The sequence below is a fragment of the Euprymna scolopes genome, chromosome 35 (genome assembly GCF_053919585.1).
Source record: "Euprymna scolopes isolate OS-2025 chromosome 35, ASM5391958v1, whole genome shotgun sequence".
NCBI classification, from domain to species: domain Eukaryota; kingdom Metazoa; phylum Mollusca; class Cephalopoda; order Sepiida; family Sepiolidae; genus Euprymna; species Euprymna scolopes.
The window spans coordinates 62,618,076-62,762,254 of NC_136516.1; the positions used below are offsets into that span (position 1 = coordinate 62,618,076).

Consider the following 144,179-nt stretch of genomic DNA (forward strand, 5'->3'; position numbering starts at 1 on the left):
AAAAATACATGGAAGTTAAAATATAAATATGAATAAATTCTTAACAATGAAGAATGAAAGTACCCATTGAATAGTATTTTCTATAGGTAAGTGATTTTTTGGAATTTATATATATTTTTTATAATCGAAGTAGTAAAATTTCGTTGATTTTCTTTAAATCTTTTTAAAAGAAAACCGATTTAAAAAAAAAATATTGCATAATTTGCTATTAAACATGTTATTTTTTTTTAAATGTGGTCTGTGCTCCTTTAATTGAAAAAAAATTAGGAGCTGAATTACATTTTTCAAGTAGTTATAAGCTTGGAAATATAGGAGGTCGAATTATTCAATTTTTTATCACGCATTTTTAATGTCGTTTTCTGACACTGTTAACACAACACCAGCCGAAAGAAATATGTGTACCCAATTTTTCTTATAAACTAAACAACTCTTTCTACTGAAAGTTTCATGGATTCTTTGCCCTTTTATTCTTCACGAACTATTTATCTTTTATTGTCTGAACAAGTTGTTAAATAAAATGAATTTAGTATAGACATTGTCATTCTTTCGTTTGTACAATTTGGTTCAAACGAACACTAAATGTTATTACTGAACTAATGCATAGAAAAAAGAAGGAAATTCTGCTGTATTCATAGTTTTCATCTTTTAATCAAACTATTGCTGACACTTTAATAATTATTATATAATATATAATAATTATATAATATATAATAATTATATAATATATAACTATTATATTATATAAGTATTGTATAATAATTATATTTCATATAATTATCATATGATATATAATAATTATATATCATATAATTATATATTCTATAATAATTAAATATTATATAATAATGATATATATTTCAATGATAATTATATATAATTATATATTAATTATATGTTATATAATTATCATACAATATATAATAATAATTATATATTATATAATAATTATATATAATTATATACTAATTATATTTTATATTATAATTATATGTAATATAATTATAATAGACTATATAATAATTATATATAATTATATATTATATAATTATAATATAAGACTGATAATTATAGAAGCATCAGTTCAACTTTACAAGGTTTCTCAGCACTTTCGATCACTTTGAAACCAACATTGCGCATAACATTAATAGATGATTGTTCTTGTTATTGAAATGCTCTCAGTTGCCTTGAAATGTTAGACTTTTGTCTTATAAAGAATCATATGAGAGTCTTCTTCGTGGTTCAAGTATTTTCTGTATTTATACGTCCGAATCTTTTTGGTCGTAAATACAACGTACCACCGTAAATCCTTACCGTTAACCATGCAGTTTCTCTGTATTATTTTTCCTCTGCTCGAGAGTTTGATAAAATAGGGAATGAATTTCTCAATGTTAAGGCCGAGCTGCATGGACGCAATTCTCCACGATAGAGACTCGTGCATTTGGATTGCCTGATAGGAGTCATTCATCATGGCAATAAGCAGATTTAACAATATAATTGTGCTCAATACTATGTAGGCAGCGTAAATTAAATCGAAAAAGAGACTACTTTGTAAGGAGGAAATCATTTCATCACTGAATATGTCCGTTATTCCGAGCATCAGGTTGAAAGTGGAAAAAATGGTTCGAAACGCAGTCTCGTCTTTGGTGAGATTCAGCAAAACGTGCATCGAGAAAGAAAACGCGAGAAGTACAAAGGTGTAGAGGAAGAGGAATCGGATGGCGTCGCGGAAAATCATGATTTTCAACATGCGCCAGAAATGATGGATGCCTTTGAAACCACGCGTGAATATCATACAATGCATCCAACCGGTGCAAAGGCAGATGGAGAGCAAAATCCGCTGGTTGTGGAAACGGTAGGAATAAGAAACCATCCACGCAATGATGATGACTGAAAATAACATCATACTACAAAGCGGGGCGTAGTTAATGTATACATACTTTATCATCCTCAGAGAGAAGATCTCACAAAGGATTTTCTTTTTCGGCACATGCCAGATGTTGTGAGCGCGGTACAATGATAACAAACAACACAATAGAACAATGATTGGTTCCATTGGTGTTACGTAATAGAATATTATAGATTCCATTCGGCCCAGGATGATAGGCTCCGTTTCGTTTGTGTCCTGTGCTTTCCTCTCCAGGTTATCACCGTTATAGCTGATCATCCCCATGTAAATGATATGAAGCGCCATAAGGATGAAATAAACCCAACTGCACGTTTGACCGTAAACTTCCTCAACTACGTTCAATGGTGGAATGTCAAGAAGTGTCGCTGCTCGTTCTGTATCCTCAACACCAAGTAACCATTCGATACAAGAGATACGTGGTTTGACCGTGCTCCGAACACAGAAACTCTCAAGGGAATCATTGGTCCTGGGGGTCATGTCAGTGATATCAAAGTACACCTGGTTGTTTAGATTGAATCGCGTCACGTTTTTCAACATCATCAGCTTTTCCATGGCTTCTTTGGCAGCCAATCTACACGCAAAATCAAATACACTAAGATTTTCATTGTTTTTGATATCAGACAAAAGTTCCATGACAGCCGAGAATCGATACTTTCTCATCTGTAACATATCATTCGTTGGGTAATCAATTTCTTTCCGAACGCAATAAGCAGTTAGCGCTCTATCAACGATCAGGCTTATCATTTCCAAATGTCTCTCCGAATTCTTTCTGTTTTCTACGCTTGCTTGGACAAGTTTGTGCATAATAGTGTTGCCATCACAATCTCGTTTACGCAGATCAGCGCCATAATGGACTAATTTGTTCACGTTCTCCTTGAAGCCTTCCAGAGCGACGAGGTGCAGCGGTGTCTCATCTTTCCGATTTTGTTGATCGATGTTTGCATCTCTGTTTGTGAACTCGTAAATCTTCAGCATCGTACTGAAGATCTCTGGTTCTTGAGGACGTATAGCCAAGTGAAATGGCGTGTTACCTTCTGCATCCACATCTTTGCAACTGATGAACCGACATTCCCATAGCACTTCCGGTTTAGCTTTTGCGGCAGCGATGTGTATGGCAGTGCAAAGCATGTTGTCTTTCTCGTTGAGACTGTCCCAAGAATGTGTTTTTATCATGTATTCCATGAGGAGCTCCATTGTCTTGCTGTCCATATTCTGTGAATTGGCTGCTGTATGCAGAGCCGTTTGGCCAAGCCTGTTTTTTAAATTCGCTTTTGCTTTGCAGTCAAGCAAAGCTTTTACAGTCTCATAACAACCGATTGAACAAGCGAAATGTAACGGTGTTTCGCCATATTTGTTCTTTGAATTAACGTCCACCACATCGGAAAATTGCTGTATGACTGCGTATCTCCCGTGCAGCGCAGCATAATGGTGCAGTGTATTCAAATTGTGGTCTTTAGTTTTAAGTTCAATGCCCATTTGTTCCAATGCTTGAAGCTTTTCCATTGCGTTTTTTGCAGCCGCCTGGAATATCGGTGATTGACTTGTGAGCAGCTTTTTTATGTCTTCCTCGCAGTTTCCCTTCTTCTCGTTGATAATTTTCTTTATACAATATACAAGAGTCTCCAAACATTTATTGCTCTCGTTATAGATTGCATATGACCACAGATCCATACCATCTCGGTTTTTGTGGCAAAGATCGCTTCCTGCCTCGACTAAAATGTGGACAGCAAGTGGATGGTCGTTTTTGATGGCCAAAAACAAAGCTGTATTTCCTGATGCATCATCTTCATTAAGAGTTGCACCACGGCTTACGAGTAACTTCACCACCTCATCGTGGCCCTCCTTAGCAGCATGATGAATTGGTCGCTCTCCTCCGCGTATTTCTTGGTTGACGTCTGCGCCCGCATCTAAGAGAAGTTGGACAATTTCTTGGTAGCCTAAAGCTGCAGCAAGCATAATAGGAGAAATCAGGCCAAGTTTTCTTTTCGTGTTGACAATGATAGATTTATAAGCCGTCAGAATTTTTACGGTATTGACATGTTGATATCGAACTGCCCAGTGTAATGCTGTCGACCCCTTGTCATTTCCAATATTTGGATCAGCGCCAAATTTTAAAAGGGTCTCTATTACATCCGTGTTATTCCATCTGGCGGCCCAAAGTAGTGGAGTATCACCTTTCGAATTCTGACTATTCACATTGACATCTTGTGCCAAATAGAGTTCTATAAGCTCTTTGGAATTAATATAAGCAGCTAGATGGAGACATGATAATGTCCGAGGTCTTTGGCCCGAAATATCCATTGGAATCTCCTGGAGAATTACTTCCTTTCGTCTCTCACGATCTAATCGTGACAGAAACAGCTTAGCCAATTCAACGTGTTTGCTTTCTGTTATTTGGTGGAGCGCATTCTTTCTGCCCGTAATGTTTTTAACATTGACATTGTAAGTGCTGCACAGGGATTCATCATCGCAGGCGGTGAGGAAATATTTTGCAATGTCTTCTTGCTTTTCTTGCAAGGCAAAGTGTAAGGGAAATTGTTGACTTTCGTCGTCGGTCGTTAACTCGGACAAATTGATTGTGTGTGTGTTGATTAAGTCTTTTACAAGCTCCAGTGAACCAATACTGATGGCATTAAAAAAGGACGATTTTGTTCGTTTGCTTTCATCAACGTAATCAGAAGCTGAATTCGGACTGACATTTAATTTAGATGCAGCTCGCAGATTGCTAAATAACTCAACTACTTTCTTTTGAATATCGTCTTTTCTCTTTTCCGCCTGTTTTTTCTGTAAAAGAAATTAAAAAAAAAAAATGTTCAGATTGAAACATTTCATGCATAATAACACAATATCTTATTGTAGGCACCGCCAAAACTGAGGGGGGGGGGGGCAGGTAAGTACTTTTTGACGGACCGTCTTTTTAAAAATCTACCAAAAACCAGGTAATTATCCGATCAATACGAAATTTTCAGCGATTATTAGGAGAAGAATGAACTTTATAACAGTGTACTTATTTTTCATAAACGATATTTATATTCATATTTTTTTTTGCTTACAAAACCCACCTTGTTTTGAGGGGTACAAATATGCTTAAAATAATCATCTGAAACTGAACACAACATATTGTGTTGTTGTAAGGGATAGAATTATAGATTTTAAAAAAATTGTTTGCATACCTTATTTTGACGTCTGAATATCAGAACTTCGATTGTGTTTAATTATCCCGCTTTTGAGTTTTGAAGTGTGAAATTCGGTGAATATGTTAAGTAAAATAATTAATTTAAGTTAAGCAAAACAAAAAAAAAATGTTTTTTAATATTTATACGAAAAAGGCCATTTTAAAATCTTTGATAAATAAATTAACAATTTTTTTTTAGCGAGCCGAATAATGCATGACCATTATTAAACAGAATCGATACAAAAACAATTCGATAAATATTGTGCCCTTTGTGTTAAAAATAGCATCATTTTTTTCGATCCCGTTTGAAAACGTTTGCCACCTTTCAACTACGGTAGACCAAACGCGCTGAAATAATTTTATTTTATTCTGCTTTAAATTGCCCCCCCCCCATTTTGGGGAGCTTGGCCACCACACACATACACATTAAAAACCAAACTCATACAAATGGTCACCCATCTGGTACTGACCAGCCTCAGCGTTAATAATACATTGAAATTTTCGTCACTGAAAAATAAGTTTTTTTTTGGCCTGTTTGGTCTTCCATAGTTTGCTTTTTATTAAACACAAACGTAAACATTGTCGAGCTAGACTCTAGATCGACGCGAAGTAACTGGTTGCCTATACGAATAAGTGGAATTATTTGAAATCCAGGTACTTATATTATAATATTTTTTCATGTTCTCATAGAAAATCATCCTAAATCTTAGTTAGACAATAAATAAATAAATTAATTAGTTCAAAAACCTTCTTTTTTTTAAATATTTATGTACGTTTTTTGCGCAAGACAAAAATGTCTTTTTGGGAAAATTTAACATTTAAAATTTAATCGAAAATAGTAGAAAAAGTTTTACATTATTCTGTTTTCTATATGATAAAATTCAGGGTTTTATCTTTCTGGAAAAAAAAAAAAGTTACTCAGAAATAATGGATTTTAATAAACGTAATTTCGTTTTAAAAAACAACAACAACTTGATTTTTCGGCCATTTTTGGCGGTGCCTATCTTATCGTTTATCAATCCAAGAACGGCAATTATGCTGACACTTGAAAGGAACTAATTTAGAATGACATCGTATATGACGTCATTCAACTAACACATTCCAGCATTGTTCATTAAGAAATCGCAAATTATTTGATTAAAAAAAAAGAGCTAATGCTCGTAATTAATACAACTTAAAAAATAAAACGAACTGATTTTTAGCTCGTCTAAATAATATAACATGCGAGTTATCGACAAATTATTGTGTTTCTGATGGAACGTACAAATAATTATGTAAATATGGATGCAAAAAAAATGAATGGAACGAACGCAAAATATAAAACCATTTGCTTTACTAAAATTTTGTTCCTTTTTTTTAACAGAAACTTTATATGTAAGTGACTAGGAATTATATTGTTGATTACTTTTGTAAATGTGAAAGTGAGAGAGATAAAACAGTCGTGATGGGCGGGGGAGATAGTAATCAGGTCAAACAAACATAATTTCAATTTTCAGTTTTAGTTTTTAGGATTGACACATCTATTTCTGGCAGCATCGTACTAAACAATGTTGCTGCTCGGTAACAATATTATCAAACAACAATTAATAATATAAGACAATGATATATAATTCAACAATTGAAGGTAATTGTTTCTGCGTATGCAAGTTGCGATCGTGCTAATATTGTGGAGACTTAATCGTAAAAAATCACTACTAATGCTAAAAAGCAAATGGTTCTCATTGCTAACCTCTTTCTTTCTCCGCTTTGTTGGCATTTAAACGTCGAATGTTCTTCTTTGAACGGGAGGTGCTTTACAAAACACTTCAATACAGTTCTTATAGTTGGGCTCTCTACCCAACGTTTAAATAAAATGAAATTTATCGACGGCACGTCGAATGTTCTTCTTTGAAAGGGAGGTGCTTTACAAAACACTTCAATGCATTCCTTTAAAAAAAGCACTCTACTGTCAGTAAAGGATAAAAATATACAAAATACGTTGCCGAAAAACGGTCAACAACGGAGTCTAAAGGATGCTTCTTCCAAGATAGCCAACCTCCAAACTGATTTTTTTTTAAAAGGGCACATAAAACGGGGCACTGTGGCGTTGCCAGAAGTTCCACAAGGATCGTGATTGGCCAATAGCTAAGGGCAAAAAGGAGGAAGAACAGACAGGTTGTTTCAAATTGAGAGAGAGATAGAGAAAGAGAGAGAGAGGTAAATAGGGAGATGTAAAGAGAGAGAAGCGCACACACTCACAGGTCAGCTAAACGGCCGACCACTACTACTAGATCTGTGTACCAGGCAAAAAGGGGAAGGGAGTCACAAAGCCAGCGAGTCAGTCGCTCAAGGCAGCCCATCTCCCACCCCACTTGCACTGTGTGATGGCGACAAGAAACTTTAAAGTAAAATTTCGGAAAAACGATATCGTCATCTAACATGCCATCTACCAAAAACAGAGACTACGCCACAAATATAAGAATCTGTCTACAGTCAATGGAAAGTGTATTTGCTGAAAGAATTGCATGCGTGTAACAGTGTACTGCCGCTCCTGGCTTCGGAAAGTGTATTTTGGCGACAGTGATGTCTTCGAAAAGTGCCAAGAACAGCGCTAACATGTAGTTAAATTGGCAAATCAAAATGTAGTTAAATTGGCAAATCAAAATGTAGTTATATTGGCAAATATAAATGTAGTTATATTGACAAATATAAATGTAGTTATATTGACAAATATAAATGTAGTTATATTGACAAATATAAATGTAGTTATATTGACAAATAAAAAGGAGGATAAAAACATGAACTGGGTCACCAATTAACAAGTACTAAATCAATAACAAGAATTTTGAGAATGAAATGAGAAAACATGAATTAACAAACAAAATATATTTTTTATTTTACAGAAATGTAAAATACACCTTGAAAGACTCACGTTTGTTGAGAAGTTTTTAAAGTTATTGCATAAGACAGAAGTTCATTGTTAAAATTGTGTGCGTGTGTATGTGTGTGTGTGTGTGTGCGGGGGGGTAGTATATGTTCACTACAGGTTTAAAGAGTTTTCAGCGTGTCAGTGTGGCGTATTCCTGTCTTCTCAAATCAACGTTGGAAAGTCAAGACAGGTTTGTCGCGTCCCGGGAAGAATTCTTAATTTCTGTTAAACAAACCATTGTTTTATAGATATGTTGCATTTCACACAGAATTATTGTTTTGGAGTTTGAAACGACTTTTATTGGTTGGAAAATATTTTCAGTTCACAAAATCTTACTTTTGAGAATGACAATGAAAGTGAATCCCAATGAAGCGGAGAAAGACAAAGGGTAGCAATTAATGCTATTTGCTTTTTAGTATTCGTCGGAATCGCAGCTCGATGTAAAAATCTGATAATAAAAAAGAAAAGAACAAAGAAAGAGCTTATTATGCTCGTTCGTCTCGTCTTGCAGATCAATTTCTAATCTACCATAATAGTCTCACACGACTAAGCGGAGCTTATCGATAGGCAGTATCTTGTTTTTGTACTTTTGAATCGTGCAGATCGTCTCACCAGAGTACTGTGCAGGTGGCTGGATCTGCTAAAGGAAGGAGGGCCAATGCTTGAAAGCTTCTCGGCTGTGAAAGAACGATTAGACCAAGAACAGGTAATCCATTATTGTCAAAGCGGACATCCAAGTGTGAAACGATGGACTCTACACTTCACCAGATTAATCGACCCGTAAGTATAAAAAAATGTGAAATCTGTTGTAAAAGACAATTATGAATACGCCTATCGGAAAAAACAAAGACGTTAATGACATGTCACGATCATGCGTGCTAAAAACATTAACGATTTTTCAACAACTAAGAAAAACACATAAAAAGTTCACTTTCGCAAACTAAACAAAAATAACAGATAATATTTTAATTGGAATCCATTGAGATGAGTGTTATTTATTAATTTTATTTATTGCAAACTATTATCCTCATCTTTTCTTAGTTGTTTCACGACGTTTCGTCCAACTATTTCTCTGGCCTTCGTCAGGTGGCCAAGTAAGCCTCTGGTCGGCTTTGGGTAGGATTGAAACCGCTATCTTCAGACAATTCTCACCTGCAGTCAGGAGATTCAGAGTTACTATCCGTCGCAGTTACCACCTGACGAAGGCCAGTTGACAGAAACGTTGTGAAACAACTAAGACAATAAAAAAAATTAATAAATAATACTCATCTTAATGAATTCCAATTAACATTATATACACCATTCGGTACGGACCCGACCATGGAAGAGCGAATAATAAATAAACATGAATTTATAAGACCAAAAAATTCAACCTTGATCGCCCTTCAGGACCCGTGGCGTAGTGGATAGAGACGTTGAATCTCTACGGTTCCAGGTAAGAAAATAGCGGTTTCAATCCTACCCAAAGCTGGCCAGAGGCTTACGTGGTGAGACGACAACAACTATGGAAGGCAGTAATTGCTGAGGATGCAGTGAAGAGATTTAGAGTTCCTATCCGTCACGGTTACCACCTGATGAAGGCCAGAGGAATAGTTGGCCGAAACGTCGTGAAACAACTAAGAAAAGATGAGGATAATAGTCCGCAATAAATTAAAAAATAACTGACTTTTTTTTAGCCCCAGGTTAATATATATATATACAAGCAATAAACACTCCAGACATTTTTGTCTGTAATAAATACAGTCTGAAAATAACTATAGTCTTTGTTTGTTTAACGAGACAATTTTATGTAACGTGTACACCTTTTAATGGAGCCAGCGACTTCACAGCAAATCTTTAGCTAGTCCTGGGAGACAAAAGACTCCCAATCATGACTTTACCTTGCCAAGTTGGCGAGCTCGGTAGTCGTAGGAACAAGCAGCAGTATTTAAACAGCCTTGAAAAAGGTTGGGTGGGTACTATTACTTACACATTATTAATGCGATTCAAACCGTTCTTTTAAGGACGACTCACAAACTACCAGAATGCGATACACACTTCACTCTCTACTGCTGCCTGCCTCCTGGGACTCCCTTAACAACCTGCCACTTCAGCCTGCTTCCGCGTTGCAGCTTTCTGCAACTCCAGCGACTCCAGCTCACTCTTACAGTTTCCCGCAACTCTAGCGCTTCCAGACACCAGCTCCAGTTCCCACTGACATCCAGCTACCCGTTTCTAGTGCACACTGACGTCCAAATATTCGTTCCAGTGCCTACTGATATCTAGCTACCAGTTTTCAATGTCCACTGACGTCCGGTTACCTATTCCAGTGTCCATTGACGGCCAGCTACTTGTTCCAGCGCCCGTTGACGTTCAGTAAGCCAGTTGATGTCCGGCTACCAGTTTCCAAGCATCAGATCCCACCTACAAAACCCGGACTAACCTGAGACACGTCATCCTAACACAGGAACGCACGAATTTCAACATGATATCTATCGTGTTTAACCGTTCATCTATGTTTGTAATCTCTTTGCTATTACCGTTACATCTTGGCATTGTCTACTTTGTTAGTAGACACTTTCTTTCACCTGCAACAGTGCAACACTTGTTTTGATATCTTTCTCTTTAATTGTACATTCGCTAGTCTGTGCTTTCTTCGTTGTCACTAATTAGAACTTTATAAGAACCTGAATAAGGTGTTTGTAATGGTTTTCTTACTCGGAAAGTAAAGTTTTTAGTATAAAAGGTTTCGTATTTGTATGGTGGTATTCTTCATCGCAGGTGGGTGCATCAAATTGAGACATCGATTCACACAAATCACAAATACTTATTATTACTTTTCTGTACTCTGTCTGTGTACTAACTGCTGAGGGATCACTGGCGATGCTCCAGAAACAGAAGTAAAAGGTGAAAATCATGATTCATTATGCGTACTGTGCATTCCAAGTAGAATTATAGGCATTGCTTTCATCTATGTTGGAATTTTTTGTGCTAACAATTATGTAACCCCATTATATTTTTGTATTCTGTTTTTTTTTGTTGTTGTTTTTTTTTGCTTTTTATTCATACATTAAATTATACTATATTGAATTTGTTTTCGTACTATTTGATATTCGTGCAAAACTACCATTAATTTTAAATAAAAAGCAATACTAGCTCCCTTGGAATGACGTCATGGAATCTAGCGCGAAAAGCTTTCTTTTTCGAATCCTGCCAACCAGGAGAGTGGATGCCTGCTTCATTGCATGTCGTGAACAAGGATTTCTATGCCTTTCTTTCTGGAAGAACCTGGCAATAAAAAACACGGATTGTGACGAAGTGAACATTTCTTTACAACTTTTATATATGCGGCGACAGTACGCGTGTTTTTGGAGGGAAAGAAATTGGAAGTAATTTGAAAGTTTTTAAACTGACAGTAATTTTTTCCTTACTGTCAGTTTAAAAGCTTTCAAATTACTTCAAATTTCAAATGATTGTACAGTCTATCTTTAAACTTGTGAGTATGTTCCATAAAATTTATTGAATTTATTGTGTGCATAATTTTGGAAGTACTCGTTCTTAATTTTCATATTAATGGTAGTCGTTCGTTGTAGTGACGGTTATAATTTATGAACCAGTTCAGTAATTGTCTGTATTTTTGAGATGAGGTGTTTTCATTGATTGAGATTGTCGGACTGACTTCCTCATCTTGGTTGTTATAGTCACAACGTTTCGGCCTAGTGGTCCTAGACGTTGTATCAAAGTTTACAGTTACCCAAAGGTGCTGAGTTCAATCCTGAACGAAGGTGAAAAGTAACATTCAAAACAGAGAATCAGCAACTATGTCCCAGAGCCTAGCTGGAGTCCGAACACGGTACCCCCGTAATAATAATAAAGGGTTGGGTTCGAGACTCCTAACAAACGGTTCCCCAGTTCGATACAAAACACCTGATGAAGGCCGGAGGGCAAAACGGCCGAAACGTTGTGACTATAACAACCAAGATGAGGAAGTCAGTCCGACAATCTCAATCAATGAACCAGTTTGTTTGTTTTTTTTTATTTTTGTTTGTTTGTTTTTTTTATTTCTGTTTGTTTGTTTTTTTTTATTTTTGTTTGTTTTTTTTTTATTTTTGTTTGTTTTTTTTTTATTTTTGTTTGTTTGTTTTTGTGCTATATTTTGTTACTTGGCGTTTTTTTTTTGTTTGTTTTGGAATGCCTGCAAAGGAAATAATTTCCAACCTCTGTAAATAAAATATTTTCTTCATTTTAAAACAAGACCTCTTTTGACTTTATGCGTTTACCCTCCCCCACTCACCCTTTTATTTTATCCTTTTATTTATTTTTTTTTTTTTTGTGCAGGCTATTCGAATTTATTGGAACACGGATAAATTTCCGCTGTTGCTTTTCGAACTATTATTGCTGCGAGCATTTTCAATCAAACCATTGTTTTGAGGATGATATGCACTCGTCCTCAGTCGGTAAAAACCTATCACTTTGGCTAATTTCTGAAACAATTTGTTCTCAATTTTTTTTTTTTTTTTTTTTTTGTGCTTATCAATCTTTTGAAGGAGTTCCGCTGCATGTTGCAATTCATTGAGGTACTTAATTCCTGGAACAATTCGCTCTCAAATCGATTACAATATGCACCGGAATCCGCCTAAAAGATTGATCAGCTGAAAAACCAAACAAACTCCTGAAAAGGTTGATAAGTAAAAAAAAAAGCCAAACCTCATTCCACTTTGCTTACCTCCCTTTCCTTTCTGAGGGCTATAAAATCTCCGTCCTCAGATGTCGGCCAATTATCTCGAATTTGGGCGGATTTCGGTCGGACCGCCATTGTGAAAGCGGAGACCATCCATTTTTTGTCATTATTCATTCTTTAATCAAAGAATTTCACTTCCTCACTCAACAAATCTGTAAAATACAATAAAAAAAAATGAAAGCATTAAATCAATGACATTAAATTGCAGAGGGGGGGGCTTCACTAATATGCATGGATAGGCGCGTTATTTTTCTTAAAGTACTTAACTGCTATTATTGGCTATTCATTTTTGGTAAGCCAGTGCATTAATTCGCTAATCAATGCCAGATCGCAAGTCGATGGTGTTTTACAAATATAAATTTTCTAAGGTTCTTTTTACAAATATCTTAATACCTTTACCTATCTGATATAAGAGGAAAATAACTCTAAATAAGAATAAAGTTGTCTTCCCTGGTAGACAGAGATAGAACAAAGCGAGATGGCGAATTCACATTATTTACAATAATCATTCTTGTAAAGTTTGTAGCAGACCCATTTGCAAAAAACACAAGCAGGAGCAAATTTTTGCGGCTGGAGATTTTGGACTCACTTCCTTCTTAGCTTGTCCAATCAGAAGCCAGGTCTGTCACGTGACCGAGTTTGTAAAACGTTAAGCCGGCAACACACATACACGCGCGCACACACACACACTCCCTATTTCTCTCTCTCTCTCCCTCTCTCTCTCTCTCTCTCTCTTCCCAGATCTTGACCAACTCCACGTGAAAAGGACCTGTCGCCCCCAACTTCTCTCTTGAGATACAAGAACTTACCAAACATACTATGACTTGAAAACAACAAGTCAACATGGCTATCTCCACGTGCAGTACACACAAGATAAATTGAGGGTTTAAGGCATTTTCGTGCAGCATATAGGTGTCTAAAAAAATTGAACGGATATTTTTTTTTCGTTTTCTCGGAGTATTTTTTGTGCACAAATGAAAAAAAATATATATTTTCGTCGTGGACTTCAATTTGCTGAGAAGTCAACAGGGAAAATTTCTGCTAGCACAAAACAAATTAATTGAGAATATAACGAAACAGTTTCAAACAAATCTAGCAGCGGCATCAATCATAAGTTTGAAATCTTTTGACAGGAATAGCGAATACGATAACTGAATTTCGGATTAAAACAGACATTCACTGCTTGGTGTAATCATTAGAAGGACACTTTCCAACATAAATTCGGTGGTAATTCGAAGCATTTAATTTTAAAGTATTATCTTGATGATTGAAAATTAAATCCTTCGAAAACTTGGCACAAAAAAACAAAAAAAACACCAACGCTATAGAAATTTTATTTGTACAAGATTTTATATTTTCAGTTGACGGATATCTTTTATGAGTTTGTAGTGAAACGAAAATTATTATAATAATAACAGCAAGAATGATGATGATGATGATGACGACGACGACGACGACGAAAAATAAACTTATTTTATTTATTTTCGTCTTTTTTGTTGTTTTCGTCAAAATCATCATCATCGTCATTCTTATTTGATTTAAGAATACACTTTATTTACATTCGTTACACTTTCGTACACTTTATTTTACATTCGTTATAATTGTTTGTAATTAAGGAAAAGTGATAAGGATGATTTTGTTAATTATGCTGGGATTGTAAATGTACAATACGAAAAAATTTGGCTGAAATGGCTGCCAGAGGATCAATTCAAATGCCTCGTTTTCATGGCAAGATTACAATCTCCAGACGACATATTGTATTGTGGATAGGGTCTACAGAGCGGGGACGCATAACGAGGACGAGACGACATTTATGGAGTACACAGCGACGACGACGACCCAATTACTTGGGGAGATCACATTTATAATAGGATGCTGATATAAGCGAAGATATGTGTAATGGACAGTTCTTTAAGCACGAAGGGGAGATACATTATTGATGAGAGGGATACAGTCTGTTGACTTTGGAAAGGATTTGATATAAAGTTCATTATACAATATGATGAAAACAAAAACACATCACCTTGCGGTTGATGACAAACGAAAACAAAGGCTTATATAACAATATGAAAAGATTTATTTCCAGCTGGTGATAAGAATGATGAGAATCCGATGCTGTGTTATGTTTCTACATTTTGTCTTCTCCCATCCCGCTTCCAGAAGGAGCTCAGGCTAACTCTCTCTCTCTCTCTTTCTCTCTCTCTCTCTTTCTCTCTCTCTCTATCTCTCTCTCTCTTTCTCTCTCTCTCTATCTCTCTCTCTCTTTCTTTCTCTCTCTCTCTCTCCTCTCACCTGTCAACTTGCCAACTCCAACTGTTTTCAAACCCTAACGTAACTGGATATATTGAATCTATATTTCTTTGTGGCGTCAGAACGTGGCCAACATGTGCATGGGATGCACATATACATGCATATGCTTCCAACGAATATATAAAATATAAATTGTTGTTCTGTGGTTCATTATTTCTCTGACCTAACTTTGTTTTTATAATTATTTCTAACGACAATGGATAATTTCACTGCATTCCTGGAATCGTATCTAATGACAATGTGTATTCATTTTAACTTTTGATACTAAGTTCGATTCTAGCATTTTCTTTTAATAATAATTATCTTCGATTCTAATTACTTAGTTTCTAACTAAAAATCTCCTTCAATATTCAATCTCCCCGTATATGTAATATATATATATATATATATATATATATATATATATATATACAGGGTGACCCAAAAAAACAAAACAAAAGCTAAATGGAGGCAATCTAGAACATATGCTGTAGAACGGAGAAAAAAAAGCCAAAGACCCTAGTGTTTTGATGTGATATTTTGAATATAATAAACTAGTTATGACCAAAGTTTCATTTCATTCAGACAAAATACTAAGAAACGGAACCTAATAAGAGTTGGGGCCCATTTTTTGGGTCACCCTATATATATATATATATATATATATATATATATATATATATGGTCACGGCACCAAACATTGTATATGTTATTTGTCACATGAAAAGTGTTTATATTACATAACTGGGGGAAATATAGAAGAAGCGTCATACGTTTTTTTTCTGGGGGTCATCTGTCTTCAACCTGGCCTGCTGTGCAATGTACATCATATGAAGGCAATAGATAAATGAGACATACCTGAACCACAGAACAACAATTTATATTTTATATAAATTTATTTCAGATTTGTCTTGGTGTTCTCACGTGAGTCTGCCGTTGTGTCTACATTCTCATCTTCGCCTAGCCTCGTTTCCTGGCTTCAGAACTCATACCAATGGACGTCTGCACAGTTTTCCGGCAACTCCTAGACTAGTAACTCTAACCTTTTGACCAGTCAGTTCCGGTAACGTCATCCTGAAAAGGACACATTTCATTCATGAGTTCCAGTGACGTAAGTGATTCAACGACACGTCTCACTAACGTGTAAATCTCTGGTCATGTACCCAACTACTCAAGGTCAATCTACCTTATTTTTTTTCAAAGGAATCACCACTTATCAAGGCCCAGAGGCCACTCGAGGATAAAGGAAAAGAGTGTACAGTGGTCAAAAGAACGATATCATTGTAATCGTTAGAAGCGTAAAGTCAGCTGGAAAGCAGGTAAACAGAAGAGAGTTCCACAGGTGTGTAGTTCTTAGCAGCTTTGTTAATATGATCTACGTGTAGGTTTAGGCTCGGATAAAGAGTGGGGGAAAGTATTGATAGTGTTTACGGCCAAATGAGTGTTTCCCGTGAATGTTTGGTGAGGGGGGACCATAGATTAGAGCTCAGACGAGTACTTGCCATGAAAATAACGATAAAACAGACACAGGCTCCCAACGTCTCTTCTGTGAGAAAGAGGTTGCAGTGAAGAGAAAAGGGTATCGCCCACTAGGCTACAAAGTCTATTCTGAACTCTGTCATGCCAGGATAAGTTCTTCTTAGCAGCTCTTGCCAAGCTGTGACAGCAATACTCCATCCTTGGACGTACCTAGCTCTTATATAGGTAGAGAATTGCATCAGCAGGTAGATATCTACTGGATCAATAGAAGGATGCCATCATTTTTTCAGCCAGTTTGGCAACAGATTTGATGTACATATTCAATTTTAGATCAGGAGTAAAAGTCAAGCCTCATGTCAATACATGAAGCCTCCCCAAGACAAGAGCCATTCATTTCAATTGATGCCAGATTGGGATCAGAACGTTGATGATTCAAATATAGAAGCTTGGTTTTAGATGCATTAAAAGTAGCCAGCCACTCCTTTCCCCATTGTATCACATGCACAAGATCAGAGAACAGAGAATCAGAGAGAACTTGGTCGTTTACGGTCTTTAATGTGCTGGCATAGATGGTAGGGTCGTCAACAAAAATGTCTCCGAATGATCTAAGGATGTGATTTGGAATATCATTAATATAGATCAGGAAGAAAGTTGGACCCAAGATGAACCCCTGAGGGACCCCAGCATTAATACTATGAGCTTCTGATTTCTGCCCATCAACCACTACTCTTATGAACCTACCAGAGAGAAACAATTTTATAATTGAAATGACATTTCCAGTTATACCATAGCTGGAGATCTTGTGAAGTAGGCATTTATGCCATACCCTATCAAAGGCCTTTGCCCTAGAAAGGAAACCTTCATCAAGAGTTTCACTAATCCTATGAGAAATAACCGTAAGCACATCTGCTGTAGATCTAGCAGAATGGAGACCATATTGCATGTCATTGGGAAGGTTATTTTTCTCTATTTAACACAGATTCAAGTAACTTACTCATGATGCACAGGAGACTTATAGGTCTGTATTGAGAGGGAGATGAACAATTACCTAAATTTCTAAATACAGGGCATACCGATGAGATTTCCAGGGTGTTGGGAAGCAATTTTCCTTAAGACAATGCTTAAACAGCTTTGTAAGTATGGGAGCTAGTTCTGGTTGAAGCTTTTTCAGCACTATAATAAGAATGTCGTTGGGGCCAGTTGCTTTACTGAAATTAAGGTTTTTGATTAGTTTGGCAACATCACGTACAGATATTTGTATGTCACATAGTGTGTTTTCTGCATAGAGTGGACTTAGCTATAAAGTTCTTGGCAAAGAGTTTGGCTTTGTCCGATGCTGACAAGATTACCTCAGGTCTATTGATGATAGTTGGGATAGAGCACACGCTTCTGTTCATGATCCTGTTTGCTATTTGCCAAAATTGATGGGAATCAAGCCGCTGCTCAGCTACTTTGAACTTGATGGACTGAGCATACAATTCTGTCACGTTCTTCATTACTCTTTCACAGTTGCTGGCAGTCCTAAAAGCGGCTTTAGTCTCTACATCTGTTACGTTGGAAGCAATGGAAAAAGGGTTTATATTTAACTAAGCAAATTTTTGTAAACATTTTTAGCTAAAACTTATTTTTACATTCCAGACAGTATTCTCTAAACAATAATTTTTAATATCAGCTATTTTATCTAACAGAGGCTGACACAGACACAAACGTCTATGTTGGAAAAGGGTAAAGAAACGACAGTGCAAATTCTAATCATAGAATATCAACGTTTAATAAACCTTAAATGATACAATGGTGCAACAATAGCAATATTTCTATTAACCCAACTATTTCCAGCAGTATAAAAACTGTAGGAATTTACTCCCACTTAAAGGTTAAAGAAACCTTCAACGCTAACCTGCATGTCATGTGGAGAAAAGCACTATGCTCGTTTTTGCCCAACATTGTTTACATCGTGGCACAAGAATAGATTTTGTGGAAAGAACAGCTGTAACACTACCAGGATGAATACTTCACAACAGAGGCAAAACCTATATAAAAACGCCAGGGTGTTCACATTGAATTCAATTGTTGCTACTTTTTAAGCTCGAAGAAAATATATACTTGTTGAGATAAACAATAAATTCTCACTTCGATGCCGCTTCAAATATCACTGATTTCACATCAAACATGGGAGTTGTTGCGAAAACTCATAAGAATACAACTCGTGTTGCTTGTAGTCCATCGGGGAAACAAGATACGACTAACTAGTGAACTAACATGTGATGTTTCTTTTAAAGAAAATAAAAATCAGGCGTATTCTTTCTTTCTGATGCATCAAATCTGAATCTTCTTGGTTTGAATTTTATTGAAAAATTTGATCTTTTAAGTGTTCCTCAAAACTAAATTTTCAATTCTCTCCATCTGTTGCGGCAGATGCTGAAACATATTTTTAAGAAAAATTCATTAATGGTTTTCAAGAAGGACTTGGATGTTGTACTAAAGTTAAAGTGACTTTTAAACTGAAGTCAGATGCAAAACCAGTCTTCAGACCAAAGTGTCCTGTACCATACACAGCTTTAGTTAGAGAGGAAAAAGAATTGAGCCGCCTTCAACAAGGAGTAATCCATACATTACATAATTCAACTCATTCTGGGCAGCACCGATTGTTATTGTGAAGAAAGCTAATGGCAAGGTACGCCTATCAGCAGATTTCAGTACTGGACTAAATGACGCACTGGAGACACATCGATATCTACTACCTATACCGGAAGATTTGTTCTCAAAACTCAATGGTAGAACATGTTTTGCAAAAGTAGACCTTGCAGTTACATATCTACAAATGAAAGTTGATTGAAGATTTCAAAAATCTCATTATCAGCACCCATAAGCATTATTTCAATTTAATCGTCTTCCATTTGGGGTCAAGTCAGTTCCAGTGATATTCAAACAAACTAATACAATGCTCATAAAATTTCCAGGAGTTTCCGCCTACATTGATTATCCCAAGAAGAACTTTTGCGTTGCCTAACTTCTGTGCTGATATGATTTCATCTAAGGCCAGACAAATGCAAATTCTTTCAAACTTCAGTGAAATACCTTGGATTAATTTTACAAAATGGTCGAAAAGCAGATTCGATAATATTTAGGCAATAAAGCACATGGCAGCCCCAAACGATGTTTCAATACTTTCTGAGCCTTTTCAGTCATTATGGTTCTTTCTTTGACATTTTTTGACATGACTTCCTTTGAACCATTATGGTTCTTTCTTACCATAACTGCACAAGTTACAGGGGCCGCTTAATAATCTTCTACAAAAAGATACTAAATGGAACTGGTCAAGCACACGCAAAGAATCATTTGAGAAAATCCAATCGCATCTTCGTTCTGACTTGTTGCTTATACACATCGTTAGACATTACTGTGGTGATTGATGCTTCAGACTATGGAATCGGAGCAGTAATATCACATATTTTTCCTAATGGAAGCAAAAAAGCCATTGCACATACGTCAACATCATTGATACCTACTAAATGGAAATATAGCCAAATCGAGACAGAGGCTTTAGCAATTATTTATGTTGTGAAGGAATTACACAAGACGCTGTTTTACGCTAATCAAGTATTTTAGTTCCGAGAAAGGAATTCCAGTCTATACAGTGAATTGCTTACAAAGATGGGCAACAATGGTTTTAGATTATGACATTTCTATAAAATATCAACCAGGCAGCAAAATTGGCCAAGCAGGTGCGTTATTCAGACTCATCTCTTCTCATCAAAAAACAGTGGAAGACACTTTCATCGCTGCTATATCTGTGGAAGCTAAAGTTGTCTCTGACTTGTTTCCACAGTGAAATCGCTACCTGTCACTTCGGAGATGATCCAGGAGGCTACAGATGCTGATTCCTTTTTACAGAGTATTCAACATTTTCATTTCACATGCTGGTCAAAAATATGCACTGACCAACAATTTAAACCATCTTTTTTTCAGCTAAATCTCATTTTCTGAAATCAATAGAAACTCTCCTTTTTGCTGAATGTGTTGTTGCCCCATTCAAACTCTAGAGTTCTAAAGCAATTTCATTGTAGACATCAGAGGATTGGCACGTGGCTATGCATATTTGCACAACAAAGTTTCCTCGGAAAACAATATTGCATTCATGGCCTACCCCAGAGATTGCTTGGTCATGACTACCTGTTTATTTGGCCGGAATAATAAATGAACACCATTACCTAATATTGATTGATGCTTACAGCAGTCTTTCAGATGAATCATATAACCTCAAATGAAATTGTAAATTACAAAAAATTTTCAGTAGGTTGGGCGTTCTTGAAATCTTAGTTTCTGATATCTATATCGATAATATCTAATATATATCTAATATATATTTATCTCAGCAGAATTATCCAACTTCTGTAAACAAAACAGTATTCAAATTATCCAACTTCTGTAAACAAAACAGTATTACACACCTTTAACCCACAATCAACCAAAAATCTGAATGGTTTGTTGACACACTTAAGAGAGCACTCTTGAAGTTAAAAGGGAAGAAACTATAACAAGAGATCATGGAGATTTCTAAGTAGCTACAGAGCTAATCCAAATTGCCTAAATAGAAAGTCTCCTGCTGAAGTACTGATGAACAGAAAATATGTCTGCCATTGGATGCTATTCGTCTATCATCAACTAATTTTCACAAGCGAAACAAAACTATGGAAAACCAGTTCAATCGCCATCATGGAGCAAGATTACATCAATTCCTACATAGAAAACCTGTATTGACAAAAGACTATTGCTAAGGTAAAGAAAAATGGACACAAAATCACATAATATGCCGTTCTCGTTATGTAATCTATGCAGAATCATAGTACAATCATTTAATCATTTCCTTAAATGCTTTACTGCATACGTTTGAATTACTCCAAAATGTTCAATCAACATGCAAGTTCCATTAGACAGGTCCAACCAGAAAGACACAGCGAGGGGGCAAACCAACTTTAACCTTACAAGTAGAGCCACATTTCACATCCTACAAGTATCATATCTCAAAGGGGTAGAGGTTATGAGCAAAAATAAAGGGAAATAACTAAATAAGAATAAGGTTGTCTGATCCAAATCACCATACGCGCTACTGCTAGGATCGCCAGGAAAAACATTCTTTCCTCCCTGGGGAACGGCGGCTCCATGTTGTAGACAAAATATCCTGCATCGAGATCGAGCGGCCACTCACCATCAATGCGAGCCGTTACCTCTCTGACATACTCCACTAGGGACTGGATCCGGCTACAACCAAAAAATGCATGCTCGACTGATTCGAGCTTGTGTTCATTGCAGTGCGGGCACCAGTTCTTTGTACATGCTGAATTCGTCAAAGAGGGGCAGTGCTTTTCGGACCAGTCGCCAGGTCAGGGAGAATTCCAAGTTTGTCAGAAAATCCCGTCCTGGCGTCCAACTCCATTGAGAGCGGATAACCTCCATCAACCAACCTAACCGCCTACAAAGAGGATCCTTCGCGGTGCCCACCACTAGCTCCCAATAACGTCTCTTCCTAGGCTGATCGAGGACACTGGTCCCTGGCAAAGCCCTAAGTATAGTCCAGCATTCGGCAAAGAACTTCCCCCTCGGTTTACGATGACCTTCTACCAAGGGGTCGGGTTTGAGATTGGGAAACGAGTTCTCAACCGCAGGGACCCAAGGAGCATTCTCCTCTAACAAACGACCCAGGAAAGCCAATCTCTCAGCGTTTTTATGACCCAAGAGACTGGGCTGACCCAGGCCTCCCTCTCTCAGACTCTGGACACAGACCTCTCAGCACACATAATGCTTACCCTCGTCCCACAGAAGTGAGTCGAGGCGCTTTTGTAAGCAGGTTAGGCGTTGTGCAGGGAGAGGAAGTACAGACAATCGGTAAAGGATGAGCGGAAAGATGTATGTAGCACACGCCTCCGCCCGACCCTTCAAGGACAATTTCCTTCGAATCCAAGTCTTGACCGACGATTTGACCTTGCCATATATTTCCGACCAATTTTTCTCCAGATGAAGTCCTGGTCCAAACCAGACACTGAGTATACAGACCAGCCTATTGGTCCAGCTAAAGATACCTGGAAGCGAGTTTACCCCAGTCCAGACTCCCAACTGCGATTGAAGACGGCCCCTGTGGCTTCTTCGTATTGAGCGAGTGCCTCGACCACCGCTTGAATGTCCATGGGGCAAGACACGAACATGGTGACGTCATCGGCGAACGCAGAAACCCTGGCTCGTGTGCCTCCAGGGAGAGCTATTCCGCACAGGACTGGTGTAGCCGCCTCGTCCCTTAACTTGTGAAGGAGGGTTCCAACACCAGGATGTACAAAAGAGGCGACAGCGGACAACCCTGACGCACCAACCAGGAGACGGCGAATGACTCCGACAGCTTACCGTTGATCTGCACCGCTACCGTTGGCCTATCATACAGGACAAAGATCCACTTGCGGAAGTCCAGATTAAATCCGGCGGCCTCTAGCACAGATCCAAGGAACCGATGGTCGGCCCTATCGAATGCCTTGGACTGATCTAAACTGATCAGCACGGCTTCAGCGTCGTCTTCTGTCCCCTCTATGATCGAGCGTATCAAATGCAAGTTGTCTTGAATCGATCTCCCCTTCACAGCATAAGTCTGGTCCGGTTCGATCAAGTCAGTGATGACAACCTGCAAACGATTCGCAAGAATCTTTGCCAAAATCTTTAACTCTGTGTTTAGCAGAGTCAAGAGCCTAAAATCGTCGAAATTTTCCACCCCACCATGCCGTTGACCTTTCCTCAGCAATGTGATCACTCCCTTGGTCACCTGTCCAGGGATGGAACCCTGAGCAAACCAATGGTTGAACATATCCTTCAGAATAGGGACCAACATGGGCAATAGCCTCAAGTAGAACTCGTAGGGTAAACCATCAAGCCTGGGGGATTTGTTGTAGCCGACCTGCTTCAACGCAGTAATGACCTCATGTTCAGTAACAAGACCATCACAGCTAGCCGCCCGAGCCACCGTGAGGCGGGGCGAGTCAGCCAAATAGCTGCCAAACTCCTCGACCCTGAGTCCGGGTAGTTAGGTAAAGCGCTGCAATAGATGCTTCCGAAACCCCTCGCAGATCTCCCGAATCGACACGAGGGCGTGTCCTTCCAGGTTATGTACTTTCCGAATGTACCCATCCGAATCGCGCCTTAAAGCAGCCTCACGCTCAACAGCATCAATATTCACAGCCTTGTTGGAAACTTTCATTAATCTAGCCCTAACTACTTGACCTTAATACCGCTCGCTAGCCAAGCGGTTGTGGTCTTGTTTAGCTAGTGCTAACTCTAGGGGGTCTCCCCCTCCCCCGCCCGGGTCAGCTTATCCTCTATACGCTTCTTTGCCTTAGCCTTATCTAATGCGAGGCGTTGGCTGTATTGGACAGAGAAGCGTCTAATTTTGGCCTTAAGACTAACCCACCACTTACTCCCTGTAACCGCCCCCACTAAAGCCCACTAAATTAATTTGGTAACTTTCAACCAGTAGTCCTCCAACTCCAACAAGGTGCTGTTGAACTTCCAGTATCCGGCCATTTTAGGCCTAGCACTTAAGTTCAAATGGGCCATAACGAGTTTATGGTTCGAGTGTCCTAACAAGTGGAATTTGGGGCATGATAGAAAATCTACGTCGCATCTTCTAACTAACATCCGATTCAAGTAAGTACTCGGATGGGAAGGCACTACAGAATGCCACGTCTACATCTCCCGCCCTGGATGATCCAGATGGAATCTGTCGACGAGATCGCACGAGGCCATCAGGTCAAACAGACTGCTGTCACACCGCACCGACCCACTAGCCCCCCCCCCCCCGACCTTATCTATCTTGGGATCAAGGATTGCATTCCAATCACCCATTAAAACTAACCGTTCCGGATCCAAGCCCTCCAACTGTCGAAAAAAGGATACCCTCTCTACAGCAGAATTGGTAGCATAAACAGCGACAATCCGAAAAACACTACTATTAATGGCAACATCAACAACAACTAGCCGTCCGTCCTCGCCTGCGTGAACAACATTCACCAACGTTGACAGGGTGCGACTCATTGGAGATTCCACGACTATAAGTATTGCCATATGCTGAGTAAACAGTGTAGTCGTTCACCAGCACCTGACAATCCTCATCACAAATAAAGTGGGTCTCCTGGATAGCGGCAATATCTACCTTAAGGGACACCAAGTCTCTTACAACGCGCAAGGCCTTGCTTCGACACCTGATGCCCCTCACATTAAAAGAGGCCAAGTTCAAAGACATGTTCACTTACCTTATTCAGTGTCACAGACGGGTCTGAAATCCTTGACAGTCAGGATGTGGTAGGCCTGGCCAAGGCTTCCGGTGAGTAAATCCTCTTTAGGCTGTCCATACTTGGCCATGCTTCCCACATCCAGGGGAAAGATTAGTTTCAATGCCCTGTATAGTGATGGGGGTTCCACCTTTGCATTTAACCTGAGTCTTTAAGAGCGAAGGGTGGTCCATTTCTACCAGCTTTAGGCCTGTATTGCATCTTTGGCTGCCTCCAACATTGACCACAAGGCTTCTGTCCTAGAGCCCTTATTGTTGTTCCTTACAAAGGTGGTCAACATTGGAGCGTCTGGAAACTGGGTGAGATCGGTGACATTGTTGCACCCGATGTAGACCAAGTCCCTTAACTTGTTGCGTTGGGTCTTCTGCTTTCCCTTCAATTCATGAGCCGTTGGCAGAAGACTTGTTTCACAGATTCTTCCTCCAGGGAGGAAGGGAAGTTTTTTAGTTTGGTCCGTGCAAACCGTCGATTTCTCCTTGTCGAGAGGAGGAGGAGGGGGAGGGGGCAGGTGTGTTTGGTGCTGGAGAGGGTTGCATCTCTTTGCCCTTCCTATCAGTGGACGAGTTCCGAGATAAGTTTCTGGGGGAGAAGGGTTTGGAGGGGGTTGATTGCTCTGGCTGTGAGGGGGTTGGGAGTTTAGGGGATTTAGCCTCGGCATTTGCCTGTCTTTCTTAGGGGGTGTGGGGTCACTCTTTGTTCTCCTGCTCTTCTTCTTCCTGGACCTTCTCGACTCTGCTGCTGCTGCTGCTGCTACTACTTCAGTGACTGTGCTCGCCTCTTCTTCTTCAGACACCACCTTTTCCTCCTCAAACTCTTGTAATTTCATTTTGGTCGAGGAGGAAGGAGTCCATGTCCGTGTCCATGGGAGGCGACTTGACTGTTTGGTCGCTGGTCACCATTTGCTTGGGCTGGTTTTTGGCATTCTTGCCCTTTTTGGTGACCGTCGACCATCCGCCTTCTGTTGTTGAAGCAGACTGCACCGCGGCTGAAGTTGTGGGTGCAGCTGCAACTGGGGCTTTGGTTGAAGGCTGGATGTTCCCTGTGATTTTGGTGGCGGTTTTTTGCGGTGGTCTCTTGGGGCAGTCCTTCGCCATATGCCCCTGCTTCTGGCAGAGCCAGTAGTGTGGCTTCCTGCCCTCCACTATTATTGACAGGGTTCATTTTCTGAATTTTAACATTGCTAGCACCTTGTCAAATTCGGCCCTGTCCATGACCATTAGTAATTTATAGTCCCCGGTCATGACGTTTTTTGACCGCGGACTGGAAGTTGGAAGGACCCGGGCGCGGAGTAGCTGGCACTGCCTCCTAGTCCTGTTGCTGCTGCTGCTTCTTGGGTTGAGGTTGTTGCTGGGCAGTAGTAGTGGCCAGGGTTAGCCAGTCTTCTTGCGGCTCCTCTCTTTTAGAGGATTTCCTCTTTTTCTTGCTGGGCGTCTGCAGGCTTGGGGATTTCTCCACTGGCGCCTTTTTCTTAGAGTTTTGGTTGGTGGTGTCTTGGCCCCACTTACTCCTTCTTGGCCATTCTCTCGGGGGGCGTCAGTATGACTTGAAGCCCCCATCCCTTCGAATAGCCTATTGAGGGACGCGATGGTGTCATCGATGAGCGCCTTGGTTCTTTTGTTGACGCTATCTTCTTCTTCTTCATCCTCCTTCGAGAGGGAGTTGCCCACTTGGGGAGATTTCCTGCCTGGAGAGACTGCTGTGGACATAGGAGCCCGGGGTCCCACTGGCTGTGGTTCTCCCACTACTCCTTTTCCTTTACTTCCCCTTCTTCATTTGATTTGCCCTTTAGGGGAGCTGTGGTAGCCGGGCTGGCATCGGCCAACGAGGATTGAGACTTGGGAGATGTCCCCGACTGTGGTTTGTTTGAGTCAAGCCTCTTTCCCTCGTCAGCCAAATCCTTAATTCCCTCTAATGGGGAGTGGCCCTCTTGGGGAGCAGAGGCTAAGATTGGTTGCTCTTCGGGAGCTGGTGTTGCCTTGTCCAGGGTCGCCGCGGGCTGCGGCCCTACCCCGTCGGTCTTGCACAAGGTCGCCGCGGGCTGCGGCCCTACCTTGTCTTCTGCCTTCTTCTGAGGGGGAAAAAGCTTAGTTCCCTTCGTGGGGGAGTCTTCAAGGGGTGCGATGTTGCACATTTGGATTGGTATATTCCGCCTGCCTGGCATCGTGGTGGTGGTAGTTCTGGCCACTGAAGCGGACCAAAGTGTAGCGGGAGAAAAGAAAACCCGGGGGAAATGGGGGGAGGAGTGGGAGGGGCGGGCTCAGAAGAAAAATAGAGTTTTTGACCTCCCCTCACGGGGATGTCAGGTTAGCAGCTCGGATCCCCTCACGAGGGGGGAGAGCAGAGAAGGAAGACGCAGTGGGTGCTAGCGGATCAGAGTGCCGCGTCGCAATTAAGAGAGAGAGAGGGGATAGAAATCTCTGCCCACAGAGGGGAGCAGAAACGAAGCACCTGCCCTACCTCCGTCACCCTGCCCACTAACAACCCCAACGGAAGCGATAAAGAGAACCCTGTCTGCTCGATCCAACGGGAGAGCAGCAAAGAAAGACAAAGTGGTGAGAAAGTAGACCATTCCATGTCTCTAGGGAGATGAAACCGGAACAAAGAAAAAACAAGAAAAATAACAACAAAAGCAGGTGCTGGTCCTGAAATTCCAGGCTCCCAAGAAGGGATCGGTTTTCGGGTCCAAGCTCCCACAATGTGGAGTCTGTCCTTGAGGTCCTGACTCCCCAAAAGTGTAAGTGAACACCTTAAACTTAGCCCGAGAGCCCGGTAGTGGATCTCTTCCCAAAAGAGCAAAAGTTTTGCAGCTGAAGAACAGATACTACACCTTAATCTTATTTATATATTTTATTGCCGGTAAAAAAATGAAATTACAATTTAACAATTGAAAAAACAAAAAATTACAAACAACAAAATTAGGCACAAGGCCCTATAAGAAATTGGGGAGGGGAAGGGTTCAGGGTCTTTGTGACTATCTAACAAAAGTGAATCATGAAGACTTTGAAGTCTTACTCTTGACTGGCAACATTTACCAAAATACCTCATCCACTCCATGGATCTTAATCTAATAAATCCCCAGCGTTTAAGAATCAAAAAACATATTTACAATTTAATCAACATTTGTCTGTATGTTTGTGTATGCATTTTTTTTTTTCGTTAGAATTTTGTGTGTGTGTGTGCATGTGTGAAAAAATTTCATTAGAAAATAAAAAGTTTTTGAATTAAGAGAAAGATTGTTCATGGAGTGGGGAAAACTAATCAAAATCATATCGAAAACAAAAAATAAATTCTACTGGGTTGTTAGTGAGGCCCCCCTGTACTAATCTAGGTGATTAGACCCCCCCCCCCCCACACTGTTTTCCAGGGAACCGAAAACAAGCAGGGCGATCCCTAATGGGGATTGCGGAAAATACCTTAATGGAAGTGGGAGAAAACAAAGCAACGGGTGGAGAGGGGTTGGAAGGTGACCTCTGAGTAGGGGGATGACCGGGGATGTAGAAAAAACAGGGATGTGGCGCAACGGGGGATGGGCAGACTCAGAGGTTCTCTAGTACCAAAAAATAAAATCAGGAACAGGATCTCATTTGTACCACCAGTCAAGAGTCTTCTTAAGTTTTTCTTAGCTAGAACCTAAGCGGGATGGGTTCCAAAGGACCCAGCACCGCCCGTGCCATGCTTAAGGAGGGAGCACATATTCAAACTTGGCTCCTCGACGGATGCACAAACTAGTGCTGTGCACCAACCTCTTGTCAAATTCCACTCTAGGCAACCTCCTCCAATCGCATCTGATCTTTACTTTAAGCAAATGTTTAAAGTAAACGATCAGATCCCGATCCAGAACAGATGTCCCTTTGCAGACCAACATGAGGTGCGTGATCCAAATCACCATGCGCGCTACTGCCAGGAGCGCCAGGACAACCATTCTTTCCTCCCTGGGGAACGGCGGCTCCATATTGTACACAAAATAACCTTCGTCGAGATCGAGCGGACATTCGGCATTGATGCGAGCCGCTACCTCTCCGACGTACTCGAATAAGGGCTGGATCTGGCTGCAACTAAAAAACGCTTGCCCGATCGTTTTGGGCTCACGTTCGTCACAGCATGGACAGAAGCCCCTCGTATGTTCTTTATACCGGCAGAATTCGTCAAAAAGGGGCAGCGCATTTCAGACCAGTCGCCAAGTAAGGGAAAATTCCGATGCTCCTCACATTCAATGTAGCCAAGTTCAAAGCCATGTTCACTTACCTTATTCAGTGTCACAGACGGGTCTGAAATCCTTGGCAGTGAGGACGTGGCAGGCCTGGCCGAGGCTGCCGGTAAGTAGGTCTGATGAGGGTACTCCGTCCTTGGCCACACCCCCCACGTCCAGGGGGAAGGTTTGTTTAAGTGCCCTGTAGAAAGAGGGGTGGATGTACACAGGGACTCTGCCCTCACATTTGAAGAAAAAATTGTTCAATGAAGGATGGTCCCTGTCCATCAGCTGCTGGCCCGGGATCACATCCTTCGCTGCATCTATCATAGCCCAGGGGGCTTGATTCCTTGCGTCCTTGTTGACTCTAATGAAAGTGGTCAACAAGGGAGCGTCTTGAAATTTGGTTGGGTCTGCGACGCTGTCCCGCCGACATAGGCGAGACTCCTCAGCTTGTTATACCGGACCTTTTGCTGTCCTTTGAGGTCCGGTATTGTTTGGTGTGGGTCTAGTTCGCAGATCCTACCTCCTGGCAGGAATGGGAACTTTTTGGTTCGCTATCGCGGACTGCAGTTGTTGGGGGAGGAGGTACTTTAGGTTGAGGGGGAGTGGAGGGGGATGGGGTGGGAGTGGCTTGCTCAGTCTCTTGCTGGGGTGTTTTATCACAGGATGGGGGGATGAAGGATTTCTGGGGGATTTGGGGAGAGCGGGGGAGGAGGAGGGTTGCTTGGGCTGCTGGGGTAGTGGGTTGACGGGGGGGTTCAGCCTGTGAGTCTGTTATAGAGTCCTTCTCAGTAGGGGTAGGGGGGTCGACGCGCGTCTTCCGGCTCTTCCTCCTTCTGGCCCTTCTGATTTCTGTAGCTCTCAGTTTCGCCGGTGTTGGTGTTGCTTCCTCTTCCTCCGACACTGCCTCCTCCTCAGACTCTTGTAATTTCCTCTTGTTTGAGGAGGGGGGTGCCTGTATGTCCATGGCCTCTTCTTTTCCGGGTTGGTCTCTGGTCACTGTCTGTGACGATGACTGTTTTGCCGTCTTCCCTTTTTTAGTGACCGTCACCCAACCCACTTGAGCTTCTGGGAAACTTGTGGCCGGAGCGGGAGCAGAGGCCTGGGCCGCGGTTTTGACTGGTGCCATGTCATTGCCCGTTGTCTTAGGTAGGTTCTTACTCCCACTCTTTTTGGGCCAGTCTTTTGCCATGTGACCCTGTAGTTGGCATTGCCAGCAGTGGGGCTTTCTTCCTTCCACTATCAGTGAAAGCGTCCAGTCCCCAAATTTCAGCATCGCCAGGATTCCATAAAACCCGACCTTGTCCAGGACCATCTGAATCTTGTAGTCCCCGGTCATGATGTTCCTTTGACCGCGGACTGGTGTTACCTCCTCGACGTCCCCGTACTGGCTGAGGATGGCGCCAAACTGATTGGCCTCCATGTAACAGGGGACATTCAAGGCAAAAACATTTGCCCTGCTCTTGTTCAGGTACACTGGCTGAAGTTTAATGTTCCTGCTCTGGTGAATGGTCCTGGACAGTTTGTCAGCATCCTCGGGGGTGGGAAGCAGAACATCCCATTGTGCATAACTTCTTCTGCAGACATAACTGGCTGGGATGTTCTGCTCCAATAATAGCTTCACCATTGTGTCCTTGTTGACACACGTCAGACCCCTCGTCTTCGTGTCTGACGTGATGAAGGAGAGGACTCTCTTCTCCAATCCTTCGACCTGCCTCGGGAGAGGTTGGATGGTGTTTCCCTCTGTGTACTGTTTGTACTTGGAGTCGAAGAGCTTCTTGTAGTCCTCAGGCTTCATCTTGTTCTGCTGCTATTTGGGGCCCCATGCTGATCCTCCATCTGCTGGTCCAGGGACAGGAGTCGTAGGAGAGACCGTTAGCTGCTCTGTGGACGTTGTAGGGCTTGCAGGCTTGGGAGTTTGACCATTACCAGTCAGAGTTTACCAGTCCGCATTTGTTGTCAAAATAAAAATGTTTTTGAATTAAGAGTAAAAATGTTCGTGGAGTGGGGAAAGCTAATCAAAAATGTTCATATCAAAAATAAAAAATAAATTCTACTTGGTTGTTAGTGAGGCCCCCCTTTGTACTAATCTAGGTGACTAGACCCTCCCCCTCACTGTTTTCCAGGGAACCAAAAACAAGCAGGGCGATCCCTAATGGGGATTGGGGAAGAAACCTTAATGGAAGTGGGAGAAAATAAAGCAACAGGTGGAGGGGGTTGGAAGGTGACCTCTGAGTAGGGGGATGACCGGGGATGTCAAAAAGCAAAGATGTGGTGCAAAGGGGATGGGCAGACTCAGAGGTTCTCTAATACCAAAAAATAAAATCAGGAACAGGATCTCATTTGTACCACCAGTCAAGAGTCTTCTTAAAATGACTTAGCTAGAATCTAAGCGGGATGGGTTCCGAAGGACCCAGCACCGTCCGTGCCATGCTTAAGGGGGAAACACGTATTGAAACTTGGCTCCTCGACGGATGCACAAACTAGTGATGTGCACCCACCTCTTGTTGAATTCCACTCTAGGCAACCTCATCCAATCGCATCTGAGCTTTACTTTAAGCAAATGTTTAAAGTAAATGATCAGATCCTGTTTTTCCAGTTCCGATCCATCCTGGACAGTCTTGCAGCTTCTTCTTGGCTGGGGATCAGCACGTCCCACATTGCATAACTCCTTCTGCAGACGTATTTGCCCAAAATGTTTTGGTCGAGAAGGAGTTCAATCATGGTTTCCTTGCTGACTCCCATGAGGCTCCTGGTTCTTAGGTCTGAAGTGACCAGGGAGAGAACACGTTTTTCCAATTCCTTGACTTGTCCAGGAAGGGGAAGGATGATGTTTCCCTTGGTGTACTCTTTATAAGTCGAGGAAAACAGTTCTCTGTAGCCTTCGGGTGTCAGCTGCTCTTCTTGGGATTGCGGACCCCATGCCGTGTTTTTGCCATGCTTGGGTTTGGCTGGCTCCATGCGCGGGTTTGCTGGCGCTGCTCCTTAATGATGGATTCGCCGGGTTTGGGGTCTGCTTGGCTCGTCTCAATGTTCGGGGATAGCGCTGGCCAGTCTACTGATGCATTTGTATCCTGGCTGTGGCCGACCTCCTGGGTTACTCCCTTCTTCCTCTTGGAAGGCTGCTGAGTACGGCTTTTCTTGGGGCTTGGTGGTAACTCCCCTCCTGGGGGTGCGTCTCCGGCAGATGATGTAGAAGGTGTGGCGGCTGGGGGTGGTGCTGTTCCTGCCTGTTTGGTTTTGTCGGCACAGACAGGTACGTTGCTGCTCCCTTCCTTCGCTACCTCCTTTTGGTCATTGCCCTCTTGGGGAGTGTTGGAGGGCGGATCGTTAGCTTTATCCCAGAAGAGTGACTGAAGGGAGGTGATCGTGGCGAGGAACAGCTCCTCGGTATTGCTGCTCTCATCTTCCCTTTCCACCGAAGGGGAGTCGCCCTTTTGGGGAGCGGGAGAGACTTTTTCTCTTGCTGTTTTCGATGGTTCTGGGTCTTTGGTTGACACTGACTCAGAATCCACCTCTCTTTCCACACCCAGCATGTTGGAAGGGGCTTTTCCCAGCGGGTTGCCCTCGTGGGGAGCAGTTGCACGATTTCCGGGTGCTGCAGGTGCATCTTCATGGATCGCCGCTGGCTGCGGCCCTACCCTTTCGATCTGGTGCAAGGTCGCCGCGGGCTGCGGCCCTACCTCGCATTCCGCCTTCTTAGGTGGAGAGGGCTTGGTTCACTTCATCGGTGATTCTTCCAACGGTGCAATGTTGCGCATTTGGACTGGTATGGTCCGCCTGACTGGCATCGTGGTGGTAGCTCTGGTCGCTGACGCGGACTAAAGTGTAGTGGGGAGAAAAGAAAATCCAGGGGATTGGAGGGGGAGGAGGGGGAGGAGCAGGCTCGGAAGAAATTAGAGTTTTTGACCTCCCCTTAGAGGGGATGTCGGGTTAGCAGCTCGAATCCCCCCGCAGGGGGAGAGCAGAGAAGAAAGACATAGTGGGTGCTAGCAGGTCAGAGTGTCGCATCGCAATTAAGAGAGAGAGGGGATAGACATCTCTGCCCACAGAGGGGAGCAGAAATAAAGCACCCGCCCTACCCCACGTCACCCTACCCACTAACTACCCCAACAGAAGCGAGAAAGGGAACTCTGTCTGCTCAATCCAACGGGAGAGCAGCGAAAATAGACAAAGTTTTGGCCTGGCAGGTCAGAGTGCTGCTCAGGCAATTAAGTGGTGATAAAGTAGACCATCCCAGTCCCGAGAGATGAGACCGAAACGAAGAAAAACAACAAGAAAAAAACCAACGAAAGCCGGTCACAACTACCAACTAGTAGTGCTAGTCCCGAAATTCCAGTCTCTCAGAAAAGGGGATCGGTTTTCAGGTCCAAGCTCCCACAAATGTGGAGTCGGTCCTTCAGGTCCTGACTCCCCAAAGGAGGGGGTCTGGTTCTTGCTAACGAAAGTTAGTATGCAAAAAAACACCTTAACCTAGCCCGAGAGCCCGGTGGTGGATCCCTTGAAAAAGAGTAAAGTTTCGTGTCTGAGAACAGATACTACACTTTGATTTAATTTATATTTAATTTATTTCGTGAAAGTGAAAATTACAATCAAAATAATTCAATGTAAAATTAAAATAAATTACAAGCAAAATTCAAATTTACAAAACAAATTTAGGCACAAGGCCCTTTAAGATCTGGGTGGGGGAGTGTTGCAGGGTCTTTGTTACTACAGCGAAAATGGAGTCTTTGGCGACTTTACTCTTGACTGGCAACATTTACCACAATACCTCATTCACTCTGTGGACTCTAAACTAACTAATGAAAACCCCAGCGTTTTTGCAAAAAAGAATATATTTACAATTAGTGTGTGTGTGTGTGTGTGTGTGTGTGTGTGTGTGTAACATTTTTTTTTTAATTAAAATGTGTGTGTGTGTGTGTGTGTGTGTGTGTGTGTGTGTGTGTGTGTGTGTGAAAAGTTCAATTCATTGGAAAATAAAAAGTTCTTGAATTTTGGAAGAAAAACAGTTCGTGTTGGGTAGTGGGGAATCTAGAAATATATGCAAAAAATAAAATTGCCTAGTGCATTGTTAGTAAGGTCCCTCCCTGAGTTAATCTAGAAAGTTAGATCACCTACTGTTTTCCGGGGCACCGAAAACAAGCGGGAAGATCCCTAGTGGGGATTGGGAAGGATTCTTATCGGGTGTAGGGAGGAAAAATAAATAATTGTCAAAAACAAAAAAGGGGAAGATGGGGGGGGGCGACCTTCGAGTAGAGGTTGACCAGGGGGAGATAAAACAAAGAAATAGGGCGGGGGGGGGGGGTTAGCCTCAGAAGGTTCTCTAGTGCCAAAAAACAAAAATTGGGGGACAGGATCTCATTTGTACCACCAGGCAAGAGTCTCTTTACTTTTTATTTGTCTAACTTAGCGGGATGGGCTCCGTAGGACCCAGTACCGCATGTGCCATTCTTTTCTCCCTAGGCAGCGGCAGATCAATGTTCTCCACAAAATATGATTCGTCGAGTTCAAGCCAGTGCCTGGCATCGATGCGAGCCGTTACCTCATTGAGGGTCTTGAGCCTGCTGCAGTGGAAAAAGGCATGACCAGCTGTTTCCCTCATGTCCTCGTCGCAGCGCAGGCAGTAGACCCGGGTTTCATTGTACAGGTTGAGTTCTTCAAGGAGGGGCAGTGCGTTCTAGACAAGTCGCCAGGTAAGGGAAAATTCCGAGTTTGTGCCCAACTCCACTGAGAGCGGGCCTCCTCTAACGACATTCCCGTCCATTTCACTAGCGGTTCCTTTGTGCTACGCCCCACTAGCTCCCTATAAAGCCTGTTCCTAGACTGTTCGAGGACACTGGTCCCCGTCAACGCTCTAAGTGCGGACCGGCATTTGGCGTAGAATGTTTGTTCCCCAATCGGTCTCCGCCGAGCTTCAACCGAGGGGTCAGGTGTGAGATTATAAAACGAGCTTCCAACCGCAGTGACCCATGGAACGTCTACGTACAACAAACGGCTCAGGAAGGCACACCCCTCTGCGTGCTTGTGACACCGGAGATCAGGCAGTCCTAAGCCTCGCTCACTCGGATTTCGAACACAGACCTCTCTACAGACATAATGCCTACCCTCATTCCACAAGAGTGTGTCGAGGTGCTCCTGTAAGCTGATTCGGCGTTTTGCAGTGAGGGGAAGTACAGACAGACGGTAAAGGATGAGCAGAAAGACGTATGTAGCACACGCCTCTGCCCGACCCTTCAAGGACAATTTCCTTCGAACCCAAGTTTTAACAGAGGATTCGACCTTGGCCTCCACTTCCGACCAGTTTTTCTTCAGCTGGAGACCCGGTCCGAACCACACACCAAGGATCCAGACCGGGCCGTTGGTCCAACTGAAGATGCCTGGAAGCGAATTTACTCCGGTCCAGGCACCCAACCGCAGACCCACCGACTTACTGCGATTGAAAACGGCCCCCGTAACTTCTTCGTATCGAGCGAGCGCCTCGGTGACCACTTGAATGTCCGTGGGGCAAGACACGAACATGGTGACGTCATCGGCGAACGCAGAAACCCTGGCTCGTGTGCCTCCAGGAAGAGCTATCCCGCGCACAACTGGTGTAGTCGCCTCGTCCCTTAACTTGCGAAGGAGGGGTTCCAACGACAGGATGTACAAGAGAGGTGACAGCGGACAACTCTGTCGCACCGACCGGGAGACGGCAAAAGACTCCGACAGCTTAACATTGATCTGCACCGCTACTGTCGGCCTGTCATACAGTACAGAGATCCACTTGCGGAAGTCTGGATTAAATCCGGCGGCCTCCAGCACAGATCCCAGGAACCTATGGTCGACCCTATCAAAAGCCTTGGACTGATCCAAACTGATCAGCGCGGCCTCGGCGTCGTCTTCTGTCCCCTCTATGGTCATGCGTATCAGATGAAGATATGTCCTGAATCGATCTCCCCTTCACAGCATAGCTCTGGTCTGGTTCGATCAAGTCAGTGATGACAACCTTCAACCGATTCGCAAGAACCTTGGCCAAAATCTTTAACTCTGTGTTTAGCAGAGTCAAGGGCCTGAAATCGTCTAAATCTTCCTCCCCACCATGCCATTGACCTTTCCTCAGCAATGTGATCACTCCCTTGGTCACCTGTCCAGGGATGGAGCCCTGAATAAACCAATGGTTGAACATATCCTTCAAAATAGGAACCAACATGGGCGACAGACTCAAATAAAATTCGTAGGGTAGACCATTAAGCCCTGGGGACTTGTTGCAGCCGACCTGCTTCAACGCAGTAATTAATGATCTCAGGTTTCGCAACAAGACCATCACAGTTAGCCGCTCGAGCCGCCATGAGGCGGGGCGAGTCGGCCAAATAGCTGCCAAACTCTTCAACCCTGAGTCTGGGTAGTTGGGTGAAGCGCTCCGATAGATGCTTTCGAAACCCCTCGCAAATCTCCCGTATCGACACAAGGGCGGGCCCTTCCAGGTCGTTTACCTTTCGAATGTACCCGTCCGAGCCATGCCTTAGAGCAGCCTTACGCTCAACAGCGTCTACATTAATAGCCTCGTTCAAGACTTTCATTAGCCTAGCCCTAACTATCTGGCCCTCGTACCGCTCGCTAGCCAAGCGGTTGAGGTCTTGTTTAGCTAGTGCTATCTTGAGGGGGTCCCCCCTCCACCGCCCGGGTCAGCCTATTCTCTATACACTTCTTGGCCTTAGCCTTATCTAGCGTGAGGCGTTGGCTGTAGTGGACTGAGAAGCGTCTAATCTTAGCCTTGAGACTAACCCACCACTTACTCCCGGTAACCGTTGCCACTAATGCCCGTTGGATTATCTCTGTAACCTTCAACCGGTAGTCCTCCAGCTCCAACAAGGTGCTGTTGAACTTCCAGTATCCGGCCAGTTTAGGCCTAGAGCTCAAGTTCAGGTGGGCCATAACTAGTTTATGGTCCGAGTGTCCTAAAAAGTGGAACGTGGGGCAAGATAGGAAATCTACATCGCCTCTTCTAACTAAAATCATATCCAAGTAAGTACTTGGATAGGAAGGCGTATTAGGATGCCACGTCCACATCTCCCGCCCTGGGTGATCCAGGCGAAATCTGTCGACCAGGTTGCATGAAGCCATCAGGTCAGACAGACTGCTGTCACACCACACCGACCCGCTAGTCCCCCCGACCTTATCTATCTTGGGATCAAGGATGGCATTCCAATCACCCATTAAGACTACCCTCTCCGGATCATTTATAAAACCCTCCACCCGTCGAAAGAAGGAAGCCCTCTCCACAGCAGAATTAGGTGTGTAAACTGCGACTATCCGGAACACACTGCTATTAATGGCAACATCGACAACAATCGCCCGCCCATCCTCGTCCGCGTGAACAACATTCACCGACGCTGATAGGGTGCGATTTACTAGCAAGGAGATTCCACGACTGTAGGCATTGCCATATGCTGAGTAAACATCGTAATCGTTCACCAGCACCTGACAATCCCCATCACAAATAAAGTGGGTCTCCTGTATAGCGGCAATATCTACCTTAAGGGACACCAGATCTCTCAGCACGCGTGCGGCTTTGCTTCAACATCTGAGGCCCCTCACATTTTAAGTAGCCAAGTTTAAAGCCATGATCACCTACCTTATTCAGTGTCACACACGGGCCTGAAGTCCTCAGGGGTGAGGACGTGGCAGGCCTGTCCAAGGCTTCCGGTCAGTAAGTCTCCAGAGGGTACTCCATTCTTGGCCACGCCTCCCACGTCCAGGGGGAAAATTAATTTTAACGCCCTGTAGAAGGAGGGGTGAATATATACAGGGACTCTGCCCTCACATTTAAAAAGTAAATTGTTTAGCGAAGGATGCTCCATGTCCACCAGCTGCTGGCCTGGGATTGCATCCTTTGTGGCATCTATCCATGCCCAGAGGGCCTCAGTCCTGGAATCCTTGTTGACCCTAATAAATGTGATCAACAAGGGAGCGTCCTTGAACTTGGCTGGTTCGGTGACATTATCGCCACCGACATACAGAAAGTTCTTTAGTTGTGTATAACGGACCTTCTGCTGGCCTTTCAGTTCTGTTGTTGGCTGCAGAGGGCCCGTCTCATATATCCTTCCTCCTGGAAGGAAGGAAAGTCTCTTTGTCCGCTCCATGCGGATTGGTGGAGTGGGTTTTTCCTTGACTGGAGAGGGAGTGGGTGCAGGAGGAGTAGGGGAGGGGATATCGGGTGTTTAGGTGTATGGTGGCGGAGGGGGGGTTACTCGACCTTTCTGAGGATGGATTGCGAGGTAGTGTTCTTGGGGAGAGGGGACATTGCTCTGGCTGTTGGGGGGGGGGGGATTTGGGGGGTTCAGCCTCCGCTGGTTGGATATTTTCTTTGGGGGTGGGGGTGTCTCCCTTGGATCTCCTGCTTTCCCTCCTCTTCGTCGTTCTCTTGCTGACTGCTGCCTCTGATGTTGTCTCTTCTGTGTCTGTGGCTGTCTCTAACCCTTCAACGCGATCTCTTCCTCAGAGTCTTGGAGCTTCCTCTTGTTTGAGGAAGAGGGCGCCTGAGTGTCCATCGGGGTGATTTCAGGTTGGGTTTTGGTAGTTATTGGTTTGGGCAGATTTTTGTTGGGTCTGTCCTTCCTTGTGACCGTTGCCCAACCCGCTTCTGCTGCCGGGTTGGAATTGCCTGCGGCTGGTGTTGCGGCTGGGGCTGTGGCTTGTACATCTGCTGGGGTTTTGGCGGGTGTTTTGGTGGGGACTTTTCCCTGGGGGTTGGCTGGTTGCCTTTTAGGACAGTCCTTGGCCATGTGTCCCCTCAACTGGCAGTGCCGGCAGTGAGGTTCTGGGAAAGAAACTACTGGAGTAGAAAAATCTTTTACATCTAGAGATCTCTACTGTGTGGTGGTGGGATTTAGCTGCCTGTCGGGTTTGTCGAGGGTGTCTGTGTCGTGGGGGCACAAGTGTCTGCAGTTCGTCAGAGCATTCACCATTAAAATACTTGTAGAACAAGCAGAGGGATGCAACGTTTCGTCGATGGGACAGAGGCTGAAGCTTAGATGCCAGTTCAGGGCCTATCAGATTGGCGACTCTTTTTTTAACCTTGTCTAGGAGCGAGAGACTAGTAGTAGACGCACCAGCCCAGACGTGACAACAATACTCTATACATGGGCGAATGGTAGCCTTATAGAGGTACAGGATACTTTCAGGTGTTAGTAGTTTTCTAGCACGGTAGAGAGAGCCTACCTTTTTTGCAGCGGCCCTGGCAATGTTTTCAATATAATTGTTCCAGCTCCTGTTTCCTGTGAACGTTCGGCCAAGCAGTTTGAAAGATGTGCTCTCAGACAGGGAGTCACTGACCATTGCTATCGGTGGCAGAGAAGGTTTCTTGTAGTTATTGAAGGAAACCAGTTTAGTCTTGGCAGCATTGAATGTGACCATCCATTTATGTCCCCATTCCACTACAGATTGGAGGTCATTCTCTAGTGTTTTTGCCATTTCTTTAGATATGTGTTCATTTGTTTTCCTGTCATGCCTGTTATAGAGTGTAGTGTCATCAGCATATATACCCATCTCAGAGGCAGTTTTGTCGGGGAGGTCATTAATAATTTATATCACACTGTTTAGATGTTCGACCGTCGAGGACAACCTGGATTTTTCTCTTATCTAAGAAGGATTTGATTATGCTAAGTATTCTACCAGTGATACCGTATGATTTAATTTTCCTGAGGAGACCCTTGTGCCATACCCTGTCAAAAACCTTAGATATATCTAGAGCTACCGCTCTGCCCTCCCCCGCTTTGTCCAATGAATGGTATATACGTTCAGAGATTACAGTGAGGATGTCAGCTGTGGAACCGGCTTGTTTAAATCCATATTGTTTGTCAGTCAGAAGTTTAGCATCTGTAAGGTGCCGGACTAGAGCATGGTTAATTATGGTCTCAAATATTTTGGCGAAAAGTGGAAGGAGGCTAATGGGACGATAATTTGATGGGTCAGTTCTTTCGCCAGAATTCTTGAATATTGGTACCACAGAAGCGGTTTTCCAACAGCCCGGAAAGCAGGATTCATTAAGGCATTTGTTGTAGAGTTTTGATAGAACTGGAGCTACTTCGGCTGAGCACTTTTTTAATAGAACAGCTGGGATGAGATCAGGTCCACATGCTTTTGAAGTGTCAAGATTTTTTATGATAGCATGTACCTGAGCAGGGGTGATTTTTAGATCGTCTAGCGTAGCGTTTGTCTGCAAAGGAAAGTCAGGCAGGGGGTGGTTGGAAGGGTCCAGTGTGGAGTTCGAGGCAAACCGGCTGGCAAGCATATTAGCTTTGTCGGTTGCTGAGGAGACAACCTCTTGATAGTTGGTTAGTGGGGGAATTGTTGATTGCCCATTATTTACTACACTGTTGTAGATTTTCCAGAAGTCACGATTTCCCAATTTTTGTGCTTCGATGTGTTTTTTAGTGGTTTCAGTAAATTCTCTCTTGGTTGTCGCTATTTCTTTCTTAACATTATTTCTAGCTTCTATGTACTTCTGTTTGTTTGAACTGGACTTATGTCGGTTAAATCTGTGGTATGCATGCTGCCTTTCAGCAATGGCAATTGCGCAAGTCGAAGTAAACCATTGGGGAGAGTGCGGCTTGCTATAAAATTTCCGCATGGGAACATGTGCTTCAATTGCGGTTTTGAACCATTCAGTGGTCTCATTTGCGCACTGTCCAACAGGAAGAGAAAAAATATTTCCCCATGGGGCATCTCTGATAAGATCTCAGATGGCTTCCCAGTCAGCCTTTTTATAATATCTCGTTGTTTTGAGCACTAGCTCTTCAGTTTTGGGTCTAGAATTTAAGGCGATTTCGACCATTATCACTGCATGGTCAGTGTTCCCGAGTGGGCTGTCAGCATTTGTTATACAATCATTGGGAACTGTAGTCAGAAACAGATCTTGAAGTGATGCGTGTTGTTCTTGCTGGTCAGGGAAACGGGTTGGAAACGTAACTATTTGTGATAGGGAGTGAGATATAGCAAAACTATGTGTTGTGCTACCAGCTGCGTCTGTGTAAGTAGAGAATCCAAGCCAGTTTTTGTGGTGAGCATTAAAGTCATCAAATACATGGACTTGGGCGCTAGTGTCGAGGGAGAGTGCTGTGTCTATACTGTCAGAGACTTTGTTAATTATGGTTCAGTCCTGGGTCGAGGGAGAGCGGTAGAGAAAATAAAAGTAGCTAATGTTGTGTTGTATGTTTAGTCTAAAGCACATAAAGGCTTGATCGTCCGTTTCTAGGTTTGTTTCTCTAGTCAGGGGGAGGGTGTTACGGATGTAGACTCCAAGTCCGTGCATATGTCTGTCAGAGTCCTTACGGCAGAGTGGGAGATAGCCAGGCATGTTAAAGTAGTTATAGGGGATGGAGGAGTGTAGGTTAGTCTCGCTTAGTGCTAAGATATCCGGGGTATTTATTAGGAGAAATGCTTCAACATCAGCTAAATTAGTTCTAAGCCCACGGATGTTAGTGAATGCAAGCCTCAAGGGAGGAGGCAAGTTGAATTTGTTTGTCCCTAGGCCTAGTTTGAGCTTATTTTTTTTATTGTAGTGTCATCATGTTTTTAAAGAGTTTCAGTTAGGTGAGGGGGAGCTGAACAAGAGGTTATGCAGGATATCAGACATGCAACACAATCAGACCATTGGCTGACCTTTCTTCAACTAGGACTGTGGCCTCAGGAAAGCCCATCAGGGATGAGTGCAGGGTCCCTTTCCATGCGCGACATGGCACTATAAACAACCTGATATTATACAACTGTTGATGGAGCAGCTGCTCTAAGCGTTACCAAAGAGTTAGGGCTCCTGTACTACCAGTTGGAAACAGCAGCCAGGAACTGTCAATCCGGTACCCTCAGCCCATCAGAAGAAGATCACCCCGATCTAATTGCACACGCATGCGTGGTACTGAAGCACTCCCAAGTGCCCAGTTATGAGGGGTGGTATGTGTCGGGAGTGGGGGAACGGCATTCAATGCCCTAGACAAGAAACAAGATCTACCACTAAGTGTTTTTCGATTCACCTGTGATAGTGTCTGTGCACCTGACTAATAGGCAAAGAAGGAGTATTGAAGCCGGCGATAGATAGAGCCTATCTACTCCTTAAGCAATTTAGGTTTGCAGACCGGTAATTTGTTTGATCATATTTATGTATTTTATTATTTTAAAAAATTTGGACATACAATTTTGCAACTGCAACACACAAAAATTTTCAATAACAAAATTAGGCACAAGGCCCTATAAGAAATGGGGAGGGGGATGGTACAGGGTCTTTGTGACCACAGTGACAAAAAGTGAATAATGAAGACTTTGGAGTCTTACTCTTGACTGGCAACATTTACCACAATACCTCATTCACTCTGTGGATCCTAATCTAACTAATAAAACCCCAGCGTTTTGATTACCTTTGACATATTTACAAAAAGAAAAAGAAAAAGGTGTCTGTGTGTTGTGTATGCATTTTATATATATATATATATATATATATATATATATATATATATATATATATATAAAATATATAATATTTTGTGTGTATGTGCATGTGTGAGAAAATAAAGTTCAATTTCATTAGAAAAATAAAAAAGTTTTCGAATTAAGAGTAAAAATGTTCGTGGAGTGGGGAAAGCTAATCAAAAATGCTCATATCAAAAATAAAAAATAAATTCTACTTGGTTGTTAGTGAGGCCCCCCTTTGTACTAATCTAGGTGACTAGACCCCTCCCCCTCACTGTTTTCCGGGGAACCAAAAACAAGCAGGGCGATCCCTAATGGGGATTGGGGAAGAAACCTTAATGGAAGTGGGAGAAAATAAAGCAACAGGTGGAGGGGGTTGGAAGGTGACCTCTGAGTAGGGGGATGACCGGGGATGTCAAAAAGCAAAGATGTGGTGCAAAGGGGATGGGCAGACTCAGAGGTTCTCTAATACCAAAAAATAAAATCAGGAACAGGATCTCATTTGTACCACCAGTCAAGAGTCTTCTTAAAATGACTTAGCTAGAATCTAAGCGGGATGGGTTCCGAAGGACCCAGCACTGCCCGTGCCATGCTTAAGGGGAAAACACGTATTGAAACTTGGCTCCTCGACGGATGCACAAACTAGTGATGTGCACCCACCTCTTGTTGAATTCCACTCTAGGCAACCTCTTCCAATCGCATCTGATCTTAAGCAAATGTTTAAAGTAAACGATCAGATCCCGATCCGGAACAGATGTCCCTTCGCAGACCAACTTAAGGCGCGTGATCCAGATCACCATACGCGCTACTGCTAGGATCGCCAGGAAAACCATTCTTTCCTCCCTGGGGAACGGCGGCTCCATGTTGTAAACGAAATATCCTATGTCGAGATCGAGCAGCCACTCGCCATCGATGCGAGCCGTTACCTCTCCAATAGGACCTGGATCCGGCTACAACTGAAAAACACCTGCTCGACGATTCAAGCTTGTGTTCGTCGCAGCGCGGACACCAGGCCCTCGTTTGTTCTTTGTACTTGCTGAATTCGTCGAAGAGGGGCAATGCTTTTCGGACCAGTCGCCAGGTCAGGGAGAATTCCGAGTTTGTCAGAAAATTCCGACCCGGCACCCAACTCCATTGAGATAACCTCCATCGACCAACCTAACCGCCTACAAAGAGGATCCTTCGCGGTACCCACCACTAACTCCCGATAAAGTGTCTTTCTAGGCTGTTCGAGGACACTGGTCCCCGGCAAAGCTCTAAGTGCACTCCGGCATTCGGCAAAGAACTTGGACTCCACTCTCGGTTTACGATGACCTTCTACCGAGGGGTCAGGTTTGAGATTGGGAAACGAGTTCTCAACCGCAGGAACCCAAGGAGCGTTCTCCTCTAGCGAATGACCCAGGAAAGCCAATCTCTCAGCGTTTTTATGACACAAGAGACTGGGCTGACCCAGGCCTCCCTCGCTCGGACATTGGACACAGACCTCTCTGCACACATAATGCTTACCCTCGTCCCACAGAAGTGAGTCGAGGCGCTTTTGTAAGCGGGTTAGGCGTTGTGCAGGGAGAGGAAGTACAAACAATAAATTTGATCTTAGCCAAAAGACCAAGTAAAAAAAAACATACGTATTATATATTTTTCGTATATTAAATTAAGACAAGATGTCATATTCCAAATATCACAGCCTGGGATTGGATAAAATTCATGGAATTTTTCCTAGCAGAACACTCGGCGTTGCCTGGGATTGGAAAAAATTGGTTGATATAATTACCCTACGTAGGTGGAAATACATTGCAGATTACCCAGCGTTGCCTGGGATTGGATAAGATTGGTTGATAGATGTACTAGCCTATTATCCGGCATATGTACTAGCAGATTACCCGGCATAGCCTGGGATTGGATAAAATTGGTGTATATGTACTAGCAAAATACCCAGCGTCGCCAGGGATGGTATGACATAGCTCTAGCATGACATATATACTAGCTGATTACTCGGCATGGCCTGGGATTGGATAAAATTCATGATATTTTTCCTAGCAGAACGCGTTGCCTGCGATTTGAAAAAATTGGTTGATATATGCACTAGCCACATGCTCAATGTCACCCGGGATGGATTACATAGGTGGATATCTGTACTAGCAAAATACCCGGCAAATACAGGATTGGATGAAGTAGGTGTATATGAACTAGCAGAACATCCAGCGTCGCCCGGGATTGTATGACATATGTGAAGTATAGGTCCGATTTGCCAATTTTGAAGGTGCTTGTGAGGTATAGGTCTAATTTGGCAATTTTTAAAGTGCTTGTGCATTATAGGCCGATTTGACAATTTTGAAGGTGCTTGCGCAGTATAGGTCCCATTTGACAATTTTGAAGGTGCTTGTGCAGTATAGGGCCGATTTGAAAAATTTAGAAGGGGCAGGTCTGATTTGACAATTTTAAAGGTGCTTGTGCAGTATAGATATGATTTGAAAAATTTTGAAGTTGCTTGTGCAGTATATCTCAATTTGAAAAATTTTAACGAGCTAGCGCAGTATAGGTCCGATTTGAAAAATTTGAAAGTGCTTGTGCAGTATAGGTCCGATTTGAAAAATTTTAAGGTGCTTGTGTGGTATAAGTCGGATTTGTTAAAAAATTGTAAGTTGCTTGTGATGTATAGGTCCGATTTGACACTTTCGAAGGTGCTTGTGCAGTATAGGTCCTATTTGACAATTTTGAAGGTGCTTGTGCAGTATAGGTCCGACTTGAAAAATTTTAACGTTCTTGTGCAGTATAGGTCCGATTTGAAAAATTTAAAGGTGCTTGTGCAGTATAGTTCCGATTTGAAAAATGTGAAGGTGCTTGTGCAGTATAGGTCCGATTTGAAAAATTTTGAAGGTGCTTTTGCAGTATAGGTCCCATTTGAAACATTTAAGGTGCTTATGCAGTATAGATCCGATTTGAAAAATTTGGAAGGTACTTTTGCAGTATAGGTCCGATTTGAAAAATTTAAAGGTGCTTGTGCAATATAGATCTGATTTGAAACATTTTAAGCTGCTTTTGCAGTATAGCCCGATTTGAAAAATTTTAAGGTGCTTGTGCAGTATAGGTCCGATTTGAAAAGTTTTAAAGGTACTTCTGTTGTATATGTCCGATTCAACAATTTTGAAAGTGTTTGTGCAGTATAGGTCCAATTTGAAAATTTTGAGGGTCTTGCGCAGTATGAGTCGAACTTGTCAATTTTGAAGGTGTTTCTGCACTACAGGTCCAATTTGACAATTTTGAAGATGGGTGACTACTTGGGAATACCAACTGCTTCATGTATATCACAAAAGTTAACCAACATTGTCTTGGTCATTATCAGTTGGGTGACTAATTGGGAATACCAAATGGTTTGTATAGATCTCTAAAGTTAAGCAAAATTGTCTTGGTCATTAACAAATGGGTGACTACTTGGAAATACAAAATGCTTTATGTAGATAACCAAAGTAAAGCAACATTGTCTTGGTCATTATCAGGTGGGTGACTATTTGGAAATACCAAATGCTTTATGTAGTTCATCAAAGTTCAGCAACATAGTCTTTGTCATTATCGGATGGGTGACTACTTTGGAATACCAAATGCTTTTTGTATATCACCAAAGTTAAGCAACATTGTCTTGGTCATTTCAGATGGGTGACTACTTGGGAATAAAGAATAATTTATGCATATCACTAAAGTTAAGCCACATTGAGTCTTGTCATTATCATATGGGTGACTACTTGGGAATACAAAATGCTTTATGCAGATCACCAAAGTTAAGCAAAATGTAGACTGGTCATTATCAGATGGGTGACTACTTGGACATACCAAATGCTTTATGTAGATCACCAAAGTTACGCAACATATTCTTGGTCATTATCAGGTTGGTGACTATTTGGGAATAACAACTGCTTTATGTAGATCATTAAAGTTAAGCAACATTGTCTTGGTCATTATCAGATGGGTGACTACTTGGGAATAACAACTGCTTTATGTAGATCATTAAAGTTAAGCAACATTGTCTTGGTCATTATCAGATGGGTGACTACTTGGGAATAACAACTGCTTTATGTAGATCATTAAAGTTAAGCAACATTGTCTTGGTCATTATCAGATTGGTGACTATTTGGGAATAACAACTGCTCTATGTAGATCATTAAAGTTAAGCAACATTGTCTTGGTCATTATCAGATGGGTGACTACTTGGGAATACAAAATGCTTTATGTAGACCACCAAGATAAGCAACATATTCTTGGTCATTAACAAATGGGTGAAAACTTGAGAATACCAAATGCTTTGTATAGATCACCAAAGTTAAGCAACATTGCCTTGGTCATTATCAGTTGGGTCACTACTTGGAAATACCAAATGCTTTATGTATATACCTAAAGTTAAGCAACATATAGCCGTGTCCTTATCAGATGGCTGACCACTTAGGAATATCAAATGCTTTATGTATATCACCAAAGTTAAGCAACATGTAGCCTGGTCATTTCAGATGGGTTACTACTTGGAAATACCCAATGCTTTATGTAGATCAACAAAGTTAAGCAATATTGAGTCTGGTCATAATCAGATGGGTAACTTTGGAATGCAAAATGCTTTCTGTCGACCAACAAAGTTAAGCAACATTGTCTTGGTCATTAACAAATGGGTGACTACTTGGGAATACCAAATGCTTTATGTAGATCACCAAATTAAGCAGTATGCCCTGTATTTAAGAATTCAGGTGATCGCTCATCCCCCTCTCAGTACAGGCCAATAAGTCTCCTGTGCGTCATGAGTAAGTTGCTAGAATCTGTGTTAAATACAGAAGTAATCAAACATCTCAACAAAAATAACCTTCTTAGTGACACTCAATATGGTTTCCGTTCTGCTAGATCTACAGCAGATGTCATTACAGTTATATCGCATAGGATTAGCAAATCTCTCGACGGTGGCAATCTTTCTAGAGCAATTGCTCTTGACATATCTAAAGCCTTTGATAGGGTATGGCATAAAGGTTTACTTCATAAGATCGCTAGCTATGGTATAGCTGGAAAAGTCTTCTCAATTATTAAATCATTTCTTTCTGATAGGTTCATAAGAGTAGTAGTTGAGGGGCAAAAATCAGAAGCTCACAGTATTAATGCCGGTGTCCCTCAGGGATCCATCCTGGGCCCAACTCTTTTCCTGATCTACATTAATGATCTTCCAAATCATATCCTTACATCATTTGTAGACATTTATGCTGACGACACTACCATTTATGGTACCACATCTAAGACAGTAAACGAGCAAGTTCTCTCCAATTCTCTCTCCTCTGATCTTGAGCACGTAGTACAATGGGGAAAGGAGTGGCTGGTTACTTTTAATGCATCTAAAACCAAGCTTCTCTCTTTACATCATCAACATTCTAATCCACATTTGTCATCAATTGAAATGAATGGCTCTCGTCTTCAGGAGGCCTCAAGTTTTGACAAGCTTCTGGGCTTGACCATTACTCCTGATCTTAAATGGAACACGTATATCAAATCTGTTGCCAAGGCCGCTGGAAAAATGGTGGGTTCTTTCTATCAATCCAGTAGATATCTCACTGCTGATGCTATTCTCTACCTATATAAGAGCCAGGTACGTCCAAGGATGGAATACTGTTGCCACATCTGGGCAGGAGCTGCTAGAAAGGACTTGTCCTGCCTTGATAGAGTTCAAAATAGACTTCGTAGCCTCGTAGGAGATGTCCTTTTCTCCTCCTTGCAACCTCTATCTCACAGAAGAGATGTTGCGAGTTTGTCTCTGATGTATCGTTATTTTCATGGAAAGTGTTCAACTGAGCTTCAATCTTTGGTCCCCCCTCGCCAAACTTTCACAAGAAACACTCGTCTAGCTGTAAACACTATCAATAATTTCCCCCACTCTTTATCTGTGGCTAAACCTAAACGTAGATTCCATGAACAAAGCTTCTTTCTTAGAACTGCACGCCTGTGGAATTGTCTTCCGTTTTCCTGCTTTCCGGCTGACTACAATATGGTTGTGTTCAAGTCTAAAGTAAATAAGTTCTTGATGAGCCGTTCCATATAAGTTATTAAATTTACCAAATTTTCATTACTAATGATTACTATATTGACCAATTTCTACTGTACACTCTTTAACCCTTATCCTTGAGTGGCCTCTGGGCCTTGATAATGTGGTGATGCCTTTGTAAAAAAAAAAAAAAAAAAAAAAAAAAAAAAGCAAAATTGTTTTGTCATTAACAAATGGGTGGCTACTTGGGAATACAAAAGTCTTTATGTAGATCACCAAAGTTAAGCAACAATGATGTTGGTCATTCTAAGATGGGTGACTACTTGGGAATACAAAATGCTTTATGTAGATCACAAAAGTTAAGCAACAATGAGGTTGGTCATTCTAAGATGGGTGACTAATTGGGATTACCAAATGATTTATGCAGATCCCTAAAGTTAAGCAACATGAAGTCTGGTCATTAACAGATGGGTGACTACTTGGGAATACAAAATGCTTTATGTAGATTGATGTAGCAAATTATTAATTTAGTAAGAGGAAGGGGGTTATGTGGGTTAAATCATGAAAAATGATGGTCGAAATTATTTACATGTCCAAGAATTATGAAAAGTGATGAAATAAAAATTTTTTATTTGTGTGTTATAATGAAACAAACAGCCCCGATAAAGTCTAAAATTTATTATTTTAGAAAGAGGGGGTGTATTATGTGGGTTAAATCATAAAAAATTATTGTCGAAATTAGTAACATAGTAACATAACGAATTACGAAAATTTATGAAATTTGTTATTTGATTGGCGTGTTCGTAATGAAATAGACAGCCCAGATTATGTATCAAAGTTATTATTTTAGTAACAGCGGGGCTATACTTTAGGTTAAATCAAGAAAAATTATTGTTGAAATTAGTAACATATCCAAGAATTATGAAAATGATGAAATATGAGTTATTTGATTGGTGTGTGTGTAATGAAATAACCAGCCAGACAATGTCTCAAAGTTATTACTTTAGTAAGAGGAGGGGGATTATGTGGGTTATTTTATGAAAAATTACTGTCGACATTAGTAACATATCCAAGAATTATGAAAATGATGAAATGTGAGTTATTTGATTGGTGTGTTTGTAATGAAAGAACCAGCCAGACAATGTCTCAAGGTTGATATTTTAGTAAGAGAGGCGCGATTACATTGGTTAAATCATTAAAAATGATTGTCGAAATTAGTAACATATCCAAGAATTATGAAAAATGATGAAAGGTGATTTATTTTATTGGTGTGTTTGTAATAAAATAAACAGCCCAGACAATGTATCAAAGTTATTACTTTAGTACGAGGGGGGGGGGATAATATGAATTCAATCGTGAAAATGATTGTCAAAATTAATAATATATCCAAGAATTATGAAAAATGATTATATGTGAAATGTATCAAAGTTATTATTTTAGTAAAAGTGGGAAGATATGTGGGTTTAATTATGAAAAAATGATTGTGGAAATTTGTAACATATCCAAGAATTATGGGATTCAACGACATACGTCCACATATATACTTACAGATTACCCAGAATCCTCCAAGATTGAATGAGATACATGCAAATATATGCAAGCAGAATACACGGGCGTCTGGGATCCAATGAGATAGATGCAAATATATATTAGCAGAATACCTGGCATTGCTTTGGATTGAATTAGATTGATTGAAATATATACTAACAGAATACCTTGCATCGCCCAGGATTTCATTGGATTGATTGAGATATATACTAGCAGAACATCTGGCGTTGCCCGGGATCGAATGGAATAGGTTAGAATATATATTAGCACCTGGCGTTGCTTGGGATTGGATGAAATAGGTGGAAATATATATTAGCAGAATACCCTGCATCGCCCCATATTGAATGAGATAGGTGGAAATATATAGGATTTAATAATGCAGATGCAGATAAATACTAACAGAATACCTGGCATCGCCTGGGATTAAATGATATAGGTACAAATACAGAATAGACGAATACTTGGCGTCGCCCGGGATTGTATTAGATAGCTGCACTTATACAAAAGCAGAATATCCGGCATTACTCAAGCTTGCATGAGATACATGAGATAATTTATTTGCAATATCCCTGGCGTCGCCCGAGATTGAAGGAGATTGATGAAAATAAAATATACATAAGCAAGATTCCTGGCGTTGCCCGGAGTTGAATGAGATAGGGGCAAATATATATTAGCAGAATAATCAGCGTCGCCCTGGATTAAATGAGGGTGGTGAAATATAAAGTTTGTACCGGAAATGGCTTAAACAATTTTCTATCTCAAAATTACTTCATTTGTGAAGTTGATTCCAGACATGGCTTAAACAGTTAATGATCTCACAATTAGATTAATACATATATATTGTTGATTTTCTATGAAAGTTTCCTAGGCCAGTTTCTATAGGGGGTGATCTATATTTGTTAAAATGTTTTATGTACTCATCCGGGAATGATGTGATGGTTGTAGTAGTGGGTAGAAAGAAGCATGATTATGTCAATTTTAAACGTTCTCTTGAGTTTTCTTTTTGGGGATAAGTTGGAGAAAGTAATGTCCGTTTTGGAGTAAAAAAAGTTTGTGAAATTGTTTAATATATCTATTTAAATTACCCGTCCGAGGGTAGGTAAAATTATTTTAAATATGTGTTGTATATTACCCATCTCCACAAAGGAAACATTATTTCATATATATGGTATAAATTACTTATCCTAGATAAGGTACAATTATTTGATACGTGTAATACCCGTCCTAGGGTACGTTAAATATTTTTTTGCTCGAAAAAGCTAATAATACATAGACATTAAAAATTCCTCTATCCGAAGAATAACAAATATGTTAAAAATCAACTTCAAATTTCTCATTGTTTATACGGTCCTGAGCAACGCCGAGTAGCCCTGCTAGTCTTTTATAAATCAAAAATTTTGGAACATCCTTTGAGTGGGAAAAGAATATTACTTAATTGTGGATGCATGAAAAGAATATTACTTAATTGTGAATGCATAACTGATCGTTTTTAAGTGATTGAAGAAATCCTTCGAGACTGAAGAAGTTGGCGTAATTTAACAAAGAAAACTTTACAAATGTTGAATACTGTGGAGAAAAAATTTGTAAACATAGAATATTCATTCCTTGTTGCTTCCTTAATGAGAAATAGAACATTTCGTTCATTTGCAGTTTTTATCCGACACTTTAATCCATGCCGATTTGGGTACTAGCAGCTGAGTTCGCATGGTGATAATTTCGAACCGGTTATTCAATCTGAAAAAGACTGTCTGTAGACCAGGGAATCGTTGCTGGGACTTGCGGAATTGCTGTCTGAAGTTGGTAATCCTTAACCATCCTTCGGAGTTAGATTTCAGAGGCATTACAAGTGTCGATGATGGTGTCTTTGGCATTCTTGCCGATGCTGTTTTACGTCTGATAGACGGAATCTGGCGCATATGATAACTACGGGCAGCGGTGATGGTTACTTGTGGAAATTTGGGCGCGCTCATGCTTATATACGAGCTTTCTCAAACATTCTAACCTGTTTACTGTATTCATACACAAAGAGATAAAAATGTAGTCCCATGAGTTTGTGTGTCAAGGTGACGCATTACAACCACGTTTCCTTGCACAATACCGCTTTGCGTAGGTGTTCGGTGATACAGTCAAAATGTCGCCGTCATGAATAGATTCCGACCGTACGAATTCTTTTGTTAACGTGACGAGCGACTTTGGTTAGCTGGTCACTAGATTTGAATGAAAAATATTTTCGCTATTATTAATGGGAAATTTTAGGCGTATTCGCACGATAAAAAGCGTTAAAAAAATTAGTGTAAAATTTTTATTTTGTTCATAATAAAAAATATTGTTGAAAGGACATCGAGTAGAGGACTGCCGTAATGATGTAATGATGCAATTGTTGGTACGGGTTTAAGTTCTTCCAAGTCCCAAAACTACCGACCAGCTTTAACAATTACTAAATGTACAACAAGTATAAACGACAAGAATTTATTAACAAACATGAAAACATGACAACACTGCAATTCAGAACATTAAGGTAAAAAGATTACTCACTTCAATAGTGGGGTTTACGGGAGGAGTGAGGACTGTATTCTAGAGTTGTACTCTGCCTGTCCAACATTGTCTTTTAGGAGAAGAACTTTTTGCGTCCGTGCCTCATGTGTACGGACTCTCCTCTTCTTTTCTCAAGGGACCTCACTCCTTACCCTACACCGGTGTTCCTCATTCTTGATAAGCACCTTGAAAAACTTATTTTGTCCCTCCACAACCTTAAAGGGGCCACGATACGGCGGTTGCAGGGAATGCCTCCTTTCCATATCACGGATAAAGACGTGCGTGCAAGTCTCTAAACCCTTAGGTACATATGGGACCATGTTCCTATTCGAGCCTGAGGGAGAATATGCCATCTTGGCCATTTTTGTTGTTAGCCGGTCGACGAACGCTGTCATGTCCATAACTTTTTTGGGTGCTTCAAAAAAATATTGTGGTTCCATATAGAGCCTCCGCTGCTGAGCACTCCATATCTCTTTTCACCGTTGTCCGCAGTCCCAACAATATTAGTGACAGATGTTCTAACCACCTTGTATTGTCCGTAAGCTGTGCCCGTAAGGAGGCTTTCAGACTGCGATGTAGTCGCTCGACCATGCCGTTTGCCTGGGGGTGATAAGCCGTGGTGTGTATACTCTTGGTGCCCAAAAGTTTTGCAAGTTTATGAAAAAGGTCTGACTCAAACTGTCGACCTCTGTCTGATGTAACATTTTGTGGTACACCGAATCTGGCCACCCAGCCAGCAAGGAATGTCCTGGCAGTTGTGTATGCCGTCATGTCTGGCATCCGTAGAGCTTCAAACCATCGTGAGAATCTGTCGATACATGTCAGCAGATAGCACTGACCTTCACATGTCGGAAATGGTCCGGTGATGTCGATATGAATGTGCTGAAATCTCTCATCTGGAACTGGAAACGTGCCTAGAGGAGCCGCGTGTGACGACCGACCATGGCTTTTTGACACTCCACACACGTTTTCGCCCACGCTCTTGTATCAGCTTTTATTCGCGGCCAGACATATCGGTCTGTTAGTAGCCTTACAGAGGCATTGGCCCCTGGATGTGATAGACCGTGTACTGCCTTAAATATGTCTTTGCGTAGCGATGCTGGAACGTATGGTCGCAGTTTGTTTGTGCTTGTGTCACACACAACTTTTGTGTGGCTGGTAGGGTTGGTAATTGTCACTAGGTTCAATGAAGTTGGATTATTCTGCAGGAGATTTTGTAAATGTTCATCCTTCTGTTGTTCTTTAGACAAGGTGACGACGTCAATTGCCGGCTGCAACAGGAAGGAATTAATTCCCTGTGATAAGGTGTCTGCTGGGATGTTGTCTGCTCCCTTGATGTGCCGGATATCCGATGTCAATTGAAGGATATAATCCATCTGGCGAATCTCTCTGGGAGAATATTTGTCCAAGGAAGACTGTAAAGCGCCTAACAGGGGTTTGTGGTCCGTGAGGATATGGAACTGCTGACCTTCCAAGAGCTGCCGGAAATGGCGTATCACGGAGAATGCAGCTAACAGCTCTCTGGAAAATAGCGTTTCTCAGTCTCTGTTAATTTTTTTGAGAAAAAGGAAATGGGTTTCCAGTCCGCATCACATTTTTGTTGTAGGACCGCTCCAATTCCAATTGCGGATGCATCCACTGCTAGGCACAGCTCCTGGTTGGGTTGGATGTGAGACAATTTTGCAGTCTCCTGCAACAGAGCCATGATCTTGTTGAATGCTTCTACCGCATGCTCTGAAAATACAATGTCACACTTCCTCACATTTGTCAACAAACTTGTCAATGGTAAAAGTACTTGTGCACAGTGAGGTAAGAACCTATGATAAAAGTTTATCAGCCCCAAGAATTGACGCAGCTGCCTCATTGTGGCAGGGATAGGGAAATTTTGAATGGACTTGACCATCTCTGGTGATGGGGATATTCCCCCCTCTGAAATATGGTGTCCTAAAAAAATTACTTCGGATTGACCAAAAGCACATTTTAATAGGTTTAGGACTATCCTATATTGCTTCAAACGTTTGAAGACCTGTCGCACATGACCAATGTGTTCCTTTCTAGTTTGGCTAGCAATAAGTACATCGTCAATATATGCACAGACGAATGGCAAATCTGACAACACCTGGTCTATGAACCGTTGGAATGTTTGTGCTGCATTCCGCAACCCAAAAGGAACTCGCATGAACTCGAACATCCCGAATGGGGTGATGATAGCCGTTTAGGAATGCTCCACCGGTATTTGGTGATAGGCTCGAATTAAATCCAATTTTGTAAAAAAACGGTTATTTTGAGCCACTGCTGTCACATCCTGGACATGTGGTACTGGGTATCTTTCTGGTTTAGTGACGGCATTCAGTGCTCTGTAGTCCCCACATGCCCGCCATGTGTTAACACCTTTGTTGACAAGATGAAGAGGTGAAGCCCATTCGCTCTTTGAAGGGCGAACTATGCCTAACTTCATCATTTGCTGAAATTCAACCTTGGCCGCTGTTACCTTTTCTGGTGCTAAGCACCTAGCTTTGCTATGAATGGGCAGACCATTTGTTTCGATATAGTGTGTGGTGGAGTGTGGCAAAACGTCCCTATGGAAAGAAGGCACTGAAATTGAAGGGTATTCCTTCAAGAGACTCAGAAAATCGTTATCCTGGTTTGCATGTGCCACTGCTGGACACAATGGAGTACCAGTCCTAACTACCCCACACGCTGTGAGATGCATTTCTGGATCTTTCAGACACTGGCCGGTTATATCCACCACCAAACCGAACGCCTGTAAAAAATCGGTACCTAAAATAGCACTGTCTACATCCGCCACTATAAAAATGTGGGTAAATGTTCTATGCAGGCCTAAATTAAGGTCCATACACTTCTCCCCATATGTGTGTATTAATGAGCCATTCACAGCTCGTAGTGTGAATTTACAGGGAGGGGATTTCTTGTCGGCTGCAGTCGCAGGAATGAGAGACACCTGTGCCTCGCTGTCCACCAAAAAGGACGTACCTGAGTTTTTATCCACCACATACAATAGGCGGCCTGAACGAGATGCACCGACAGTTGATGCCGCATTCTTCTGTTGGTTTAAGCTTTTCCCGAACTCTTGTAACTACACGGTGGGATACAGGAATTTGCCTTCTCCCCAGATCTCTTGTGCTTCCAGCAAATGGTCCTATCTTGCCTCCGTTCTCTGGAGTGGCTGCGCCCCCCCCCCCCGCCTTTGCTTATTTTCGAGGGTAAGTCTCGCGATGTCCTCCACCATTTTGTTCATGCGAGCTTCCAATCTGGTCTGTCCCTCCATTAGTTTGGAGAGTAGCTCGTCTTTCTCCGATGTCTGAACGCCAGCCACCATTGACGACCGTGTCGACATTATATCAGCAATATGGTCGGCTATCTCAGCCACTCGTTCCACTGGCATAGATTCATCTTGTGCAGCTATTACCACCTTATACTCGGTTGGTATGCGCTGTAGGAAGATGTGTTTGACAATATTATTGTCCATTGTCCCTTCAGCCAACTTCTGCAGGCGCTTTAGAAACTGTGACGGCGTGCTATCCCCCATCGTTTCCTGTTCTAATAATTGTGAGATTCGCCTGTGTGCTGAAACTGACACAGCACTTGTCACTCTTTCTCGTAGGGTGTCATATGGTTTCTCCGTGGGAGGAGATATAATTAGGTCCCTCACCTCGACGATAACATCCTGAGGTAATATAGTCACCACATGGCAAAACTTTTCAGTCTGTCCTGGTATCGTTTTCTGCCGAAAATATAAATCTAGCTGTGCGAAAAACAAAGCAGGGTCATTCCGTACATCCGTTGGAATCAGACTGAATGTGGGCGACGCCATTTCACATTTACTTATGATTTTTATTATTATTATTATTATTATTATTATTATTATTTATTTTTATCTTATTCATTTATTTATAGCGACAGTTAGCTAGATGACACCGTATAGTAGTAATAGTAGGGACAGAGCAAGAGGAAGACGAAGTGTGACGTAGTGTTCACATCAGCCAATCACGAGACTGGCGCCGCGTGCAAATTGAAGAAGACGCGGTCGGCCATATTTGTTGTGCGAGAAAAATGTGAATATCCCGATGAAAGGGTAACGATACTTGTAGAAAATAAACCTCGACACAAAAACGTAACTAGTCATTATTTTTTTATTTTTTTTTATTTTTAACTTACGTACGTAAATGTTTTGTTTATTTATTTTTAACTACTCTGATGCCGAGATTCATGTTATGGATTATTTTTATTTAAAAATAAACTTTAATTTTACGCATTTTCCTTTTGTTATTAAAACATAAAAAAACGTTGCTTTGCGTATTCTATGTTGCTAGTTGGGGTCACCACTGTTGGTACGGGTTTAGGTTCTTCCAAGTCCCAAAACTACCGACCAACTTTAATAATTACTAAACGTACAACAAGTATAAACGACAAGAATTTATTAACAAACATGAAAACATGACAACACTGCAATTCAGAACATTAAGGTAAAAAGATTACTCACTTCAATAGTGGGGTTTACGGGAGGAGTGAGGACTGTATTCTAGAGTTGTACTCTGCCTGTCCAACATTGTCTTTTAGGAGAACTTTTTGCGTCCGTGCCTCATGTGTACGGACTCTCCTCTTCTTTTTTCAAGGGACCTCACTCCTTACCCTACACCGGTAATCCGGTGCTCTTATTTATTCCCCTACACGATGATGTAATGATGTCATGCCGTAATAATGTAATGATGTAATGATGCAATGATGTAATGATGTCATGCCGTAATGATGTAATGATGTAATAATGTAATGATGTAATGATGCAATGATGTAATGATGGCATGCCGTAATGATGTAATGATGCAATGATGTAATGATGTCATGATGTCATGACGTAATGATGTAATGATGTAATGATGCAATGATGTAATGATGTCATGCCGTAATGATGTAATGATGCAATGATGTAATGATGTCATGATGTCATGTCGTAATGATGTAATAATGTAATGATGTAATGATGTCATGCCGTAATGATGTAATGATGCAATGATGTAATGATGTAATGATGCAATGATGTAATGATGTAATAATGTAATAGTGTAACGATGTCGTGCCGTAATGATGTAATGATGTAATAATGTAATGCTGTGATGATGTAATGATGTAATGATGTCATGCCGTAATGATGTAATGATGTAATAATGTAATGATGTAATGATGTAATGATGTCATGCCGTAATGATGTATTAATGTAATGATGCAATGATGTAATGATGCCATGATGTCATGCCGTAATGATGTAATGATGTAATAATGTAATGATGTAATGATGCAATGATGCACTGATGTAATGCTGTCATGCCGTAATGATGTAATGCTGTAATGATGTAATGATGTCATGCCGTAATGATGTAATGATGTAATAATGTAATGATGTACTGCTGTCATGCTGTAATGGTGTAATGATGTCATGCCGTAATAATGTAATGATGCAATTATGTCATGCCGTAATGATGTAATGATGTAATGATGCAATGATGTCATGTCGTAATGATGTAATGATGTAATGATGCACTGATGTAATGATGTCATGCCGTAATGATGTAATGATGTAATAATATTATGATGTAATGATGCAATGATGTACTGATGTCATGCCGTAATGATGTAATGATGTTATGATGCAATGATGTAATGATGTAATGGCGTAATGATGTAATGATGTAATGATGCAATGATGTCATGCCGTAATGATGTAATGATGCAATGATGCAATGATGTAATGATGTCATGCCGTAATGATGTAATGATGTCATGCCGTAATGATGTAATGATGTAATGATGCAATGATGTCATGCTGTAATAATGTAATGATGCAATGATGTAATGATGTCATGCCGTAATGATGTAATGATGCAATGATGTAATGATGTCATGCCGTAATGATGTAATGATGTAATAATGCAATGATGTACTGATGCAATGATATAATGATGTAATGATGTAATAATGTAATGCTGTAATGATGCAATGATGTAATGATGTCATGCCGTAATAATGTAATAATGTGATGATGTAATCATGTAATGATGCAATGATGTCATGCCGTAATGATGTAATGATGTTCTGATGCAATGATGTAATGATGTAATGCCGTAATGATGTAATGATGTAATAATGTACTGATGCAATGATGTCATGCTGTCATGCCGTAATGATGTAATGATGCAATGATGTAATGATGTCATGCCTTAATGATGTAATAATGTAATGATGTAATGATGTAGTGATGTAATGATGTCACGTCGTAATGATGTGATGATGCAATGATGTAATGGTGTAATGATGTACTAATGTAATGATGTAATGATGCAATGATGTAATGATGTCATGCCGGTATTTATGTAATGATGCAATTATGTAATGAAGTGATGATGTCATGCCGTAATGCCGTAATGATGCACTGATGTAATGATGTCATGCCGTAATGATGTAATGATATAATGGTGCAATGATGCAATGATGTCATGCCGTAATGATGTAATGATGCAATGATGTAATGATGTCATGCCGTAATGATGTAATGATGCAATGATGTACTGATGTAATGATGTCATGCCGTAATGATGTAATGATGTAATAATGTTATGATGTACTGATGCAATGATGTAATGATGTCATGCCGTACTGATGTTATGATGCAATGATGTAATGATGTAATGATGTCATGCCGTAATGATGTAATAATGTAATGATGTAATGATGCAATGATGTCATGTCGTAATGATGTAATGATGTAATGCTGCAATGATGTAATGATGTAATGATGTCATGCCGTAATGATGTAATGATGTAACGATGTAATGATGTAATGATGCAATGATGTCATGCCGTAATGATGTAATGATGTTATGATGCAATGATGTCTTGCCGTAATGATGTCATGCCGTACTGATGTAATGATGCAATGATGTAATGATGTCATGCCGTAATGATGTAATGATGTAATGATGTCATGCCGTAATGATGCAATGATGTAATGATGTCCTGCCGAAATGATGTACTGATGCAATGATGTCATGCCGTAATGATGTAATGATGCAATGATGCAATGATGTCATGCCGTAATGATGTAATGCCGTAATGATGTAATGATGTTATGATGCAATGATGTAATGATGTCATGCCGTAATGATGTACTGATGTAATAATGTAATGATGTAATGATGTCATGCTGTAATGATGTAATTATGCAATGATGTCATGATGTAATAATGTAATGATGCAATGATGCAATGATGTAATGATGTCATGCCGTAATGATGTAATGATGCAATGATGTAATGATGCAATGATGCAATGATGTCATGCCGTAATGATGTAATAATGTAATGATGTAATGATGTCGTGATGTCATGATGTAATGATGTAATGATGTAATGATGTCATGCCGTAATGATGTAATGATGCAATGATGTAATGATGTAATGATGTTATGCCGTAATGATGTAATGATGTAATAATGCAATGATGTAATGATGTCATGATGTAATGATGTTATGATGCAATGCTGTAATGATGTCATGCCGTAATGATGTAATGATGCAATGATGTAATGATGTCATGCCGTAATGATGTAATGACGCAATGATGTAATGATGTAATGATGTCATGATGTAACGATGTAATGATGTCATGCCGTAATGATGTAATGATGTAATGCCGTGATGATGTAATGGTGTAATTATGTAATGGTGTAATGATGTAATGCCGTAATGGTGTAATGATGTAATGCTGTAATGGTGTAGTGATGTAACGATGTAATGGTGGCGTAATGATGTAGCGATGTAATGATGTAATGGTGGCGTAATTTAACAAAGAAATGTAATGCCGTAATAGTGCAATGGTGTAATGATGTAATGATGTAGTGATGTAATGGTGTAATGGTGTAATGCCGTAATGATGTAATGCCGTATTGATATAATGCCGTAATGGTGTAATGATGTAATGATGTAGTGATGTAATGATGTAATGGTGTAATGATGTAATGATGTCATGCCGTAATGACGTAATGATGTAATGATGTATGATATAATGCCGTAATGATGTAATGGTGTAATGATGTACTGGTGTAATGATGTAATGGTGTAATGCCGTAATGGTGTAATGATGTAATGCCGTAATTGTGTAATGATGTAATGATGTAATGCCGTAATGGTGTAACAGTGGCGTACCTATGTAAAATGGCGCCCATGGCAAAGTTTGAATGTGCGCTCCTTCTTAATAATTTATACCTTAAATATACCTAACCTACATAATATTATAATACAGGCACAATTTTAACGAAAGATAAACCATGAAATGAATGTTTTAATAAAGTAATTATATGGTTATTCTTGCTTTAAGAAATAAAATTCTAAATTATCCAAAAAGAAAGGGCTACAACATACTTCATTTATTTTTATTATGAAGAAATTGAAGGATAACAAACATACCACAATAAACCTCAATAAATCCGGTCTTTTTTGTTTCAATAATAACATTCTAAAATAACACTTTTCGTGCCTTTATGGAAGCAAATTCGTCTATGATTTTATCAAAGTTAGTTTTCTCTAATTCTTCCCTTTCTATACTCATCAAAGCTAGATCACACAATCTGTCCTGACTCATTGAGGCTCGGAGACATGAAAGAATTAGTTTCAGTTTACTGAAACTTCGCTCGCAACTTGCAATAGATACTGCCATTGTCAACATTATTTGCAAAGCAATTCGAAGATTGGGAAATACGCTCTCATCATCATATTCAACTATGAATGTCAGAAGGTCTTCAGGACGCGATAACTTTAAGTTGGCACGACTTGATATCAACATTTTGCAATCAATAATCTCCTCATATAATTGCTTGCCATCTATGTCTGAACTGTACACAGCTCCTAAATTTTCACACATAGACTCTAATTGTTCACAGTCAGATGAGTCAGGACCGTAACAAAAGCCTTGGACATCCAACAGAAAGCCAAATTTGGAATCGATGTCAAATAACCGGGAGAATCGATCATCCATCTCTTTGTGCAGGCGGTCTAGAGCTCGCTTCATGACTCGTTTCATTTCATCTGTTCTTGATAACCCGGCATCTCGTGCATTTTCACCTGCCATTCTTGTTTTTCCCCTTGTCCTTCTTTTGATTTCAACGTCCCATTTTTCACAAAGGTTCTTGCCATCTTCCAAGCTTCAACTAAATTTTCTCTTGCATCATTGAAATGATCTCTTAGGCCTTTTATGTCTAGGGCAGCATTGTGAAAATTCATTGTCTTGTCTTGCAATCGTTTTTGCACTCTATCTATTGGCGTAAGTATTTTGTGCCAAAAACCCAACAATGTTAGAAACTCGTATGTTAGTATGCGATTTACTAGTTGTTTAGCGTCACTCTGGGTATCAATTGTTTGGCTGACATCTTCTATCATGCTGTCTAGTACATCAACGATTTTGTCAAGATACATTTGTACAGGCTTCACTGTTTCAGTTCTAGAACTCCAACGGCTTTCTGCTTCAGCCTTTAAAACCAGTGGGACAGCATCTTTTAATTTCTCCCACCGCTGTGTGGAACGGGAAAAGAAGCTATACAATGAGTCAATAACTCCAAAGAACGAGACCATTTCTGTGTCTTGCCTGGCTGCCTGAACACCTACAAGGTTAAGTGAATGGTTATCACAATTTACAAACACTGCCAGCTTGTTTTTTTTTTCATTTATTCTTTGCTGCACACCACTTCTATGTCCCGCCATCACAGCAGCATTGTCATAACAGTGTGACCGACAATCTTCTATCTTCATCTGGTCTTTCTCTAGTTGTTGGATGATAACTTCAACGAAGCTTGCAGCATCCTTCTGACGTATATGGAGAAAACCCAGAAAGGACTCTCTAACACAAACTGTTTTCCTTTCAAAATCAATATCCACAAACCTTACAACTTCTGAAATCTGCTCATGATGTGCCTGGTCCGGGGTTGAGTCGAATAGAAGACCATAATACTTAGCTTTTTTAATGCTGTCTAGTAAATTCTTGCGAACGGTAGATGCTAGAAAAAATATATGAAAAAAAAATGCATTACCATATCAGCCACACCCTTTTTTATTGGATTTTGGTGCATGTGGGTAAAAAATCCAAAAACCCTTGATATCTCTCTAAGGATTGACTTTTAGCAAATCTGATGCCATTTTTGGATTCCTTGGGTCAAAATACTTACCTGTGCAAATTTTCAGAGCCACACGATCTTTCAATCAGAAAATATTCAAAGAAATGACATCACAAAATTTATCCCGTGCGCCACATTATGCAGCAAAAACGAAAACAAAAAATGCTCTAAATCGGAAACCGCTTGGAATTAGATGCTCAAATGTTCAGGATTTCTTAGTTTCTATATTGTCTACCTGCACTGCAAATTACAGCCAAATCTGAGGGTATGGGTGTCAAGCCCTGGATGATTTGACATGGAATGCATAAAAAAGGGTGGTATTATTCCGGTTTGAATATATCGGAATTATGCAGAAAAACTCGCTTCAGTAATTACGCATATGTTCAAATTTTAATTTTTGTCAAGCAATTTTTGCGCCCATGTCAGAGTGGCGCCCATGGCACGGGCCATGCCTGCCATACCCTAGATACGCCACTGTGGTGTAATGATGTACCTGAAAAGAATGAATTACATCAAACAAAAACTTGAAATTAGAAAAACTGATTTAGAAATTGACAAAAGCTGAATTTCCATTTTCTTATCGCTTTTCATGCTTTTTTTCACTTATCTCTTTGATCCTTAGATATGAACTACTGGTATTCATTGTTAAGCGTTGTGCGAAATTAATCTCACAAACTTAATATTCCCTGGCTGGGGCAAACATAATTCCACAATTACAAAACCATATCTTTAAACTCAAATTTTATTTAGTTATAACATCAAAGAAAAGTTATTGGTCCGGGTACAGTCCTTGCAAAACGGTGGGTCAGTTTTGCCTCCCAAATTGGGAGCCAGTAGTTAACTCCCTTTGTTGGAGTGGTAGCGTGTTTTTCCTTCGAAAAGATCCATGATAAGTCATGGTGTTCTCGGCAAGGGTACTGGTGCCTTTAATTAGGCATAAATCGAGTCCCTTTGGACCCTAATTGAATTGAGAAAAGTTCAAACATTTAGGTGATATAAATATGATGAAAATGTTCAAAAGATGACATCCTCTAATTAGGATATCTTCGGCACAATTAAAGGTGTCTCTGCTTGTAGAGATTTCAAGTCCTTTTTCACCAGACATTTACGTAATAAAAACATGAAGAAATTGTGGCGGCTCCATTCTTGATAAGGCATTCTTCTCGAAGCAAACTTTTGGTGAGTCTCGCTCTTGCAGGAGGTTTTGGTAGACTAAAACAAAAGGATATTTACAAAAAAGGCGGCATGTGATTATTTTGGTCGATACAAATTAACTAATCACAGGCTGTCTACAAGAAATGTGCGTAGGCGGCTTAAAACATGAAAATGACATTGTAACTGAAATTTCTCACAGCGTTTATAATTTTGAACGGTCTATTCATAATTTTATAAATAGCAATTTATGTTCAATTCAGCATAGAAAGTTTTATTTTACATTAAACAAACCAAACAAAACTAACCTTATATTATTTTGGAGTGAAATGCCACGGCACTTTCTACACTAATTTAGTGTTAATACTAAAAAAAAATCCTTTAACAAAGTAAATATCTTTTAGGATCAATGCTATTAAAACGGCCCTGTCGGTGGGGCATTAGAATACGCCAACTGCCCCCCTGCAGAGGGTAAAAGTCCCTCAATGCGGGTCCTGGATATGACGTTAAACTATATCCAGTGGTGAGGCCCCAGCTTGTGGGCTTTGGGGAGTGTGGAGCCACCCTTTAATTACCATTGCTCCCAGGTCCACTCTGACCCGGAGTGGTAGTACCTGTTAGGGTCCCAACTATGGGTTAAAAAGAAACCGACTTGAAAACAACAAATATATTCTATAAAAAAATTTTTTCTCCAAAATCTTTGGATTCGGCATTAAATAACCCGAAAAGGGTTGATATGCCGTAAAACAAAAACAACCAACCAACCAACAAATGCTATTAAAAATGATCCTTTCTTCGTTCGTCAAAATAAGTGTCACTGTCAATAAAATATTATTATATGCAACTTAATTATCTTTGAAACAATAAATATTCTTTACCTTCTTAGTGTAATTGTTAGCTAAATATTCTTCCATAAATTAACTATCAATTTTTTAAATGTACTTTTTCTAATCCGACTGTTTTAGTCGATGTTGGACTTAATTTGATTTTGGAACAATTCATTAAATTTTTTTTTAATAAAAGATTCACTACTTATCAAGGCCCGGGGCCACTCGAGGATAAGGGTTAATGAGTATACAGTAGTCAATGGAAAAATGTCGCAGTTATCGTCAGTAGTGGAAATGTGGTAAATTTGATTACTAAAGGGGATGGCTCATCAAGAACTTCTTCACATTGGACTTGAAGACGGGCATATTGTAGTCAGTTTAAAAGCAGGAAAACGGAACAGAGTTCCACAGGGGTGCAGTTCTAAGAAAGAAGCTTTGTTCATGAAATCTACATTTAGGTTTAGGCAGAGATAAAGAGTAGGGGAAAATTATTGATAGTGGTTCCAGCTAGACGAGTGTTTTTCATAAAAGTCAGGCCAGGGGGAAGGACCATAGATTGGAGCTCAGACGAGCACTTGCCATGAAAATAGCGATAAAGCAAAGACAGGCTTGCAACGTCTCTTCTGTGGGAAAGAGGTTGCAGGGAAGAGAAAAAAGCATCCCCCACTAGGCTACAAAGTCTATTGTGAACTCTACCAAGGCAGGATAAGCTACTGTCTAGATGTTGCAACAGTGCTCCATCCTTGGGCGCACTTGGCTCTTATACAGTTAGAGAATTGCATCAGCAGTGAAGTATCTACTGAAGCGGTAAAATGATCCCACCATTTTTCCAGCGGCCTTCGTAACCGATTTGATGTATGTGCTCCATTTCAGACCAAAGATCAGACCTAAACGCTTGTCAAAACATGGAGCCTCCCCAAGACGAGAGCCATTCATTTTAATTCATGCCAGAAGAGGACCAGAACGTTCATGATGTAAAGATAGGAGCTTGGTTTTAGATGCATTAAAATTAACCAGCCACCTCTTTCCCCATTGTACCACATAATCAAGATTAGAGAAGAGAGAATCAGAGAGAACTTGTTCATTTGCAGCCTTTGAAGTGCTGCCAGGTAATACTATGAGCTCTTATGATTTCTGCCTATCAACCACAACTCTTATGAACCTATCAGAGAGACATGATTTAATAATCGACTGTTCAAAGGTGTTAGTGTTGAGACATTATGTTGAACAAAGATGGCGGTGGAGAATCAGTGCAGTCCCGATACTGAGTGTAAAGTAATTGCCAGTAACAAAGATGGCGGCCAAGAATCAAATGCGGTCTGTGGCGTAGTTAACAGCGAACTGATTTAATCCAAAATTCGACAATTTTTATAGTAACTTAGTAACTTTATAGAAGATTTTCATTGGTTGGTTAGCACAGCCGATGGTTATAAAAACGATCGTCGAAATTATTGGTGTCATACACCCCTCATCAGGAGTGAAAAATATTTAACAAAAGGTAATGTTTCAAATTCAATATGCCGCTTTATTAGTTGTGCCATTTCTTACTCATTCGTATAGACACGAGTTCGAACCTGTCAGACTTGTTGTAACTAAAACCGTATTCAAAACTTGAGTGCGTTAATAACGTTTGTTTAAAAAAAGAAAATTCATCTACGTGAATAGCTGTTTTCTCTTATTGTAATGTGGTAAATTCCGATTTCCCGACTTTTATCATGAGAATGGGATGTTATGGGAAAAATTGTATTCTGTGCGGCATTTTGAATGACACATTTCATTTGACTAGGAAAATTACATATATTACCTCCTCCGTGTTTTCGGTCAAATTTGTCACGATGTTTGTTTGCTTACATTCAGCCTAGTGTCAACATCGTTTGATCAATTGTCACCAAACTTAATCTAAAACGTGTGAAAAAATATTTAATCTTGAGATATCTATGTCATATGATACCATTACGGAAAAGATGACACTTGCAGGGAATAACTTTCAGGAATACTTTATACAATATGGAGAAGTAAGATCCAGATAAGGTGGATCTTACGTTATTAGGCAGAGATATGCAACCTTACGACTGAATAATGTAATTTTTGTCCAGTTGTTAAATATTGAAAGGAAAAAATATATAAATAAAAATATATCTATTCAATTTCCCTCCGATCATAATTCATATTGAATATGTGGCATGCTTAGCAAGGCAGAAAAGGGTAAAATATGTTCATCATATGTTAAGTCACTGCCTTTCCTTCTTCGATATGTCAAGGCCGTTGAGAGATTCGCTAATCCTATGAGATATAACTGTAAATCTAGCAGAACGGAAACCATATTTCATCTCACTGAGGAGGTTATTTTTGCTGAGGTGGTTTACTACTTCTATATTTAACAAAAATTCTTCCAGTAACTTACTCATGGCGCACAGGAGACTGATTGGTCTGTATTGAGTGGGAGATTGGTTGGTTGGTTGGTTGGTTGGTTGCTTTTGTTTTACGGCATATCAACCTTTTTCAGGTTATTTAATGCCGAATCTAGTTATTTTGAGGAACGATTTTTAATGGAGTATATTTGTTTTTTTTAAGTCGGATTCTATTTAACCCATATTTGGGACCCTAACAGGTACTACCACTCCGGGTCAGAGTGGACCTGGGAGCAATGGCAATTAAAGGGTAGCTCCACACTGCCCAAGGCCTGCAAGGTGGGGCCTCACCATCGGATATAGTTTTAGGTCATATCCAGGACCTGAGTGGGAGATGGCGGATTACCTGAATTATTAAATACGAATACGGGACATACTGGTTAGGTTTTTCAAGGTGTTAGGAAGCAACTCTCCTTAAGACAATGCTTAGCAGCTTTGTAAGCATGGGAGCTAATTCTGGTTGAATCTTTTTTAATCACTATAATATGGAATGCCGTCAGGATCAGATTATTCAATTACCATCTTTGTTAATTGGGCAATCTCATTAGTAAGACATAGGCTTGGTTGGAGACGGAGACCAACACTCCGTTATAATATCATTTGTGACAATAGCAATTGTGCCCTTAGAATTGTGACATTACTATCCGTAATAAATACTTATCTGCTTGACTAGCGAGTTTTAATTGTCCGTTTCAGAAGGAGGAAAAGACTTGTACAAAAACTGCAACGACTGTTCAAAACTAATATTTCAAATTCAATATGCCGCTTTATTAGTTGTGCCATTTCTTACTCATCCGTATAGACATGAGTTCGAACTTGTCAGACTTGTAACTAAAACCGTATTCAAAACTTGAGTGCGTTAATAACGTTTGTTTAAAAAAAGAAAGTTCATCTACGTGAATAGTTGTTTTCTCTTATTGTGATGTGGTAAATTTTGATGTCAAGACATTTATCATAGTTATGGGAAAATTGCATTCTGTGCGGCATTTTGAATAACACATTTCATTTGACTAGGAAAATTACATATATTACCTCCACCGTGTTCGGTCGACTTGAATAATGTATGTATATGTGTGTGTGTATAATGATATACACACATATATATATATAATGTATGTATATGTGTGTGTATAATGATATACACACACACATATATATATATATATATGTATGTATATATATATATATATATATATATATATATATATATATATATATATATATATATATAATTTCATTTATGCACATATAATATATAATGTATAGATTTTCAATATTTTCTTCAACAAAGTTCAATACAAGAGTAGAGCTAGGTAATAGACATTTACAGCTACACAGAGGGGGTAACGAGATTTTTAGGTCCTTACCAAAATCTGTTTTTAGGTAACAATAAATGAAAAAAAATAGACGATAAATATCAGAAAATTGGCTAAAAACATTAATTTCCTCACCCTCAAATGGGCACTTTTCTACAGAGAGGTGTCGCTTTTTTGCCGATATTTTCGAAAATCATAGCCTCTTTTCGATGGACTAGCCTTAATTTAAACATTCATCACTTCCGGTTTGGCGATGGGCGCAAGAGCAAAGACGTCACTTTTTTTACATTCTTTCCCTCCTTTGCGGTACGGGTTCGAGCCTGCCTGCCTGCCTACTAGCCCTTTTTTTTTTTTTTTTGCTCAACACATACCTCCAAACACCCGGGCAATGTCGGGCGGCTTGCTAGTTTTAAATATAATTTGAAAATTATTTAAAACGTCAAAATGCACTCACACACACACACACACATACATACATACATACACACACATACACACACACACACACACATATATATATATATATATATATATATATATATATATATATATATAGTCTAATTTATAGCATTCCGAATTTTACAGGGTTTATATAATTGAAAATTCGGTTATCGTTCATATACCAATGAGTTTTAAATCAAAATGAGATGACTTAAACTGTAAGCTACAAAATTGTCATATTTCATAATTGAGTATTCATATATTGTTTTAACAAAATCAAGACATCAAGGAATAGATTGATAGCAACAAATTGTATATTTCATTATTAGTTACAATTGTTTCAAGACTATTCGGACAAATTCAAACATTATGTCGTTTGAAAATGAAAACCTTTCGTCAGACTTATTGAATAAAAAACACTTTAACAATGAACAGTATGGAGTCCATTCTCCTTATGTGGAAAATATGGGAAAATATTTTACCTCCATCTCATCCTTCAAAACATTTTTTAAAGATTTATGTATTTACTTATTTTCGTATCTTCCAACATTACCACTAATTACCTATGTTTTAATTACTAATGTTCACTTAATATGTTTTACTAATACTATCCATTTCTTAAATTAAATTTCTTTGTTTCTTTATTCAATTTAAATTGTTTTTTTAATACGGACTAATTCTACGTTTTGGAATTTTTTTTATCTAAGGATTAAGAATAATAATAATAATATATATATATATATATATATATATATATATATATATATATATATTATATAAAGCTGAACGTCTGTGTGTGTGTCTGGTCACGAATAAGCTCCTATATGGTTGACTATTATAGAAAACTGATCACATATAATGATAGATGTATCGAGACACAGGAATGGGTATGTTTGATATGACATAATGATGATTCATTAAAATTGTGGGGTCTGCGTACGCGCCTGGTCCACAAAATATGGAAATAAAAATTTAAAAATTAAAAAAAAACGTTTACAAGTGTTTTTTATATAGATGTAAATAATAATACTTTGAAAAGTATGTTTTAAGGTAGGGATGGTATAATAAAATTGTGGGGTCTGTGTTCACGCCTGGCCTCCATAGAATGGAAATAGTCACAAACTTTAATAAAGACTTTTCATATCTATCTGCGTAAATATACTTTGATAATTATGTTTCAGTTTGAAGAAATATGGTATAATAAAATTATTGGGTGTTCGTTCGCTCCTGACCTCCAAAGAATGGAAATATGTCACAAAGTTTAACAATGTTGTTTAATATAGATCCACAGAATATTGTGATAAGTGTTTCAGTGTGAAAAGGTATGGTATAAAAAATTATGGGGTTTATCTATTTTATTTTTACTTTCATGATATTTTGCTTTCGTTTTTGTACCCCCAAATTCGAAGCTCTCTCTTTACAACTCTTCCTTTTCATAACCTATCATACTTTCATAAATCAGAGTCCATTTTCTGTAGGCTGTTTTTGAACCCAGTCAACGACGGGTACTTTTACTAGTATATATATATATATATATATATATAGAGAGAGAGAGAGAGAGAGAGAGAGAGAGAGAGTGAGAGCGAGACAGACAGACAGACAGACAGACAGGGAGAACAGACAGATAGAGAGACAGAGAGAGAGAGAGAGGCGGGGGGGGAGCAGACACATACACAGAGATGGATTGATTGATGAATAGACATGAAGAGAGATCTATATAAATATTTACAAGTTAATTACGAATTGATCCACGACCTAGTTAATAGTGCAACTGAAAAAAAAATGAAAGATGCGGGTGGGTAAGTGGAATTCCGTAATTGATCAAAGCAAAAACCATGATGTACAACGTTATGTCACTTAACACCAGTCGTTGCCAATGGTTATTTGGGATCTGTAAAAACAATTTCAAATTATCATATGTATATCGCATTTACTGTTAAATGCACAAAATGTTTAACTTTATTTATATTTGAGTGCTATACCAATTTTGGGTTTTGGGATTTTTTATCTGAATATTAAGAATAATAAAATAATGAACATGTCTGATGAAACAAAAACAACCTTTTCCCGTGGATAAAGGGGTCAGAAGAAAGATTGATTGATACGTTTTGAATGCAAAACCAAGATAAGAGAATTCAATTAATAAAAACAACGATCACAGTATCACTGTCGTTTAATAAATGATTATCGACATAGTTTGAATTAATGCAGAGCTATTAATTTTAGGTTTCTGACATTTTCTAATATCTATCTATACTTTTTTTTTGTACATAGACATAACCACTTATCAAGGCCCAAAGACCACTAGAAGATAAGAGTTAAGAGTGTACAGTAGTCAATTGGACAATATAGTAATCGTTAGTAATGGAAATTCGGTAAATTTGTTAACTTAAGTGGAACGGCTCATCAAGAACTTGTTTATGTTGGACTTGAAGACAATCAGATTGTAGTCAGCTGGAAAACAGGAAAACGGAAGACAATTCCACAGGCGTGTCGTTCTAAGAAAGAAGCTTTGTTCATGGAATTTACGTTTAGGTTTATGCACAGATAAAGAGTAGGAGGAATTATTGATAGTGTTTACAGTTAGACGAATGTTTCTTGTGAAAGTTTGGCGAGAGGGGACCATAGATTGAAGCCCAGTCGAGCACTTGCCATGAAAATAACGATAAAGCAGAGATCTCTTCTGTGAGATAGAGGTTGCAGGGAAGAGAAAAGGATATCTATGAGGCTACAAAGTCTATTTTGAACGCTATCAAGGCAGGACAAGTCCTTTCTAGCAGCTCCTGCCCAGATGTGACAACAGTATTCCATCCTTGGACGTACCTAGCTCTTATATAGATAGAGAATTGCATCAGCAATGAGATATCTACTGGATCGATAGAAAGATCCCACCATTTTTCCAGCGGCCTTAGCAACAGATTTGATGTACATGTTCCATTTAAGATCAGGAGTAACGGTCAAGCCTAGAAGCTTGTCAAAACATGAGGCCTCCCCAAGACGAGAGCCATTCATTTCAATTGATGCCAGATGGAAATTAGAACGTTGATAATATAAAAATAGAAGCTTGGTTTTAGATGCATTAAAAGTAACCAGCCACTCCTTTCCCCATTGTACCATGTGCTCAAGATCAGAGGAGAGAGAATCGGAGAGAACTTGGTCATTTACTGTCTTAGATGTGTTACCATAGATGGTAGTGTCATCAGCATAAATGTCTACGAATGATGGAAGGATGTGATTTGGAAGATCATTGATGTAAATCAGAAAAAGAGTTGGGCCCAGGATGGACCCCTGAGAGACTCCAGCATTAATACTGTGAGCTTCTGATTTTTGCCCATCAACTACTACTCTTATGAACATATCAGAGAGAAATGATTTAATAATTGAGAAGACATTTCCAGCTATACCATAGCTGGAAATCTTGTGAAGTAAACTTTTATGCCATACCCTATCAAAGGCCTTTGATATGTCAAGAGGAATTTCCCTAGAAAGGTTGCCTCCATCGAGAGAGTTATTGTTGTTGAAACGGTTGATTACTTCTCTATTTAACACAGATTCCAGCAACTTACTCATGATTACTTATTGGCCTGTACTGAGAGAGAGATGAGCGATCACCTGAATTCTTAAATATGGGGCACACTGATGAGATTTTTCAGGGTAATGGGAAGCAATTCTCCTTAAGACAACGTTTAAACAGTTTTGTAAGGATGATGGGCGCTAGTTCTGGTTGAAGTCTTTTGAGTACTGTAATTGGAATACTGTCAGGCTTTTGATTAGCTTTGCAACATCACACACAGATATTTTTATATCACATAACGTGTTTTCTGATACAGGAGAAAATATTGGGGGTTGGCGGCCTTGGTCATAAAGGGTAGAATTGGCTGCAAAGTTCTTGGCAAGGAGTTTGGATTTGTCTGATGTTGATGAGATTACCTCAGGTCCATTGATGATAGTTGGGATAGAGCACACGCTTCTGTTCAGGATTCTATTTGCTATTTGCCAAAACTGGTGGGAACCAAGCCGCTGCTCAGCTACTTTGGACTTGATGGACTAAGCATAGAACTCTCTTGCGTTCTTTATTACTTTCTAACAATGGTTGCTGGCAGTCCTGAAAGTGGCTTTAATCTCCATACATCTATTACCGTTGGAAGCAATGGAAAAAGTGATTTCTGTGCGCAATGGCGGCAGCACATTCTGGTGGGAACCATGGCTAGCTGTTAGGTTTCTGTTGGAACTGGAAACGGTCTATACCTACAATTAACCATTCTGTCAGGTCTGATACTATAGAGGACACATCCTTTTTAAACATGGAATGCAGAGGTAGATCTAATATAAATGTATGGAAGCTATCCCAGTTAGCTATAATGTATCGAGTGTATACTTATACATCTATCTATCTATCTATCTATCTATCTATCTATCTCTGTCTGTCTGTCTGTCTGTCTGTCTGTCTGTTTAAATTTGGATTATTCGATTCTTTCTAAGTATTATTTCGCTTTTCGGAATACCTTTGAAAGAATCTTAATGCAAGCTGCAAGTTTATTCCGGGTTTGTTTTTATTTTTTTCACTCATTGTTTTAAAGGACATGTACATTTTTGCAATTTATGACTATCATAATTTGCAATTTCATTTAATGACGTAACCAGCAAATTCTAGCATTGCTACAAATATAATCTTCTGAGTTCTTTCTGCCTCTGATGAGAAGAATAGTATACTTTAAAGCCACACGGAATAAGGACTTTGAAAATTGTTTTTTGGAGTATTTAGTAAAAAAATAAATTTAATTGTAAAATTCAACTTACAGTTTTAATTTTGTTTTCTCTTATATATATATATATCTTATCTATATATATATATATATATATATATATATATATATATATATATATATATATATATATATATATATATATATATATATATTCAGAAAAGTATTGTTGAATAGCATGGAGTGTTTTTGCTTAATGAAATTTTTTTGTAATTTTTCAATTTTTCGAATTGTTGTTCTTATTTCTCGGTCGAATCTGTGCAAGAAAGTCCCATAGTCGTCTTTAAACCATTGTACACTTATTTTAGCCACTTTCTTAACACGTTAAAAATATTTTCTTTTTTTTTTACAGATGGCTTCGCCAGTTCAAGAAATTTAATATAATTTTAATTGAAGCATATAAAAGCATCCAGATTTTAATTGAATTTTAATCAAAACTGCCTGAAGACCAGTCGATGTAACTCAGTTGAAAGTACTTGCAAAAACAACCAAAGGAAAGAAAACAGATGGACGAAGACGACTATAAAAATTTCTTGCGCAGATTCGACTGAGAAATAAGAACGACAGTTCGAGAAATTGAAAAATTACAAAAAAGCTCTTTAAGCAAAAACACTCTATTATTTTATGCAACTAAATAAACCATATGTTTATAAGCATGCTGAATGAAAATAATAAAAGAATGAAAAGGTTAGCTCACCTGTTTCAACCATCAACAGAATTAAATTGGGGTTAAGTTAAGAGAAAAAATATTGCTATGAAAATTACATTGAAAGAAAGGAGAAAAATCAAGTAAAAACTATAATAAGACAAAAATAATGTCACAAAGACTTGATATGAATAGTTCCTAAAATCTTAAGGGGAAAGAAACAACCTCACTTACTCAGAATGGAGAATGAGTCACACTAAAATAGATTATTAGATGTTCAGCAATGGAAAACCCGTATGTATTGTTCAGAGTGATTTTTTCATTCTTATGCGAGGTTTGAAATCAGTTAACTAGTCTTTTTGTTATTATATTATTTAATCTGTTATGGTCTGTTCATTGCCATCCATTGTGTATGTGTGTGTGTGTGTGTGTGTGTGTGTGTGTGTGTGTGTGTGTGTGTGTGTGTGTGTGTGTGTGTGTGTGTGGAGAAATAGCAACAGACAAGGCATAAACTGATTGAATTAAGGTGCTATCAACAACGACAGATGATTATCACCAAGACATGCGATGTTTAATGACCCTAGTTTTGAATAAGGTATGAGGAAAACAGTCAGCAGGAAGAAAGTTTGACAATTCTGCAATTCTTGGAAAGCAGCTGCTGAATTTAGAGGCTGTATCGTGATGATGCATTAAAATAGCAAATTAATAGCAGCCACTAGACTGACGAGTCAAACAAGCTGGAACAAAGGAAGCAAGGAATAGATCTGACAACTCTGCCATAATAGCATTTATAAAATAGGCTTAGACTAGTTACATCACATCTGTGTGTGTGTGTGTGTGTGTGTGTGTGTGTGTGTGTGTGTGTGTGTGAGAGAGAGAGAGAGAGAGAGAGAGAGAGAGAAAGGTGATAGTGAAGAAGAAAGAGTGGATCAATCAAATTACACATTTTATCAAGAACCTTCAAACGGGACAGAGATTCAACAACCCAAATCTAACAACAGTATTCCATACAGAGTCTGATAGTAGATTTGTAGAGATAGAGAATAGCCTCAGATGTGAGAAAGTGTTTACAGTGATAGAGAGAACCTACTTTACAAGAAGCAGAAAGAGCAATGGATTTAATATCTGAACTCCCCAAAAAGATTTGACGAGAAAGAAAAACCGAGAAATTTCAGAGTCGATTTCTTGTCAAAAGCAGAACCATACATGAGAATCTCAGAAAGAAAAGAGAAATACATACGATTGAATGACACAAGCTGAGTCTTAACAGGATTTAACAAAATAAACCATTTATTACCATAATCTATAATTGAACCAAAGTTAACTTCTAGATTAGCTGTATATTTCAACTGATCTGAGGGAGGTGGATGAGAAGTGACATCAGAATAGAGATTGGCTTCATCAGCAAAGATGTTAATTTTCGGAATAATATTCCTTCGTCATTTAGAGACGAAACAGTGTTAGGCCTAGAACATTGAAAAAGGAAAAAGAAGAGCATCCAGAGCTTCGATCAGAAAAGACCTAATAATGTCAAGAACCTTACCACTAATGCCATAACCCGAAGTTTATGTAGAAATTCAGAATGCCACTTTGTAATGTCAAGCATAATGGCCCTACCCTCTCCTGAATTATCCATAAACCGACAGATTCGCTCAGTTACAGCAATTTAAAGATCAACAGTTGAACGAAAGTCATATTTAAGATCACTAAAGAAACACAAATTTTCTAAAAAAGGAATAAACTTGCCGTTGACTAATCTTTCTAAAACTTTGCTCATAACAGAGACTAGATTAACAGGATGATGCTTAGTTGGCTCAGACTGATCACCAGCATTTTTAAAGATATGCACAACAGAGGACTCTTTCCAACAAGAGAAACACGATTTTGACAGAAATTGAATAATTTTGAGAGGATAGAAGAAAGTTCAAGAGCACAACGCGTGAGAATGAAAACAAGAATTGAATTATGACTTAGACTGGTCAAAATTGGAAAGAATCCTAACATCCATCTTTGGAGTAATAATTACAGAATCAAGAAACTTACCAGTTTTCAAAACGAAAATCCGGAAGAACATCAACAGAATCATCAATAAAAGAATCGTTAGCTAAAATTTGAGGAAAGAGATCAGCCTTATCTTTAAAAAATGAAATGACCTGGAAACCATTAAAAAGAGGGGGAATAACAGGCGTATCACTATTAATAACATTATTATAGATTCTCCAAAAATCATGAGGGCCAACTTTTTGAGATGATATAGTCACACACACACACACACACACACACACACACACATACACACACACACACACACACACACACACACACACACACACACACACACACATATATATATATATAAAAAATATGCATCAAGTGCTCTTGAAAGCCAAATCACAATGTAATATTAGGAAAATAAACAAATATTTTATTTGTTTGAAATTTATAACATAAATATATTTCGGAGTTAAACTCCATCTTCAGTATGTTTTTTTTTCTTTTTTCTTTTCTTCTTTTTCTCCGTGTTGTAAAGTCCGAGAAAGAAAACTAAAGAGCCGCACATTGTACCTCAGCGGTTGTATTTGGAAATCTTGGAACAGTGTGTAGGCAACGCAAGAATATATATATATATTTTTTTTTTTACACATGGCAACAAAGAAATATAAAAAGAAATTTACGATATCCCGTTACAAAAGAAAATAATGAAACGAATGGAATGAAGGAAACAAAAACTCAATTGCTGGATAAAATAAACATGTCGTTTATTTACTGTTGAAAAATGAATGTTTTAGGTATAACACGTGTTCATATCCACGTTCGGGTGTAACCATCATTTGTTGTGGGACGTGTAGTATAGAAGGAAAAGGAAATGTGTGTTCATCTCACGTTCGAGACACTATCGTTTGTTCGCGCGTGGAAAGAGAAGTGAGTAATGTAGTGGAAATAGGAATGACAGTCCAGCGTGTAGACAAAGAAAAAGATAGAGGGTTGACATCAGTAAAGCTGTGCGCCATGTTAGCAGTCAGCTACGCGAAGGTATACTCAGTCACAAGTTGTATATATGGAGAGAGAAAGATGAGAATGTCAATCCAGTTCATGGAGAGAGAAAGCGTATAAGGTGTACGTACTGTTTGTTAGCTTTTTGCCCCACATGGTAGCAAGTGACGTGAGATGCGCGCGTGTGCGCGGGACTGCCGAAACAGCAGCAGCTGGTCCGTAGACCACTCACCTCGGAAGGCGAGTTGGGAAAGAAAGAAGCTGCTTATTGCTCTTGCTTTTATAGTTGTTTCCGGGGGTCTTTTGTGCATGTGTGGATTTCCTTTGAAAGGGGAAGTGACGTTGTCCATGTGTGCATACGTGTGCGCATATGTGAGTACATGTGTGCACATTAGCGTGTGTGTGCATACAAGTGAATGTGAGTGTATATACGCGAACGTGAATATATGTACGTGTGTGGACGTGCACGCGTATGTTTGTGTGCACGTATGTATATGACAAGAAATATGGCTTGAAATGTGAACGCGTGTTTTTGTGTGAGACTAGAAAAGGCTCGCGCAAATGTAACACCAACCGGTTCTAATGAGACAAGCGGGATGCAAAAATAAACACAACGATTGAACACAACAGCATGCGAGAAATAACAAAACAAACACTTTTCCAAATAATATACAAAAAATAGGTTTATTAAAGATAAAAAGAAAAATTTAATGAAAACAAAATATATTCAAAATTATGGGGTTTGGGATATTTCTAAACATATAACATGAGCGAGAGTCTTGGAAAGAACAGCGCAACTCGACCACGAGGAAAAATTAATTTTCAGTCTGATAGAAGGAAAAACAAAATTTACACTCACGGTTTTTTTTTTTTTTTTTTGTCTTTGTTTTGTTCTTTTTCTTTTCACAACTTGTTAGCGATGGATTCAGTTCGAGAGAATCCTTTTGTGGGGAAAGAAAGTTCTTATAAATTCACAGTTATTCCATTTTTCTCTTTTTCTTTTTTTTTTTTTTCTTTTTTTTTTTTTTCTTCTTATCTCAACGTTTCGTATTCATATCTGCCGTTGGTTTTCGGTTTTCCGAAATAGCGTTCCTTTTTCCTCTTTTTTTTTTTTTTAATTTGAAGCGTCTCCTTTCCCACGAGGAGAGAAGTTGTCTCTCCTCCCACGAGGAGAGAGGTTTCTTTCCCGTTCGACGGTCAAAGCAAAAAAGCTGAATGAAGCCGGAATCCAGGTCTTAAAAGAAAATGTGGGAAAAGGAGGGAGTTTTAACTGCTGCCCTTCCCTTTCTCCGCTTCGTATTCCGATCTAAAAATTGAATTGACGAAATCTCTTTCTTCACCTCTTGGCTGATGAAATATCTGCTGGTTGAATCCTTGGCTTTCGAGACCGGATCAGAGTGCAGTATCTGTTCTGCTGCTATATTTCACTTTTTCTGTCCTTGGTCAATGAAAGAGAATTCCTTCGCGACTGAAACAATTTCTACCTCTGTCTACGCCCAGAGCACCCCTCTCTACAATCAAAATTTATTGTTCGACTGAATACTCCAAAAAACAAACAGAGTTTCAAAGAATGCTATTCTTGCTATTCTTTTCTAATTTGATGATTTCTTTCTGCCTCTGATGAGAAGAATAGCATTCTTTGAAACTCCGCGGAATAAGAACTTTGTAAATTGTTTTTGGAGTATTCAGTCGAACAATAAATTTTGATTGTAAATTTCACCTTACAGTTTTCATTTTCTTTCTCTTCGAATTTTAAAGTAACCCCCCTCCTCCCACCCCCACATTTTCTCCTTCCCTCATGTATCCCTATGCCCTCAGCCACACCAGAAATGAACCTCCCAGACCCTCCCCCACAAGTTCCTTAAACCCCAAAACTAAAACATTATCGACATACCAAACGCCCCCACCTTCCATCCTTGTTCCCTTCCTCTCTTTCTCTTCCGCCCTCCTCGCAACCCCCCCCCTCCTGACCTCATTCACTCTTCCACTCTTTCATCCCAAAATAGCGAACATTTCTGTAAAAGTCTGAGGACGCTACAGACAGCCAAAAAAAAAAAGGGCGTGTAGCCGAAACAATAATGTAACTTAACAGAAAGATATGGTAATAAAAAATAAAACGCATATTTGCTCTACAACAGTATTGAGCACTTTCTTCAGTTTTTATTAATTAAAATCCCCACTATATATATATATATATATATATATATATATATATATATATATATATATATATATATATATATATATATATATATTCGCTATATATATACATTTGGAATTAAGTCTTAAGCTACGTAACTGATGCAACAAAATTACCAAGGATGCAACAAATTTCCATGTATCTAACACAACAATCCTATGCATCAACATGACAATATTATAAACATTAACATTTGCAGATAGCAAAAATATCAATTCTGTTATTTAAATTATGTATGAATATGTTTAATCTAAAAAAGAAATTAATTGCAAACTTTAAAATAAATTTCAAACTACGGTACGTTATAGTGTATTTAAGTGATATAAATATTTTTTTAAAATAATAACATTAGAAATATATTTATTGTTATATACTGAAAAAAAGACTCTGATCAGCATCTTGGGAAGTTAAGAAGGTCAAGAAGTGGAAGTATCATGTATTCGAAAATAGTATGTCATTTTTAACATATTTTACATTCTTTTTTTTTTTAACCTTCTTCACCCGGATAATGGCGGATAGGTACAGCTCATAAAGAATAATGTTGTCAATTATTAGCATGAAAATTCATCAAAGAAATTGGATGACATTCTCACGCTATGGTTAGAATTGTCTTTTGAAATATGGGATTCGAAAACAGTTTGCAAATGCCGAATGTGAAGTGATCGCATTAACATTTTCAACCGACAAATGTGTACGATTTGTTTAAATATTACAAAGAAAGTAAATAACTTGATTGCTCACCCCTATGAACATCGGAGTGTATTGACCGAGAAGCGTAATTAAGTATTATAACATGTTGTCAGAACATATCATGAATTCATCAAGTTTTAAATATACTACTGAGTGATTTTCTCAGTATGGTTTCGATTGCATAATCTTAGAAGATTTCAGCAGTTATTTTTGAACGAATGTAAACTTATTAGAAATTACACTAATTGTAAAGTAAAAAAAACATCTGTTAGGAGATGCGATTTTCTCTCTCTCTCTCTCTCTCTCTCTCTCTCTCTCTCTCTCTCTCTCTCTCTCTCTCTCTCTTAATAAACACACATACATACACAACCAATTGATATGTCGTAAACCAAATGACTATAAAATCATTTTTAAAAGGAGATAACACTTACCTTCATTATTCCGGATTGTTGCTCGATTTCATTTATCTAAAGTATTTTTCATCATCAATTTACGCTTGTTAATTTCTTAATTTCAATCTTTTTTTTTCATTGGGTAACAGTTTTGTAAATTAATATATAAAATTAATAAATTAAAATAGTACAAAAGTTTGCTATAATGGACAATGTCTAGGAAACTAATCCAGATTCAAATTCCAAAACAAAAGTTTTGACCACTTGAAGTTATGGCCGATTGTAGTTATTCTGCTCTCTCTCTCTCTCTCTCTCTCTCTCTCTCTCTCTCTCTCTCTCTCTCTCTCTCTCTCTCTCTCGGCATGTGTGTTACGTTGTGTAGGTATTGATCCCTTTTATGCATTATTAATTGTAAATTGTAGTTTCTTTCACATAAACAACCTTAACTGTTCTGTTTCTTTCCCCTGGAAACGGCTTTGCTTGGGTGAAGACGAAATCGTTTCGCTTCAAAATAAAAAAAAGTCTGAAAAATAAACATTTGACAAAAGAACAATACCAGTAACTATCAACAGTATCAAAAGATAGAGTTTCTAATTAGCTAACAATCTATATTCTCTTCAGATTGTCTGTACTGGTAGATCGCTGTATTAAGGCCACTGAAAGGAGGCCTTCACTAGGTGTGTCAGAATTTGGGGGGAATTTTTTTACACCCTTAACACAAAACTGCGAATAAAATATAAAAAAAACTCGTAATTTCTCTTTTTAATGTGGTTTGTTTAATTTCTTTATGAAATATACTTCCAAAATAAACTATTAAAGTTTTTTTAAAAAATAATAGAAATATTATGTTTTATTTTTTAAAAACAGTGTTTACAAAGTGACTTACGTAATAAAATGAATTGAATTTTACGAGTTAAATTTTTTCAATTTAAAAAATCTATCAAAATTTTTTATTGGTTCAATTTTTACAATATTTGCAGGTTTAATGTGAAATTTTATGCTCTTTCCAATAAACTGAATATAATATTCTAGACAAAGTTTTTTTTTAATTCACCCCCCACCCATTTTGAAATGTCTATTAAAATGAAAATAATTAATTTTCTCCCCTTAGATTTATATATTACAAATTGAAGATAAAAGAAACCCGACAGGCTGCTAAATCCCACCCCCACACTGTAGAGATCCCTAGATGTAAAAGATCTTTTTACTCCAATAGTTTCTTCCCCAGAACCGCTAGACTCTGGAATTCCATTCCAGGTCCCTGCTTCCCCAACAGTACTGACGTGCAGAAGTTCAAGTGTAACGTGAACCGACACCTTGCTGCCCAAATCCCTACATAGTACCCCAGTAGTTGTTGCCGCTGATAGTAGCCCCCTACACCAAAGTGGCAATTTGCCTTGTTTGGGGTGAAAATGTAATTAAAAAAAAATAAATAAATAAAAAAAATTTACCTGTAAAGGCAAATTTACCTGTAAAGTCAAAACTTTTTTTTAAACCACGTTGATTTTTTTTAAGTAAAACCTCACATTTTAAAATTTTGTCCTGAAAAGATTGAATACCTACAACAATTTTTTCTGCTTCATCCAATGTTTTTTTTTTTAGATTTAAAAACAAAAAAAATCTCTCCATAAAGGATAAATAAAATATATTAAATCTAAAACTCATGTATTTCTTTAAGAGTTATTCTCTTAAAGAAATACATGAGTTTTAGATTTAATATATTAAAATATATTAAACAATGGAAAATCGGTTGAGTGGAATTTTTTTAAACGGCAAAAACTGATAAGTGAAATGTAATCATTTTTAAAGTTACGATGGCCCATGTTTACTAACTTTTGTTTACAGCCAGAAATAGAAAGGGAGATTAATTCTGGCGCTTACCAGCCACCAAAGTTTTCAACTTGCAGTATTTTTGAATCCTTGCTTAAAAAAGTATTTTATTTAAAAAGGACATGGAATATAAAATATAAATATGGATAAATTCTTAACAATGAAGAATGGAAGTACCCATTGATTAGTATTTTTTATAGGTAAGTGATTTTTTGGAATTTATATATATTTATTATATTCGAAGTAAGTTAAAATTCGTTGATTTTCTTTAAATCTTTTTTAAAGAAAACCGATTTTTAAAAAAACTATTGCATATTTTTCTATTAAACCATTTATTATTTTAAAATTTCGTCTTTGCTCCTTTTATTGAAAAAAAAATAGGGTTTGAATTACATTTTTCAAGTAATTATAAGCTTCGAAAGATAGTAAGTCTAATTATTCAAGTTTTTATCACGCATTAAAAATGGCGATTTCTGACACTGCTAGTCTTTCCTGCACTTCCTTCTGTACCCGTACAAATTGGTGACACCCGACCATGAAATGAAACACGCACTTCCTTCTACAATCCTACAGTTCCTCATCACGCTATTTTCCCATTTAAATTGGAACCGCAGACGTCCGTCTACACCGACTCCTTGCCTATGCAAGGAACAGAGACCGGCAATTTAAATCCCGAAATCTTAATCCCGAAAATGATTTGGAAAATTATTTTCGGGATTAAGTCAAGCAAAACTAGAGCATTTTCACTTTCAGAAATATCTCCAGCCACCCTATCATTAAACATCACCTAGCCAACATCAAATCCTGGTTCATCCAAATCCAAGCTTTATTGGATGTGAAGCGGATAACGTCGCAAAGGACAAGATACACATACCTGGTCGAGAAATTACCTGAAGGAGGTAATAGATTTACTCAAAACTATACCAGAAGAAAACCCTTACAACCGGCTGAAGGAAGCAATTCTAAAATGAACTGGCTTATCGAACGAGTCGATGCTACGCAACCTCTTTACGCAGGTCGAACTTGGAGACCGCACTCCATCGCAGTTGTCACGTCACATGCGCACCCTTTTGGGAGATTACAAGATGTCAGAGAACATCATGAGGAGTTTGTGGCTGGATAAACTATCAGCATCAATAGTGCAAATCCTTGCACCAACGGCAGAAGGAACAGAGCTTGACAAACTGGCGGAAATAGCAGACCAGATTCACGAGAACCTCCAGGCATGGCAAGTAAACTCGCTACAACAACAGCTGATGCAACGAAGAGACGAAGAGTTAGCCGAGCTAAAAGCAATGGTCGAGAAACTGTCCAAACAAATACAGGATTTACTGAAGGCAGCTCACCAGCGTTCGCATCACAACAGGTCGCCCTATAGATGAAGGAATACCAGCAGAAGTCAAAACACGACAGAGCAGGTGGACACTGTTTGTACCATAATAAATTCAGAAGTAACGCACGACGCTGTACCCACCCTTGTTCTTTCAATAATGAAACGAAACAGGGAAACGAGGATGCCAGCCAGTAAAGACGACGAGTGTTGCAGGACCCTCTATATCCGTGAGAGCATGCACAGATATAATTTTCTAATAGACACTGGTGCCGAAATAAGCGTAATCCCACTGCTGACCAGTCAGAAGATTACAACCCAATCTTATCACTTGCAAGCAGCCAACAGTATATCCACTGACCATCAACATTGGCTTGAGGTGAACTTTCACGTGGATTTTTACCATAGCCGACGTAACAACACTCATAATAGGAGCGGATTTCCTGGCAAAATTCAACTTGTCTGTGGACATGACCAGCCACACATTAACAGACAACCAAACGAAATTGGTGGTCAGAGGACAGTACATCCTGGCGCCTATACGGCAATTTCAGAAGACTAAATGCACAAACTGCACCGGACAGATACCCTATTCCTCACATCCATGATTTTGCGATCAGATTGCAGAACGTGAAAACGTTTCCAAAGTTGGATCTAGTGAAGGCATACTACCAAGTTCCTGTAACAGAGGAGGATATCCACAAAACAGCCTTTACCACACCATTTGGACTTTACGAATTCACTCGCATGCCCTTTGGACTACGAAACGCTTGGTTCCCATCAGTTTTGGCAAATAACAAATAGGATCCGGTGTGCGTTCTATCCCAACCATTATCAATGGACCAGAAGTCATCTTGTCAGCGTCAGACAAGGCCAAACTATTTGCAAAGAACTTTGCAGCTAATTCTACCCTATGCGACGAAGGCCATCAACTCCCCATATTTCCTCCTATAACACAGAACACGCTAGGTAACATACAAATATCTATGCATGAGGTCGCCAAGCTAATCAAGAACCTTGATTCCAGTAAAGCAACTGGCCCTGACGGCATCCCAATTATAGTGTTAAAAAAGCTTCAACCAGAACTTGCCCCCAAACTTACGAAACTGTTTAAGCGTTGCCTTAAGGAGAAGTGCTTTCCAACTCCCTGGAAAACCTCATCAGTTTGCCCTGTATTTAAGAATTCAGGTGATAAGTCATCTCTCTCTCAGTACAGACCAATAAGTCTCCTGTGTGTTATGAGTAAGTCGCTGGAATCCATATTAAATAGAGAAATAGTCAACCACCTCAGCAGAAACAATCTTCTTAGTGACACACAATATGGTTTCCGTTCTGCAAGATCTACAGCAGATGTGCTAACAGTTATATCTCACAGGATTAGTGAATCTCTTGACAAAGGCTTCCTTTCTAGGGCAATTGCTCTTGACATATCAAAGGCCTTCGACAAGGTATGGCATAAGGGTCTACTTCACAAGATTTCCAGCTACGGTATAACTGGAAATTTTTTCTCAATCATTAAATCATTTCTCTCCGATAGGCTCATAAGAGTAGCGGTCGATGGACAAAAATCAGAGGCCTGCAGTATTAATGCTGGAGTCCCTCAAGGGTCAATCCTGGGCCCAACTCTCTTCCTGATCTACATCAATGACCTCCCTAAACACATACTTAAATCATTCGTTGCCATCTATGCTGATGACACGACCATCTACGGCAACACATCAAAGGCTGTAAATGACAAAGTTCTCTCTGATTCTTTCTCCTCTGATCTCGAGCGCGTGGTTCAGTGGGGGCAGACGTGGCTGGTTACCTTTAATGCATCTAAAACCAAACTCCTATCTTTACATCATCAACGCTCTGATCCCCATCTGGCATCAATTGAAATGGATGGTTCTCGTCTAGGAGAAGCCACGTGTTTTGACAAGCTTCTGGGTTTGACCTTTACTCCTGATCTGAAATGGAACACGTACATCAAGTCTGTTGCCAAGGTCGCTGGAAAGATGGTGGGATCCTTCTACCGCTCCAGAAGATATCTCACTACTGATGCAATTCTCTATCTATATAAAAGCCAAGTATGTCTAAGGATGGAATACTGCTGCCATATCTGGGCAGGGGCTGCTAAAAACAGCCTATCCTGCCTTGACAGAGTACAAAATAGACTTTGTGGCTTAGTGGGGGATGCCCTTTTCTCTACCCTGCAACCTCTCTCCCACAGAAGAGACGTTGCGAGCCTATCCTTGTTTTATCATTATTTCCATGGTAGGTGCTCATCTGACCTCCAATCTCTGGTCCCCCCTCGCCAATTTTTCATGAAAAACACCCGTCTAGCTGAATCCACTGTGAAAAATTTCCCCCACTCTTTATCTGTGCCTAAATCAAAACGTGGATTCCATGAACAAAGCTTCTTTCTTAGAACTGCACGCCTGTGGAACTCTGTTCCATCTGCCTGCTTCCCACCTGACTACAACTTGGATGTCTTCAAGTCCAACGTTAACAAATTCCTAATGAACCGCCCCCTTAAGTAAACACTTCATCAAATCTCCACACTAACGTACTGTATTTGCAATAACCCTTATCCCTGAGTGGCTTCCAGGCCTTGATAAGTGGTGACCACCGTGAAAAAAAAAAAATAGTCAAACTTTCCAACATTTAATAGACGAGGTTTTCAGAAGATTGCCATTCATATTTACATACGTGAATGACGTCCTGATTGATGAACGTAAACAGCACCTGGATCAAGCTTTCCAGAGATTATCTCACTACAGCCTAAAAGTAAACGTTGAAAAATGCATCTTCCGCCAATCAAAAGTTAAATTCCTTGGACACATGATCGACAAGGGCAGAATATCACCACTACCCGAAAAAGTGAGTGCCATCGCTAATTTTCACAGCCCACATCTGTTTGACAAGTCCGTCGATTTATAGGAATAATCAACTACTATAGGCGATTCTTACTCAACTGCTCTGAAATTCTCGCGCCACTAACATCGCTGTTGCACAACAAGACCAAGAACCAACAGTTAACATTAGATGGACCAGCCTTAGCAGCTTTTACTCAAGCGAAGAAAGCTCTAGCAAATTTCACAAAGCTGACTTACATAAATGACAAGGAAGACACCAGACTCACACTTACAACAGATGCTCAGACGTAGCCGTAGGGGCAGTCATACACAAGTTCACCGATGATGGGATGACCCCTATGTCATTTTTTTCAGCTAAGCTAAACAAAACGCAAAGAAAATACAGCATTTTCGAGGGAATTATTGGCAATTTACCTGGTGATTAAACATTTCAAACACATCTTGGAAGACAGAAATTTCACGATCTACACAGATCACAAACCACTAACTTATCCGCTACACATACATGTAGACAAATATGGCCCACAAGAAATCAGACATCTCGATTACATTGCACAGTACTCCATGGATATAAGATACGGGTAGGGCCAGGAGAAGATTGTAGCAGATGCCTTATCCAGAGCCATGATCACTTTTCTAAATTCCATCTCGCTAAGCATGGAATTGATAGCACGAGATCAGGAATCAGACACAATGCTTAAAGATGTTTAGGAAAACACATCCTTACAACTCAAAAAAATGCCCGTACCGGCAAAGCAACAACCACGACTGTATATACCATATATACCGTGTGACCAAATATGAACACACATATTCGAAACTGGACTAAGACGTGCATACCTTGTCAAAAGCCCAAAATTCACAGACACACGAAATCACCATTGAGTTCCTTTAGCACACCCGATGCTAAATTCACATCGATCTGGTAGGACCGTTACCAACTTCAAAGGGACACACCCACATCCTGATTATCGTCAATAGATTCAGCAGATGGCCTACTGCCATAGCCGTTAAGGATACTTCAGCTTCAACAATAGCCAGAGCCATACTTCAGGACTGGATAGTCATTTTCAGAGTACCCACAGTCATTATGACAGTTTGCAGTTCCAATCGACACTCTTTGTGGAATTCAGTCAATTACTGGGAACGAACCATATCAAAACTACAGCATATCACCCATCCTAGAATGGCTTGGTTGAACGCTTTCGCAGGCAATTAAAAACCTCCCTGGCAATGAGACTGAACAGCACAGACTGGGCAGACAATATACCTTTCATACTATTAATGATATGGAACTCTGTAAAAGAAGACTTACAAAGCCCACCAGCGGAGGTAGTTTTTGGTTCCACTTTGACTCTACCAGGTCAATATTTGGATCAAAGCACGGAGATCTCACCTACAACCATGTTCGTAACAAAGTTGAAAGACAAAATGTCTAAATTTCACACCCACTAGGAGGACAGACAGACAATCCTATATCTCAAAAGATCTTCACACCACCAAACACATATTTTGCCATTTTGTCCAAATTATTTGGGTCCATACCCAGTTCTGGACAGGCAGATTAAATATTTCACTGTTTCAAAAAATGGGAAAAGAGACACTTTTGCGTTGAACCGACTTAAACCGGCATATATCGATGAAGATTTTCAAATCATTCCCCCACTGAAACAACCTCTTATAGAACCTACTGTTGTACAGAACACCGATGTGACTAGCAAAACAAAAACCGGCAAGAAAGTTCACTGACCAAAACAAAAAGCGGCAAGAAAGTTCACTGGCTGAAACGTTTTAAGGAATATATTACATATTGAAAAAAATAGAGAAAAACAGTTTTATATTTTTTTTCAATCTGGGGTGAGCATTTGTGCAGTCACTCACACACACACACACACACACACACACACACGCTCACACACAAATAAACGAACATTTACTCATGTCAATTTCCCGCGCATTTTGCACAAAAATAAGTTCTTCCAGCAACGGCACAATTTCAAATACACCCACACACTTTTCTCACAACAAAAGTAAAATGAACATATTTCTGGCGGACGTAGTTGAAGACAGTATCACGTGACACAAGCGTCCAATGAGAAAATTTAGGAGATTGTCTTTTTAACGCTTTTCCAAAAACCAAAATGTCAGCAGTAGCAATCTTGTTTTTGGAGCCGGTCCAAAAGTATAAAAACGCATCAAACATTCTTTCTTCTCTTCTTTTTCCCTTCTTCTCACTTCAACGTCAAACGAGAATATGCCTCTCATTTTCATAATATCGTCGCTGTCAAAGCTGTCAAAACCAGGATTACACACGCCACGCGGGCACTTAAAAATCACACTTATGCACACACGCAGCCATTCCACACATTTTCTATAAAAATTAATAATCACAAATTACTTTCCTCGTGGGACTTTTAAATAAGGCGAACTTCGCCAGTCAAAACACAAACCTTGAAATAAGTACATTATTTTCACACAAGACTTTTACTTTCTATTCTCATTAATTCCATAGAGGACTTTCATCTAACATTCTAATCATAATGATCTTGCAAGAACTTTCACCGATCGGACCTTTGCTTGTTCACCTTGTTGCTTTTGTTGAAAAATAAATGCAGTGCATTTTAAACGAGAGGGAGGTGTCATTTTGTTTTATTATTTTGTTTGGGGCAGAAAGATTTAATTTCACTTAAACTTCCCCCCCCCCCACAGCTATTCACTAGATTTGAGTCCATGTTTACATTCATTTTCCAGTCGAAAGAGGGATTCTTCTTTGATCACCTCCAAAATAAACCAACACTTAACACATTAGGCTTTCATTTTTATGTCTTTTATCAATATTCTAAAATTAATAAAAATTAGTTTGCTAGGTTTGTAACGTGAGAAACATCCTTTTCACAATATCACAATTCGCAAGTCTTTAGATCTTTTTTTAACAACATGCCTTGATTCTCAGTTCTGTCTCTGCTTCTGATAACTTGGTTGTCTCAATAAAGATAAATACAAAGTATAACAAAACACCGAACAGTGTAATGATACTCAATGGCTGACTGGGACGGATTTCAAACGTTCATATCAGAATTACCCTATGCTGTATGTGTAAAAAGAATGTGGTTTATATAGCATCTGACTTAACCCATTGATTAACTATCGGCATAGACAGCTACATTCCCTCCAAAAAATTCTAATAGAACCAAACAGCCCACCTTGATACAATCCTGAATGTGCTGCCACCATTGCACACAGAAATCATTACTGCAATTGTAATAGATGTTTTAAAACTAGAGTCGCCTATAGAACTGTCAGGAATCACTGCAAAAGGATTATAGAAAACCCCCGAATGTTGTATGCTCAATCTATCAAGTCAAAAGCATTAGAACAGAGTTTTGGCAAATAACAAACAAATAAACTAAATAGATGCATGTCCTCTATTCTGAACATCATCAACAGACCTGAGGTGATTTCGTCAGCATATGACAAAGCCAAACTCTTTGCCAAGAACTTTGCAGCAAACTCAACCCAATACGATCAGACCCACCCCCAAATTTCCTCTCAAGATTGAAAATAATTTGAGTAACATCCACGTGATATTGCCACACTCATCAAGAACCTTGATGCCAGCAAAGTAACTGGTCTTGGCAATATTCAAGTTATAGTACTAAAAAACCTGCAACTGGAACTAGTACTCATTCTTGCAAAGTTGTTCAATCCATACATAAAAGAGAAACGCTTGCTAACACCCTAGAAAACCTCATTAGTTTCCCCAGTATTAAAAAAAGTGGAAATCGGTGTTCTGCATATCAATCTTCTGTCATGAGTAAGTTACTTGAATCCATGTTAAATAGAGAAATTGTCAACCACCTCAGCAAAAACAACCTACTCAGCAACAAGCATTATGGTTTCCATTCTGCAAGATCTACAGCTACCTGTAATTTTACATAAGATCAGTGAATCTATTGGGGGTTTCATCTCAAAACTCTCCTCTCTATCAAATGCCAAAGTTTGGCATAACAGTCTACTTCATAACATTTCCAGCTATGGAATGTTTGGAAATGTCTTCTCAACCGTTGAATCTTTTCTTTCCCATAGGTTTATACAAGTAGTTGTCAATGGGAAAAGTCTGAAGCTCAAAGTATCAACTGGTGTGCCTTAGGGATCCATCCTAGGACCAACTCTTTTCCTTATCTCCATCAATGATCTCCCAATCACATTCTAAGTTCATTCATCAACATATACTCAGATGATACTACAATCTATGGCAACACTTCAAAGGTCAAGAATTACACAGATCTCTCTGAGTCTCTCTCCTCAAACCTTGAGCATGTGGTGCAATGGGGAAAAAGATGACTGGTTAATTTTAACACATCTAAAACCAATATTATACCTTTTCACTATAAATGCTCTGGTCCCCACTTAGCCCCAATTGATATGAATGGCTCTCGTCTAAAATAGGCTCCCTATTTTGATAATCTTCTGGGTCTGACCTTCATTCTTGATCTGAAATGGAAGATTTATATCGAATCTGTTGCCAAGGTTGCTAGGAAAATGGCTGCATCATTCTATCACTCCCAACACAATTTTCTATATAAAAGCCAGATAATCCTAAAACGAAATATTGTTGTCATATTTGGGTGGGAGCTGCTTGGAGTATCTTATCCTGCCTTGACAAAATTCAAAGCCAGCTTCAAAACCCAGTAGGTAATGCCTTTTTTTCTTCCCTCAGAAAAGACTTTGCATCTCTGTCTGTTATTTTCATGGCAAGTGCTCGTTTGAGCTTCGATCTATTGTCCTCCTTCGTTAAACTTTCACAACAAATACTTGTCTAGCTACAACAACTATCAACAGTCCCCTCCTCACTCTCTATGCCTAAATCTAAATGCAAATTTTTTTTATCAACAAAGCTTCTTTTCTAGAACTGCCGACTTGGTGAACTCTGTTCTGTTGGCCTGCTTTCCAGCTGATTACAATATGGTCATCTTCAATTATGTAAACAAGTTCTTGTTGAGTTGCACTCCCCCCTAAATAATCCAATCTTACCCCATTTCAACAAATAACTATTAATACACTGTCATCTCAGTGACCACTCATCAACCCTTATCCTCAAGTGGCCTTAGGACCTTGATATGTGGTGACTTCCATATAAAATAAATAAAATAATAATAAAAACAAGTGTAATGCAAGAAACTCAAAAATCTTATAAAATTGCTCCACCCCATACAATAACGTTAAATTTTTACTAAAATCTATGAATTGTCACAAATATACTGAAATCCTTACCTTTGGTGTCCCAAGATTTTCCATAAAAAATCACAAATCTAACTCCCTAAACAATTTAGATTGATTTGCATATCTAGCTCTGATTTAAGTGTAGTCAGTAAAAAAAATACTGGATAGAAGTATCCCATCCATAAAAATGGTGAGTCTTCCACTTTGACAACGCTCTGATTCAGTTATTCAATGGTTCCTTAACCTTAAAGAAAAATCTAAGTTGAATTTTGTAATTTTCGATATTAATTACTACCAATCGATATCCCCAATCAAAGCCCTTATTTTAGCAAAAGATAAGTCTGACCACATTGATTTAAAGATGGAACTAATTTTACTAGCTAGGTGATTCCTTTAAGAATACTCCTAACAATTTTGATATTTTTATGGGATTCACCTCAGAACCTGTTTAAGTCACTGACTTACTAATTGAAAGAGCTGGAGCTTAGATTTAAAGAGACGCCCTTCTTATTGTACTAAACACAAACTATTAAGAAATTATGTGCTTTCTCTCAGAACTTTTGCCATCACCATTGATCTCAAGAAAAAGTATTCAATTTCCTCAATAATTCCCTCAAGTTAAACTCTAAATCCTATAGTTCAGGTAGGGGCTATAGGGCCCCTAAAAGCAACCTGACATTTTTCTATGCCTATGAAATCAATAGTCACCCTTAGTTTCAAATAGAATCTGTAGATTTGGGATAAGAAAACTTTCAGCCAAAATTCTCCTTTTTTTAACAATGCTCTACTAAATAGGAACTACTGAGAAAATAAAATGACCTTTTTGAAAAAATAATTAATTGATTTACTTCTATGTTATTATTACCATTATTATTATTATTATTATTATTATTATTATTATTATTATTAAATAATAATAATAATAATAATAATAATAATAATCGTTTGTTGACTTGTGTGAAAGCTCCATGTGAGCCAATAATAATAATAATAATAATAATAATAATAATAATAATAATAATAACATAGAAGTAAATCAATTAATCATTTTTTCAAAAAGGTAATTTTATTTTCTCAGTAGTTCCTATTTAGTAGGGCATTGTTAAAAAAAAGGAGAATTTTGGTTGAAAGTTTTCTTATCCAAAATCTAGAGATTCTATTTGAAGCTAAGGGTGACTATTGATTTCATAATAATACATTAGTATTATTATTAATAATAATATTATTGTTGTTGTTATTGTTGTTGTTGTTGTTGCTGCTGCTGCTGTTTCTCACTGGCAACGACATTTTTGAGTGGCAATAAGCCTCCTGAAGATATGAATACTCTCCGTATCCTTCTGATGGAGATTTGATTGGTGCTCTATCCTCTTAGTTTTTTCACCCTCCTTGACTTTTCAAAATGTGCGTTTGCATGTTTTAGGCATCAATTTATGGGATTTCTGACAGTTTCAGTTCCCTTGAACTCGTGTGATGTTCTTTCGTATTATTTTTGCATCAACTTACTTGTTAGTATCCATTAGTTATGTGGATTAGTTTCTTAGGATTTCATTTGTTTTTACCATTACCGTTAATTTTTCCGGTTCAAATTTCTCCTAATCCATTTTCTAGGTTTTTCAGCATCAAGAAACGATTGAATCAAGAATCTTCTATGAAGTTGTCTATAAAAGCATCTGGTAAAAAATAAATTCATTCGATTCAAGATTTATGCACTGCCATATAAAAGTAGGACACTCTTAACTAGTATGTACAATAAAAACGCTTAACTTATGACTAAACTGTTCTATCCATCAAACGGATTTACTGCCAACTACGAATGAAATCAGTTTCATTTCATTTACCTTTTTAACAACAACTGGCATTTCAGCCCGGCGTTGCCTGGGTGTTTGGAGGTGTATGTTGAGAAAAAAAAAAGTGGTAGTAGGAAGGCAGGCCGTACAGTGAAGGAGGAAAAGAATGGGAAAAAACGTGACGTCTTTGCTATTACGACCACCGCCAAACCTGAAGTAACGTAGGTTTAAATTAAGGCTCGACAATCGAAAAGAGGGGATGACTTTCGAAAATATCAGTGAAAAAGCGACCCCTCCCTGTAGAAAAGTGCCCAGTTGAGGGTTAAGAAATTGATGTTTTTAGCCAATTTTTCGGTATTTGTCATCTGAAGGGTCGATCTTCAAAACGATACTGATCTTGTGAAAATTCGTCGCCTCTGTCGAAAGTTTTAGGCAGACATGCAAACATACATATACATTTATATATTGGTAGCTCAAATTTTTGACCCAAACCGATTTAAAAGCTTGCCCTATCTCTGAATACCCTTTATGGAAAATTTCAAATGTTTAGACCAGAAATTGTCTGAGTAATTTGGTAGAGACCGCAGAGGTCAAATTTTTTAAAACTTAACCCCTATTATGACCCCTTAACATTTACTGTTTTGGGCTCAAATTAAGTTATTAAGTTAGATCCATGTCCAAGGAACTTATATCTAAAATTTCAATTGTTTATACCCAAAATTGGCAGAGGAGTTAGGTAGAGTTCTCAAAGGTCAAATCGTTGAACTTTGACCCCTTAACAGCCAAATTTCTGACCGAAAATAGACTACAAAGATTTTCCCAAATCTCAGTACCCTGTACATCAAATTTCAAGTCTGTAGACTGAAAATTGACAGAGTTATTGTGTAGGGAAATGTACACAGGCACACACACAGACAGACACACACACACACACATACACACAGACACTTTCACTTTTATAGATATATAGATAATAGCAATGAGAATATGCCAAGTGGGAGCCAATCATTACTATCACCAACAATTACAAGAGAGTGCCAAATTACGAGCATCATCATGAACAGAACTGCTACATTTACACGATTTTTACTTCCAAACAAAACTTTTTTCAAGATGGATAATAACTTATTTAATCATCCTTCGATTGAACATTCGTTGTGAATACAAACCATTATGCACACACCTGTAAACACAATTTCCAACAATTTCTTCCTCACAAAGTATATTAATTGATGATCATTCTTCTTTAGTTTCTTTGTTTGCCATGTTTTAAACTATTACATATCTATAAAGATGTAACAGAAAATGAAAATGGTTGTTGTTTAAGTTTATTTTCATGCAATTTACTGTGAAATAATTTGGGAATTGTAATTTCAATAGAAAAGGATAGAAGTTCTGGAATTATAAATATCTGCCTCATAAAAAGATTTTAAAAACCTTTGGTTTGGAAATTCAACATGGCTGCTATGCAAAGGATTTTATGGCATATATCCCCACCCAATATATATTTCTTTTCATTATATTAAAAAATTATCAGAAAATTCGACCCAGATTTTAAGCCAGAGGTCTTACCATCTTTGCTTTTCTTTGTCTCTCACTCTTTCTTTTTCTCTCTTGTTTTCTCTTTTTCTTTTTTTTTTTATAGATTTATCGATATATTTTTATACATATATACATTTATCGATATATATATATATATATATATATATATATATATATATACATTTATCGATATATTTTTTTATGTATATATATATACATTTATAGATATCTGTAGGTATTTAATTATTATAGTAGAAAATAATTATGACAGCCCCTTTAAGAAATTCGTTTCTTATCGTTGAGCACTTTCAGTTGAATTAAAAGTCGGTCAATTTAGCTCTTATGCGTAGATCATCGTATAACGATTAGATCACTGTCTGTCTGACGTAAATGAGCACTTAAAATTAAGATGTTTAAAATTCAACGTTATTTCAAGCGGTTAATGGTAGCCGAATGGATACGGTCTCCGCTAATCGAGCCAGAGATGTCTCGTGATGCGGGGTTCGAATCGTTCGACTGGTAGTAATCGTGACACCCTGCACTGAAGATTCCCGAAAGGATGAAACACTAGTGTCTGTAGGTATTTAATTATTATAGTAGAAAATAATTAAATATATATATATACATTTATCGATATGTTTTTTATGTATATATATATACATTTATCGATATATTTATATATATATATATATATATATATATATATATATATATATATATATACATTTATCGATATATTTTTTAAAGATAGCTTTTCTTAGCTAATTTCAGAAGAAATTCATGGCGAAAGTCCTTTCTATATTTTAGTTTTCTTAAATCCTTCACCAGATTCATCATATGTGATGAGATGGGTTTCTTTTTTCTTGAAAATTACTACACCCCCCTCCCAGCACCACCACCCAAGAATTATTGACTTATGTTGTATCCAACAAATTCGATGGAGAAGTAAATCTATCAAAATGATTGTGAAAATAATGCACAATATAAGCTGTTATACATTGGAAATGAAAAGGGAACAAGTAGCATTGATACTTTTATTGCGGATTAAAGTTATTAGGTTCAAAATTGATTTCAGTGGATTTTTAAAGTTGTGTTCTGTCCCGCCTACAATCTTTTGAGTCAGTTTCAATAATCTTGATAATACAACGTCCATTTGCATAACACGCCATCTTTCAACTCGACGCTTCTGTTATGCATCTTGCATAAACTAATTTGCATAGAGTTTGCGTTACTCACGCATGATTGTCAAATACAAAACCAACTTCACCATTTTAGCTTTTTTTTTAATTATATATTTTTCCTTAAGCGAATGAACACGACACCTGCGCTAGTCAGGCAAGCCACGATTTGGCCTACAAAGAGCAAGTGAATCAAATTGTTACAGTTGATGGTTAGTGAGAAAATTCTCAGAGCAATATTTGCTTATGCACCACAATATGTTTTGAAGTGAGATGCAAAAGATGTTATAAAAGTTGGTGAGAAGATTTGTTGGAAAAACCTCTGGTGGGTTTTCAGAATAAACCTGGAAAAAATATCCTGATAAGAATAAAGAATGAGAATTTTAGAATTTGGACTTGCAATGTTGGTTACAAATGCAGTTTTTAAGAAAACTCCTCGAAAGGTCTATTTAAATTCATGTTGATGAAATTCAAAGATTAGCAGCCAGAATCCATCCAGTGCTGTCTTGCACAGTTTCATCATTTGCAGGCTGACTATAACTTTTGGCAGTTTGTCAAAAAAAAAAAAGGCAGGTTACAATTATTTTGCTTTAATTGTTTCAGGTACTTTAATTGCTTTGAGTTTCCATGAAACCCTTTCTGTAGAGTTTCTTTGAAAAGGTCACAAAGCACATTGTAGTTGATGCATATGATATTAATGCAGAAGAGGATGCAGGTGAAACAGACTTTAACCAATGATGATGATGACGATGATGATGATGATTAAACTTTTTCCCCAATTATGTTCATTTTGTCTTCGTCTCCAAGATTCTTTTTGGGCACAAACCTCTTCCTAATCTTCATTAATGATCTTCCAAATCGCATTCTGAAATTATTTGCCAACATCTACAGAGTGGAACAATAAAAGTGTCACCCTAAAGAAAGCAACACTACAGCCCTTTTATAAAACAACACTACAGCCCTTTTTAAAACAACACTACAGCTCTTTTATAAAACAACACTACAGCTCTTTTATAAAACTTTTATTGAAAAAAATTAATTCAGGTAACTTCATTATGTAGTAGAGCTGACATCTATTGAATATAGCAACCTTCAGCCTCAATCACTGCCTCGATACGGAACTGGGAGCATACCTTTTCCCCAAGCGCCAGTAGAATCTCAATGAATACTTGGTAGCGATCAGGTTGGCTTTAATGTTGTGGGAGGTCATATTGGTGATGTTCTCGACGTATAATTAAACAAAGTAGTCCAGAGGGTTCAGGTCGGGGAAGGAGGGGAGGCAGTGAGGAAGAGTATAAAGTTATAGCACTCCTTCTGAAACCAAGCCCGGGTCTCTTTGGATTTGTGGGCTGTCGCCGTCCTGCTGCCACACCCAGGGTTTGCACTAGGGGCTCATCACACTCTTCAGCACATTCAGGTACGCTTTGGTGTTGACTTTCAAGCCGACTTCGAAGATATGAGCTGCCATAATGTGGCCACATTTGAAGCCAAACTAAAGACCATAACCGTGACTGGAAACTTTGTTTTTAACACCCTGGGCACAAATAATAGGGATGTGATGCATTTTGAGGGTGCTGGCAATGGTCCTGTTGTCATAACTTGGATCGGTAGAGAGCATGAGTTGTACAGTAGCACATCTTCAATCTCGCTCGTTGAACATTGTGTCACTTTCAGACATGATAGAAGGCTCTTATCGCTCTTGGGATTTGTACACAACTGGCCAATTAGTAGATGGTCTGCAAGAAAAAAAGAAAACTGGTTTTCATCAAACGGAAATGGAATCATGTCGTCTTTTCTAGGGCGACAATTTTATCATTCTGTGACATTCAACCTGTATTTAGGTTGCCAAGAACCTGCATATGTAAGGTAACCTGAGGTAATTCTATACTTTTTGCTTTGTTAAATTCTGATTCTTGAGTAAGTCATATCAACACTTGATCTGAAAAAAAAAGATTACAGCCAGTTCAGTTATCATACAACAGACAAATAGGATCAAACAGAAAAGTAGGAAAATTGACTTAAAATTTAAGAATAGTAGTTAGCAAGATAAATAAGCCAGAAAATCTAATATGTCATGAATTCTTAAATATTCAAACCTGTAATGTAAAATAGTATATGTAATTTGTAATTTTCATGTCGTTTTTTCTAGCGTGATAATTTTATCGTTCCATCCTGTACACGGATTAAATAACTGTCTATGGCATCATTCTTAAGAACATTGGTGATCACGATCTGTTTCTCTTTCTTCTGATATAAAACACATAGTGCAATAAGACTTGTTACTTTTAATACCTCTAAAATCAATCTTCTCTCCTTTCACAAACAATGCTCGAATCCTTGTTTTGCCTCAATTGAAATGAATAGCTTTCTCTTCTTGATGTGCTTATTGGACTGAATTTCACGTCAGACTTGAAATGGATTGATGTAGTCTCACATTAAATTTGTTGCAGTGAAAAAATGCTTCAATTTTCAATTTTCAATTTTCTATTCCAGAACATGATTCCTTACACAATCCTTTACCTCTATAAGCTTCATATAAGGTTCATATAAGCTTCATATAAGCTTCATATAAGCTTCATATAAGGTTCATATAAGTTTCATATAAGGTTCATATAAGTTTCATATAAGTTTCATATAAGGTTCATATAAGCTTCATATAAGTTTCATATAAGCTTCATATAAGCTTCATATAAACTTCATATAAGCTTCATATACATTCGAAAATGAAATAATGCTGCCAAAATCTTTCTTATTTTGACAAAGTACAAAACTGACTTTGCAATCTAGTGGGAATGATTTCTTCTCTTCCTTACAGTCAGTTTTTTACAAGTTTTGTTTATGCTATTACTTTTTCTATAGTAGGTGCTCGACTGAGCTTCAATCTCTGGCTGCCTCTGTTAAATATTCACGGCAAGAACTCATCTAACTACCACCACTGTAAATTATCACCTCATTAGTCTCCTCCCATATCTTTGCTAAAATCTTTGAGTCATTAATTAACATCATATTAGCATGTAAATGATAAACTTCTTTCTGACTGACAGTATGGATTTAGACAAGCCTTATCTACTGTGGATATCCTAACAATCATCTCTGAATGCATAACCATGCACTGGACAAGGTGAAGGAAGGGCAGTAAGGCATTTAGAAAGGTCTGGCATAAAGGTCTTTCTCATAAAAATTACATTGCATGGTATTAATGGATAAATACTTAATATAATCAGATTTGTCTTAGACAAGAGAAAAATTCAAGTTGTCTTCGATGGTCATACATCCAAACAACATGATCTTAATGCGGGTGTGCTGCAACGGTTGATCCTGGGGCATTTATTGTTCCTGATATTCATAAACAATGTCCTCAATGAAATTATCTGAGATGGGTATATTTGTTGATGGTACCAGGCTTTATACCAGTTATGTTGGAAAAACAAATGAACACATATCGAAGTCAATGGAAGTTACCTGTAGTGGAATGTGGGCATAGATTGTAATGTTCAGTGCTACTAAAGCTCCTTTCTTTCAACAATTACAAAGACTGCTTCCAACCACTTTAGCTGAGAGTTCATCAATCAAACTCGTTTACCTAACATTCACAGGTAACATGAATTGGAACAAATACATAAAAGATATTGCCAAGGCTGCGGCAAAGAAGGTGGGCTCTTTCTACCTATCTTCTAGTAGTACTGTTCTATATTACAAAGTCACCATTCATTCATACATGGAATATTGTTGTCACATATGAGCCGATGTATCAACTTTCCCAATTGGCTTAGATTTTGTCTAGTTTTTAGAAAGAACGCCATGTGATGTCAATCGCTTCGTCTTCCAGATTCCTTATAAAAGAAAAGAAAAGTTAGCATGAGTAAGATTGGATTTGTTGAAAGAGGGAAAATTGGCAACGCCTTATTTTCTTGCTATGAGACTACTGTCAGTTAAAAAGTTAACCAACCCAAAAGGTGATTGCTTTTTTGCTAAAAATGTTGAGTATTCATTTGTAGCAGCAGATGCTACTAATCATTGTCTTCTCTGACAGTTCTTTTCTTAAATACATTCATTCATTAGTTTTCTATTTCTTTTTTAACTATCAAACAATAAGCTTAAATGTTCAATCTTTGAGAGACATACCTTTTTCTCATTGCCTTTCTTCTTCTTTTTCTGTCTACTGGTTTTGTTGATTCTTTTCATCATTTTTCTTCTTCCATTGTCAACTTCATCACCATATCTCGTGTGGCTTCGTCTTCCTTATCTGCTCTGGTTGTGATTTATATATTGTCTTTTCTGTATAGCTAGCTGAAATAAACTTTTCTTCACACAGAAATGTAGACTAATGACGTTCGATGTGAGTTTTGTATTAAGTTTATTCTGGAGAACAAAATTCTTGGATTTGATGACGAGTGGATAGTTTCTGCAGATTTCTCTGGCTAACACAGTAATTACCCCAAAGTTATAAGAGAAAAGGAGCAATGGCCAGGCATGGTATTGTCTTCAAGAAACTCATCTTGAATTGGGAGTACCTTATGAAAGCTGGGCAGAAAAACAACATCAATTCAAGATAGAAAAATATGAACATCTAAAAAGAGAGCTGACCTGCAAAGATTATATTGTAATCATTGGAGGTGTTGAGATTGAAGCAATGGGCTCAACTTTTAGGCCAATTTGGAATTAAACGCTGAAAAAGAGTCACAGCCAGTAAACACCTCATATAGAGATAACCAATGTGCAATGTGGCTCTGGGCAAAACGGAATCTTGCATGGTGATATAGTAGCAAGTTTCTACAGTGTAGTTAACTCTGTGAGAAGATTTATATATATATGAGCAAAGATACCCGCGCTTTGCACAGGACTTTGCTGTACACTCTGGTACCCGCTTAGCGGACACACTTGCAGTAAGGGGATGTTTTAAGAGCCGCACCAAATATGACCTTAAACTTTGACTTTGATCTTGAAAAATGGTGTGCACCATCCTTAGGTGGGGGACTATCATCATGCCAGGTTTGATCACGATTGGTTCAGTGGTGTAGGCTATAGCTGTTCTACACACACACACATGAACACAACCACTTTATATATATATATATATATATATATATATATATATATATATATATATATATATATAAATGGTGTGCACCATCCTTAGATGAGGGACCATCATCATGCCAGGTTTGGTCATGATCGGTCCAGTAGTGTAGGTTGTAGGAGAGTTGTACACGCAGACACACACGAATACTACCACTTTATATATATATATATATATATATATATATATATATATATATATATATATATATATATATATATATATGAAATATCCCCACAAGTAAAAACAGGCGATAAATAATATTATATACAAGTCTACAAGTAAAAGAACTAAAAAGAGGAAGACCCTAAAGTGATCCATATCTCTTCTCATGACCCAACATTAACTGGAAGCTGAAATGAAATACTGATAATATAATTATATATAAACCTACAAGATCAGCTGTTTCTTTCAAAATACAATATCTTCTGTTGCCTGCTTGTAGTGAGTTTTTCCTATTGTTCTGGCACCAAATTTCATTCTTCATGCTTTAAAGTTATGTGGTCACGCTTCTAGTAAATCTGGTCTATATTTTTTTTTCTGGTGAAGTATATATATTTAGAAACTTGAAAATATACATTAAAAGCAAATTTCAAAAAATCTTTTCCTCAATCTGGTGCAAGGGGAGTATTTGTAGTATCACCTACCCTTTTGTACACACTCATACAGTTACCAAAGGGCATTTCTGACCTAAATTATCCTTTTCGTGATGGTAAGTGGTACTTCAATTGGCATATAAAAAGAAAGTTCTTCTTTTTCTTTCGATTGCACCTCTCATGAACACACGAACATGTGCAACATTCACACATTTTACAATATGTAAGACATTTCCCTCAACTTCCACTTACACTTGTACAAATCCATTTCAGACTTTTATGTACACATTTTTATGAAATCAACCTCAAAGCGAACTCTGTCAGGTTTTTGTTTGTGAGAAATAAATGTTTTTGTATACATTATCGTTTTCATATTGTTTCTTTGTGTCATTTGCAATTGCTTGTATCAAAACATGTTACAAGGACTGCCTAAGCAGCTGCCAACTGCTTAAAATATATTTAAAGGGGGAAGAAGAATATCATGATTGTTATTTTGTAGTAGGATTTCTGTATCTGCATCCATCCTATTAGCCTTGTCTGCTATGAGAAAAAAAGCTTGTAGCAATCGCTATGCCGAGAAGGCCTGGATATAAGGTTTTACCAGCCAAAATCAAATCAGTTTTCTCTTCAAATTCTCAACAAAAGCATATGCTCACAGAAACTCCGTCACTAGGAGACGTTAAATCACCCATCATGATTCTATGCACCACGCAGATGAACCAATACCCATTATGGAAATTCACTATGCTCAGCAAGAACTCAAATCTCCTTTTAAACATTCATATTTCAAATCATTGTTCTAAGAATACGAACACACACGTATTCGCTTATATGAATTATGGACTGTTTCTTTCAAAAATAGCCACATGGATTTTAAACCCTCTTATCATGAAAAAATCAGTAATTTCAAGCCCTGTACCATACTCACAAACTCTTCACTTCCCTAATCCTTCATTACAAACATTCAACACAAGAAAAAAACAATTACGTTAAAACAATTTAAATTAATATTCCTAACACGTAAATAAATGTTGTTTATTTCCTGTTAATACAGTGATTTTGTGTTCTTTGTCTTTTTCTGAATTTATATTTTTATTTCTTTATCATGGGATGTAGGTTGATAACTATTTCTGTGGATTGACGACTTCATTAATTTTACTTTTAATGGTCCTGCTAAAATACATTCCCGAAAATTAGGCACAAAAAATGGAAGAAAAACGAAGTTGTTTTGTTTTTTTTTAAACGAATTAAAATCTATTATTTTTGAGCAACTTTTTTTCCAGATAAAAAGTCTGAATTTTATCATGTGTATTGTAAAATAATATAAAAAATTTTCTACTATTTTTAATAGAATTTTAAATTTTAAATTTTCCAAAAAAATAATTCAACACCATTTTTGTCTCGATGGATAACACATTTAAATATTTTTTTAAAAGATTTTTGAATAAATTATTTTTTTGTCTAAATAACATTTAGGATGATTGGCTATAAGAATATGCAAAAATATTATAACATAAGTACCTGAATTTCAAATAATTCCATCTTTTATCTCACTCTATAGATTCCTCTCAGTACAGACCAATAAGTCTTCTGTGCGTCATGAGTAAGTTACTAGAATCTGTGTTAAATAGAGAAGTAGTCAACCATCTCAGCAAAAATAACCTCCTTGCAATATGGTTTCCATTCTGCTAGATCTACAGCAGATGTGTTGACGGTTATATCTCATAAGATTAGCGAATCTCTTGATAGAGGCTTCCTTTCTAGGGCAATTGCCCTTAACATATCAAAGGCCTTTGATAGGGTATGGTATAAAGGTCTACTTCACAAATCTCCAGATACAGTACAGCTGGAAAAGTCTTATCAATTATTAAATCATTTCTCTCTGATTGATTCATAAGAGTAGTGGTTGATGGGCAGAAATCAGAAACTCACCATATTAATGCTGGAGTTCCTCAGGGGTTCATTCTGGGCCCAACTCTCTTCCTGATCTGCATCAATGATCTCCCAAATCACATCCTAAGATCATTTGTAGACATTTATGCTGACGACACTACCATCTATGGCAACACTTCAAAGGCAAATTTTTGTCCTAATTCAGAGTGGTTTTCTTTTGGTGGGTGAGGCAGGGTTGCCAGACTATAATAAATGTTTGAAGCCAAATTTTTCAGGAAAAAAGGCCAAATTCAAAAACGAAGCCACATTTTTTAAGTAAAAAAGGCAAAAAAAGAAAGCCAAATTGAAAATTAAAGAAAAATTGACTATATTGCAGTTTTTAACCTCTATATGTCTACTTTTTTTTTCTGAATTAGTTTTGTAGTGTTTTCTTGAAAAAGACGTTACCTATGAAATTGAAACTGAAAAATATGCTTTGCCCCACCTCCACTCCAAGCATATTTTTCAGTTTTAATTTAATAGGGAATATTTTAAATATTTAGGCAAATAATCTCATTACTATAAATTCTACAGTTTAGATATTTTTGACAAGAAAATGTGAAAGAATATTTAGTACTATTTTAATATTAAATAATTTAAGGGAAAAAATTTTCTGCGAAAGGAGATAAATTGTGTTTTTTATAAGATTACTGGCTTAAATTATTTAAATATAATTATTTATTTATTTAATAAATTTCACATGTTATTTTTTTCTTTCACGTCCTCCAGTACGAGTTAAACATTATAGACTTACGTTTCACAGTGTGAATTTATTTATCTAAGTATATTTTTTTAATCCCCCAAAATGATATAAAAAAGGCTACGGTTTCAGTTTCATAAAGAAGTACTTTTTGCACCCTCACCGCTAAGAAAATACAACAAATAGAGAAAACACGCAAACATTTGAGAGTTAACATCTTCAATATGGCTGAAAAATGTGTTCAAAATACTTTTCATTAATTACTATCACATATCAGATACATCGACAAACACAAAAATTATAAGAGAATGAAAAAGTTTAACGAATTTATTTTTAGAAGATATGAAAAACATTAAAACAAAATAAAAACAAATATCGAATTGAAACGCAGCTATGCACATAAACGTTTGTGATAGAACACGAGAATAGAATGCGGTAGAAAGGTAACAAAAATATAATTGTTCTGATTTTTTTTATATACACATGAAAGATGCAGAACTGCAAGTCTGTAGAATTGAACGCATGTACAATAATTAATAATTTCAAATGGAATAAAACGATATTGTATAAAAGGCACATATGAATGTATACATTATTAATAACAGTGCAAAAGACAGTATTTAAATTTGGTCAATGGTAGCAAAGAGAAACATAATTTTTTCTGAAAATGTCTATAACATGGCAAAGAAATAAAATGTAATAAATTGAAAGTTCGTGCCAAATAGTGGAGAACATCGTCTAAATACTTCATCATTATTTTATAAAATTGCCGCTGTTGTGTAGCTTTATCATTTTAGCCGTGCATATAAAGTCTTTGCAACAAATGCCGTTATATAAAAGGGAAGAACGAACTCTTACAATAGCATCCAGTAATTTACTTTGGATTCTTGTTCTGATAGTAGTAACTAAAGAAAACATTCTTTCAGCAGTTGCATTACTTGTGGGGGTTATTAGGGATGTTAAAGCATATGCTGCAAGTTCCTTAAAATTATCATGTTTGACCACACCTTGCCAGAATTTAAGAGAAATATGGTTCTTCACACCATTCTACCAAACAAACTTTTCTGTATTATGCCTCAATTATATGGTTATTTTTCATGTGTGAAAATAGCAAATCTTCAAACTTTGCTCTTAATCTTTGATTAAGAACTTTATCAGGGTTTAGAAATGAGAGCCCTTTAAACAGGTTGGTAGCTTCGGAAAGTTTTTTTTCTACTTGATATAAGGCTTCTTGTAACATAGCTTGACACCTCAATTTCACTTCTTTTATTTTGTAGTTTTTGTCCACTTGTGTGCCAGCAGTTAATGTGAACCTACGGATTTCCTGACTGAAACTGGCACCAGTTTTGTTGAAAAGCCTTTCGTGCAAACTCTGGTGATGCATTATCAATTGTTTTGACAGTTTGTCTGGATCACTGTTTTCTTGCTGAAATGTTAAATTCAACATTTCAGCAAGAAAACAGTGATCCATTCATTTCAAATTCCTAAACAACAGAAGTTGCAAAAAAATAAAAATTAAAAATAATCAATTCTGTTACGATGAGGGACCAGATCAACAGAGAGTGTCATGACTGTTACAACAGTGAAGATGTAAAATGGTAGTGTTGCCAGTGTTACGATGTTAATGAGATTATGTTTTTCTAATTCCTCGATGGAAACAAAACATGTCAAAATAAGCATCAAAACAAACTCGAATATAAGAATTAATATGGTTTTATCAAACATAGCAAGAAATAATGGATCATGTTTTTATGGCGGACATATTTTTTTATGTGTGCGCTGATGCAACATACGATGATAGGAATTATTTTATGTCAAGATGGGAATTTTATCTAACATGTTCGATGCCGTCTGTTAAAGGCAAAAAATGAGACAATCACAAAACAACCAACCCTACCTGTAAAATTTAAGACGAACTTTATTGGTACACAGGATGTTATTACAAAATAGGGTTGCCCATCTTGCGTCCAACATGGTGGAGCTGGTAGTTTGCTTCAGTGAATCAGTAGTTAAAGTCCTTTTGCAATCTGCAATGCTGTCATAGTTTGTTGCAGGGAAGGATGAAATTAGCCATGTTCCATTGGACCTCATGGTCCTAAAAAAATTAGTAGCAACACAAAACAGGCTGCATACCGAAAATGAAAAGTTCATAATAATAAGAAAAGTCTGTAATGCAGTTGTAGACATTTTGTCTTATAAGTGAGCCTAATTCGTTGGCTTTTATAAATGTCCTATACTTCATCCACGGCTGAGATCTGAAGTAAAGAATGCACTAATGTTAGCACGAAAGTTTCCTTCTTAGAAGACATAATAAATATGAGTCCTTCCTCTTCGCTGGCCTGGAACGAACTGAAAAATCTGAAAAGGAAATAGAAATTGATGCCAAAGATACGTGACATGTCTGGTTAGATTTGACCAATCAAATAGATTGATACAATGGCAGTTAGGGCTTGTATTATGACTGAAAAATTTCTTACACATTGCCGAGAGTGAAAGGAAAAAGTAATGATTAATCATTACTTTTTTTTTTATTATTATAACCATGAAATGTCAAATGGAGACAGGTAAGGAATATTCTGACAGGACATGCTTGTTGCTTGAAGGTAAACAATATCAATTATCAATTTAATATGAGTGTTTGGGGGTAAATAATATTATCAATTTAATATGTGCATGCTCTTGCCTGCTGCTATGGTTATTAACAAGTGATATTAATTACAAATAAGGGAAGGTGACTTATCACTGAGTCAACGAATAACCAACTGACTGATTAAAGTAATACTTTATCCTTACAATTAGGGCATAACCATTTTCCCTCAGTATCCCTTAGTTTTTTTGTTTTTTGTTTTTTTTTTACATGGGGGTCACCATTTAACAAGGCCCGGAGGCCACTTAGGGATAAGGGTTATTGCATCAATGAGATAGTATTGTAGTAATCATTAGTATTGGAGATTTGATAGAGTGTCTTACTTAAGGGGGCGGTTTGTCAGGAATTTGTTTATGTTGGATTTGAAGACATCCAAGTTGTAGTCAGATGGGAAACAGGCAAGCGGCAGAGAGTTCCACAATCGTGCACTTCTGAGAAAGAAGCTCTGCTCATGGAATCTACGTTTAGATTTAGGCACAGATAAAGAGTGGGGAAAATTATTGACAGTAGTTTCAGCCAGACGGGTGTTTCTCGTGAAAGATTGGCGAGGAGGGACGAGAGATTGGAGCTCAGACGAGCACTTGCCATGGAAATAATGATAAAACAAAGACAGGCTCGCAACGTCTCTTCTGTGGGAGAGAGGCTGCAGGGAAGAGAAAAGGGCATTCCCCACCAAACCACGAAGCCTATTTTGTACTCTGTCAAGGCAGGATAGGCTGTTTTTAGCAGCTCCTGCCCAGATGTGGCAGCAGTACTCTATCCGTGGACGTACTTGGCTTTTATATAGATAGAGAATTGCATCAGTAGTGAGATATCTTCTGGAGCGGTAGAAGGATCCCACCATTTTCCCAGCGTCCCTGGCAACAGTTTTGATGTACGTGTTCCATTTCAGATCAGGAGTAAAGGTCAAACCCAGAAGCTTGTCAAAATATGGAGCCTCCCCAAGATGAGAGCCATCCATTTCAATTGATGCTAGATGGGGATCAGAGCGTTGATGATGTAAAGATAGGAGCTTGATTTTGGATGCATTAAAAGTGACCAGTCACCTCTTCCCCCATTGTACCACATGCTCAAGATCAGAGGAGAGAGAATTAGAGAGAACTTTGTCATTTACGGCCTTTGATGTGTTGCCATAGATGGTCATGTCATCAGCATAGATGTCAACGAATAATTTAAGTATGTGTTTTAGGAGTCATTGATGTAGATCAGAAAGAGAGTTGGGCCCAGCATGGACCCCTGGAGGACTCCAGCATTAATACTGTAGGCCTCTGATTTCTGCCCATCAACCAGTTTGACCTCGACACAACTGAAGTGATACCACTTATCACAAGAATTGCAAAACACTATAGGGGAATTTCCATCATTAGCAAACTAGATAGAAGAATGAACCACCATCCTCCATAATTTCTGTTGAAGCAGATTTCTGTTCGTCCCTAATTTCCTGGGGAACAAGATGTTTTAATGGATGTACCTGTTCTATCCGTCCTTCAAGACCGAGGCAGAGGGAGCCTTATTATCATTACCATTGATAATTTTAATAACTTTACCCAGGCTCCATTGATGTCTAGATGTATTAGGGGTTTTGATTAACACAATCTCACCCACTGAAAGTTTTGGAGAATTAATGCCTTTAATGTTGATGTTAATACCTCGCAACGATAAAAGGTAGTCGTTATTCCAAATATTCATAGATTTGTCAATATATTCATCCCTCATCTGAAGTGAATGTATTAAACTAGTTCTATGAGGCGCATCAGGACACAGTAGTAGTTAATAAACAAGCGGGGGTGATAACCCGTTTACAAAACATAATTGGAGGTCAGAATAGCAAGACCCCCATCTGAGGAAGGCATATAAGTAAGAGGGGCCTTGCAGGTTAACGCATTAATTTTCCTGCATGTAACACAACTGTGTAAAACTTGTTTAACCGCTTGTCTCCCCTGAGGGATCCAGAATCCGGTCAACCTCAATTTGCTTAAGGTCGAACTGATCCCCATATGACAGCAAGCCAGGTGAGCCTCTTTGATGACCAACGTGGTCAAATAATGTTTTTCCCCCAATAGGATAAGGAATTTAACCTCAACAGGGGTAATGTCAAACTTATGGATTCTCCCACTTGTCCATAATAGACCGTCCTTATCTAAAAACAACCCCACCCTCGGGGCACTTCTTTACTCAAAGGTTGTATCAAATAACTCAATTCAACAGGGAAGGCTTCGGATTGTATTTTTTTATGAGCAATAATTTGGCTCTAAGAAATGTATCAGATTCACAGTGACGTATCACCAAATTTTATTACTTTCTCCAAGCTGTTAATAGCCTTAGAAAGAGTAGAAAATCTTGTTATATTTAAAGGAAAGAGGTTCTCTTCTTAATTTTATTAGAGAACATACAGGATACATATATATATATTATTCCTTAATTGGAATTCATTTTTTGAGATGAGCATTATATGTTTAATTTTATTTTTATTTCGGACTATTAGTCTCATCTTTATTAGTTGTTGTTTTTGGATTTTTTTATTATCGAAGGCCAGAGGAAGTTGGCCGAAACGTTGTGAACCAATAAAAAGATCCAAAAACAACAACTAATAAAGATGAGACTAATAGTCCGAAATAAAAATAAAATTAAACATATAATGCTCATCTCAAAAAATGAATTCCAATTAAGGAATAATATATATATATACCAATCGGTACGGACCCGACTATGGAAGATCAGATAATAAAATAAACGTGGATTTATAAGATCAAAGAATCCAACCTTGATCGCCCTTCGGGGCCCGTGGCGCAGTTGATAGAGACGTTGAATCTCTACGGTTCCAGATGAACATTGTCTGAAGATAGCAGTTTCAATCCCACCCAAAGCGTGCCAGAGGTAATTGGTCAAAAATGTGGTGAGACGACAACAACTACGGATGGCAGTGATGGCTGAGAATGCAGTTAGGAGATTCGAAGTTCCTATCCATCGCGGTTACCACCTGACGAAGGCCAGAGGAAGTTGGCCGAAACGTTGTGAACCAATAAAAAGATCCAAAAACAGCAACTAATAAAGATGAGACTAATAGTCCGAAATAAAAATAAAATTAAACATACAGGATACAGTTTTCCTGCTAGTATTATTGAGACAAGGTAACGGTGATACTGGCCATATTATTTCTTCATTATGTAACCAGTCAGGTCCGTGTATCCAGAATTGAAATAATTGATGGAACTTAGAGACAACTGTCTAGTCAATAGGTCTGCTGTATTCTCCGGAGAAGGTACATACTTGAACTTTGGAGAGGTACCATATCTAAGGTTTATCTCTCTTTTAAACTTGAGAATATTGGATATTCTGTTTTCTGCAAATATGTTTTTCTTTGCCATTCAAGACCTATGAAAGTGCCACTTGCGAATCTAACACAAGATAGAAAGCAAGGACATTAATGGGACTCAAGGCTTCCAAAATTTGAGGAACAACCTTGAGGGCCAGATATATGACCATAAGTTCCAAATGTGGGAAGTGATTTACTCTTAGTAGGAGCCAATTTGGCCTTAGAAAATAATAAGGAACATAGGGTTCCCTGCTTTGCATACAAAGTAAATCCATACGCCTGTTTCGAGGCGTCACAGAAGCACATGTACTCTGTAGGTGAGTTCTCTGATAATATATGTCTAGGGAACTCAAATTCATTTAAACTGTTCAACTCCTTGGCGTGTATTTGCCATAAGGTAAGGAAATTATCGGGAATTTGTTGATCTCACGATAACCCGTTTTTCCATAACTGACTAATAATAATTCTTCCTTGTATTGTTACAGGGAGCAACAACGATAAAGGATTGTATATGCTTGAAACTTGTGAAAGGATCACATATGCTTGGTATTGGTCCGATGGTCCACTGCAACAGGATTAAGTTTGAAGGAATCTTTAAGTGGAGAATATAAGTAACCCAGCACCTTTTCCTGAGTTGGAAAAGGAGTAGAGATTGAGTTGTCTTCCACCATCTTACTTTGCAACTGTGAACTATTAGAATTGCAGGTCTGAAGTTTGAAACCTGTTCCCTTCAGCCTGGATTGCACAGTGTTATAAACGTTAAGAAGTGCATTTTGATCGGAAGTGGTATTTAAGGGGCACATCGAATTCCAGAGGATTTAATGAATCAGTCCCAATAAGAGTATTTACGAGCATGTTAACTTCCTTGGGTTTATGTTTAACCTTAGCACTCAATTGAAACAAAATAGCCTGCGAAAAAAAGGACCTCTGGTTACCTGTATTTATCAGGCAGTAGAAGTAACTTTTAAGGACTGGAAAAATACAACTCCCAGATCTTGACAATGTTGTCCGTGCCACAAATGCTTTTGAACACATAATTGAAAAATGTTTTTTCAGCCCACAATTGTTGCAAGGGTAAGGAAAACCTGTTTTTGCAATTGGTATCTAAGCGTTCACCCAAACACCTGGTACACAGGTTAAAATCTCTGGCCCTTTGAGACTTAGCTTCAAAGGTTTTAAAATTATGACAGTCTTTAATATCATGATCAGTAGATTTGCATAACTTGCAATTTCTATTAACTCTGTCATTGCTATTAAACGCTCTGGACGTAATTGCATCCTTCTTTGCATTAAGGAAGTTGGCATTAGAACGATCCGCCATCTTGATTTTCTCTTCAAGAAGAGGAGGAGGGAAATTTTGGTGGATAATGTTCCTGCCTAGAAATTTCCACAGGGGCCACCATTAAAAAGTCTAAAACGTCAAAATTGAGAGACAAGATAGCTGAAAGATTCAGAAAACGTTCGTTAGTCCTGATTCATGATTTCTCTGCAGACTACGGTGGGGAATTTGCTAACCAAAATGTGAACAAAAATATCTCCAGACGTCACATTCTGTGAGGAAAAATCCGTTCTGAAGGACTTGTCCAATTTGTACAAGTCTGACTTAACACATTCAAGATATCTTTTTAATTCCTTTAGGGAATGAATGCATTCACCACGAGGAATAATCTCTTCAAAAGCTTGATTTTTGATTTAGATTTAAAAATTTATCCTTTAAACAGGCTAAGGCCTCGTCGTAGTTTATATCGGTAGAATCAAACTTGGAAATTAGTTTGAAAGCCTTGCCTAATAATTTGGTCTTTAGGAAAATTAATTCATCTGCTTTCCCTAAATTTGCCGAACAGAACTCAAACCTTGTTAGAAATGTTTGAAATTCGAATTTATCTGCCGATAAGGCTCCACTAAAGTTCGGATATTCAAGATCCAGTCTAACTGGAAGACATGATACGGGTTTGCAGGAGTCAACAAGATCTCTTCTGCCATTAGAAAATTTTCTCAATTTCTCCCTGATTTAGGAAATAAATTGTGCCAATCCTAACCTTTCTTCCACTGGGGATTTTAAAATCAGTTGGTCGAATAAATCATTTAGTTCATCCAACCATCAAGTATGACTTATTTTAATAAAAAATATTGTATTTAAAATTTTTTAATAAAATCAGTCATACTCAATTCTACACAAGTCGAGGATGAATTCTCCAACAAAGTGAAAAAAAAAAAAAAAAAAGCCTATGGAAAGCAAATTCCAGAAGTTTCAGAAACCTGGACTTATTTTTTCCTACATTAGAAGAAGATACAACTTTATCCAAAAAAAAAAAATGTAAATAAAATTAACAGCGTAACAAAGAATATTTTCATTTACAATAGATGATACATGTGCACACAATATCCGGGTAACAGAAAGTACCCTTCCACCTCTAAAAATATGGGCAAATTCTCTTTCGGCCATGCCAAACGGGCTGGCGTCCAGGCTGCCTAAACAAACGTTAAGTACTATTTTTTTTAATTCATCTTCTAAGAAATGTATACATGATCGTTTATTTCTGTTTTTCTTTGGTTTTGTTTGTATTTATTTATCGTCTTTATTTGTTATATTTTTTTTGCAAACCTTATCGACTAAAGCTGAAATTCGTTATCCCCCCCCCGTTATAGGCAAAACACTGTTTCACTCTTACATTCCAAGTAAACTAGTGAAAAAAATAAAAGCCTATGCAAAGCAAATCCCAGAAGTTTCAGAAACCTGGACTTATTTTTTCCTACATTAGAAGAAGATACGACTTTATTTTTAAGTAAAATACTTAATATCTACAATTACTATGAACTCGCTTGTACTGAAAATGTGGCTTCCTTGCTATCTATAACAAACCACGGAATATAGTTTTGCGTTACTTTCAATTATATCTGTACCTGAAATATACAGTGATCCTAGATACGTCACTAAAACTATTTCTGAATAGATACACAATGCTTTATGCCTGACCTGATTGACTGTCTTTAACAATGAATTCCGACGTGCCATTTACTAATAGTTTCTCATTACGGTACAAACACCCTTCTCTTGTGTGCTACGTATATCCAATATATTCTTTTTCTCCAAGACGACGGCCATTGTCTGATTTGCATGTTAAATAAATAAAAAAGAAAAAAGAATTTTTTTTTCTATAACTAAACTTTATTTGACTATAAATTCTAATAATTAATTCTACTGTATTCTGTAAGTTAATCCTCTCCTAAAACCAACAGTCTACTCTACTCCCCTAGCTGCCACTAACACTTATACATTACACACGCTGTGGAAGGGGGTCCTTAGCTTTCAGCCCTTAACCTCCGCATGCTGACCGATTGGAAGTCATTATCACTAAACATCTATACATTTCTACCGCTAAGGCATGCATTAGTTTATTCTTACCCAGGTAGATACTCACTAGCTATAGTCTGTACTTAGATTTACAGCTATCTACATTACATAGCAATAGCTGTCTCTTCCTTAGTTTTGCAATGATAAATACAAAAACTGAACCGATACGCTAATGCAAAATACAACTTCATAATTTATAAAAGAAAGCTGAAGATATCTTCATTAGAAGTGGAGACATACTTAAATCTTACAACCTCCATATATTCGCATCTGCTGGAAATCTGCCGTTATATATATTTACTTTATTATACATACTGAACACGCCATAGCTTATAATTTTACTTCTAATTTATACCTGTACTGAATTGTACTTCATATCAAAAATGACGTTACTTGTATCCGACAGCATAGATACAGCACTTAACCCTCATGCCATCTAAAATACCAAGAGTTTGGGCAACCACATTTTTAACTAAATCTTAATATCAAGCCATTCTGTAATGCGTTATCCTATTCCTAAGCCAATATAAAAATAATTTTTAAAAAATTCTAAATTTAAAGGAAAAATATTAAACGATATCTTAACTCCTTCCAACAAACCTGTTGCAAATATAGCTGCTTCCACTGCATGAACTTTTACTCACCCCCTCCTCCAGTAACAATGAAATAGCAATGTCCCTTAATCACTTTGAGGAGTGTAATTTTTCAGTAGACATATAACATTTACATACTACATGCATAGAGGTCGAAGCACAGGGATTCAACAGAAATACTCAGTGGTCGATCTTGTTTCCTGACTAGGGCAATGAACGTCGTTTTCTCCCTCTCCTGACACATCCCATTCCCCCTCTAAACTGGGCACTTGGGAGTGCTTGAACGCCATAATGCCAGTACAAGTAGATTGGGTTGACCATCGTCTGATGGGTTGAGGGTACCAGATTGACAGTTCCTGGCTGCTGTTCCCGACTGGTAGTACAGGGGCCCCTAACTCTTTGGTAGCGCTTAGAGCGGCTGCTCCATCAACAGTTGAATAATATCAGGATGTTTGTAGTGCCATGTCGCGCATGGAAAGGGACCCTGCACTCATCCCCAGTGGGCTTTCCTGAGGCCACAGTCCTAGTAGATGGAAGGTCAGCTGATGGTCTACTTGTGTTGCATGCCTGGTATTCTGCATAACTACTTGTTCAGCACCCCTTACCTAAACTGAAACTCTTAAAAACAAAAATGATAGTACAATCTAAAATTACGCTTAAACCAAAAAAAAACTCAAACAAAACCAAATTGCCTCCTCCCTTGAGGCTTGCAGTTATGAACATCCGTGGGCTTAGAACTAATTTAAATGATCTTGAAGCATTTCTCCTAACAAACACCCCGGATATCTTAGCACTGAGACTAACCTACACTCCTCCATCCCCTCTAACTACTTTAACATGCTCGGATATCTCCCACTCTGCCGTAAAAACTCTGACAGACATATGCACAGGCTTGGAGTCTATATTCGAAACACCCTCTCTTTGACTAGAGAAACAAAACTAGAATCGGACGATCAAACCTTTATGTGCTTTAGACCTAACATGCAACATAACATTAGCTACTTTTATTTTCTCTACTGTTCTCCCTTGGCCCAGGACTGCACCCTAATAAACAAAGTCTCTGACAGCATAGATACAGCACTTTCCCTCGACACTAGTGCACAAGTGAATGTATTTGGAGACTTCAATGTCCACCACAACTGGCTTGGATTTTCTACTTACACAGACGCAGCTGGTAGCACAACACATACCTTCTCTATAACTCATTCCCTATCCCAGATAGTTACGTCTCCAACCCGTTTCCCTGACCAGCAAAAACAACACACATCACTTGTAGATCTGTTTCTGACCACAGTTCCTGATGATTGAAACACAGCCCAATTGGGAATGCTGATCATGTAGTGGTAATAGTTGAAATTGCCCTAAACTCTAGAGCCAAAACGGAAGAGCCATTGCTCAAGACAACAAGATATTATAAAAAGGCTGACTGGGAAGCCATCAGGGATCTCATCAGAGACGTCCTATAGTGAAATATCTTTTCACTTCCTGCTGAACAGTGCGCAAATGAGACCATTGAATGGTTCAAAACAGCAATTGAAGTACATGTTCCCACGCAGAAATTTTATAGCAAGCCCCAATCTCCCCAATGGTTTACTTCCACATGTGCAGCTGCTATCACACAAAGGCAGCACGCATACAACAGATTTAACCGACATCCAGTTCAAACAGACAGAAGTATATAGAAGCCAAAGGTAACCATTTTACTGAATTTGCTGAAACCACCAAAAAAACGCATCGAAGCACAAAAATTAGGAACCCGTGACTTCTTGAAAATCTACAACAGTGTAGTAAATAATGGGCAATCAACAATTCTCCCACTATTCAACAATCATGAGGTTGTTTGCTCAGCAACTCCACACTGGACCCTTCTAACCACCCTTTCTCGGACTTTCCTTTGTGGACAGATGCCACACTAGACGATCTGAAAATCAGGTGCATGCTATCATAAAAAATCTTGACACTTCAAAAGCATGTGGACCTGATCTCATCCCGGCTATGCTATTAAAAAAGTGCTCCACCAAAGTAGCTCCAGTTCTCTCCAAACTTTACAACAAATGCCTTAATGAATCTTGCTTTCCTGCCTGCTGGAAAACTGCTTCTGTGGTACCAGTTTTCAAGAATTCTGGCGAAAAAAAACTGACCCAGTAAATTACCGCCCCATTAGCCTCCTCTCACTTTTTGCCAAAATATTTGAGTCCATAATTAACCAAGCTCTAGTCCATCACCTTAAAGATGCTAAACTTCTTTAGGAAGTTGAGTTAACGCTTTTCAGGCACTCTCTAATAAAATAAATATTTCAACACAAGCTACTGAATAAACGAGCAAACAACTTCATAAAACTTCACCAGGAAAAGGTTTATTGAAGCAAGGGTAAGATGCCAAAAAGATATAGAGTGACGTGTTCCTCAGGTGAGGCAATGTCATCTATATAGTTATAGATGAAGTCCAAATCACGCACTACTTCGTCCATGAAGCGCTGAAAAGTACTAGCAGCATTACGTAAACCGAAAGGCATAGTTAAATATTCAAACGCTCTGAATGGAGTTGTTACTGCCGTCTTTGGTATGTCGGCCGGATTTACTGGGATTTGATGGTAGGCCTTGACCAAATCTAGTTTGGAAAAGGTCTTACAACCATGCAACGAGGAAGCAAAATCCTGTATGTGTGGGATTGAGTAACGACCAGGTACCATCATGGCATTGAGTCGTCGGTAGTCCCCAGTCAGATGCCAATCTCCGTCACGTTTTGGGACCATATGCAAAGGGGAAGCCCATGGACTGGACGAGGGGCGTATTATTCCCAACTGTAGCATATGATTGAATTCAGCCTTCTCTTCTTTAAGTTTATCAGCAGGGAGGCGATGAGGGCGTGAGAACACAGGAGCACCTGTGGTTTCGATGTCGTGTTTTATGGTGTGCGTTGGTTTGCTCACCACGAAATTTAAGTTTGTTAACTCCGGGTAGGAGTGTAGCAACTCGTGGTAAGAATCATTTGAAGTGGCAATGAAAAATACCGGGCTGATAGATGGGACATTTCGCATTATGCCAGGGACGGAAAGTTCCATACTAGCATCTATCAGCCGGCGTCTGCACATGTCTACTATTAAATTAAAATGATGCAGGAAGTCCGTGCCTAGAATGGGGTAAGGTAAATCCACTACGGAAAAAACCCATGTAAAGTCTCTTCGTAATTCCAAGTCCAGAGAACGTGAAATTTGACCGTACGTAGGGATGGGGAAGTGATTTACCGCTTGCAGTGTGATGGGTGAAACTGACGGTTTCTCTGTGAGGAATTTCAGAGGCCAAATGCTCCTGTATCAACCAAGCAACGCGATTGGGATGAGGAGTCAGTGATAAAATAGGCACGGTTGTGGGTGGTCTGTGGAGAATGTGCCGTGCTCAGTTCTCCTGACAATCGCTTCTCTGGTTCAAATACAAACAGGGCATTTTACAGCACCGTGCGTCCTTGCCAAAACGACTATGATAAAAGCATAGTCCTGGCTTGCTACAGTGACGACGGTGATGTGGGGATGGTGAACGGCTCTTGTAGTGACGTCGGGGCGAATGTGGCCTGCTCATGTTCAGCTTACTCACCTCTCTGGTGAGGCGTTCAATGGCTGTAAGCATAGCCACTGATGTTGCTTCTTGCGTTACCTTTCTATCCGCCGCAGGGCCCATAAGTACTTCAGCCTGTTGCTGAGGGATCGCCGCAGTGGTAGGCCCTCTCACAAAATCCATTACTTTATCTGCCGACGCTGCTACTACATCGACGGAATGCTTCTCCATCATAGGCGCTAGTATTGCCTTTACTTGCGCCGGCAGCCTTGAAAAGAAAAGCTGCTTAATTAGGGTACTGTCAGAGGGGACATCTTCTGCCAGCTCCCTCATTTTACGGAGTAACTCTGTTGGCCTGCGGTCCCCTAAATGTTCATCATGGACCAACGTTTCAAAACGTTTTTCCACCAAGACTGACGTTCGGAACAGTACCTCCCGCTTTATGCTGTCATATGTATCGTTAAGAGGGGTGTCAGTTATTAAGTCCTTGACAACAGGAATCAAAGACACGGGGAAAGCGCTAAATAAAATATGTAATTGTGTTTGCTCTGAAATGTTGTTCGCAGCAAAATATGATTCGAGTTGGGCAAACCAAACTGGAACATCACTGGCAAAGACGGGCAATGTTGTCATTTTAAGAGGAAAATAGACAAAAAAATGAATAAACTATCCAGATACTAGAAGGAAATTATCGACGGACCACGTGAGAAAAAGGGAAAATATTTAAACAGAGGCAAAAATAAGAAAAATTAAGAGGCTAAAAAGAGGAGAAAAAAATTTTACAAGAAAATAAACTAAAAAGATGGTTCAAAAGAGCAGTGGAAAAAAAAAATGGACAATATGCGTGTGTGGGTGTTTTTTTTTGTTTTTTTTTTTGTGCCTGTGTGTATAACCTGGAGGTAAATGAATTCTTTAAACGGGTACTTACGTTTTGGCTGATATGTGAAAGCAAGTTTTTTTTTTTTGTTTTGTTTTTTTTAGTAAAAGTTCTCTCTTTTGTTCCACGGAATTAACTGTCCCCCAAATTATTTGCCTCCTGTTCGCATGAGTGTGCGTGCTGGCGTCGTTTTCCCCAAGAAGAAGGGAAAACAAAACCCAAACTTTTAGTCACTTTGGTTTTCAAGTTATTTACGATGAACTGCTATCCGTGTCTCTCGCGTTCTTTTTCCTAGGATATCCACCATGTGGGTCAAAAGAGTCTGGCGCAGGAAATAATGTCTTCTTTTTTCGTTTTTTTATACGGTGACGAAGAAAAAAATGTTTCCGTGACAAATTTTTTTTGTGTGTATATCCTTCTCAGAAGTGTGAAGTTTGTCCGTATAGTATTACTTTTCTTGAGGAAAGTATTTCAGGAATTTCTGTTCGCCCTTTCCTTGTTTAGACGGGGTAGAAGTCCGGCTCACCATTCAGTAAACTTGTGTACACGTCGGGTCACCATTTTAGTAAGTTGAGTTAATGCTTTTCGGGCACTCCCTAATAAAATAAATATTTCAACACAAGCTTGCATGTTAATAAACGAGCAAACAAATTCGTAAAACTTCACGAGGAAAAGGTTTATTGAAGCAAGAGTAAGATGCCAAAAAGATATATCTAGGATAGAAGTTTTCCAATGACATAAATGCGGGAGTACCTCAGGGGTCTATCCTTGGACCTCTATTATTCCTAATATTCATAAATGACATCCCTGATAAAATTGTTTCGGAGATGGGTATATTTGCCGATGACACCACTCTCTATAACAGATATGAGGGGAAAACAAATGAACACATATTCAAGAGAATGGCAGAAACACTAGAGGATGACCTCCAATCTGTAGTGGAATGGGGACAAAAATGGTTGGTCACATTCAATGCTGCTAAGACTAAGCTTGTTTCCTACAATAACTACAAGAAACCTTCCCTACCACCAATAGCAATGGCCAAGAACACATTGCCTGAAAGTACTTCTTTTAAACTCCTTGGCATAACGTTTACAGGGAATATGAACTGGAATATATATATTGAGAGCATTGCCAAGGCTGCTGCAAGGAAGGTTGGCTCCCTCTACCGTGCTAGAAAACTACTTACGCCTGACAGTATCCTATACCTCTATAAGGCCACCATTCGTCCATGTATGGAGTACTGTTGTCACATCTGGGCTGGTGCATCTGTTGCTTGTCTCTCGCTCCTGGACAGGGTTCAAAAGAGAGTCGCCAACCTGATAGGTCCTGAACTGTCATCTAGGCTTCAGCCTCTGTCCCATCGATGAGATGTTGCATCCCTTTGACTGTTCTACAAATACTTTAATGGTGAATGCTCTGACGAACTGCAAACACTTGTACCTCCCAGATGTAACTACCCCTGACAAACCCGACAAGTTACTAAGTCTCATCCCTTTACAGTAGAGATCCCTAGGTGCAAGAAAGCCTTTTACTCCAATAGTTTCTTCCCCAGAACTGCGGGTCTTTGGAACTCCCTTCCAGGATTCTGCTTTCCCAACTGCACTGATATGCAGAAGTTCAAGTGTAATGTGAACAAACATCTTTCTACTCATCTCCCTTCATAATGACCCCACTAATTAAGTCTCTGATAGTAGCCCCCTGCTTCAAAGTGGCACTGTGCCTTGTTTGGAGTGAAAATTGAATAATAAAAAAAAAATTAAAAAAATAAAATAATAGAACTTGTCTGCCTTTGCCCGGTAGTTATTCCCAAGTGAGAATCGTCGATACCGGTGTAGGCAGAGAGAGAGAGAGAGAGAGTGAGGAAACAGGTCCGCTCTCTTTGATGTCTCGCTGGAAAAGGGAAGAGTTTTTCTCGTCTGGGATGGAAGCAGTTATAGTTCCTTAAGGGGTAAGGAAGGTCCCTGCGCTATGCCTCTGATTGGTCAGTATGTGCCATATCGCACAGTCAGGGGAGGCACTGACACACAAAAGAGTTCTATTTGTTTCTGCTACACTTCTGACCGACCAACAATATGGATTTAGGCAAGCTCGTTCTACATCAGACATTCTAACTGTAATCTCCGAGCGTATATACCATTCACTTGACAAAGCAGGGGAGGGTAGAGCAGTAGCTCTAAATATATCTAAGGCTTTTGACAGGGTATGGCATTAAGGTCTTCTCAGGAAAATCAGATCATATGGTATCACTGGAAGAATACTTAACATAATTAAATCCTTCTTAGATAAGAGAAAAATCCAGGTTGTCCTAGATGGTCGTACATCTAAACAATATGATATAAATGTAGGAGTACCTCAGGGGTCTATCCTTGGACCTTTATTATTCCTAATATTCATAAATGACCTCCCTGACAAAATTGTCTGTGAGATGGGTATATATGCTGATGACACCACACTCTATAACAGACACGACAGGAAAACAAATGAACACATATCTAAAAAAAATGGCAGAAACACTAGAGGATGACCTCCAATCTGTAGTGGAATGAGGATAAAAATGGATGGTCACATTCAATGCTGCCAAGACTAAACTTGTTTCCTTCAATAACTACAAGAAACCTTCTCTACCCCCAATAGCAATGGCCAAAGACTCTTTACTTGAAAGCACATCTTTTGAACTCCTCAGCCTAACGTTCACAGGAAACATGAGTTGAAACAATTACATTGAGAGTATTGCCAGGACCGCTGCGAAAAAGGTTAGGTTCTCTCTACCATGCTAGAAAGCTATTAACGCCCGAAAGTATCCTGTACCTCTATAAGGCCACCATTCGCCCATGTATGGAATATTGTTGTCATATTTGGGCTGGTGCATCTGCTACTAGTCTCTCACTCCTAGACAAGGTTCAAAAGAGAGTCGCCAACCTAATAGGTCCTGAACTGTCATCCAAGTTCAGCCTCTGTCCCATCGACAAAATGTAGCATCCCTCTGCCTGTTCTACAAGTACTTTAACAGTGAATGTTCTGACGAACTGCAAGCACTTGTACCCCCTCTACATAAATACCCCCAACAAGCAGCAAAATCCCACCCCTTCACAGTTGAGATCCCTAGATGTAAGAGAGCCTTCTACTCCAGTAGTTTCTTCCCCAGAACTGCTAGACTTTGGAATTCCCTTCCAGGTTCCTGCTTCTCCAACTGTACTGACATGCAGAAGTGTAACGTGAACCGACATCTTGCTGCCCAACTCCCCACCTAGTATCCCTGTAGCCTGTGTCCCTAATAGTAGCCCCCTACATCATAGTGGCAATGTGCCTTGTTTGGGGTAAAAATGTAATAAAAAATTTGTTTTTTTAAATCCAAAGTGACAGAAATACAGAGCATTTTTGCTTCTATTTTGTTGAGTAATTTCTTAGAAGCCATGTTGAACTATAATCGACACAGGAAGGCTACTTGCAATGACAGGACTAACTTGTCGACATCAAACTTGACAACAGGTAATTTAAAGGAACCCGAGAGAAAATTGACTATACAGAAAATAATCCGAACTTGAATTTCACATCTAAAATGGATATAACTGTTATTTCAAAAAATAAAGTCAAGCAAATATATATGAACAGGCGATCTTTAGAACGATAGCAAAAAAATAGAATAGTAGACAGACAAGCACATCAATAATTAATATAACGTCAAGAAATAATTTTATCAAGAAACTATTATCATTTAACACAAAAATAAGATTCAAACTAAAAAATAATTAATAGTATAACGTCAAGAAATAATTTTATCAAGAAACTATTATCATTTAACACAAAAATAAGATTCAAACTAAAAAATAATTAATAGTATAACGTCAAGAAATAATTTTATCAAGAAACTATTATCATTTAACACAAAAATAAGATTCAAACTAAAAAATAATTAATAGTATAACGTCAAGAAATAATTTTATCAAGAAACTATTATCATTTAACACAAAAATAAGATTCAAACTAAAAAATAATTAATAGTATAACGTCAAGAAATAATTTTATCAAGAAACTATTATCATTTAACACAAAAATAAGATTCAAACTAAAAAATAATTAATAGTATAACGTCAAGAAATAATTTTATCAAGAAACTATTATCATTTAACACAAAAATAAGATTCAAACTAAAAAATAATTAATAGTATAACGTCAAGAAATAATTTTATCAAGAAACTATTATCATTTAACACAAAAATAAGATTCAAACTAAAAAATAATTAATAGTATAACGTCAAGAAATAATTTTATCAAGAAACTATTATCATTTAACACAAAAATAAGATTCAAACTAAAAAATAATTAATAGTATAACGTCAAGAAATAATTTTATCAAGAAACTATTATCATTTAACACAAAAATAAGATTCAAACTAAAAAATAATTAATAGTATAACGTCAAGAAATAATTTTATCAAGAAACTATTATCATTTAACACAAAAATAAGATTCAAACTAAAAAATAATTAATAGTATAACGTCAAGAAATAATTTTATCAAGAAACTATTATCATTTAACACAAAAATAAGATTCAAACTAAAAAATAATTAATAGTATAACGTCAAGAAATAATTTTATCAAGAAACTATTATCATTTAACACAAAAATAAGATTCAAACTAAAAAATAATTAATAGTATAACGTCAAGAAATAATTTTATCAAGAAACTATTATCATTTAACACAAAAATAAGATTCAAACTCATGCGATGTACGAAATTTCAATTAATTAAAGCAATGAATTAATTTTAATATTCATTAAAACATTCATGTATTACCAGCGACCTAATTAAATTTACTAGTGGTCCCAAGCAAAAAACCTTTTTGCGCTCAATCAGAGAGCACATTTAAAATCCAATAGTTACCACGGGGTGAAATTTTCACATTAAATAAATGAGTTTTTTTTGTTTTTTTTTTTAGCAATTTAGACAATTAATATTTTATGATAGTTGAGACAGAAAGATGAATTACAACGTAAACCTTCAGAATTTGAAAGGAGTTTTGACACATTTAACCTGACTTTAAAAATTCTCAAATCTTCATTTATCAAAGGATTTAAAATTTTGGTACTCATGCAGAGAGTGATCGGGACGTAATTCAGCGCACGCCCGGCTTTCCCCGGAACATGGCATCAACAGCCGGAGTAAGCTGAGCATCGCTGAGGAGATTAAGCCGTTTGGCGTAACATAAAGCTGAGCCAACGACAATGTAGTGCGATGGTTTTTCAACGCGACGCGCGTTCGCGCAAGTTCAAAATTCAAAGCAGCAGACGACAATCATGAAAAGGAAGAAAAGAAAACAAGTTAGTTTAGAAAAAGATAAAAAACACACTATTTGCGTAGTTTTCAATAAGAAAAAAAAACATGAATTTTACAGAATTATCTGAGCAGTTAAAACATCAGCAGGAGTCCTGGAATTTTGTCAGGAGAGGAGATTGCTTGCAACAACGCAAACGTGTGTACATCTTGTGAACATAAACTGCACTTTTATTGCAAGAAGCAAAGTAAGCGATGGCTATACCTGGAGGTGCCAGGCTGGCAAATGCCGAAGGTTCACCTCTATCCGAACAGGAACTTTTTTCACAAAATCTAGGCTGGCAATTGCCGTAATACTAAAACTGATCTATTTGTGGGCGTTCAAGAGAGCAACACAAAAAGACCTCCAATGCAAATGTGGAATTCACTCGATGCACACCATCACCAACTGGAAGAATTTCTTAAGAGACATTTGTGGGGAATATTTTCTAAGGAATCCTCGGCAGATAGGGAGCCCAGGCCATATGGTGGAGGTAGATGAGGCTTTGTTTAACCGTAGAAAGCATAAAATTGGCAGGTTACTCACACTGGTCTGGGTCTTCAGTGGATACGACCCGGCCAAAAAGGAGGGTTTCTTGGTGAGTGTACCAAACCGGAATGCCGAAACCCTCCTTCCATTAATCAAACAATATATCCTGCCGTGGACCATGGTCGTATCAGACTGTTGGAAGGCATACAACAAAGTGGGGGGAGAGGGGTATCACCATAGAAGTGAGAAAAAATATATCTCTTGTTGTTAACTTGTTTGAGTGTAAGATCAGTGCATATAGAGGTGGTACCAGACATGAGTATATTGTCCTTTTTTCAGGCACTAGTCAAATTTACTAATGCACATGGTGTTCCAGAGTTGATTCTCAGCGACAACGCAAAAACCTTTCTGGGTAGTGGAAGACTTTGTCTTCTCCAGGACTACCAGGCCAAGTTTGGGTCATGTAACATTAAGTGGGAGACAATTCCACTATTTTCCTCTTGGGTTGGCGTAGCATCAAGACTTTAAAATCTTGCTTATACAAAGTTATTGGTAGGGGTAAGGTATACCTTCCTAACTATTGTCTCTGATATTCAGCAGGCAGTAAACAACAGACCCCTTACTTATCAAGAGTCCACTGACAGGCAACCAATGATTATCACACCCAATATATTTATTAGATCGAATAAAAGCCCTGGTCTATTATTACCATTGGGAAGAGATGCATATCACTCAATTTTGATAAGTCTTCTGCAAGGTTACTCCAAGAAGCCTGAAACTCTGGAGAGACTTCCTCATCCCATTTCACACCTCGCTTCCACAATTCTCCCACCAAAATCCTACTCCTTATAGTCAGGGGCAGGCAAAGAGATAAAGGATCAAATACTCTTGCTGATTCCGAAAGGATTTGCCTCTTAGTAGATGCACTCGCATCACACTTAACAGGGGCAGTGCGGAGCTTTTCTGAAATAGGATCATACCAGTACCCAAGCACCATCTCCCATCCAACCTCATGAGTACTCAATGTACCATCTTTCTTCATCTCATTCCTAAGGCTGTCACAGTTTGAGTTACATGACTACCACAAATCCACCTTCTTGCAAACGCTTCCTAACCTGAGAATACAGCCTTATAAGTTGGTTGGTTAGTTGTTTCTGTTTTACGGCATATCAACCCTTTTCGGGTTATTTAATGCTGAATCCAAAGATTTTGAAGAAAAAATTTTTTAATAGAATATATTTGTTGTTTTTCCATCGGTTTCTATTTAACCCATAGTTGGGACCCTAACAGGTACTACCACTCTGGGTCAGAGTGGACCTGGGAGCAATGGTAATTAAAGGGTGGCTCCACACTCCCCAAAGCCCACAAGCTGGGGCCTCACCACTGAATATAGTTTAAGGTCATATCCAGGACGCCCATTGACGGACTTTTACCCTCTGCAGGGGGCAGTCGGCGTATTCTAATGCCCCACCGACAGGGCCTAGCCTTATAAGCTTTGCTGGGTCAGACTCAGTCACCACCAAGTTGTCAACATAAAATTGGTTCTCCATCACAATTCTGTAACAATGTTATCGTTTCGTTTCGTTACAATCCTAGTTTTGTAACAACGTTATCATTTCGTTTCATGACAATCCTTGTTTTGTAACAACCACGCATGCGCACTGGAAATAAAGTCCTCCATGTTTTATATTTAAAACTAACAACACGCGTCTTTTCGTTTCTCTCTATTAACCAACCACACAACACGAGCTAACACAGCTTGACATGGTGGCAGCGGTGAGATAAAGGGAAAAATAAAATAAAACAACGATAAAAGTAAGACATTATATTTTTTTTTTTTTCTCTTTTCTTTTCGAACCAAAACTTCGTAAAACACACACACACACGCTCGTTGAAGCTCGCAACAACACTACTACTACTATGGCTAATATATCGATACCAGTTCCCATTCTCGACTGGGACTCGCCTAACACAGTAGAGTCATTCAAAATATTCCAACAACGTTTGGAACTTTATTTCACAGCGAAGGGAACTAAAGAAGAAGAGAAAGTGCCTATCATTCTACTCGCAACTGGCGAGGAAGGAATTCGTAGCTACAACAGTTGGTCTATGTCAAACGAAGACCGGAGAGACGCCAACAAAATTTTCAACGCGTTTTTGGAGCAGCTGGAACCGGTAACCAACCACCGTATATGTAGGCTCGAACTCAGTAGATACCAACAAAAACCTACCGAGACGACCGACATATTTCTAAACAGGTGTCGCTTACAGGCGAAGAAATGCGATTTCACAGCCCATGAAATGAACGAACGTTTAGTAGAAATACTGATAGCCAACACGCCCATACCGGACTTACAAAAAGAACTGTTGAACAAGCCAAAGGGCTACACAATAGAAGAGGCTGTGAAATTAGCACACACATATGAGGCTTCAGCCGTGTATATAAACAAAATACACCAACTACATGGCCTGTCACAGATAGACACCATAAATCGCGGTGGTCGCGAACGCCAGGAAGGCAACAGAAATACCAGCAACTTGTGTAAAAATTGTGGACGGGACCACCGTTTTGGCAAGGAGCATTGCCCTGCCAAGAACGACATATGCAGCTCCTGCGGGAAAATGGGCCATTGGGTCAAATTGTGCTTCTCAGCGAGACTCAGACCCAGGAAACAAGAAAAACCCTGGCACAAAAGCCGCAGCCAGCCAAGGCACAGACAACATGGAACAGGCCGAAAAGTCGACAGCGTTGCTGAACATGACGACCGAGCCACAACAAAACTACATGCGGCGATGGAGCACCTCACATTCAGCACTATTAACAGTGAACATCCACTGCACAAACAAAAAATAACACAAAATGAAGCGTTTGTCAATATCAACATTATATTGACAGACCACCCAGGTACGCACAGCCTCAAACTGAAGGTAGACACGGGTGCACAGGCAAACACACTACCTTTACCCATATTCCGCAGTATGTGCCCCTCCACCATAAACGAAGATGGAAACCCAATACCTGGATCACTAAACCCAACGAAATGCGTACTGACAGCATACAACAACACTGAAATAAAATGCCATGGCACCACAAACATCAGGTGCAAATACAAGGACTCTTCATGGCTCAACACTCAATTTTATGTGGTCAACACTCCAGGACCAGCTATACTGGGCCTGCCAACATCTGTAGCCTTCAACGTTGTGACAATGAACTGTGCCATATCCGTTCAGCAACAACCTATCAACAGCATAGATGATCTGATGCGTTTATACCCCGACAGATTCGACCGCATTGGCGAGTTCAAGAAAACACATAAGCTCACTGTCAACCCTAACACTCCATGCCACATAGACGCACCAAGAAGAATGCCAATAGCCATGCGGGAGAAGACCAAGGCTGAACTAGACAAGATGGAGTCACAGAATGTCATTCGTCGTATTGAGGAGCCAACTGACTGGGTAAGCTCCCTTACATATGTAACCAAACGCGACAACACAATAAGGGTCTGCTTAGACCCAAGGGCACTAAACAAAGCCCTAATGCGGCCGTATCATCAAATCCCAACAGTTGAGGAACTCAATCACCGGTTTGCAGGTGCAAAATACTTCTCAAAACTGGATGCTAAGGCAGGATACTGGTCTATAAAGCTTGACCATGAAAGCCAGATCCTGACCACTTTTCAAACACCATTTGGAAGGTACTGCTTCCAACGACTTCCATTTGGTTTAAACGTGAGCCAAGACATCTACCAGCTCGAGATGGACAGAATACTTCAGAAGTGCACAGGAGCATGCGGTATAGCGGATGATATTGTTGTATATGGCTCAACAGAACGTGAACATGACAACAACCTAAGGCACCTCATGGAAGTCGCCACACAAGAGGGCCTCACAATGAATTCCAAGAAATGCGAGATAAAACACCAGGAAATCTCCTTCTTCGGAAATATATACACCCATTCTGGAATGAAACCTGACCCAGCAAAGGTACGAGACCTACAGGAAATGCCAGAACCACGCAATAAAACAGAACTGCAACAGTTTCTAGGTGTAATGACATACCTATCCCGCTTTATTAAGGATGTCAGCTCAAAAACCACTGTATTACGTGACTTACTTCACAAAGAGTCAGAATTCCAATGGGAGCCACACCCCCAGACGGTTTTCAAAAACCTGAAGAGTGAAGTGTCTGAAACGTCCCTGCTTCACTACTTTGACCCCAAGCGCCCAATCTACTTACACTGTAACGCAAGTCTTCATGGAATAGGAGCAGCGCTTCTACAACCAGATTCAGCTGGCAATTTAATGCCTGTCTTATACGCAAGCAAGAGTCTGACACAAACAGAACAACGATACGCATGTATCGAGCAGGAACTACTGGCAATCGTGTTTGGCACACATAGATTCCACACATATTTATGCGGTCATGGTTTCCAAATTGTCACTGACCACAAACCTCTTGTCATGATCATTGACAAACTTCTCACCTCAGCTCCAGCTCGCCTACAACGAATGCTCATCCAGCTACAGGGATATAATTTCAGATTATCCTACAACAAGGGATCCGAAAACATATTGGCTGATGGGTTATCACGCCTGCCATCACCTGGCAATTCGGACCCTATCGATCTGGATGTTCGAGTTGACACCATTCGTTTCTCTGCTGACCGCATTGAAAAACTGAGACTGCACAACAGCTGACCCTCTGCTTAACCAGCTAAGAGATACCATTGTCATGGGATGGCCTAAGATAATCAAGCAACTGCCTACCGATATCAGAGAATTCTGGAGCCTAAGAGATCAGCTATCAATTGATGACGGCCTTATCCTTAAAGGACAACAAATTGTCATTCCTCAGACCCTTCAAGAAGATATCCTAAAGCAACTCCACACCGCTCACTTAGGACAGGAGAAAACCAAACTCCTAGCCAAAGACACTGTCTATTGGAAAAATATAAACAGAGACATCGAACAATTCACAAGCTCATGTAGCATCTGCCAACAACATCGGCCATCACAAATGTCAGAGCCTCTTCTGCAGCACGACATTCCGACAAAGCCATGGGACGTAGTTGGAACAGACCTTTTCGAGCTCCATAGACATCAATGGCTGATCATAGCAGACTACTACTCCAAGTACCCTGTTATCAAACAGTTACCTGCCCACTCACCAAGCAGTGTTGTCATAAAAATAACGCAACAAACCTTCGCGGAGTTTGGCATACCGTCAAAAGTGGTTAGTGACAACGGGCCGCACTTCTCAAGCGCCCTTTACCACGAATTTGCCACAGAATGGGGTTTCAACCATCAGACCACCTCACCTCGAAGACCACAGGGAAATGGTTTCATAGAGGGCCAGATAAGGACCATCAAGACCATCCTCAAAAAGGCCAAGCAATCTAGGACAACACCCGAAATTGCATTATTGCACTGGCGCTGCACACCTATCTCAAATGCCATACCCAGCCCCGCACAGCTACTCATGGGTAGACGAATCCAATCCCCAATTGCAACAAAAATAGAAAACAACCACCAAGATCAGGATCAAATATATGATGCTTTTAAACAAAGGCAACACAAGCAAAAGAAATATTTTGACCAGCATGCGCTCAAGGAAGACCTACCACCTTTATATCCTGGCCAGAGGGTAAGAGCACAAAACCCTACACATGGAAACTGGGACTTAGCAACCGTAGCTTCTCAAGCAGATGGTCCCCGATCATATCTCCTACAAACTGCAAACAGATATATGCTACGAAGAAACCGGCAGCATATTAGGAGTGCTCCAATAAGGCCAACACCACCACAAACGCCAAAGCATGTAACATTTGCAGAACCACCTGCATGTACAACTCAGTCTCCACAAAGAAACTCCCAACAATACACTCGCAGTGGCAGGATGGTACGACCACCATCAAAAATGAACTTGTGAACATTTTCTAGAGAAGTATAGCAAGCAATTCATGGGGCAGAATAATCCCCTGCTTCGCTGTAGCTATTCAGGCAATCTACCCTGAATTAGCCCTTACCTTTTATCATATATTGAATATGCTCAATATCATAATCTTCATATTGGTAAAGGGGGGATGTAACGATGTTATCGTTTCATTTCGTTACAATCCTAGTTTTGTAACAACGTTATCATTTCGTTTCATGACAATCCTTGTTTTGTAACAACCACGCATGCGCACTGGAAATAAAGTCCTCCATGTTTTATATTTAAAACTAACAACACGCGTCTTTTTGTTTCTCTCTATTAACCAACCACACAACACGAGCTAACACAGCTTGACAAATTCGATATCCATCGAAAGGATACTGGGTTACATGAAACTTCAGGATACTCCCCAATATAAAGGGACTCGAGGTAAATCCGAAAATCAGAGTGGCATAGCAGAAACATCGAAGGTGATCACCATCCTTAACAAAAAAAACAAAACCTGTTCTTGTCTGCCTCTAGTGCAAGGCGAACCATTAAGAAAGCTTTCCTTATGTTTGCAAGCAAGACAAATTTATTCGATCTAAAAGACATCAACAAGTCCAACATATCTACTGTCATATTCACACCAGAGTAGGCAGCCTCGTTAAGAGAAGCAGAGCCACTGACCTTCAAGCTACAGTTAAATACAGGCCTTATTTTAGTAGTAGCTGCTGGATCTGTCTTGAAAATGGGCCGATGAGGTATTCAGACATAATCCACAAAATTTTGAAGATCCACCTGTATTTCCTCAATGATGCCCTCCTGTTGATGCTAAAGGAACACATACTCTTGGTACAGCCCCTTTTTCTCCAGGCTCCTAACCACACTATCCAAAATGTGCAAAGCAATAGCATGATTTGAAGGTACTAGAGCCAGTTTATCTGCATGCCAGGGTAACTGCACGTGATATTTCCCATCCTTGAATGTTATAGATTCCTGAAACCGCTGAATTATACCCTGATCATATCCTGAAATCTCTTCTGTCCTGAATGCCCAATGACTCAATGCTGAACATTTTCTCCAATCCTCTTTTGACATTGCTGAAGGGAAAAACATCCACCCAGAGGTCTGCATAGGTAGGATCAGTTTCCAGGACGAAGCAAACATGAGACGATTCCACTTGGGGAGTATTCTCCATTACTGAACTGAACAAAGTAGAATCTCTTGAAAGAGAGGCAGGATTTGTAGGAAAAAAAGTGTCTAAAAAAAAAGTTGTCCAAAGGGAATCAAACCAGCAGGGACAGAGAAAGCCTGACCCCCCCCCCCCAAACAAGGCACCAAATGTAAGGGACCCAAATGTTGCATCAGATCCAGACCCATAATTCCACTTATAGATGCCAAATCAGTGCTCAACTGAAATTGCCCAGCCAGAGAACATCCAGTTCGTTTGAACTCTTCCAACAGTAAGTGCCAAGTTTTTTAATATAAAGATAGGTCCAATGTGTTGGCAACCAGCACCGGAAAGTTCCCGACATGATCAGACCCTAAGTCCACGTCCAATTTCACCTCTCTGTATATTTGCTCACATTCTCCAAGAAGAAAAATGACAATCCAAACTGTCAGAACCCAATGAACCCAAGGAGTGCAAGACATCACCAGACAAATATGTTCGGCCACTGCCAGTATCAATTAGGCAATTTACAGAGATAGCCCTTCCTCCTCGACCGAAGGTAGCACAAATAAGAGGAGGTAGTTTACTTGAGTAATCCGAGGGAGTTTGACAATCTGAATCTATGCAGAAAGAAACATCTCGGGTTGTAGTGGCTCCTCTAGATTTTTAAACGGTTATCCGAGAATTGTTTCGATGGATATCAGAAGAACCAGGCAACTCGCTGCCTTTAATTAGCAAGCGTTTGATTGCCTCACTGGTGTCTCATAACAAAACTGACAGAGAAGGAATTCTAGTGCCACATAATTGAATAAGCTCTCCCTTCAATGCTCTCAGAAATTTCAAAAAAAGTATTTTGGCCATTAATCGGGCCCCCGCAGAACCATCCTCAGAGAAATCACAATCGAGAGAGTTGGCCAGTTCTTCCAGGATGGAAGCCGTTCTGTTGATGAAACTCCCAAGATCCTCATAAGAACCCTCCCCTTTGGGGGAGAAATCGATAATATCTTGGAATATCTTATCAATGATGTCACTAACATCTAAATATTCTCGTTTTAATACTGCAAGTGTTTGCTGATAATTTGTATCGACACAACTCAAGTGATTAATCAACAGAGGTCTCCCAGACAAAGAGAGCATTTTAAAAAGTTTAATCTTTCTGCATCATTTGCCATGCCTGCTGCACAATTTTCAAATCTTGATAAGAAATTGTAAAATCTCATTCTATCGTTTTCCATTTCACAACCACTGAATGTTGGTCCAGTGATCTGAACCTGAGGAAGTCTAACAGAAAATGGTGAATGAGTTCTATCCATAGAAGGTCCAGGCATATAAGGAAGGGAAAGTCACTCCAAATAACCACTAGCCTCTGGAGGATGTAACAGGAGAGAGAGAGATCCTCTAATTCCTTCCGTATCTTCAGCTGGTAACTTAGCCAATTGGACTCCATAAGCTCTCTTTCCTCTTCTGAGACACAGGAAAGTTGCAACTTGCAGATGGAGATTTCAATTTCGTTGATATACTCCAAAATTTCTCTGTGGAATACAGAAAATATAGCAGGAGTAAGCTCTGTGCCACGTGACAAACGAAGCCTACTCTTGATTTTCATCTTCAGAATGGAAATCCGGTTAAGGTGTCGCTCTCTGGAATCTGGCACAGTTGAAGTATCAGAGGTTTCCATATCCTTGTAAGGGTAATTGAACAATCTCCAGAATTGTCACTAACTGCTGTTACTAATGACGTTCAAGGTTCCGCTAGGAAATTGTATTAAACTGATATATTTTACCCTTTATGGTAACATCCAAAACACAGTTTTCCCTCCGGATCCAAGTAACACGGGTCACACGATGCATCTAGAGACCTTTTTTAACTAGTCAGGAAACCCCTCTCAAGCAATAATTATAGTACGCTGAGTAAGCCTGAAAGGTCTTAGACAGTACATGCAAATGGTCGCCAGGAATAAGATGGGCTTCCTGCATGCAACAAATATCCACTCCGAGGTGCTGCAGGTCCAAACTCAAGTGCCATTTTCGTGAGTCGGCCCTTAACTCTTGGACATTTAAACTAGCAAGCTTGAGATCCATGATTATGCCTTACGGTTGAGAACCAGAAATGAACATCGTGGTCGTGAGCATGCCGACAATCATGAGGGAATAGGTACCTATCGTAGTATCGATGAGTCCGTCATGAAAGATACCACCGACATGCAAAGGATAGGTTAGTTTTGCTATCCTATACAGAGAGGGGTGCATTTTTATCGGGACCCTCCCAACACATTTTTTAAGGCTTTTTATGTCCGAATCTTTAAAACCAACAAGAGGAAGGGGAAAGATTGAAGGCTTTGTTTGCCTCTTCTAACATTTGCCAAAGGTCCTTAGCCTCTTCTCTTTTTCGAATGACTATTAATATTCTTTTTGCGTTAGGGAAGTTAGTAGCGATATCTTTTAGTTTCCCCCCTACCTCCCTGAACTCAATTAGCTTTGTAAGATTTGTTCCCTTAAAATTTTTGTGGTTATTTATGGCTGCTCGATTTAAAATACAAATATCTTTGCCAGGGAGGTATAGGGTCTTTTTCTTGTGTTCAAGCGAGGGGGTAATATCTGTGTCCATAGCAGTGTGTGTGTGTGTTAGAAGGTGTTTTTGCAGGAGATGCAGGAGGAGTATTGTGAGGAGTCGCAGAGGTGGATGTAACAGGAGAGAAGGGTTTGTGTTTTTTTAAAGGGCTTAGGGGTGTTAGTTTTAGCTATTTGTGAGGAACTGGAGTTGTGACTGGAAGAGGCATTTGGAAAGGGGAGGAAGTTTTTGGCTTTGTAGCAGACTGGGTGATAGGGTCGGTTATAGATTTGGGGCTTCGTTTCAGAGAAGGGGGTGTACATGGGGATTTGGGTGATGGCCGTTGAGAGTCCAATTTCTTTTTTAGGTTGACAATTTCGACGTATTTTTCCTTTCCAGAGTCAATCTTGAGCATTGCCTGTTCCTTCATCTGATTGAGGCTCAGGTGTCCAGGGGTTTTTTCCCAGGGGCGATCTGTCAGGGTTCTCCTCTGAGGATTTCATCTGGGTTTGTGGTCGTTTCGTGGGTAGGAGGCTTGGGAATGCTTGTTGATGTTGTGATTCCCAAGTGTTGTCCGATAAGTCTTTTGGGGTTTGGTGGAGGTTTCTTTAAGGGGCACTCGGACGTAAGGTGCCCAATCTCACTACACTTCCAGCAAGTTGGTCTCCTGCCAGCTACTATAATGGATAATTTTTCTTCTCCTACCTCAAGGAAGTAAGGAATGTTTACAAAATTTTCCTTATCGAGGAGGATGTCAAAGGACCATATACCATGGAACTCGTCAACCTGCACAGAAACCATTTTGCCGAATTTTAGGAAGAAGGCGCCGAGGTGTTCTCCTTCGATGTGGTGCGGAACATAAAAAACGGAAACTGTAGTCTGACATTTCCCCATATACTCAGTTCTTAGAATGTATTGCTGCGTGATTATTTCTTTTTGTGAGATGGTTAAGCATTCTTCTGATGAGTTGAAAAGTACATTCCAGGTATTATAACCCTTACACTTTACAACGCGTAAGGGTCTGAATCCTGCTGAAGCCAAAAGATTGATAATGATGTCTGAGCTTGCTCTTATGACTTTTTTTCATCTTTCGGTCCACTACAAATAGTGTACGGCACTTTTTTTGGATTTCCTCTAACCTTGGTAAGTTAATAATCAATCCTGTATCAGTGACGAGTTCCAGGCATTGTTTTGCCTTTTCAATGAAGTCTTTAACATTGATGTCAACTTTTGGGGGTTTAGTCCAGATGTTTAGCGTAGAAGGTGTGACGTTTTCTGATTCTATCGTGTCGATAACAATAGGCGTCTGCAGAAGCGGCCATAGCCGGACCGTTAAAAAACGGTTAAGAAAATAGTCCACAAAATTGTTAAAAATAACAGTAAGAAAAAGCAGATAAAAAAAAAAAAAAAGCGTCGTGTAGAAAAAAAACCCAACGATAATAGAAATAAAAGGAAAAGGACAGAAAGGAGAGAAATCGCTGATAAAGTAATGCACCGCATGAGACAAAGGTCACAAAAAAGAATAAAGTTACTCTTCACAAAGGAGGAAGGTTTTTATAACAATTACATTACCCTATTAGTATAAATAACCACAAGGCTATTGTTCTTGTTGGCTGCTAGAAGAGCATCCTCACCTACGGCAGCTACACCCAGGTAAGTTATGTATTATTTACTACATTTTATACGTTTTTTTTTGTTTTTTTTCTCCAAGCCACAACACAAGTGATGGCATCTTTTCCTTGTGAAGAAAAAAAAAACAATAATTTCTTCCAACTTAAATACAAGAATTTCAAATAGTGAAAAAAAACATTATTTTTATATATAATCACTTATTTGTATTATTTAGCAATATTTTCAATATTTTGCATTAATTTGCAATTATGAATTACAAATAGGGAATATTTTGTAATTACTATTTAGAAAAGCATTTATTATTTTGCAATATTTTACAATTGAATAAAATCTTTTTATACTGTATTTTGCAATTTTTTAAATCAAGTAAATATTAACTATTTGCAATGACTATTTGCAATGACTATTTGCAATGACTATTTTGCAAAAACTATTTTGTAATTCGAACATGATAGGAATTATTTTATGACAAGATGGATATTTTATTTAGCATGTTCGATGCTCTCTGTTGAAGGCAAAAAATGAGACAATCACAGAACCCTATCTGTAAAATTCAAGAGAAACGTTATTGGTATAAAGGATATCATCAAAAAATAGTGCGCCCATCTTGCGTCCAACTTTGGAGCTGGTAGTTTGCTTCAATGAAGGGGTAGTTAGAGTCCTTTTGCAATTTGCAATGCTGTCATAGTTTGTTGCAGGGAAGGATGGAATTAGCCATGTTCCATTGGACCTCATGGTCCTAAAAAAATTAGTAGCAACACAAAACAGGCTGCATACCGAAAATGAAAAGTTCATAATAATAAGAAAAGTCTGTAATGCAGTTGTAGACATTTTGTCTTATAAGTGAGCCTAATTCGTTGGCTTTTATAAATGTCCTATACTTCATCCACGGCTGAGATCTGAAGTAAAGAATGCACTAATGTTAGCACGAAAGTTTCCTTCTTAGAAGACATAATAAATATGAGTCCTTCCTCTTCGCTGGTCTGGAACGAACTGAAAAATCTGAAAAGGAAATAGAAATTGATGCCAAAGATACGTGACATGTCTGGTTAGATTTGACGAATCAAATCAATTGATACAATGGCAGTTATGACTGAAAAATTTCTTACGGGTCAAGAAAATAATAAATGAATAAATCCTCTGATGTTTGCGAAAATGTAAAAATGTCCTGGAAATAAATGTTCTGGCTGAGGCAGAATGTCGTTTTTGTAGAAAAATGTTGTTTTTTTTTTTTTACGAAAAGTAAAATAAAGTTGTTTGTTGTTTTAATCAGTTCCATGAATATATCTGATGCAACACAAGATCATATTTTTTTTTTTTTGGGGGGGGTTATTAATCAGGTGCAAGGCACGCAAAATCATTAATGGTTTAACATTACAAGACGGAGTGAGCGGTTGTGATGCTGGTCTAGGTGTATCAGAATTTGGGGGGAATTTTTGACACCCATAACACAAAACTGCAAATAAAATATAAAAAAAACTCGCAATTTCTCTTTTAAAAGTGGGTTGTTTATTTTCTTTATGGAATATACTTCCAAAATAAACTATTAAAATTGTTTAAAAAATAATAGAAATATTATTTTTTATTTTTTAAAAAACAGTGTTTACAAAGTGCCGGTGTGCCTTCATGCAGCCATTTTTTTTTTTAAGTAATGAAATCAATTGAATTTTACGAGTTAATTTTTTTTCGATTTTTAAACTTTAAAAATCTATCACAATTTTTCTATTCGTTAAATTTTTACGATATTTTCAAGGTCAATGTGAAATTTTATGCCAACAAACCGAATATAATATTTTAGACGTTTTTTTTTTAATTCACCCCCACCCATTTTGTAATGTCTATTAAAATTTTAATAATTAATTTATGTACCAAAGTTTTATATTTAGCAAATTGAAGATAAAAGATCAATAAATAATATATTCAAATTTAAAACAAAAAAAGAAGTGTTTTTAGAAATTTACCTTTAAATTGTTTTTTTTTAGATATTAAAAAAAAAATGTTTTTTTTATATATTAAAAAAAAAAAAAAATTCACTCCATAAAGTGGAAATTAAATGTATTAAATCAAAAGCTCGTGCATTTCTTTGAGAAAAGAAAAAAAAAAATCATCAACAGTTTTTTTTTTTAAAGACAAAAAATTATAAGTAAAATGTGACTAGTTTTCATATATGGAGACAAAAATTTCTTTACGTGCAAGGCTAGACGGCTAACGCAAACATGTGTTTTTTATTACCTCTGTCCACCCGTAGTTCAAACGGCGACTTCTGGTTTTCGATAACGATGTAAAAATGCTGCGATATCGCACTTTTTTTCAAAACAGTCATTTAAAAAATTCTTTCATTTAAAAAATAAATGGAATTTAAAGTATAAATATGAATAAATTCTAAACAATGAAGAATGATAGTATTTTTTATAGGTAAGTGATTTTTTCGAATTTATATTGATTTTTTATAACCGAAGAAAGTAAAATTTGGATTATTTTCTTCAAATCTTTTTTAAAGAAAACCGATTTAAAAAAACAAATATTGCAAAATTTGCTATTAAACCTGTTATTTTGTTTTAAATTTGGTCTTTACTCCTTTAATTGAAAAAAAAATAGGGTTTGAATTAAATTTTCAAGTAGTTCTAAGCTTGTAAAAATAGGAGGTTGAATTATTCAATTTTTTTTCACGCATTCTTAAGATCGGTTTCTGACACACCTAGTGCTGGTCTGCACTGCAAGGAAAGTGAAGTAATGTTCTTTTAAATGAAATTAAAACATCAGATAAGGGTAAAAATCCATTTTTATGTGGAGAATTAAATGACGGATGCGCACGAGTTTAATGAGTTTAAAGACAGAGTCAATATTATTGTTTACAGCATGCTGGGCTGGGCTCGACTGACTGGGTTTGGCACACAGTACCTTTTTTATAGCTGTCAGAAAAATATTTTTGAAAGCCGATTGGATGAAAAGTCAACACACTGTCACGTGGTACTGCTCTGAAATACGTTCACGGCAATTACAAAGTTTCATAAGTTTTATACCCGCATATTTGTATGGGTGTAGATAACGCGCAACTGGAACGCTCCTTGTCCAGCCATTCTGTCTGTGGCGAGTCGCTACATATCTGCCAGCATTTCTCTTAGCAGACGACTTTTGTATTTTGCACTAATACTTAAATTTGCTTCACAAGTGCTAAAATAACCTAATATTTCCTCTCAGTTCATTAAAATAATATATAAATTTTTTTCTCTTGTTTTAGATAAATCATCTTGTTTTAGATAAATTTTGAACAGGAAGAGGAACATTTCTCCCTTGGTCGTTTTCTTCACCTACAGGGTTCATTATTTAAAATAATTTTTTTAAATTCTTCTTGTCTAAGGGCGCTATTACGATCGGCCCTTTAAAAAAGATTTTTTTCCTGAAATGACAAATTAACAATGATGTTGATTCCGGGGCTGTTTTCTCATGCAAATCCATGAATCTGGGTGCGGGGGGAGGGGGATATTAAAAAATATCTACAATTTTTAACATACAAACTACTTTTTAAATTACATAATTATGACTTTTTCTTTAATAATTACTATTAAATAAATATTTATATAAAATGCTCAGAAAAAGGACAAATTTGAAAAAAAAAAAAAAAAAAAAAGGCCAAACAGAAATTTTGAAGTACAAACTGCTTTTAAAAAGGCCAAATTCGCCAAATCTGGCATTTAAAAAGCCAACCTGAAAACCCTGAGGTGAGATGGGGGATTTTCTCCACATTAAAAACGAACCTTGTCCTCATGGTGGTGGTGGGTGAAATTGTACCTATTTACTATGCCTCCCCACGGGACAGAGTTAGACACCAGGGTCGTTTTTTAACGTGGAGAAAAGGTACAAAAATAAAAATTGTCTCAGTCGTGAAGGATTTCTCCTCCACCGAAAGAGAACAAGAAAATGAAGTGCAGCATCTGAAGAACAGATATTGTAACTAGGGCTAACTTTTTTTCTTAATATTCTCTTTTCCTTTCTCTATTCTATTCTCACAGAAAAGCAAAAACGGCGCTTCTACACTATTTGGGGCGAAATTTCGGAAATCGTAAAATTGAATTTCACATGAAAACAATGGTATTCCTCGTATTTTTAAGATGATTATATCCAAAAATTATGAAAATCGATGAGGTAGAAAATTATTTATAAAAGAAAGTAAAAATAGAATTTGATGCAAACGATCGTAAGACACAGGAGAGTTCAAAAGGGAGGTAATTATCTGTTTTGATTTAAACCAGATGGCGCAATTTTTCACTTGCTAACACGGTTAAAGTTTTTTTTTTTATATATATAATTCAGTAATATTCAGGTAATTTCGACTGCATAATTTGGAAAATACCATCGTAATTTATTAGAATTAACAAAAAAATCAGTAGAAACCATTTTTTTTTTTTTTTATCTAATCCATTTATCGACTAAAAAATTTCGTTCTAATAGTGTAGAAGCGGCAAGCGCCGCAAAAACTTTTGGGTTTGTATTACTGTACACATAGATTCGAAAAAGTTGTCAAAAAACAAATATATAACAAATAAATGTTATCAAAGGCAAGATAAATTACTTTTCTACCAAACTGGATATATTTTTTGTGTTTTTATTCAATGTAACATATTTATTCAGCTCGATAAACATACAGTGTTTGCCGATGTATTGGAAAATTCAAGTTGGCGTCTCACACCCTCTTTAACACGGTAAGTTTGGGAAAAGGTGTTATAAATAAAAAAAAACTATACAAAATATTATTAAAGACCCGCCGAATATATGTCAACCTTAGAACCTATGTCACGGTAACATATATTGAGCGAGTTTTTAACAGTATTTTATTTATTATTTATTACACCTTTTTCCAAACTTACCGTGTTGAAGAGAGAATCGGCCGCCATCTTTAATTTTCCAATACATCGGTAAACACTGTATGTTTTTCGAGCTGAACAAACATGTTAAATTGAATAAAAACACGAAAATTATATCCAGTTTGGTAGAAAAGTAACTTATCTTGCCTTTGATAACATTTATTTGTTATATATTTGTTTTTTGACAACTTTTTCGAATCTATGTGTACAAACCCAAAACTTTTTAAATCGTTTCAATGAATCAAATTGTTTGTCTACGAAACAGTTACCCAATCATAAAGTGTGTTTTAACATTCGTCTTCTTTCGTTGCCAAGCCAACAATTATTTCATCATGGCGGATGACATCGACGACTTGTTGAATGAAACAGAAGCCGCATATTTGTCTTCTTCTTCTGGTCAAAACATTCAACAAAACGACAATGTGTATGTTTTATTTTACTTACTTCTACAACTAAAAAAGTTATCAAGTACAGATTTACTTATTTTTTTATTTTTTACCTATTTATTGGGAGGGGGCGAGTGTTTCCCCTACTTTCCAAAGTTATTACTGCTGTAAACATATCATTTCATGTCAATAATTTTTTTTGCTTTTCTGTTTTTTCTTTTCTTTTTTCGTAGTTCAAAACAAAAATAACTAAGAAATTTTGGCGCTTATGTCAACGGATCATTAAATCTAAGGGAGATAACCAGCACAGACATAGCAAAAATAAGCATATTTTGCAATATATAATTTGGGACGCTGAAACAATCAGTAGAACAATGACTATTAAATGCAAAAAATAAAAAAATGATTACACGATTACTGTAGCCGAGTTCCGGAAATTGCTGAGGCAGTTAACGAAAAGGAAACAAGTTAGCGAAGTTAATCAACGAACTTAAAAATATAGCAATGTTAAGTAACAAAATAAACTTATTAATTAACATATATAAAACAAAAATAAACAACCTGTTACAATGAAACGATGTTAATTAATCAACAAAAATTAAATAAACGGTAAATTTTTAGATTAGGTCCACCTCCACGATTTTCTTTTATATGGCGACTTTTAACGGTTTTCGACTATGCTGAATACAAAAATCGCATTGAAATTTTGCAGAAATAAGTAGTTATCGTATCGAGATATCAAAAGTTGTATTATGCATTGTATTCTTTGGCGACCATCTTTTTATGCGCATGCAATGTCAGTCATAAATGAGTAGATTTGTTTATGGCGCGCACGCACACGCGTAAAATAAGATGGCCGCCAAAGAATACAAGGCATAATACAACTTTTTATATCCCGATAACTACTTATTTCTACAAAATTTCAATGCGATTTTCCTATTCAGCATAGTCGAAAACTTTTTAAAGTTTTTTTTTTTTTTTTTTTTTACAAAGGCATCACCACATTATCAAGGCCCAGAGGCCACTCAAGGATAAGGGTTAAAGAGTGTACAGTAGAAATTGGTCAATATAGTAATCATTAGTAATGAAAATTTGGTAAATTTAATAACTTATATGGAACGGCTCATCAAGAACTTATTTACTTTAGACTTGAACACAACCATATTGTAGTCAGCCGGAAAGCAGGAAAACGGAAGACAATTCCACAGGCGTGCAGTTGCAGTTCTAAGAAAGAAGCTTTTTAAAGTTGTAATTTAAAAGAAAATTGTGGAGGCGGACCTAATCTAAAAAAAAATACCAAATCATTTATCATTAGTATGTGTTTTTTGTTTTGTGTGTTGAATGAAACTTTTTTTTCCATTACAACAATTTAAATCTTCCGGCATGCGTTTAAGGGTTACGAAATTATCAATAAATCGTTTAGTTACTTAACTAAGCCAACGTCAGTAAAGAAAAAATGTTACGTGCGCATGCGTTAGCCTTGACTAAGGAGGGGGAATAAGGGAGCAACAATTAAATAATTCTGCGGGCCGCCATGGAACTCAACGCCCAAGGAGTACCAAAAATTACATCGATGGTTTAAATACGTCAAAATCTCCTTCAAAACCGTTGGTTATCTTTCAGATGCAAGGTTCATTGTTTACTTGCGGTTTTAACGATGTAAGATTCCGTTGTACGGAAGACCAAATCGGCCAAAATGTCTATGATGTTTTGGGTTTGTATTACTGTACACATAGATTCGAAAAAGTTGTCAAAAAACAAATATAGAACAAATAAATGTTATCAAAGGCAAGATAAGTTACTTTTCTACCTAACTGGATATATTTTTTTGTGTTTTTATTCAGTGTAACATGTTTATTCAGCTCGAAAAACATGCAGTGTTTACCGATGTATTGGAAAATTCAAAATGGCAGCAGACTCTCTCTCGGAGAGGGTACGTTTGGGAAAAGGTATTATAAATAATAAACTAGACAAAATACTGTTAGAAAACAAACGAATACATGTCAACTTATGTCACGGTAACATATATTGAGCGAATTTCTAACAGTATTTTGTCTAGTTTATTATTTATGATACCTTTTCCCAAACGTACCCTCTCCGAGAGAGAGTCGGCTGCCATTTTGAATTTTCCAATACATCGGTAAACACTGCATGTTTTTCGAGCTGAATAAACATGTTACACTGAATAAAAACACAAAAAATATATCCAGTTAGGTAGAAAAGTAACTTATCTTGCCTTTGATAACATTTATTTGTTCTATATTTGTTTTTTGACAACTTTTTCGAATCTATGTGTACAGTAATACAAACCCAATTTTTTTAATACTGTAATAGTAAAATAAAGATACATTTATTAATTATACGGAAAAAGTATCTCGTAATGTTTTCACACGAGATTTTTTTCCTGTTGATTTCTCTTTTTTTTTTTAAATATTAAAATTGATTTACTATTTAAAGTGATTTTCAAGCCTTTAACATGACGGAGTTTATAATGAAAACCAAATTACCGTTAAAATTAAAATAATCTTTATTAGAAATTTGTAACAAAATAACAAAATTATAAAACTATTAGATTATAATTAAGAACTTTTAATTAAACAACGTGAACATTTTATAATGAGTGTTTTCATGAAATGTATTTTTAATAATAAAAAAAGTGAACTTTTTTTACTTAAACTTCATAAAAAACGTATCCAATATAGAATTTTACTGAAATAATTTTACTATTACAGTATTAAAAAAGTATTTGTAAAAAAAAAACTTGTAAATGGTGCAAAAAAATGTTATTAAAAAATACGAAGAAAAGAAGCGCCAATAAAAACATCGTAGACGTATATTATCATTTAAACAGTATATCAATTTAAATATTTAAATTATGGCCGATTTGATCTTCCGTACAACGGAA

At 38.4% G+C, this 144,179-nt stretch overlaps 2 protein-coding genes across 2 annotated transcripts; both read right to left on the reverse strand.

Moving 5' to 3' along the window:
* Positions 1-1,066: 1,066 nt before the first annotated feature.
* LOC145259884 (uncharacterized) lies at positions 1,067-80,848 on the reverse strand. The gene is made up of 3 exons (XM_080117764.1): positions 80,581-80,848; positions 12,695-12,861; positions 1,067-4,690 (listed from the first exon to the last, which is right to left on the reverse strand). Exons 2-3 carry the CDS (start codon positions 12,821-12,823, stop codon positions 1,193-1,195), a joined length of 3,627 nt encoding a protein of 1,208 aa, XP_079973890.1. The 5' UTR covers positions 12,824-12,861; positions 80,581-80,848; the 3' UTR covers positions 1,067-1,192.
* A 37,058-nt stretch (positions 80,849-117,906) lies between these two features.
* On the reverse strand, positions 117,907-118,695 carry LOC145259642 (uncharacterized). The gene has a single exon (XM_080117297.1). It carries the CDS (start codon positions 118,693-118,695, stop codon positions 117,907-117,909), a length of 789 nt encoding a protein of 262 aa, XP_079973423.1.
* Between the last annotated feature and the right edge of the window lie 25,484 nt (positions 118,696-144,179).

Bases quoted from the DNA above. Each gene is read 5' to 3' on its own strand.
- LOC145259884 (XM_080117764.1), bottom strand. From the start codon at position 12,823: ATGAATAATGACAAAAAATGGATGGTCTCCGCTTTCACAATGGCGGTC. The intron at 4,691-12,694 runs GTAAGCAAAGTG...TTTCTTTTACAG, and splicing joins CCCTCAGAAAGGAAAGGGAG to AAAAAACAGGCGGAAAAGAG.
- LOC145259642 (XM_080117297.1), bottom strand. From the start codon at position 118,695: ATGACAACATTGCCCGTCTTTGCCAGTGATGTTCCAGTTTGGTTTGCC.